This window comes from Pelophylax lessonae (assembly GCF_965119305.1).
Source record: "Pelophylax lessonae genome assembly, chromosome: 8".
Classification (NCBI taxonomy): Eukaryota; Metazoa; Chordata; class Amphibia; order Anura; family Ranidae; genus Pelophylax; species Pelophylax lessonae.
The window spans coordinates 38,986,725-39,130,903 of record NC_138775.1 but is presented as its reverse complement, the minus strand read 5'-3'; the positions used below and the strand labels follow the sequence as shown (position 1 = coordinate 39,130,903).

The following is a 144,179-nucleotide window of genomic DNA, read 5'->3' as shown; positions in this document are numbered from 1 at the left end:
TTGGCCATAAATTCCAAAAGATAGGTTTGGTGCAAAAACAAAACTGCACATCACCAAAAGGACACCATACCCACAGTGAAGCATGGTGGTGGCAGCATCATGCTTTGGGGCTGTTTTTCTTCAGCTGGAACAGGGGCCTTAGTCAAGGTAGAGGGAATTATGAACAGTTCCATATATCAGTCAATATTGGCACAAAACCTTCAGGCTTCTGCTAGAAAGCTGAACATGAAGAGGAACTCCATCTTTCAGCATGACATCGACCTAAAGCATACACCCAAATCAACAAAGGAATGGCTTTACCAGAAGAAGAAGAAAGTTTTGGAATGGCCCAGCCAAAGCCCAGACCTAAATCCAATTGAAAATATGTGGGGTGATCTGAAGAGGGCTGTGCACAGGAGATGTCCTCGCAATCTGACAGAAGAGTGGGCAAATACTGTCAGGTCAAGATGTGCCAGGCTGATACTCATACCCAAAAAAAAAAACTGTACTAAAATCAACAAGTGCTTCAACAAAGTATTAGTTTAAGGGTGTGCACACTTATGCAACCATATTATTTCATTTTTTTTATTTTAACTTCCCTCCACCTAAAATATTTCAGTTTGTTGTTCAACTGAGTTTTACAGTTTATAGGTCACATTAAAGGTGGAAAAAGTTCTGAAAAGATTTACCTTTGCCTCATTTTTTTACTTCACAGAAACCTGACATTTTAACAGGGGTGTGTAGACTTTTTATATCCAATGTACATTATATCATCAACGTGCTGTAAACTTGCTTTGTGTAAATCAGCATAAATCACTTAAGTGACATTCCATGTCACAAATAAAAAGTGTCCAGCGCTTTGTGCAAACATATGCAAAATATATGCAAACTATACTATCAAAAAGTCCAGTGTATCAATTATTCACACACTGTGTAGTAACAGTCGCACAATACTCTCCATATTCCTCCACTTGGTGCAGCAATCATCTCAACACTGTGAATCCTTCCAATTATCAAGAACTCACCAGATAATAAAACCGCCTCAAATAAAGTGGGTCATTCATATTCATGAACACTCCGAGAGCAGAACCACCATTCCAGGTATTCCATACGTGAAGTTAGAAGACAGAAAATTCCATAGCGAAAACAACCGTGCATAAAATAATCCAATGCACTTACATTGGTTGGTGCCAGTCCTGACACTAGGGTAAATAAAAGTTATTATGTATAATAACTTATAGAATTGTTTTTACCCAAGTTGTACTATTTTGTGATTTGCATTTAACATGAAGGGGTGGTTACACTTTTTTTTCTGCAGCCCATGCTGGGTGCACAAAACTAAACACCATAAGTGAACAAAAAAAAAAGCTGCACCTGGCTCCTGCATTAAAAGTGTCCCTGCCAGCTTGCACTACACTTTTAGTATAGTGCCAGTCTTATAGGGGGAATTAGGCCAGAGGGCAGGGTCCAGGAGGCAAATCAGTCAGGCACCCTCATAAAGCGGTCACACTGCTACCTGCTGGTATTATATTACCAGCGGGTGAGGACATTCGGACAGACCGCAGGCCGCCAACCACACCTAATACAACTGGCTCGACGGCCCCAATGCTAATAAGTGTGGCACTGCAACCTAATGCTCCGCCTACCCTCCTCCACCCCCCCAGGTATGGCAGGTATCATGTCAATAATATACCGTAATTTTATTTCTTTAAACATTCTTGTCTTTGAATGAGCATATCGATTTGCATCATATACAATTAAGACTTTTAATTGTATATGATGGCAATAATATTTTGGACCTGCTTACCCCATATGTGCTATCGCACATAGGTGTGCACAGCCTATTGCATTAGGGTGTGCACCTCAAAGCTCAAACACGTGTGTGCATGTGTGTATATATACATATAATACACAGTATTATATATACACACACACACACACATATACATACATACACACACACGGATTGTGTCAGTAGGGCAGTGGATGGTGTCAGTAGTTTTTATTTTTAAATATCTTAGGCTGCACTAATAGGCTGCACTGGTGGCCACTGACGGGGCTACACTAATATGCTGCACTGATGGGCAGTAATGTGACGACACTGATAAGGCTGCACTGATGGGCACTGATGAGGCTACGCTGATGGGCACTGATACACTGTGGTTGTGGTCTGTGGTTCACAGATGAAAGTGTGGGTCATAAACAGGAAGGGGGTGCACAAGTTTAGTCAGGCCTAGGGCAGCACAAAACCGAAATACACTGCTGCATAGTGATACTAACAGCACCCCCAGGGCGCCACTCGTAGGCGAAGCACTTGACACTCCAGGCTCTCTCTCTCTGCCTTCCCAACCAATGACCACACAAGGTAGCACTGTCAAATAAGGAGGCACTGGGTTCCACAGGTCCATCAACCGGGGAATGACTCCTATGTTCCACCTTAGCCAATGAGAGCCCTGGATTCTGTTCCTCCAGGACAAAGCCTTGGAGCCCCCATCATACCATCAAGGAGTGCTATGCAAACAGCCATCCTATCCACAAGGACTGGATAAACTGTGGAGCGCCCCTACTCAACACTGATAAGAACAGGTACTAGTAAGAGGGGTGGTTACATATGCACCTAGTCATTTTATATATTGAATTTTTCCCACATAGCGCTGTACAGATATATATTTTTACCAGATGAGACAGTAAAACCATACAGGTTATGACTGCACGGTCTCGTTGGGGCCCAACCCCCCTCAATAGAAGCCATGGTTTCCATACACTGCACTGATGATGGCCAAACAGCTGTATGCAGTTTGGGATGAATAACTCCATTGTATTCAGCTATATTTGCACTAATACCAGTGGATTTAGATGTGAATCTGGCCAAAGGGGTGTAAAGAAATTATTTGCATGGCTTTGCCCACACAAAATAGAAATAAACCTTTAGGCTGGGTTCATACCTAATTCGGATGCGGCTCACAGTAGGGGTCTGGTGCATCCCCGTTTCCCATTTCAGGGACGAATCAGGCCCAAATATTTCCTGAATTCTGACCTGAAATGGAGCCAAAGACGCACAGAACTCCTGTGAAATGCGCCGCCCCAGAGATGGGTAAACTAGCTCCATTGAGAGCCAGTCACAATCTCCTGTCATGCGAATTGGATGCGAAGAAACCCTCATCCAATTCACATAGATGTGAACCCAGCCTTAATCTTTTGGGGATATAGGATCGAATGACACACATTTAATACATTTTGTTCTAAGTATGCTTCCAGGTTCATAGTCTTATGGACCAGACAGCTGGGGATTTTACACACATTGGGATTGTGTGTAAATCGGACAAGCAGACTACTACCTGTCAGATGGAAATATTCAGACAGCTGCGCTGCTGCCCGATTGCTTCCATACAGCCCCGGCAACATTGCACCCCCCCCCCTGCATGCCCCTACCATCTGAAGGCCCAAGACCGAAATAGCAGGTGCCGCTAGGTACAGGTGAGGGAGCAGAGAGGACACACGTCCGCTCTCCTCCCTACCTTGTTTCTGACCCGGAAACCAACATATTTGACGTCACTTCCAGCTCCCCCTCTCAGTGTCTCCGGCTAGCATGGCCGGGAAGGAATGTATTGCAATGCCATCTACATTGCATTACATTTAGTAGAGCACAAGGTTTTTAAAATATTTTTACATTGTAAAAAATAAAGCTACACCCAAGCACATAAAATCCCCACCCCAAATTTCTGAGCCCCCCCCCAACCCCACATATATGCACGTACAAACAAACGCACGCATTGGGGGGTGCCTACGCATGAAAAAGTCAATTGTGATACACGTTACATATTGCCACGCATTCCGGAAGCGAGAGCAATAGTTCCAGCACCAGACCTCCTCCCTAACGCTAAACTGATGACCTTTGGGAGGCTTTTAAAATGTCGCCTATGGGGCGTGGCTAGGTCATGGCGGTGTGAAGACGTGCTTCTCTGGTGCTCCCGCTCCCTAGCCTCCCTAACCGGCTTAAATAGGCATTTCCAGGCTGACATGAGCACCTACAAGCGGCGGAAGACGAAGGCTGCTTCCCGGGCTACACCATCGGCTCCTATCCGCGGCTTTTTCCAGAGCTCCCCGACCCTGGGATCGCTATCTCCAGTGGTGGGCCTCAGCAGCGGCCTTGCCCGGACTGCCGCCTCGCCACCCCTGCTGCCCGCGTCTCCCCTACTTCCCGCCACCGCAACGATGTCTCAGGGCTCCCTTCCTTCATCACAGACCTCCCTGCTGGTTCCCCCGGAGGAGGAGAGAGACATCTGGGCACTGCTCCGCTCCCTTCCTACAAAGAGGGACATGGAAGACATTGTGGCCCAAGTTGCGGAGCAGCACCGCCGAGATTTCGCGGCCATTACGACTGAAGTGACTCAGGTCAAGGGGCGGGTGGCGGCGGGTGAATCCGCATTGGGAGACCTCCAGTCGAGGGTGGCTCACCTGGAACACATTCAAGCTTCCCACGCCGATGCTCTGGCGGACCACCAGCTCCAGATGGAGGACATGGAAAACCGGAGCCGCAGTAATAACTTGCGGCTCCGGGGCCTGCCTGAGGCGACTGGTCGGGAGGACCTGGTGGTGACGGTCCAGGCCATATTCTCCAGACTGCTGCCGCAAGACCCCCCCCGGTGGACTTTCTCTTTGACCGGGTTCATCGGGCCCTGGGCCCTCGCCCGCAAGATGCAGACAGGCCGCGGGATGTGATTTGCCGCCTGCATAGATACACGGTGAAGGAACAGATACTGCGGGCGGCGTGGTCCCACGGCCCCGTGGACTTTGATGGGGCGCAGATCGCTATTTTCCCAGACATATCGAGGGGTACCTTGACCCGCCGGGCTATGCTGAAACCTCTTCTGGAAAGACTCCAGGACGCCACCTACCGCTGGGGATTTCCTCTGCAACTGACGGTCAGACGGAATGGCTCTTCATTCACCCTCCGTAGACATGCTGATCTCCCGGCCTTGTATCGCTTTGTGGACCTGGCTCCCCAGGACTTGCCGGACTGGATGGCGAGGCTCCCGGACCGTGCGGCTCGTCCCGCGGGCGGTGGTCCATCGCGGACTCGATCAGGAGGATCGCAGCGTTCTCGCAGGTCCGTGAATCCGGGCTCTACTGGTCCGGGGGCGGCCTCCCCGGAAGCTTAACCTACTGCAAGTCTGTCTGTGGCCCTGCGGTGCCCCTTTGTTGTGTCTCCCTCCCTCCCCCCCCATGTGCTCCACGCCATGTCCCACGGAACTGTCCTTCCTGTGATCTGCACTAAGCATCCCCCCGCATGTCCCTTGCTGTTGCCCGCTCTTCGGAACCTGTCTGGTGCAAAGTGACATTCCCTATGCCGTGCGTGCCTTCCCCGCATCCATGGAGTCCGAATGGGGGTTCCTGTCCCTCGGTGCCTTGGAACTATGTGAGCTGCTCGCCTTGGGGGTCCCTCGGCGGCACTAGTTGTCTGCTGCTGCTGCCCCCCCCCCCCCTTTTCCTTTTCCCATCACCTTGACAGGAGTCCTGGACGTGGCTTCTTGGACCTATGAATGGCTGTGCTAGTTCTAGGATCTCATATGTATTGATGTACAAGTTCTATAACACTTCACTTTCATTTTAATGATATGCTCGGCTGAGGTAGATTCAATGTTTTTGCTGCCACTGATCACAGCTCCTCTCATCCTGGGGGCTGAGGCGGGTTTTTTGGTTTTTTGTTTTTCTGTCCTGGGTCTGTCTGACACTGGGGCCAGTCTCTCATCTCCCTCCCCCCATCCTCTACCCCCCTTCCTTTCCCCCTTCCCTTCTTTCCCCCCTTTTTCTAGCTCTTTCCTCCCCCCCTCTCTTTATCTCCCCCTCCTCCCCCCTCCCTTCTCCCCCCCCTTCCCTTCTCCCCCCCCCCTTTCTCCCCTCCTTCCCTTCTCCCCCCCCCCATTTCCCCTCCCTCCCCACCCCCTTTCTCCCCCCCTCCTCTCCCCACCCCCTTTCTCCCCTCTCCCCTCTCCCCCCCCCCTTTTTTTTTTCCCCCTTCCCCCCCTGCTCTTCACCCTTCCTTTGCTCCCTTCCCCTCTCTTCCTCTCCCCCTTTATCTCTCCCCTTGGTCCTCTCTCATCCTGCCCCGTTCCCTCCATCTTCTCTTGTGTCCCCTCAGTTCCTACTGGGGAACAGAATCACGGCAGGGTTTCTCGCTTGGCTCTCCCTCTGTACCCTAGACGCGGTGCTTCTGGAGGGGTACAGTGGTCTACTGAGGTTTCCGGGGACGATGGGGTGGGCATGCACCTGCTGTGCGCTGCACCGGGAGCTTAGGTATGCAATATGTGTGGGTTTGTGGGGGCCCCTGCTGAGTTGTGTTTTTCTCCTTCCCCCCTCTCTCCCTCCCCCCATCTCCCCCCCTCTCCCCCCTTCCCTCCCTGTGGGGCCAAGCCATTCTCATTGGGGTTGTTGTTTGCTAACTGTTTTTGCTCTTATATGACCATGGTTGCGAGGTCGCTTTGCCTTCACGGGCTCCTCGCTAGCTGCTCCTTGGTTTTGCACTTCGTTCTACACTGTTATGCCTATCTATTTGATACTGTTAATATTATGTTTTCTTGCCGGTATGGGGGGGTTCTGGGTAGTGGTCACCTCCCTCTCTCTGTCGTGACCCTCCTCGTTCCCCCAGTAGGGTGTCCCTTGAGGTCCCACCTGCTCTGCCTGTGATTCGCGCGGTGCAGGTCGAACCTCTTGGTACCTTGAGACTTGGTCTCTTTAGTGCGTTTGGCACTGTAGTTCCTCCCCCCTGTGCACCTGGTGTGCACCCCTTTTGGATTATTTCTCCCCCCCCCCTTTTTTTTTTGCTTCCTGTTTTTTCTTCTCTCTTCCCTTCCCTCCTTGTCTCTTTTTTTTTTACCCCCTTTTTTCTTCCTCCCTGCTCTGTCTTTGAGCTTGGGGGTGGGAGACGATGGCTCCCTCACAAGCGGACCCGCTAAGGTTGGTATCCCTTAATGTCAAGGGACTGAATACTCCTGAGAAGCGCTCTATTGTTCTCTCTGATCTTCACCGTCTCCGGGCGCAGGTTTTTTACAAGAAACTCATTTCAGATCGGACAAGCTCCCTAAATTGGGAGACCGACGGTTCCCCACGGTGTATCACAGCTGCTCTTCTGACTCCAAGACTAAGGGGGTGTGTATACTGATTAATAGTCGCGCCCCATGGACACTCTCAGACTCGTGGAGTGACGGCTCGGGTCGCACTCTCTTTGTTAAGGGTCGCCTGGGGGTCCTGTCGGTTACGCTGGTTAACCTGTATTTCCCAAATGCTGGTCAGGTGGCTTTCCTGGAGTCCCTGCTCTCGCGGCTCGAGGAGTTTGCAGAGGGCCAGATTATCCTGGGCGGAGATTTTAACCTGGCGTTGGACCCGGTAGTAGACACGTCCAGGGGTTCCTCTCACCTCTCTTACGCGGCCCTGAAACGTTTCAAAACACTGTTCCAGGCGTTCCGTCTGGTTGATCCCTGGCGTGTTCTCCATCCGGAGACGAGGGACTACACCTTCTACTCCCCCCCTCATGCCTCCTATTCCCGCATTGACTTTTTCTTATTGCCCCAAGCCATGCTGCCGCGTGTTGTCTCGGCTTCCATCGGATCTATTACGTTCTCCGACCATGCCCCGGTCCTTTTAGACCTGGACCTGAGCTCCTCGGATCGCCCGCAGTGGCAATGGTGACTAAACGATAGTCTCCTCCATGACACGGCTGTTGTAGAGGAACTAAGCTCGGAGCTTAGGGGTTTCTTTGCCGCTAACGCTACGACCGAGAGCCCCCCCTAATGGTGTGGGAGGCACATAAGAGTTACATGTGTGGAGTTCTTATCAAGATAGGGTCGCGACGCAAAAAGGAACGTGCTCAACAGCTGAGTGATCTCCTCTCTAAGATCAGCAAACTGGAGCTGGTCCATAAGCGCTCTCTGGCTCAGGCTGCTCTGCACGAGCTGACTGTTCTGAGGGAGCAGCTGCGATCCTTGGTCCTTTCGGGTGAAGGCGGCACTGGCTAAATGTAGACAGACCTTCTACGAGCACGGTGACAAATGTGGAAAGTTGTTGGCCCGCGCACTTCGTGCGCAGGGGGCCCGCACCTTCGTTCCGGAGCTCTCGACATCTGAGGACCGCAGGGTGCATTCTACAACTGACATCGCTGAAGCCTTTCGTCAGTATTATTCGACTCTTTACAACTTGTCACCGGATTCACCGGCCCCTCCCGGGACTGAGAGGATCGCGGCGATCTGATCCTATCTCTGCGCTTTGGGTTTCCCCTCCCTTCCTGAGGAGGAGGTGGGGAAGTTGGATGAACCTTTACGCCATGGTGAACTGTTGGCGGCTCTGGGGGCGACGCAACCCGGGAAGGCCCCTGGCCCGGATGGCTATTCCATTCGTTACTACAAGTGCTTCATTGACCTCCTTTCTCCTCATTTCCTCGCGGCATATAATGCTACGGGTGAAGGTGCGGTGTGCCCGACGGACTCACTTAGGGCGCACATCGCGGTTCTCGCGAAGGAAGGTAAAGATCCCCTGGTCTGCGCCAGCTACAGGCCTATCTCGCTCCTGAACGTCAACCTAAAGCTCTTTACTAAGATCCTGGCCTCTAGATTGGCCCCGCTACTACCGCAATTGATCCATGACGACCAGGTGGGCTTTGTCGCTTCTCGGGAAGCCCGCGACAATACCACTAAAGCGCTTGACCTGGTTCACCTTGCCAGTGCCCGCCGACTCCCGACTTTGCTTTTGTCCACGGATGCGGAAAAAGCATTTGATCGGGTGAACTGGGAATTCCTCTTGGCTTTAATGGAGCACATTGGAGCAGGGGAGCGGCTTGTGTCTTGGGTTCGAGCTATATACTCAACCCCTTCGGCGAGAGTGAGGGTCAACGGTCATTTGTCTGACCCCCTGGTGATCTCCAATGGGACCCGGCAGGGCTGCCCACTCTCCCCGCTGATCTTCGTTTTGACCCTCGAACCTTTCCTGCGCACTGTGCGGGCTAATGCCGATATTGCTGGGGTGTCGGTCTCCCCGACGCTTTCCCCTAAGGTGGCTGCGTACGCAGATGACCTCCTCTTTTTTCTTACGAAACCCCTAACCTCTTTGCCCAATTTAATGAGAGAGAGTTCCGCATTTATGAATTCCTTTCATTCTATAAAATTAATCAGACTAAGTCTGAGGCCCTAGCGGTGGCAATCCCGCCCGCTCTCTCCGCTCTCCTCCGGGCGGACTTCCCCTTTAAGTGGGGATCGTCCCATATTCGCTATCTGGGGATTTCTCTACCTCACTCACTCGACAGAGCTTTTGACTGCAACTTTCCACCTTTACTGACACGAATTAAGAAAGATCTCGATGACTGGCACGGGGGCTGATTCTCGTGGCTCGGGCGTTGTAATATCATAAAAATTAATGTGATGCCCCGCCTGTTATATGTGTTCCAGGCTGTCCCGGTGACCGTCCCGACCTCCTTCCTTCGAAAGGTGAATCGATTGTTCTGGGAGTTTCTATGGCGTAGGGGCTCCCCGAGGCTGGCGTTACGTATCCTGCGCATGCCTAAATTGAGCGGAGGCATGGCTCTACCGGATGCTGTGGCCTATTATGAGGCATGTCACTTATCCCGTATCCTAGACTGGTACCGCCACGACTGGAGCGGAGCACAGTGGTTACCCCACCCGAGGCCTCTCTGTGGACTCCCTCCGCCGTTCAGAGGGAACTGTCAGACCACCCGACCATTGCCACGGGGGCACACTGGCTGCTCTGCCGTCTCCCCTCCTCCCGGTGGTTGATAGCCCTGACTTCCCACCGGGGGTGGATCGACCGGGATTTCGGTCCTTGCAGGATGCTGGACACGGTCAGGCCCGCCACTTTGTGCGGGACGGGTCCTGGATCACTAGGTCTCGCCTCCACTCTGATACCACCTTCTCAGAGCTGAACTTCTGGCAGCAGGTACAACTTTCTCATTTTTTGCAATCTCTGCCTGCAGCGCCCCTGTTTACCAGACGTCTCACGTACTTTGAGGAACTTTGCTCTGTTTCGTCTCCTTTGCGACACACTACTTCCCTCCTATATAGGACTCTGGTCACCCCCGAGGCGCCATTTCGCCCACCCTACATTGCACGATGGGAACAGGATCTCGGCCTGACCTTCACCGATCAACAAGTTGAACGCCTGCTGTTTTTCGCATACAAAACTTCGATCTGCTCTCGCTACCACAAGGTAGGATACAAATGTCTGACTAGGTGGCACTATACCCCGGTGCAGTTGAGTCGGATGTTTCCGACCAGTGGTGACACCTGTTGGAGGTGCGGGAAAGAGTGGGGGACGTACCTTCATATTTTCTGGTCATGTGAACGGGTGCAGCCATTCTGGGCTTCGGTGCGCCTCATCGCCCAAAAATTCATATTAAACTGTCTACACTTAGAGCGCTTCTCCTTTTTGTTTTTTTGCTCTAACAGAATCTCCTCTTGGTCTGTGGAAGAGCGGCTCAGTGTTTATGGACTACTCCTTTCTGACTACACGTCGATCCCATACAATACAGTAAATTTATTCCATCAGCTTTATTTAGTGTTTTGCTTTTGTCCTTTTCCCTCCCCCTCCCCCCCCCTCCCCCTTCTCCTTGCTTTTTTAATTGACTCATCATACCCATCCCCTGTGTTGGAGGTTTTTAGCGCTCTGGTTTCACATATGCCCAAAAATTCACAGACCATTCTTTGACGCTAGACCCTGCGCTTTTCCTTCTCCACCATCACGAGTTCCCGAGGGCGTCTTATAAGAAATCCATCTTGCCGTTGCTGTTCACGGCAGCGAAAAGTTGCATCCCCCCCCTCTGGAAGCAGACTCAGCCCCCGACCGTGGCCATGTGGCTTAATAAAGTCAAATGCATTAATGAAATGGAAGATCTGATAGCGACGGAGAGGGGAACCAGAGAGAAATTTACAAAGCGCTGGTACTACTGGCACGAATTTACGTTCTCTGCGGAGTACCGTGACTTGCTGCTTTAATGCTCTAATATTATGGGTGCCGCCGGGCCATGTGGTCCCCCACCCCCCCCCTTTTTTTTTTTTTTTTCCTTCCTCCCTCTCCTTTTCTCTCCCTCCCCTTTTCTGGCTGTCCCTTCTTTTTTTTCTTGTTTGCTCCTCCAGGCATATTTCTCTAGTTTTTTATCAGATCCTCCTCTTGCTCCCGGTTCGGACTTACTGACGGTGATTCCCCCTGACCCTGGGGAGTGTCTGGGAGGCCGTTGGGGGGCATCCCCCCCGCGCACCTGATTCCGGCCATATGTTTGATGCCGGTGGTGACGAGGGATTGCCCCACCATGGCCCTTAGGCTCCTGGCTATGCGCTTGATCCCATATCTCTTTTTGTGCTGGGTTTCGGGGGGCTGATATGGTCTGCTCAAGTTTATGTGTTATCCTGCTATTATATGCTGTAAATTTGGATCGAGAGCTATGTTTTCTACTTTTGTATTGTTCAAATGCTCATTGTGTTTATCTGGTGACTTGTATTATGCCTTATTTCTATTTAAATAAACGAATTTATAAAAAAAATAAAATGTCGCCTATGGAAAATATAGGGAAGTTTGTTGCCATTCCACGGGGCACGCAAATCTAAGGTTTGACAGGTTGGGTATCTATTTACTTGGTGCAACCTCGTCTTTTACATTTTAATAAACAAAATTGGGTAATTTTTCGGGTTTGTGTGCCCTCAAATTATTTTTAGTGCATATTTCACTGAAATGTGTTTCCTAGACCTTTGCGATAATAATGTGTGACATAAAAAAACAGGAACTACCACTATTTTATTCTCTATGGTGTCTGCTTTCAGAAACTATAAAATATTGCCACGCATTCTGGAAGCGAGAGCAATAATTCGAGCACCAGACCTCCTCCGTAACGCTACACAGATGACCTATAGGGGGCTTTTAAAATGTCACCTATGAAAAATATAGGGAAGTTTTTTGTCATTATACGGCGCACAGAAATCTAAGGTTTGACATGTTGGGTATCTATTTACTTGGTGCAACCTCGCCTTTTTATATTTTACCAAACAAAATTGGGTAATGTATTGGGTTTGTGTGCCCTCAAATTCATTTTTGCATATTTTTTTACTGAAATGTTGCGTTTCCTAGACCTTTGCGATAATATTGTGTGACATAAAAAAATAGGAACTAAAACTATTTTATTCTCTAGGGCAGTGATGGCAAACTTTGGCGCCCCAGATGATTTGGAACTACATTTCCCATGATGCTCACCTACACTGCAGTGCCTGAGCATCATGGGAAATGTAGTTCCAAAACACCTGGGGTGCCAAGGTTCGCCAACACTGCTCTAGGGTATGTGCTTTCAAAAACGATATAATGTTTTGGGGGTTTTATGTAATCTTCAGACCTAAAATTATTTTTTTGGCAAGTATGCAAAAAATGCAAAATTGGCTCTGGCAGCGAATGAGTTCAAAGCACTAAGGTTACCTGAGAAAGTAAGGCTTGGCATAGAATTTGAAATCATCTCCATCAATGTAGATATCAAACTCCGACACCCTGGCATAGGGAACTTTAATGGTAATAGTGAGGAAGTCTGCATCCTGGGTGATATCAAAAGCCGGTGTGATCATATTGAGTCACCCTAGAAAACAATGGAATATATTAGTAAAGGGAAAGTGAATAAAAGTATAGAAGTGGCCGGTACCTGTAAAACAACCTAGACATCTCAAGGAAATCTCTTACTGTAATACCATGACACAGACAGGACAAGTGACTGAGTTAGAATATTATGTGAAATAGGATTGTTACCCATAGCAAGAAGTTAACATACCAAAAACAACGGGGTTTCGAGCATTAAGAATTAATGGCACCCCACCCCTTCTGCGTGTTTCTCTGTGGGTCGAGAATGCACGCGATTTTCCATGCTTTTTCTCCCAACTGCCAACTTATATTCCAGTGTTGCAGGGGTTACCAGCTGCTGCAAAGGGCAGAATTGCGCTACTTACTCACCCCTTCTGCCCGCCTCCCCTATTTATAGAAGCTTTTAGAATAGAAACTATTCTCTCCCAGAGTGCCAAAGCATTCTGTGAATGGAAGACAGGCACATGAATGACAAGATCCACATCCTCCAATCACAGAACGCTTTGCATACTGGAGAAAAACAAATACAAGTTCCATGAATGGAGGAGGCAGGTGGAAGGGGTGGGCGAGCTGCACAACTTCACATACACACCATTTGATTATAAAGTGAAACTTTACCCTCCACATCAACTTTATTTCAATCACCTCCTGCCCTGCCCCTCTCTAACAGAATTGGGTATATTTTGTAGTTATTAAAGGGGGGGTACCTTTTATGGGTACCCCTCTCTGCACATCTTTATTTCTGGCCGATGCCTAAACGACGTGTACAGTACCCACAGCATCCAGATTTTTTTCGGCCGAAAAGTCGGAGTTGGTTGTCGGAAGCATCATACTAACAAGCCGAAAATCGGCGAATCGGTCGGACGAAAATTCCCTGCCGATTTTCGACGCGTGTGTACGGGGCTTTAGACTCCATTCACACCTCAGCGTACTGCAGCGACACCTGCTGCACCGCGGTTTTTTAACTATTTTTTGTGGCACATTTTTGGAGCAGCACCATTCATCTGAATGTGCCTCCTTCTGCTCCAAAAAAAAGCACGACACAAATTTTGGCATAGAGCCAGTCATGATATTTGCTGCAAATTTTGACATTCGCTGCAAAATTGCATTGCATTGCATTTAGGATGCCATTGTGTTTTGCTGCAATTCTGCCGGTGATCCCAGTACGCTCAGGTGTAAATGAAGCCTTAGGGCTTTTTCACACGGTCCGCCTTCGTAGGCGGATCCGTGCTGCTCAGTGGGGATCGATCCGCCGATCCCCGCTGAGCCGGCGGATGACAGCTCCGTCTCCGCTTGCAGTGCGGAGAGGAGGTGTCACAGCCCCCGTTGCTCTCTATGGGGGATCGGATGAGAGCGGACCGCCTGTCCACTCTCATCCGATCCGATTACTGAACGGATGGAAAAATAGGGTTTCCATTCGTCCAGATTTCCGTCCAGACAGAAATCATCCAGACAGGATCGGATACGGATGGCAGCGGGTGTCAGTGGACATATCTCCGCTGACATCCGCTGCCCCATAGAGCTGCATGGAGGATCCGATCAGATCCGCCTAAAAAACTGACAGGCGGATCGGATCGCCAGTGTGAAAGAGCCCTTAGGCTTCATTTAGATGTGCAGTTGGGGGGGGGGGGGGGGGTCATAGTTATGCAGTTGAGCCGCCTACCATGCAAAACAGGTGCTGAGGAGTCATCACATTGCTTCCTCACCACCTGTCAGTAGCCTCTGAAGGGCGATCTGAACATGGATGGGGCTACAGAGTGATTGGGGGATTTATGCACTAATCCATTCTATCAGCTATACATATCCCTAATCCATATCTATCTATCCATTCATCCAATCAGGCAGGCCCTTGTACCATATAGTTGATAGAAGATCTGAAGGAGATTATATTATTATATTATATATTGTATTCTATGGTCAGCCATTGATAGTTCATTTAGAAAAAAAAAAAAAAAACTTTCTGCCAATACAGACTGAGACTCCTAGCAGCGCTCCTAACCCCAAAACCCAGGGTGCCCAGCTGCGCCCTATCTGCTGCACACACCGATCCTTCCGTACATTACACCGACTATCTCACCACTGAGAACTCACACCTCACCAGACACACCGGCTACTCACATGCAGCACACAACGAATTCTACTTCCGGGACTGCACGTGTTAAAAAAACGAGACCAAAACGAGCACTCTGATTGGACTAACTTCCTCTGTTGTCCCGCCCATCCACCAATCACGCGCTGCTACGGGAAAACTCCAAGGAGGATTGGTGGAGGCGGGGCGAGCTAAAGGCAGGACGTCCTTTGATTGCAATGAGTGGCTAAAATGAAGGAGGGCGCGGTTACAAGTTGGACGCTTGTCAGGTTTTATGGTTTCCATGGAGACCGGAAGGAAATGTTCTTTTTCAGTGATACATTGTAGCAGTTCTGTACTTCCCTGATCAGAGTTTTATCCCAGGAGGAGCCGGAATGGGGGGGGGGGGGGCCAAGAGAGCGCAGAAGGGGTTCAAAGTAGGCGCTAATAACCTCCTATTAGGGGTTGATTGGCTAAATTCAAATAGACTGTACCCTCTGCAAGTGCAGTTGCTCCAGAGCTTAGTAAATGAGACAAAGGGGTTGATTTACTAACGTTATAGACTGTAGACTTTGCAGAGTGCAGTTGCTCCAGAGCTTAGTAAATGAGGCTTTACTTTGCAAAGAATACCCAATGACATGCAAGGAAAATAAAAAAAACAGCATTTTTGCTTGCACATGATTGGATGATGGAGGTCATCAGAGCTTCCCCTCATTTACTAAGCTCTGGAGCAAATGCACTTGCAGAGTGCACAGCCTAATTGCCTTTAGTAAATCAACCCCAAAGCTTTTCTTTGTAAAGAATACCCAATCACATGCAAGGAAAATGAAAAAAAAAACATTTTTTGCTTGCACATGATTGGATGATGGAGGTCATCAGAGCTTGCCCTTATTTACTAAGCTCTGGAGCAAATGCACTTGCAGAGTGCACAGCCTAATTGCCTTTAGTAAATCAACCCCAAAGCTTTTCTTTGTAAAGAATACCCAATCACATGCAAGGAAAATGAAAAAAAAAAACATTTTTTGCTTGCACATGATTGGATGATGGAGGTCATCAGAGCTTCCCCTCATTTACTAACCTCTGGAGCAAATGCACTTGCAGAGTGCACAGTCTAATTGCCTTTAGTAAATCAACCCCAAAGCTTCACTTTGTAAAGAATACCCAATCACATGCAAGGAAAATGAAAAAAACTGCATTTTTTGCTTGCACATGATTGGATGATGGAAGTCAGCTGAGCTTCTCATTTACTAAGCTCTGGAGCAACTGCATTTGCCTTTAGTAAATCAACCACCTATTAGGGGTTGATTGACTAAATATAAATAAACTGTACCCTCTGCAAGTGCAGTTGCGCCAGAGCTTAGTAAATGACACAAAGGGATTGATTTACTAAAGTTAGACTGTAGACTTTGCAGAGTGCAGTTGCTCCAGAGCTTAGTAAATGAGGTAAGGCTTTACTTTGCAAAAAATACTCAATCACATGCAAGGAAAATGAAAAAAAAAAAAAAAAACAGCATTTTTGCTTGCACATGATTGGATGATGGAGTTCAGTAGAGCTTCTCCTCATTTACTAAGCTCTGGAGCAAATGCACTTGCCTTTAGTAAATCAACCCCAAAGCTTCCCTTTGCAAAGAATACTCAATCACATGCAAGGAAAAAAAACACATTTTTGCTTGAACATGATTGGATGATGGAGGTCATCAGAGCTTCCCCTTATTTACTAAGCTCTGGAGCAAATGCACTTGCAGAGTGCACAGTCTAATTGCCTTTAGTAAATCAATCCCAAAGCCTCAATTTGCAAAGAATACCCAATTACATGCAAGGAAAAGGAAAAAAAATAAAAAAACCTTTTTTTCTTGCACATGATTGGATGATGGAAGTCAGCAGAGTTTCCCTTTCATTTACTAAGCTCTGGAGCAACTGTTTGCCTTTAGTAAATCAACCCTTAGGCTCCTATTAGCACCTACTTTGCGCAGATTTAGTGCCTGTTCTGCCATCTCTTAGGCACAGGTAGGATTTTTGTAATTTTATGCAATAATACCTGTGCTTTGTCATTTCTAAACAATCAATGACTATTGCTATGAGTAAGAGAACTTTCAGCCCTTTGCTCACACATCTGTTTTACCACTTATACCTACAATTACCACTTCAACTCCAGAAGGTTTTACCCCCCCCCCCCCCCTTCCTGACCAGGCCATTTTTTTTGTGACGCGGCACTGAGTTAATTTACCTGACAATTGCGCGGTCGTGCGACACTGTACCCAAATAAAATTGATGTCGTTTTTTTCATACAAATAGAGCTTTCTTTTGGTGATATTTGATCATCTCTGCGATTTTTATTTTTTGCGCTATAACACAAAAAGAACCACAATTTTTTACTTTCTGCTATAAAACTACAGCAGCTTCAATAAGTCAAACGTTTGACTTAAAGCGGAGTTCCACCCTGGATTTTTTTTTTTTAATACCCCCGGGACAGTCAGGGCTAGTGCATTCCACAATGGCTAGCCTCTGATCTGTCCCGGGTTGCACTTACCTGTTAGGACAAATACTTACCTTGCAAACGTCTTGTCCAGCGCTGCCATCTCAGATGTGGGCAGCTTGAAGCCAGCGCGTCCTCTTCGGCGTCTTCTTCCGCCTTCTTTGGTCCCACGATGCTCTGCGCCGGCCCCGACGTCACTTCCGGGTCGCGCGCGTCATCCCTCCACAGCTTCTGGGCATGCCCAGAAGCTGTTTAGAAGGGGATGACGCGCGCGACCCGGAACTGACGTCGGGGCCGGTGCAGGCGCAATGATTCCTGGGAGCTATGACGTCCAGCTCCCAGGAATCATTGCAGAGCCAGGAAGTGACGACGGGCCGCGGCCGAGGAAGGAGGAAGAAGGAAGTAAGGTAAGTATATTTTCTTCGCTACGAGGTAAGTAAAAAAAAAAAAAAATATGCGATTATCCATTTCTTTTTCAGGTGACCCGGAGCGAGAAGATGGAGGTAAGTATAAAAATAGGGTGGAACTCCACTTTAACTCAATTCACTTGAATGGGTCACATTTGGTGATTCTAAGGCCTACTAAACATGAGATGCTTCATATTTTACTTATGCTTCCCCCTTCGGCTGCCATTGCATAGTTTAGGTGAGCAGTTGGGAGGTGGTAAAACAAGGATCAACTCCAGTATTACCACTCCCCGAGTCCCCAGCCACCCATGTGAAAAAGGCATTAAGTCAAACTATTGGCCAAATCAGAAATTACATATGAATCAGTCTATCAGCAGCATTAAAACAGAACATTACCCCCCCCCCCCCCATAGCCCCAATATAAAACATTCCTGGAGTTCTGCTCTAAGACCCCGTTCACACTGGGGCGCCTGACAGGTCGCCGTAGGTCGCCTGGCATAGAGAAGCTGTGGACCCGTTCTAATAGGAGCGACACAAGTCGCTCCGACTTAGAAAAAGGGTCCGGAGCTTCTTTGGGGCGACCCGGAGCGACCTGCATAGACTTCAATGTTATGAAGTCCGTGCCGGCCGCTCCGAGGTCGCGGTGCGAGCAGCGCGCCGCGACCTGTGAGGTCGCCCCGGGAAGTCGGATCGCCCCAGTGTGAACGGGACCTTATAGAGCTGTTTTTGTTTTTATGAGTCTTTTTGTAACAATTGTATTATTTATTGATCCTGCCAGTAGTTCCTTTCACTTCTTCTTTTCGGGCTCTTTCACACGGTCCACCTCCGCAGGCGGATCCGTGCTGCTCAGCGGGGATCGATCCGCGATCCCCGCTGAGCCGGCGGATGACAGCTCCGTCTCCGCTTGCAGAGCGGAGAGGGAGGTGTCTCAGCCCCCGCTGCCCTCTATGGGGGATCGCATGAGAGCGGACCGCCTGTCCGCTCTCATCCGATCCGATCCCCAGGACAGATGGAAAATAGGGTTTCCATCCGTCCGGATTTCACAGACAGGATCGGATGCGGATGGCAGCGGGTGTCAGCGGACATGTCACCGCTGACATCCGCTGCTCCATAGGGCTGAATGGGGCATCCGATCAGATCCGTCTAAAAAACTGACAGGCGGATCTGATCGGACCGCCCGCGTGAAAGAGCTCTTAGGCTGTTTGTTTTGCAATGAGATTACACAGAAGCTGGAGCAATGCTACAAGAATTAAAGCCTAAATCCAGGTACACACTATTCGTTTTTTTGGGTTTAACAAAAAAAAAAACTGTCAGCTCCAGTCGGAGACGCTGTACTAACCATGCGAGGTTAGTACAGCGATCTCCCCCGCAGTGCTCTTGTGTTCTGACAGGCCCCCCCCCCCCCCCCATCACAACACTACAATCAGCGATCTCCCCCATTAGCTAATAGCGCTTATTGGGAGTCAGTCAGATACTGGTTTTCCAGCATGCTCGTCTGACAGAAGCCGGCTGGACAGACCGATATACACATGGGCCGAATGTTGGCCATTTTTTTTTTTTTTAACTGGCCATTGTCTACCGACATTTGGCCCATATGTACCCGGTGTTCTGCTGAAAATTCCAATACACCAAAATCTCCAACCACGTCACTTCCGGTGACTCTACAGAAGGAATAATTGGAGATATAGACGAGTTGCAGTTTTTACAGACCACCAGCAGCCAGCGCACTCCGGTACGCGCTATAATGACTGCACATTGTTAGTAATGGCTGCTATTAACCAACAACATGGCCGCCTCCATGGCGGCGACAACGTTTTCCTCCTTACCCGGTGTTCTGTGAAAAGAGGCAACTGCTCATGTACGGGAGTGTATTGGCTGCCGGTGGTCTGTGAAAACAGCAACTCGTCCAAATCTCCAATTATTCCTGCTTTAGAGTCACCAAAAGTGACGTGGTTGGAGATTTTGGAGAGTTGGAGTTTTCGACAGAACACCGGCTTAAGTTTAGCTAAAAATGCAAGCATTAAAATCAACACAAGGGACATATCCTACAATTGGTGTGATGTGACCTTCTTGATTCTTCATGTTTTAGGAAAATCTTCATCTACTACAGCTTCTATGAATGACTAAGGATCTATGAATAGAGGTGCCAAAGCTATCAATCATCCACCCGTCTCCCCATTCAGAGATTCTGTGTCACTCTTAGAAAATGTAGTATAGATTCAATGAATGGCAGATCTGGCAGGAAAGGGCCGGCATAGTCAGGCTCTCTTGAGAGCTTCTAACAGCCTTTTAGCTATATTAACCCCTGCTGCACCAGAAGATTATGGATTAGGAAAGATGAAGATTTCTAAAATAATAAGAATCAACACAAGGGGCACATCATACTAGTGTAGGTGCTAGAGATAGAGTATAGTTTTGGATCTTTTCTGCTTACCAAAAGGATTGCCAGGTAAATCTATATTGTTCTCTGCCTACCAGAGAGCAGGATCTGCTAGTGAGCTCTGCTCATGGTAGGACCCTCTCCTATAGTCTCGCTGCAAGTGGAGACCTAAATTAAAGCCTTGCTTGATACGGGAGCCCAAGTGACACTATTATACTGGGACTTCTATGATAAACACTTGAAGCATATTCCTCTGTGCAAGCTGGAAGAATTGGGGATCTGGGGCAGTGGCACCCAAAAGTTTACATATGATCTTTGACCCTTCATTGGCGGGGAAGCAAGAGACCTTTGATGCGCTAGCAGTTGTTTGTCCTCGGCCTCGGGGAGCAGGACAAAATTCCTTGTTGATAGGAACCAACACTGACTTAGTGCGAAGACTACTCATCCCCTTAGCCACCAAGAGCTTGGTCACATAAGAGGTACATCAGTTCAGGCAAGCTTTTTAGCGTGTGGTTCAGGAACAAAGGGCACCAGTTGAAGGAGTGGGGAAGTTATGTCAAATGGACACTCGAGAGAAGGTGTTGCAGTCCGGAGAGAGTATGTGTGAAGGTCACTATCAAGTTGTCTTGGGATCAGCTAGGTCCATTCATGGTGTTGGAAACCGACCCATTGGGAGAAAAGACAGGAATAGAATTGATCCCAGAGATTGTGCCCACTAAGAAGTTGTCAAAATCTGGGGGGAGGGTCCTGGTCAGTATCCGCAACATTACAGGACAACCTGTCGGCCTAAAGCATCAGATGGTGCTAGGACAGGTGAGTGCCACTCCTGTGACACTGGATGATTTTGTTCAGAAGGCCGCCAGAGAGGACCAGGAAAGGCATTTTCAGGTCCAACATCCTGCTTTGCCTCTCAAGTGGCGGGAGAGGATCAAAGCCCAACTAGCAAGGTGAAAAGAGATGTTTTCCAAGAATCATTTTGATGAGGGTTGTGCCAAGAGTGCTCCACACAGAATTCGGCTGAGTGAAGACAAAGCCTTCTGGGAGAGAGCACGGCAGATCCCTCTGAGTGACCTTGAAGACCTTCGGGAGCAACTAGCCGAGCTGAAGAAGTCTGGGGTCATTAGGTAATGCAGGAGCCCTTACGCGTCCCCCATTGTAGTAGTGCGTAAGAAAATTTGAACCATTTGGATGTGTATCGACTACCAAACCCTAAACCGAAGGACCATTCGCGATCAGTACACTACCCCTCGGAAAGAAAATGTGTTGCAGTCTCCAGCTGGAGCAAAGTGGTTCAGTGTGTTAGATCTGAAGAGTGGGTATTACCAGATACCAATGCACCCGGATGACCGGAAAAAGAGGGCCCTTATCAGCCCATTAGGATTCTTCGAGTTTGATCACATGGCACAGGGATTTGCGGTAGCCCCAACCACCTTCCTGAGGCTGATGGAGAACACAGTGGGAGATATGAATCTGATAGAGGCACTGGATGATATCATTGTGTTTGGCAAGACACTAGAAGAACATGAAGCATGACTCAAAAAGGTTTTCCAGAGGCTTCATGCAGAGGGGCTGAAGTTGTTCTTAAAGAAATGTTAATTCTACCAGACATCAGTTATCTACTTGGCAAATGGAGTAGCCACTGACCCACGGAAGCTAGGATTCTGCTCCTACTATAGAAGTTTTGTGAAGAACTTTACGCAGATAGCGAGACCCCTGAACAAGTTGGTACAGAGGGAAGGAAATGAAGAGCCGCAGAAGTTGAGTTCGAGGGAGCAACGGCCGTTGGGGCCTAGAAGACCACGTGAGTCTGTTCAAGATCAATGGACCCCGAAGTGTGAACAGGCTTTTAGACATCTGAAGGAGAGCCTTACAAAAGCTCTGGTTTTGGCCTATGCTGACCCTTCTAACCCTTATGAACTGCATGTGGATGCTAGCTGAGATGGGCTCGGAGGAGTGTTGTATCAGGAGACGGCAGGAAAGCTTCATCCAGTAGCTTATGTGAGTCCAAGTGTTACTCCCCCTGAGAAGAACTTCCCAGTACACAAGTTGGAGTTTCTGGCCCTCAAGTGGGCAGTAGTAGACAAGCTACGAGAGTACTTGTATGAAGCTTCATTTGTGGTAAAAACAGATAACAATCCCTTGACCTATCTGTTGTCTTCTGCTAAGTTGGATGCCACTGGACATCGGTGGTTGGCTGCACTGTCTGAGTTTCAATTTTTCAATTCGGCCTTAAGTATCAGCCAGGAAGAGGAAATCGGAAGGATGAAGAAGGATGCAGAGGCTTTATCCCGAAAACCATATGTTTCAGATGATAGTGCCCGGAATTGGATACAGCTGACCCCTGAAGGAGTTCAGGCAGTGTGTCAGCATCGTTATAAGGGAGCTAAGGGAGCCAAAGCCGTGCGAGTCACCCCGGCTGGAGTACCTCACTACTACTGTGATCTGACTCAGGTACGTAGTCAAGAGTTGCCTCACCTGACAAAGGAAGACTTGAGAAGGGACCAATGGTAGGATCCCCTATGTGACCTTGTCAAGAAAGCATTGGTGGCTGGAGACTCTCAGATACTGTTGAAAAGTCTGGTTGATGGCGAAATAGTTTACAAGGAATGGGACACACTGCGATTGAAAGATGGGATTGTGTATCTGAAGTGTCCATTTGAAGAACCATAAGGTGTTCAACTATTTTTTCTTCCGGAAAAGGATTGATTAACAGTGTTGACGGCTCTCCTTGATGATCACAGACATCTAGGACCAGATAGAACCTTTAAGCTAGTTAGGGATCATTTCTATTGGCCATCCACGGGATTCCTTTTTAGTACAAGAGTTTCTTATAGCAATTTATAGCTTTTTGAGAGATTCATTCACTTACTGCAAGATACTGTGTATATTTGGTGTATTTACTTGTTATTATAATTAGTTATTCACTGTTCGTTAGTGTTATTTCAACTGAGCCTGGCTGTTTATCCAGGGCCTAGTTGAATTATACTCTTTTCAAGCCTTTTCCTTGAGTAAAACTGAATTAAGGAGTTAAAATATATTTGCGTTGTGTCAGTGTGTCATTTAAAGGTATTCACAACATGTCTGAACCTAGAGTGTCAGGAGGGCTGGATGGTTCGCAGGGTCAAAGCGGCACAGAAGAACATACAATTACCAGCAACCCTCAAGGTGGCAGTGCTACACTTACATCGGTGGTCAGTATGAAGAATGCTCCTTACATTGGTGGTCAGTGGAAAGAAGAATGCTCCTTACATTGGTTTTCAGTGGGAAGAATGCTCCTTACATTGGTGGTCAGTGGAAAGAAGAATGCTCCTTACATTGGTTTTCAGTGAGAAGAATGCAGCTTACATTGGTGTTCAGTATGAAGAATGTCTCTTACATGAGTGATCACTGATCAGTGGGAATAATGCTTCTTACATTGGTGGTCAGTGGGAAGAATGCTTCTTACATTGGTGGTCAGTGGGAAGAATGTTTCTTACATTGGTGGTCAGTGGGAAGAATGTTTCTTACATTGGCGGTCAGTGGGAAGAATGCTTCTTACATTGATGGTCGGTGGGAAGAATGTCCCTTATATTGGTGGTGAACGTGAAGAACGCTCCTTACATTCAAGGTCAGTCGGATGAATGAATGCCCCTTTACAGATACCAAAAAAGATCATAGGTGTCAGGGATTACTTATCCGGAAGGCAGAAATTGCTCAAGGAAGCCCTAGCAACCTTTGAAGGAACCCTGGTTGAGAAAGGCTTTTCTTGGGGATTATAATTTAGAGGAATACTTACCTTATTCCTTGCTCTCCTCCACTCCTGCTCTAGCCTTAGTATGTGTGTAGCACTGCCCCCTAGAGGACTGCTGAGAATTACACTTTCTGGATTCCCCTGGGTTACCCTTAGCAACTGATAGCAGACAAACAGCATTGAAGGTCCTTGGCTCAGTCAATAATCAATCCAGGGGATGTTGGTTTTTGTGTTTTTTTTTTTTAGAACTGAGATGGGATAAGGGATGAGTGGGATACTTCAACTATGAACTCTGCACAATCTTGAGGACAACTCACTGTAGAATGCGGCAAGGCCGCTGCTTCACCCTGCCACTGAAGTGAAGATAGTTTTAATGATTCCTGCTTGATTATCCTCTTCAGGGTTCTAAACTTGGCACCCCCTTTACTTTCACTGCCTGTGTGCTGACACCTGTCCACTGACTCTATCCACTGGAGTGGTCCCCTTCCTGGGCAGACCCCTGGCAAGCTTCTCTGTACTCGTGGACACTGTTTTTCCAGAGTCACTCTGCCTTCACCTCCATCCGTCAGCTTTCCTGGACCTCTGGATTCAGTGCCACACTCCTGGTCCACAAGGTCGACCACCTGTGTCCACCATCCTCAGCAAACAGAAGGAGAGACAGCCGTCACCTTCCTTCTGGGACCTGGCTTCCTGCCCAAAGACCCCCTGCCTCATGTGCTCCTGGCTTTTATACCCTATCCCATGATGCACCGCATTCTGTGGGGGCGCAGGGGCGCCGCCCCCTATCCATGCATCCGGCCCCCTAATCTACATGCAGGGGCGCCGGACGCATGGAGTTCAATGGGGCTTTTTTTTTTTGGCATCACCTGATTAGAGCCAGAGGCTCTAATAGGGCGATGCAAAGGGTGGACCCGGGGCACAAAGCAGTGTGTCCCGAGCCCACCCATTGTGTGACAATAGCGAATGAAAATTTTCTATTGTCACACGGATCCTCCTCTTGGCCAATCAGGGAGCGCGTCCGATACGCGCTTACTGATTGGCCGCAAGGCAAACCCCATGCCATTGGCCGAGGAGGAGGAGGCGGGAGCGGGAGGACTCGAGGAGACGCGCCGCCGGGGGATTGAAGAGAAGCCGGCCGCCGGGATACTGAGGAGAAGGCGCCGCTGCGACAGTGCTCCAGGGCTCCAGGTAAGTGCACTGGTCTGGGGGGGGGCACACTGCATTGAAGGGGGCATGCACGCACGCTGGTCTCTGCATGTATGCTGGTCACTGCATTGAAAGGGGGCATGTATGCTGGTCACTACATTGAAAGGGGGCATGTACGCTGGTCACTACATTGAAAGGGGGCATGTATGCTGCTCACTGCATTGAAAGGGGGCATGTACGCTGGTCACTACATTGAAAGGGGGCATGTACGCTGGTCACTGCATTGAAAGGGGCATGTACGCTGGTCACTGCATTGAAAGGGGGCATGTACGCTGGTCACTGTTTTGAAGGGGGCATGCTGGTCTGTGCATTGAAAGGGGGCACGCTGGTCACTGTGCATTGAAAGGGGGGTCACTGTGCATTGAAAGGGGGCACGCTGGTCTCTCTACATTGAAAGGGGTTACGTTGGTCCCTCTGCATTGAAAGGGGGCACGCTGGTCTCTCTGCATTGAAAGGGAGCACACTATACCTTAATTACTGAAGGCCCCTTTCACACTTTTGCGACCTCAAAGTCACGCAATTTTTTACAGCGTTTTTTGCCTCAAAGCAATGCCTATTACATTTTTCTGTTTGCGCCCCCCCCCCCCAAAAAAACTTTGAGCACCAGCCGCCACTGCATGGGACGGTATCTAAGCCTGTGTGTCATTGGCTGGGTTTCCTCCACTGTCCAATGTATCTCTCCATTGGATGCAGTGGGGACACTCCCTTAGCCTAAATTAATCACACATGGAACACACGAGCAGGCCTAACTAATGATCAGGCTCCCCTGTATGATAAGCAGAAGGAGCTACTAGGCTTTACCTACCTAGCACCTACCTAGGAGGGTGCTACATGATGATAGGTCTTCGGTGGCCTGGTGTACAATGCAGGGCCAATAGTCCTGCATTGTACATAACGGTGAGAGGGAAGCTGCATGACTGGTAAAGACGGGTGGCTTTTTTGGGAATGGTTGTCTGGTGGAAAGGAAGTCTGCAGGACCTAGAAATAAGGTAAGTATCTCAGCATGTTACATGCCCCTAGACTAAACAGTTATATGGGCGTGGGGTCTAACAAAACAAGATTTTTTTTAAGATGATAGGAGATCAGCTTTACTCTTATTTAGTTTACTGTATTCTTGTTTCAGGTCTTTGCAACAAAACATACTGAGGTTAGAGACATCTAAAAAACTAGCATTTTCAAAAGATGACTAGAAAATGGTCACGGTGCCCTTTGTCTATTGCAATAATCTTTTGAAGGAACACTGCAAGCCAGTGACCTACCTCTGCTTTTATCGACAAACTAGAAGCCCTGCAACTTTTCTTTTCTTTTAATAAAACATAATACTTCCCCTTTAATCCCACGACTGTGCCATTCCGCCATCAATAACACGTACCATATGTAATAAAGACAATCTATTGAAGAAAAGGATAACAGTTCACATCGAGCGTGGAATGTGATCCGGCATCACATTTTACATCCTGCGATTTGATATTTTCAAGATTAATTTCAAACAACCAAGAAAATTATAAAAAAAATAGCGGCGCTCTACGACAATAAATCTGCTTAAGAGCCAAAATGTCAAACCGCAGAGAAGGTTCACTCCAGGTTACAGGAGTGCAGAGGCGCTGCAAAGCCATATTTCCATCAGGCTTCTGGGAATCATTTACAGCCGGGTTCACAATACCATGCAGCCGCTCGGAGAGAGCGATTATAAGAATAGAGGCCTGCGTTTAAACATCAAGGGATATAGCTAGCGGACTATATTTATAAAAGAGTCAACGTGATTATTCGCTTTCTAGCATTATCATTATTATAATAATACAGGATTTATAATCAATGTAGCCCAGGGGTCTCCAATCTTTTTTAGGATGAGGGCCACGTCCTATATTTTACAAAGATTCATGGGGACAAAAAACATTTTTTTTAAATGAACGAATACAATTTTAATGAATGAATACATTTTACTTGGATCTTTTTTGTAATCAGCAGTTATATGATTCAGAATAAAAGAGAAATAATTTTTGGTAATAGTCCTTTTCATAGTGTCCTCTTACATCAGGGTCCCCATTTGAGTCCCCTTTATATCAAGGTCCTTATCAGATTCCCCCTTGCATCAAAGCCCCTTCATACATTAGGGTCCCCATCTCCCCACCAAAGTACCCTCCCCCACATCAGGGTCCACCAACAGAGTCTCTGCTTATATCAGGGTACCCATTTGGCCATCAGAGCCCCCCCTCCCTGCTTACATCAGGGTCCCCATCTGAGCCCCCCTTATATAAAGGTCCCTCTTACAAAAGGGAACCCAGCAGAGTCCCTCCTTACATCAGGGTATCCATCCCCCCATCAGAGCCCCTCCACCTTTACATGAGGATCCCCATAAGAGTCCTCCCTTATATCAGGGTCCCCATCTGAGTCCCGTCCCTCCTACATCAGGGTTCACATCAGAGCTCATCCCTTATATCAGGGGATCCATCAGAGCCCATCCCCCTTAGATCAGGGTCCCTAGTAGAGCCCCCCTTACATCAGGGTCCCCATCTCCCCATCAGAGCCCCCCCTCATCAGAGCCCCCTTACATCAGTGTTCACGTCAGAGTCCATCCCTTACATCAGTGCCCCTTATATCAAGGTCCCTAGTAGAGTCCCCTCTACATCATCTCCCCATCAGAGCCCCCCTTTCATCAGGGTTCCCATCAGAGCCCCTCCCCTACATCAGGGTTCAAATCAGAACCCCTCCCCCTTAAATCAGGGTCCCCATTGCCACTGTAAAGCTACAGCATGGCTGTAGCACAGTAAGGCGGGAGCAGGTTTGGACAGAGAAAGTTCTGACCTCCTGTGAATGCTGTGGCAAGCATGTCTTTAATAACTAGGACACTGGAGGTCCTAGCCACCAACAGCGTGGATGGTGACAGTGTAGCAGAGGAAACCTGCGCTGGAGACTCCAGTGGGGTTGGGGTGAGGTGGGGGAAGAAGAGGCCATGCTGACCTAAATCCTCAATCTGTGCACATTGAGGATGCACCACGAATTCTAGCTGCTGGCTGAAAAAAATCTCATAACAGGCCCGACATGGCCCAAGGGCCGATGTTGGAGACCCTTGATGTAGCTCATTTATAAATGCATCCAAGGGAAATTCTCCCACCAATATATACAGACCAGGGGCATAATGCAGTTCAAACTTTTTTGCATGCAGATAAAAGGATATTCAACACGTAAGGCTTCATTCAAATGGATGCTCTGCCCCATCCAACAAGAATAGACAATTGTTAAACTCTTTGGAGTTAAGCTGAGCTGCATGCAGGCAGCCTACATAAGTGGATGGGGATGCGGTGGAGATGGTGGAGATGGTGGAGATGGTGGCTGCACTGTGCAGAATGCAAACAATTTGCATTCGGTGTTGTTCACCCGTCCCTGTGTACCTGTTACATTTGGCTGTGCAGGTGAATCTGTACAGCCGCTGAGTCATTGACTTGCATAGACTGCCTGCATGCATTTCGGGGCTACTCCAAAGAGATAAAGAACCACTCTTGTATTGGGATGAGCGCCCAGGTGAAGGAACCCTAAAGACTTTTCTCTTGCTTGGTGCCTGTTGGGAATGAGCGAATCAGTGGACCATAAAGCTTTAAGATCCTGAGGATGGAGCTGGGTGCCATGACCATGGACCTCCAGTATGCATCTGTGGGAGTTAAATTATCAGTGGTCTCCCAAAATCCAAAGAGAGAGTACTCAGGCCATGAAGAAGTGAGGATGCCGATAGCTGCGCAGCTCAGCGTACATATCCAGCATAGTGGCATAGTGCCAGTGTGGCGGAATAAAGCACTCCCGGTCATGCACAGGAGTGACATCATCATGCACTTGCTAATTAAGAAAGCCAAGGGCCAGAGAAAAGCCAGAGAAAAGATGCCGACCCTGGTGAGGGACCTTGCAGGTGTTAGGGCGCCTTTAGTTCCCCTTTAAAGCGGTATTATCACCTTCCCATCTGGCCTATAGTCAAATGACGGCCAGATGGGACATTCACCATTCTGGATGGACGACATTTGACGTCCTCCCCAGAACGCACCTTGAGCTCACCCCACATTGGACACAGCAGATGACGAATCAGTGTACTGGCCCACTGCTGGTACCATGTGATCGCTGTGACCAATTACAGCAGATGACATGAAAATTATACACAATGAATGGCTTCCATTCATGCCATTCATTGACCACTATTGTGTTAATCTCTGTGATTGGTCACACAGAGATCAACATGTGATTAGCTGTGGCCAATCACAGCTAATCACAGTAGTAAATGCTGGATGAATAGATTAAATTCCTTAGATTGTAAGCTCCTTGAGGGCAGGGACTGATGTGAATGTGCAATGTATATGTAAAGCACTGCGTAAATTGACAGCGCTATATATGAACCTGAAATAAATAAATTCAGAAAAAAATGGTTACTTATAACAGTAAAATTCACTTTTATAAGCAATCATAGTGTAATTGTGAAAAAAAAACAAAAAAAAAACCCATGATCACCTCCCCAGAGTAGTTTCTCTGGTCACAGTATGTAAAAAAAAAAGAAAAACTGAAAAAATAGTAATAAAAAAGAAAAAAATAATAAAAAAATTGTAAATAAATGATTACTTTTTTTTTTATACATACTGTCACCAGTCAGTGTCCCTTATCCCAGCCACCCCAATTATATGATGACGCTGTATTGCATTGGTGACAGTATGTAAAAAAAATAAATAGGGAAACATTTTTATTTTAATTTTTTAATTTTCAAAAAAATTGTGACAAAAAAATTACAACTTCAAAAAACTTGCCATGCCTCTTACTAAATACCTTGGACTATTTACTTTCCAAAAAGGGGTCATTTCAAGGATATTTGTGTTGTCCCGACATTTTCGGCTCTCAAGAAATAATAGAGGCCGTCAGTACATCAGGATTATTCAATTTTAAAATATATATCATAGTTTGTGGACTCTATTTCCTAACTTTCCTACAAACTAAATAATAAGCACCGATTTGACTTGTTTTCACCAAAGAAATTAATCCATTTTGGTCTAAATTTATTAAGAAAGATTATTTATTTGCAAAATTTTATAAAACTGAAACAAAGAAAAATTTGTTTGTTTTTTTTTCAAAATTTTCATTTTTCTTTTTTTTTCTTTTTAATTTATTTAGCAAAAAAAAAAAAACCAGTGGTAATTAAATGCCATGAAAAGAGAGCTCTATTTGTGTGAAAAAAAAAAAGATAAAAACATAATATGGGTACAGCTTTCAGCACTGTGGTATTTTGAATGACTGTCATTCAAAATGCCACAGTGCTGAAAGCTGTAAATTAGCCCAGGCAGGAAGGGGTGAAAATGCCCGGCATTGAAGTGGGTAAATCCCAAATCAAAAATGTAACATTTTGCATCTTACCAATCCTTTTTTTTTAGGCTTTTTCCCCTTGTGTTTTCATCTGGTGATCTGGCCAGTATCACACCTCCTGCGATAGAGTGTCCCCACTCTGGATGAATAAGCACAGGAGGCGCAGCAGACAGCAGCATTGTCAGTTTGAGGAGGGGGGATTGTTAGATGTACTGGCAGATTTACACTAACAAATTGAAGCCAAACTCCAGCTAACACTATATAATCAGTTACAGCAAACTGCTTGTTGTGCTTTTAATAAATAACAGAGTTAGAGTCGGTTCACACTATGGCAACACGACTCTGCACTACTTCGGGAGGCGACTTGTCAGTCCCGTGCACCGCGACTTCGGCGCGACTTGCACGGACTTCATATAATGTGTCGCTCCTATTAGAACGGGTCCTGTAGCAGTCAATGGACCGTGAGGGACTGCGACTTGTCAGGCTGACAAGTCGCCTGAAAAGTCACGGCAGTGTGAATGTGAGGGACTGCGACTTGTCAGGCTGACAAGTCGCCTGAAAAGTCACGGCAGTGTGAATGGGATCTTCCTGGCCAGATAACCAGGTGAAAATAAAGGAAAAGAATAAAAATAAAATGAATGCAGCCATTACATCTATGAATTGGTAAGCTGCAATATAATAAATGTTTGCTTTTGGGATTAACTATTTCCAGCCCAAGGGCGTGATATGATGTCCTGGACTTTGAGTGAAGATGTCTGAATGATGCCTCATCTTTTTCTGCCGGCAATTTCCTGCACCCTAAGAACAATCATAGCGGCAGTTCAGCCGCTTGATCGTTCTTACAGGCGGCGGGAGGGGACATTACCCCCCTCCCACCTCCCTCCGGTGCTTCTACTGGCTTGCCCATCCAATCAGTGAGCCGGAGAAGAAATCTGCCAGTGGCGGAAGTTCACCATAGAGAATACTGAAGACCAGATGGTCCCTTGCAGTCTCTATGGCCTTCGGAGGCCCAGGGCGCAGCGTTATGATAACACAAATGGCCCGGGTGTTGTAAACACTGCCATGTGTGTGGCTGGAAAGGCCGATATTGTTTTTTTTTTTTTTTATCTCAGTCATTCCTGTCTAGAGGAGAGATGTGGGGTCTTATAGACCTCTCATCTCTCCTTAAAGTGGACCTGTCATACTATATTTCTATTACAAGGGATTTTTACATTCCTTGTAATAGGAATAAAAGTGATAAAAAAAATCATTAAAGGGAAAGTGTAAAAATATAAAAATAAAATAAACAATAATAATAAAAAAAAAATGTAAAGCGCACCCCGTCCCTGCGTGCTTGCATGCAGAAGCGAATGCATACGTATGTCGCGCCCACATATGTAAACGACGTTCATACCACACATGTGAGGTATCGCCACGAACGTTAGAGCGAGAGCAATAATTCTAGTGCTAGAACTCCTCTCTAACTCTAACTGGTAACCTGTAAAAAAATTTAAAGCGTAGCCTATGGAAATTTTTGAGTACCAAAGTTTGGCGCCATTCCACAAGCGTGCACAATTTTAAAGAGTGACATGTTAGGTATCTATTTACTCAGCGTAACATCATGATTCACATTATACAAAAAATTTGGCTAACTTTTGTGTTTTGTTTTTTTTTTTTATTTTTTAAGTCATAAAACAGTTTTTTTTCAAAAAAACACGTTAGAAAACTTGCTGCGCAAATACCGTGTGACCTAAAAAGTTGCAACGACTGCCATTTTTTTCCCTAGGGTCTCTGCTAAAAAAAACATATATAATGTTTGGGGGTTCTGAGTAATTTTCTAGCAAAAAAAATGATGATTTTTACATGTAGGAGAGGGGTGCCAGAATAGGCCTGGTATGGAAGTGGTTAATACTGCTTTAGAGTATACTTCCAATTTAACAGTAGAATTGGGCTAAAAATATGACGGGTGATGCATGGGGCACAAGCCTTTTCTTGAATATCTTGGCATTGTAGCTTGAAGATAAGGTCTACAAACATTCTGCATTCCCTTTTCCTCTGATAGGCTCACAGATGGGCGGTTGTCAGGGACAGACAGGTGCTGCTCCGTAGCTGAGCTAAAAATGTTCCCAAAGTCCTCAAAATAATCCAGATGTTTGTGGGGTTCAGATTTCTGTTCCCAAGCCAAGGAGGAGGCCTTCCTGCCTGCTTGTAGGGTTTTATTGTCCTCCCTTTATGAGCTTGTTTCGGGTTTCATGGGTCATGCAAGGGCCAAGTGTGTCCTAATTCTATATGAATGTATACCATGGCAGATATTGTTTTATCTCTTCCCAGTATGTATGCGCGTCACCTCTGTATGTCCCTGCGCTCTGCTTATCTGGATCTTCTAAATGCTCCTGATAGTTGGCAATTTATTTATTTTCCTGTGGACTGCAGCAATCGTTGCGCAATGAATATTGCAGAACATTTCCCAGCAACTGAGAGCAGATTTCCCCAATTAAAGCGGAACTAAAGTCAAAGCTTTTTTCCCATGTTGGATAGAGTGAGGGAGGGTTATAACTAGTTTTTGTTTTTTTCTTTGCCAACTGTGTCCCTTTAGGGAGTTTTCCCTTCACTTCCTGTTGCATAGCCAAAACAGGAAGTTAGAGGAAATCCCTCCAAAGTGTTGTCACCAGAGCCAGTGTCCTCATTGGAAGATTTCCCCTCTATTTCTGTCCTATTAGGGCCCTTTCACACCAAACGCAGTTGGATGCATTTTCAACTGCACTCTAAATGCCTAGACAGCCCAAAATCAAGGTAATCCTATGGGCATATGCCGTAAATCAAGGTAATACTATGGGCAGGGCTTTTTTTCATCTGGAACTTGGTGGACCACAGTTCCACCACCTCTGGCTCAGGCCCTGTGCTCCTTGCTCACTATTATAATGGTAAACACAGAAGTCTGGCTTCTGTGTTTACAAGTGACAGCTTGTCTCCCAATGGCTCTCACAGATCTGATCTCCTGAGCCGACAACGGAGATGCAGGTGCAGTGCAGATCGTGACTCCCCCCCCCCCCCTCCCCTGCAATTGAGAGAGGCAAAGCCACCTACAATGTGCGGGGAGGTACTAGAACTGGCTGGATACTTCAGTTTAATACAGCAATACAAGTAAGATATGTGGAAGATATTTGGAATAAAAAAAAAAAGATATGTGGAAGATGATGGAACTTTTAAGGAGGGAGGGAGGGAAAAGATGGGGGCAGTGGAGGGGGGGTTGCATGCAGAGGCCAGAGCTGAAGAGGGGTGAGATGTGGATAGAGGATACAGAGGTAAGCAGCTGAGGAAGAAGGCTAAACTCTGCGCTCTATGTGTAGAACACCCCTAAATTCTGCACTGTGCATGCAGCGCACCCCTGAGCTCTGCACTGTGTTTGCAGCGCACCCCTGAACTCTGCACTGTGCATGCAGCACACCCCTGAACTCTGCACTGTGCATGCAGCGCACCCCTGAACTCTGCACTGTGTATGCAGTGCACCCCTGAACTCTGTACGTAATGCACTCCTGGTATTTATTGCCCCTTCAAGACCCTTGTACAGTTAATGAAATTTGACCACATCCACAATTTGATGCGGTTTAGAGGGTGTGTGTCTTGGGGGAGGTTGGTTTTGGGGTCGTGGATGAGTACCTGCACCTATTTTCTGAGAAAAAGAGCCTATGGGCATAGTTCACATAATTTCAGTGCAGTTCAGCACAGTTAAAAACAAGTAGAGCTCTATTGGAAGGTTGGTAAATGCAAGGTGTTCTCTGACTGGATAAGGTGCAGGGGCATTACAATCTCTGCATCCTCCAATAAAATAATATGAGTTATATAGATACCTTAGTTCAAGATTTAGGTTATCATTGTGTTAATTAAATGCTGGTTCTTTCTCCCCATGCTTATGGCTAAATCACAGTAATCTAACTACGCCACAATACTACCCCTATCATGTTTGGTTCCCCACGCATTGGTGTGCGCAGGGGGTGTGCCGAATGTGCCTGGGCACACCCTAATCACCCTGTGTGCCAGGGCTGATAAGACAATACAGCCCGCCCTCCTGTACCAGGCCTGTGTCCTATTAGTTTAAAAGGGGGGGGGGGGCCAGGAGGACGACCAGCTGTACTGCCTTTTTTGCAGATACCGATCCTCTTGTTACTCCCCCGGCATCGCTGCCGGCTTCTCCTCCTCTCCCTCCCTCCAGCTGCACTGCAGGGGGATCAGTTCTAGCATCTGTGCCTTCATTCTGTCCTCAGTCTCCTTCTCAGTCCTCAATGTAAGACATCAGAGGTCTGTGTAAATCCCTGATATTTCACCAAAGCAACCCCAAAAGGGCAGGTAAAAAAAGGAAACAAAATAAAAATATAAAAAAATAAAATTTAAAAAATTATTTAAAAAAATGTAAGGACTCGTTCACATGTAATTTCTGCCATGGCTGCAAAGAATAGCATTGCGGCCAGGACATGTGTACGCCCCTCTGCCTCTGTCGCTCTGTGTTTAAGCTTTGGTACACATGCTAATGCAATAGGCTGCACACACCTTTATTCCCTTGGGTCAGAACATGGTAATCTCAGGCTTCTTCACAACTGTGGCCTTTGGTTCAGTTGGGCAGCATTGCCCAAAGCAAGTACTGTACATGGCAAACTGCCTTATGTCCTGTGGCTCCAGGTAACACCAACACACTGCATTGGGGTGTGCTAAAATAAAATATGACATGTCGCATTTTTGCGCAGTGTTTTCTGATGCATTGTAAAGCACTGCAGGACGCTGCAGCACACACAAGACAAGCATTACCATGGGACCCGCTGGGTCCATTGGACACAGGCGGCACAATGTCTTGAGCCAGCACTCAGCACACAGGATATACTGTACATACACAGTGAAAAAGAAAGAAACAAAAATGTACACACGTGTGAATTTTTGCATCTTCCCCTTGGATGCCACAAGATCTTGTCCCAGAGGGATTCTAATGAGCCAATAACATCTGTGCATTTTGGTGCTATGGGCATTTTCCTGCTCAATATACTAGGTGGTGTGTCTGCATTATCCAGTTTTTATGCATTTGTAAAGAGTTTTTCAGACATTTCTGATTTGTTTCACATGTATTTTTCATTTTTCAGGCACTCCCATTGAAATCTGTGCCAAAAAGGAGCATTGTCACACCCAAAAAAAGCACCGGCACTTGTTTCCAAGATGCAGGGAAGAGAAACACCCAGGTGTGACTGGTCTCCATAGAAATTACTCATAATCCTCTTATCATGCCATGTGGCCATTATAGGACAACGATGTCACAAGCAAACCCCGCCCCTTTGTGTACGTGCAGCTGTGGTTGGGGAATTCCCTGGTTGCAGTTGATTGGGAGGCTGTGGGCAGGTATGACACCTTCTTTCAGGGTTCAGTCTGAAAACAAGTTTGGACCAAACCCCAGCTCATCCATGGCGCCATTTTCCTGGCGCCAACATGGCAGCATAAAGTCACATGGTGAGAGGCGAACTTCTGAGCTTGGGTGTCCTTTGCCTCATTTCTATTCAGATATCAAAACTGTTCCTTTGTAACTCTAATCAGCTGCAGGTCATTCCCTGCCCACATGTAAACAAAGGGGGTGGGTCACTGGTGTTGTCAGTGCCCTTATATGGACACATATCTATATTTAGTCAAATGGGCTAAATAAGGGTATGTGCCCATATAAGAGCACTAAAATCACCAGCATCCCCCTTTGTTTACGTGTCCATATAAAGGCACTGAGGTCATCAGCATCCCACCCCTTGCTTTATAAATAGACACGTGTCTATTTAAAGGCACTGACGTCATCGGCACCCCGACCCTTGCTTTACATATAGACATGTGCCCATATAAGGCACTAATGTCATCAGTATTCCGCCCCTTTGTTTACATGTGGACATGTGTCAATATAAAGGCACTGATGTCACCAGCACCCCACCCATTTGTTTACATATGGATATGTGTCAATATCAGGACACTGACGTCATCAACATCCCTCCCCTTTGTTTACATGTGGACATGTGTCCAAATAAGGGCACTGATATCATCAGCATCACATCCCTTTGTTTACATGTGGACATGTGTCCATACAAGCGCACTGATATAATCAGCATCCCGCCCCTTTGTTTACATGTGGACATGTGTTTGTATAAGGTCACTGATGTTATCAGCATCCATTCCCTTTTTTTACATGTGGACATATAAGAGTACTGATATCATCCCATCTCATCCCTTTGTTTACATATAGACACGTGTCCATATAAGGGAACTGATATCATCATCATCCTGCCTTTTTGTTTACATGTGTGCATATTAGGGCACTGATAGCATCAGGCCCCTTTGTTTACACGTGGACATGTGTCCATATACAGGCACTGATATAATTTGCATCACATCCCTTTGTTTACATGTGGACATGTGTCCATATAAGGGCACTGATATAATTTGCATCACATCCCTTTGTTTACATGTGGACATGTGTCCATATAAGGGCACTGACATCAGTATCCCGCCCCTTTGTTTACATGTGGACATGTGTCCATATAAGGGCACTGACATCAGTATCCCGCCCCTTTGTTTACATGTGGACATGTGTCCATATAAGGGCACTGATATCATCAGTATATCGCCCCTTTGTTTACATGTGGACATGTGTCCATATAAGGGCACTGATATCATCAGTATCCTGCCCCTTTGTTTACATGTGGACATGTGTCCATATAAGGGCACTGATATCATCAGTTTCCCGCCCTTTGTTTACATGTGGACATGTGTACATATAAGGGCACTGATATCATCAGTATATCGCCCCTTTGTTTACATGTGGACATGTGTCCATATAAGGGCACTGATATCATCAGTATCCTGCCCCTTTGTTTACATGTGGACATGTGTCCATATAAGGGCACTGATATCATCAGTTTCCCGCCCTTTGTTTACATGTGGACATGTGTACATATAAGGGCACTGATATCATCAGTATATCGCCCCTTTGTTTACATGTGGACATGTGTCCATATAAGGGCACTGACGTCATCAGTATCCCACCTCTTTTTTTATATGTGGACATGTGTCCATATAAGGGCACTGATATCATCAGTATCCCGCCCCTTTGTTTTCATAATACATGTGTCCATATAAGGTCACTGACTGATATCATTAGCATCACAGCCCTTTGTTTATGTGTGCTGTAGAGGGGAGAAAGACCCCGCAGTTGACTGAAACAAAAAAAAAAAATAGAAATGAGTTTTGGAGGAGACCCAAACTTATCTCTTCTTTCATATTTTCTAAGTATTGATCTCTTTTACTGCAAAGGCAGCAGAGGAGCGTGTTCACATGACGCAGTAGCAATGCCATGCTTCGCACATGCGACAAAAATTGTTCCTGCAGCTTCCGGCTGAACATAATCCAAGCGACTAGGGAAACGCTGCAAACATGTGCAATGCGTTGGTGCAGCAATTACGGGGTTAAAATTGTCAGTAAGTGAGCGTTACATGCCCCCCCCCTTGTCAAACTCCTCTAAAAAGCTGAATTCAGATTGCTTTTCAGAGGCACAATGGTTTAATTGCAAGTCTGTAGTTAACCCAATTAAAAATTATTTGAGTTAAGTATAGAAATCCCAATAAAAAAATAAAGGTTTTGCCTTTAGTTCCACTTTACACATAATGACACAATGGTACAATAATATAATGATACTATGTTACAATGTAAGCTCTAACGAGCAGGGCCCTCTAATTCCTCCTGTATTGAATTGTAGTGCAACTGTATTGTCTTCCCTCACATTGTAAAGCGCTGCGCAAACTGTTGGTGCTATATAAATCCTGTATAATAATAATAATAATAATAATATAATGATACAATGTTACAATATAATGATACAATAATATAGTGATACAATGATGCAATAATATAATGATACAATAATATAATGATAGAATGTTGCACTTATATAATAATACAAAAATACAATGTTACAATGATACAATTACATAATGATACAATAATATAATGATAAAATAATACAATGTTAACAATATTATAATGATAGAATGTTATAATTATATAATGATAGAATAATATATTATAGTGATACAATAATACAATGTTACACTTATATAATGATACAATAATATAATGATACAATGTTACACTTACATAATGATACAATCATACAATTATATAATGATACAATGTAACAATACTAGAATGATAAAAAGTTACCAATTATATAATGATACAATGTTACACTTATATGATACAATAATACAATGTTGCAACAATATAATGATATGATATAATGTAACAAAACTAGAATGATACAAAGTTACCAATTATATAATGATACAATGTTACACATATAATGATACAATGTTACAACAATATGATACAATGTAACAATACTATAATGGTACAATTATATAATGATACAATGTAACAATACTATAATGATACAATTATATAATGATACAACAATGTAACAATACTAGGATGATACAAAGTTACCAATTATATAATGATACAATGAAACACTTATACTTTATAATGATACAATAATACAATGTTACAACACTATAATGATACAATGTAACAATACTATAATGTTACAATGCTACAATATTATAATGATACAATGTTACAATTATATAATGACACACTGTTACAATATTATAACGATACAATATTATAATGATACAATGTTACAATATTATAATGATACAATGTAACCATACTATAATGTTACAATGATACAATATTATAATGATACAATGTTACAATTATATAATAACACACTGTTACAATTATATAATGTTACAATGATACAATATTATAATGATACAATGTTGCTTTTGGATGAATGGAAAGTTCTTCCTCCTGGCCAGCATTGTGACAATGGATGATTCTTCCAGCTGGGAGTTGGAATCCCCTCGCCTGCATGGAGTCCCTCCCGGTCCCGGTAATAATAAGTCCGGTGTGATGATGTGCGGTGTGTACAATGGTTGGGGGGGGGGGGTGTCTGTGTGTGGATCCGGTGACCCCCCCTATGACAGTCTCTCCTCCTATGTGTCGGAATGGACAGAGGGAGCTCCTCCAGTCCTGCCCTCCTCCCTTCCCCCTCCCCCCTCTCTCGGATACGTGGTGCCTGGCCGCCGCTCCGGGGCTCCGGCTGACAATGGTGAACGGAGCGGCTCCCCCCGGGGCTCAGCGCTCCCCCGGACCCCCTCCGACACCATGAGGATCCACGGCAAGCTGCTGGCCGCTGTGCTGAGCCTGGGGGGGCTGATCATCGTCTACCTCCTCCAGGGCTACCCCACCGGATCCACCGCCCCCCTCCACACCGACACCCCCGCACCCCCCAAACCCCGGGACCGACACCAGGGAGACCCCCCAAGATCGGAGCAGAGGGACCCCAGAGAACAGAGGGCGCCCCGGCCAAAGAGGAAGAAGAGTGATGCCAAGGGGAGCCCAGCCAAAGTCAGGTAAGGGGGGGTGATGGGCATGACAGGTCAGCTCTGCAAAAGGGACAACTGCTGCAGAACCTCTTGGATTGGGGAGGGGACCTGCATCCTGAAGAACCTCTTGGGGGACAGCTGGTTCAGATCCCCCAGAGAACTGATGGTACAGAACTTCTTGGGGGGGGGGGGGGGGGGTAGCTGGTTCAGATCCTCCAGAACCTCATGGGTGGACAGCTCTTTCAGAGCCTCTTGGATTGGATAGGGAGCCTGCTGCTAAATTACCTCTTGGGGGGGGGGGGGGGAGAGACCTCTTGATGCAGAGCTGTTTGGGGGAGGTCAGTAAGCTGCTGCAGAATCCCTTGGAGGGGGAAAGGGGGGGGGCGCTGCAAAAACCCCTGGTGGGTGGGAAGTGGGGTTGCTGCTGCAGAACCCCTTGGGGGGGGGGGGCAGCTGATTTAGATCTTCCAAAGCCCCCCAGGGTGGACAGCTGCTGCAGAGTCTCTTGGATTGGGGAGGGGACCTTGCTGCTGCTGCAGAACCTCTTGGGAAGGGGGGTTGGAGCTGCTGTAGAACCTCTTTGGAAGGGAAGAGGGCAGCTGATGCAGAACCTCTTGGGTTAATGGCAGCTGCTGAAGAACTTCTTAGGGGTGATCAACTGCTCCAGAACCTGTTGGGGGTGTGCCAGCTTCTGCAGAACATTTTTCATTTGGGAGTAGCTGCTGCAGAACCTCTTGGGGGGGGGGGGCAGCTGATTTAGATCTTCCAAAACCTCCTGGGTGGACAGCTGCTGCAGAGCCTCTTGGATTGGGGAGGGGGCCTTGCTGCTGCAGAACCTCTTGGGAAGGGGGGTTAGGCTTGGCAACTGCTGCAGAACCTCTTTTGTGGGGGGTGGGGTCATTAGCTGGTTCAGATAATCAAGCACCTCATGGTGGACAGCTACTTCAGAACCTTTTTTTTTTTAGGGGGAGCTGCTGCAGAACCTCTTTGGAAGGGAAAAGGGCAGCTGAGGCAGAACCTCTTGGGTTATTGGCAGCTGCTGAAGAACTTCTTAGGGGGGATCAACTGCTCCAGAACCTGTTGGGGGTTTGGCAGATTCTGAAGAAGATTTTGGAGTTGGGGGTAGCTGCTGCAGAACCTCTTGGGGAGGGGGGGCGTTGTATCTTCTTCAGGTTCACCATAACCTCTTGTGTGGACAACTGCTGCAGAACCTCCTCAGGGGTCAGCTACTGCAGAACATCTGGGCAGCCGGGTGAGGGTCATTAAATGATTGACAAGCCGGTTAGTTTGGAGAACGTGGCACAACTGTTAGTGCAGCTCAGAATCACCGGGGGAGGGGGGGGGGAAGGGTTGATGGGAGGTTTGCAGTGAGTAGCTCAATTTTGATGACTGGTTAAGCCAATCAGAGTGTCTCCAGATGTGAAGATATGCAAGGGTAACTCTCCAGATGTGAAGACATGGAAGGGTTAACTCTCCAGATGTGAAGACATGGAAGGGTTAACTCTCCAGATGTGAAGACATGGAAGGGTTAGGCTGCAGTTGTGTTTCAGATGTGGTTGTTGGGGTGATGATGGGGATATCTGTCAACCCCCCTTCATTCTCAGTGCAACTTCTATTCAGCCAAGGGTTCCTGTTTATCAGTATTGGGGAGGGAGTAACGAGGATCCTCACCTATCTCAGAGGGGTACCATAGGATTGTAATGGTCCAACTGACCAGTCCACACAAAGCGTAAGTTTCAGCACAGAAAAATCCCTGTAAATGTGCCAGAATTCTAATATGCTCCACTTCTACTCTCTGACAACACAGCTCTGAATTCCTAAGCATGGGGTGTCAGCCCTGCCTACTTCATTCCTGATGGATTACAACAGCACAGGTCTCTCCTCATCTCCATAACCCCTCCTCCCCATCACCATAACTCCTCCTCCCCATCTCCATAACACCTCTCCTCATCTCCATAACACCTCCTCCTCATCGCCATAACCCCTCCTCCTCATCGCCATAACCCCCCTCCTCATCTCCAGAACCCCCCTCCTCATCTCCATAACCCCCCTCCTCATCTCCATAACCTCTCCTCATCTCCATAACCCCCTCCTCATCACCATAACCTCTCCTCATCTCCATAACCTCTCCTCATCTCCATAACCTCCCTCCTCATCTCCAAAACACCTCCTCCTCATCGCCATACCCCCCCCTCCTCATCTCCAAACCACCTCCTCCTCATCGCCATAACCCTTCCACCTCATCTCCATAACCTCTCCTCATCTCCATAACCTCTCCTCATCTCCATAACCTCTCCTCATCTCCATAACCTCCCTCCTCATCTCCAAAACACCTCCTCCTCATCGCCATACCCCCCCCTCCTCATCTCCAAACCACCTCCTCCTCATCGCCATAACCCTTCCACCTCATCTCCATAACCTCTCCTCATCTCCATAACCTCTCCTCATCTCCATAACCTCCCTGCTCATCTCCAAAACACCTCCTCCTCATCGCCATAACCCTTCCACCTCATCTCCATAACCTCTCCTCATCTCCATAACCCCCTCCTCATCACCATAACCTCTCCTCCTCATCGCCATAACCTCTCCTCCTCATCGCCATAAGTCCCCCTCCTCATCATCATAACCCTTCCACCTCATCTCCATAACCTCTCCTCATCTCCATAACCTCTCCTCATCGCCATAACCTCTCCTCCTCATCGCCATAACCTCTCCTCATCGCCATAACCTCTCCTCCTCATCGCCATAAGTCCCCCTCCTCATCGCCATAACCCTTCCACCTCATCTCCATAACCTCTCCTCATCTCCATAACCTCTCCTCATCGCCATAACCTCTCCTCCTCATCTCCATAACACCTCCTCCTCATCGCCATAACCCCTCCTCCTCATTGCCATAACCCCCCTCCTCATCTCCATAACCCCCTCCTCATCTCCATAACCTCCCTCCTCATCTCCAAAACACCTCCTCCTCATCGCCATAACCCTTCCACCTCATCTCCATAACCTCTCCTCATCTCCATAACCCCCTCCTCATCACCATAACCTCTCCTCATCGCCATAACCTCTCCTCCTCATCGCCATAACCTCTCCTCCTCATCGCCATAAGTCCCCCTCCTCATCATCATAACACCTCCTCCTCATCTCCATAACACCTCCTCCTCATCTCCATAACTCCTCATCATCATCATAACCCCCTCCTCCTCATCTCCATAACCCCCCTCCTCATCATCATAACCCCCTCCTCCTCATCTCCATAACCCCCTCCTCATCACCATAACCTCTCCTCATCACCATAACCTCTCCTCATCGCCATAAACCCCCTCCTCATCACCATAACCTCTCCTCATCACCATAACCTCTCCTCATCACCATAACTCCCCCTCCTCATCATCATAACACCTCCTCCTCATCGCCATAACCTCTTCTCCTCATCTCCATATCCTCTCCTCATCTCCATAACTCCCCCTCCTCATCATCATAACCCCTCCTCCTCATCGCCATAACCCCTCCTTCTGCACAGGCAGAGCCCATCGGAAGTTACGGACTCACAGGATTTATGGCAAAACCAAGGGCTGTTTTTTTTAAACTTATTTAACAGATACTACAATTTGCTTCCAATAATATATTTAAGGGATCAAACTGGAGCAAATAGGGAAACGATCATGGTTGGGGTTTACGTGCCCTTTAAAGAAGTTTATACCCTGCTTTGCTGGAGACATCAGGGCTTGCTGGGATTTGTAGTTCCAACCTATCCAGTTCCCCACATGGTGCTGAAGGCGGACTAATCCCTCATTATATTCTGGCAGCACTCAGAAGTATGGTAAATGGCTGCACTGAGAGCGATTACAGCGGCATTAAGTGAATTATTTGCTTGGTCTAGGAGGAAATGTATTGCCGTATACGCCTCAGTAGTGCCATTATATTAATAGAAGGAAGGTTTAATGTGAGCGTTGCCAAGGAAAGTCATATGCAGGCATAAAGTTTGTGGCACTGCGAGTGAACGGCGGATTTTACATCTCTGAGCGCAATAGTACAGCCATCTTTACCGGGACACCCGGGGGGTCAGTAGTTATAGAAACCGCAACGGTCATTAGTCTTATATTTATCAAACTGTAAAGGTAGTTATTAAATGTACAGCTACCTTTTCCCCACATTTTGTTGCCGATCTTTGCATTTGTTGGCCTCCTAATTCCTTGTAAGGCCTTGTGCTCGTATAGCGTAAAAACCGGGAGTATTCCAGCATCTGGACAGCCCAGGGACAGCCTGCTGACACTGTAGATACAAAACAAAGAAAGGGCGCACCAGAGGCTCTGACGAAGAGGCACAGCCTCGAAACGCGTCAGCCCTCTGCTTCTATGAGATATCAGACTCCTGCAATGAGGCGGCTTTATGGAATTGATGTGCTTGATTTTCACGAATGTTTGTGAGTAGCTGATTTTTATCTTGATATCTTTAATAAACTCGCTGAGGATAATGCGCTTGGCTGGTGCGCCCTTTCTTTGTTTTGTATCTACAGTGTCTGGTCGACCGCCCCGGTCGTAAGGGGCAGCAAAGCCTAGCCATAATGGATGCCAAGTGTGAGTACGAGTTCCGGGATTGGGGCAGCCTGAGGACCGGTTTCTGAGCGCAGGAGTGGGGTGCTGAATAGCACTTATCTCTTTTTTACAGCCTGCTGATGGCAGCCCTGTCAAAATGAAGGACAGGCTGCAATATGTAGCAGACAACAATTCAGCCAAGCGCTCACTTCAATTGGGATGACATGCGTGCCGCTCTCCAATGTAAGCACATGAAAGAAAAGAAGGAGGCGCAAACACCTAGTGCATTACCCGTGATCACCTTAAAAAAATTTTAATAAAATGCCAAAAACATACTCACAGACATGAAGAGTAAAATCGCATTACAAGAGTCCACCACACATGGAATGGAACATGTCTCTGTAGATAGGACCGCTAACGCGTTTCGGGAGTCAAGCTCCCTTCATCAGAGCTCTCAACTCAACCCATTGGAAGATACAATATTTTACTGCACTACTCACTATAAATCCAGAGATTTCCCCAGCAGTACTTGTTTCTTCCTCTAGATGTCCTCAGTCTGATGGCCAGCATCATTCAACCCACTTCCTCTCCCCAGCTTGTGATTGGACAGTGAAAGAAAAAACAACACAGCGATAGGTTCATCTCTCTGCTGCTCTGCTCTTTCCTCCTATCAGCATGCTTCATGTCAGCACATAAACTAACTGTTTGTACTGCTCTTTCCTCTCACCTTCCAGCATTGCTGTACAGGAAATTGCAGGAGGCTGATATCAGGCCACTTTCAGGTACTTGCACTGCTTACATTAACACTTGTCAACCGCTCTATAGCCGAATGATGGCTACAGCACGGTTGTCCAGTTCTGGGAGGGCGTCTATTAATGTCCTCCCAGAACCGTGCCCACTGCAGCGTGCATATGGTGTGCTCTGGGATCGCTGTGTCCTTTGGAAGCAGCTAATCACAGATCAAGATAAAGAGCCAATCACAGTGGCTCTTTATCACGTGATCAGCTGTGTCCAATCACTGCTGATCACAATGTAAGCGCACTTGCCGGTTATCGGCATTCCTTTCCTCATGCTGTCACAGTGTGTGGAGAGGGAAGAGCCACTAATCGGCAAATGTGACAAGGGACATCATGTTACACTGGTTATCAATGCTACCTATTAGTGCCCATCAGTGCTGCCTATTACTGCCCATCAGTGCTGCCTCATCAGCGCACATTAGGAAAGGAGTTTGCAGACTTTAATCGAGGATGTGTCTGTACATTGCTGCATTCATCTTTCCCTCGATCCTGACTAGTCTCCCAGTTCCTGCCACTGTAAAACATCCCCACAGCATAAAGCTGCCAACCCCATGCTTCACTGTAGGGATGATATTGGCCAGGTAATGAGCGGTGCCTGGTTTCCTCCAGACATGACGCTTGCCGTTCAGGCCTAAGAGTTCAATCTTTGTTTCATCAGACCGGAGAATTTTGTTTCTCATGGTCTGAGAGTCCTTCAGGTGCCTTTTGGCAAATTCCAGACAGGCTGTCCTATGCCTTTTACTAATGAGTGGCTTCTATCTGGCCGCTCTACCATACAGGCCTGATTGGCGGAGTGCTGCAGAGATGGTTGTTCTTCTGGAAGGTTCTTCTCTCTACACAGAGGTCCTTGGTAATCTGCCTGACTAAGGCCCTCCTCCCCCGATCACACAGTTTGGCCAGGTGGCCCTCTCTAAGATGAGTCCTCGTGGTACCAAACTTCTTCCATTTATGGATGATGGAGGCCACTATGCTATGACCTTCAAAGCTGCAGACATTTATCTGTACCCTTCCCCAGATCTCTGCCTCGATACAATCCTGTCTCTGAGGTCTACAGACAATTCCTTGGACTTCATGGCTTGGTTTGTCTTTTGACATGCACTGTTAACTGTGGGACCTTATATAGACAGGTATGTGCCTTTCCAAATCCCGTTCAATCAACTAAATTTACCACGGGTACGTTGTAGAAACATCTCATGAGATGATCCATGGAAATAGGATGCACCTGAGCTCCATTTAGTGTCATGGCAAATGCTGTGAATACTCATGTACATATTCAAACCCTAATGCCTCGTAAACACGATCAGATAATCGTACGAAAAAAATCGCTTTTGAATTGATCGCACAATAATCTGATCGTTAGTACACAGCTTTCGACAGCCAATCACCACATTTCGTCCAACAAAATCCAAAGGGACAAACACGAAAACGTTTGTAGTATGATAGACCAGAGAAAGACAATCGTTTAATCGGTAAAATATACGTCCGCTAAAAATCGATAGTCAAAGACCACGCATGATCAGAAACACGAAAATAACCCGGAAAAAGCCAGGCTGCCATTGTTTTTGTTTTTCACTATCCGATACGTTGCTACTAGTGATCGACCAATATTGTTTTTTTAATGCTGATATCGATATTTGGGTCAGGGGCAGACTGGTAACTTTCGGCCCAGGGGGCAAGTACGAACCAGAGGCCCATGGTGCAGCGACTCAGCCCCCCTCCCACTCTCCCTCTTTCTGTCCTCCTTCTGATCCCCATTCCAAACTGAAGCCCTGATCCAGATACTCTCTACTTACCGGCTGAATTAGGGGGCAGTTGGGGGAGCTGGGACAGCTCGGTCGGGGCTTTTTACTTCTCTTCACCAGGAATCCTTTAGGCATGTCTTTGGCATAAGCAGTGCAGCCTTTTTATGGGGCATCAGAGCGGCCCAGGGGGCAATTGTCCCCCTGCCCCCTGGCCCAGTCCTCCCCCGATTTGGGTCATCGGATATCGGTATTGGCCGATATTTTCAGGCATGTAAAAAAAATATATATATATTTTTTTGTTACAGGTACTCTTGAGGAGGGATCTGGGGGTCTAAAAGACCCCAAACCCCTCCTCAGCACTCAAAAGCATTCAAAATGCCAAATTTGGCTGTTTTGAATGCTGTCAGTTTTTGTAATCTGGCGCCGAGTACTTGGTAGTGATGTAATGACATCACTTCCGGGTTTTTACATGGAGACCCGATCAGAGCCGAATGCAGCTTTGAGCGGGTCTTCTGTTTGGCTGCCGTGCAGGTAGGATGCCCGGGTCTCCCGGTGGGACAGGAGACCCGGGCGAGCCACGGAAGGCAGCGGGAGGGGGTGGGGGGGGGTACGTACCCTCTGGCTCCTTGTAATGACAGCCGAGCGGCTTCTCAGCCACATCGGTTGTCATTACAAGTCAGCCGACCGCTGGTACCGGGGTGATGCCTCTAGCTGCAGGCATCACTCCGGTACAAGCACTTTCCCGAAATATCGGCAATATCGGTAACCTCAGGGGCCGATTCCGATATATCGGTGAAAGTGCATATCGGCCCCCGATATATCGGTGGTGCCGATAATCGTTCGATCCCTTGTAGCTACGCAACCAGGAAGCTTTTCCAGAATCGTACAAAAAAAAAATCATACGTTTAGTACGTATTGTTGTATTCGATACTAGTATCATGCAACAAAATGCAAACAATAAGTCGTCCGATTATCTGATCGTGTGTTCAAGGCATAATACCTAGCCACTAGCGTGTTTGCATTTTGGAGATTTGTTTATTTCCCCCGATGGTGTCCAATCTGCCATGTTTGTTGGATGTTGGCAGAATGGCCGGTTACAGATGTGCTTTGTCTCCAGGCTGTGGACACGAAGTTTCGGTGGATGGTCAGTCTGTACTTCCAGCTTGGCTCCATAAAACATCGAAACTTTATGTCCTGTTTCGATGTTTGAAAATCCTAATCTTCAGCGAGCTAGCCAGGCGTCCTTGTGTTGCGTAATAAAAAGTTTGGACGGCGCTCCGTGTATGTTACATTTTCCGCCTTAATTGAAAATCTATTTCACACTGTAAAAAAAAAAAATAAAGCATTCTGAGCACACTTTGTCATTTTTTTAAAAGGTCGGTAAACCAAAAAATTGGACGGGGGGTGGATTAATGCGAGTGAGTCAACTGCTCTTGGCTGGATTTTCTAGGCAGGTTTCCCACAACAACCTCTTATGTGCTCGTTACTAAACTGAGCCAGGGAGTCTCACTCTTTCTGCTGCATTCTGTGAAATTAAAGGTGATATAAAAGGCACAAGTTGATGCTGCTTTATGTTCAATAATACATTAAAGTGAAACTACACTTCATCTGAGCACCACAAACCAATGATGTTATTTTAAAGCGGAGTTCCGGCCTCGGAAAAGTTTTTTAGAAAAAAATACCCCCGGGACAGTCAGGGCTAGTGTATTCCACAATGGATAGCCTCTGTACTGTCCCGGGTCACACTTACCTTTTAGAAGAAATACTTACCTTGAAAATTTCTTGTCCAGCGCTGCCATCTCAGGTGTGGGCAGCTGAAGCCAGCGCGCTCCTCTTCTGCGTCTTCTTCCGTGTCCTCTTCATCCCAGAATGCCCTGCACCGGCCCAGCTCGTCGCTTCTGGTGCAGGCGTGTCATCCCTGCACAGCTTCTGGGCATGCCCAGAAACTGTTTAGCAGGGAATGCCACGCCTGCACCGGAAGTGACGAGCAGGGCTGGTGCAGGCGCATTGATTCCTGGGAGCGATGACGTTCACCTCCCAGGAGTCAACGCAAGCAGGAAGAGACGGCGCGGGCCGCGGCCGCAGAGGGAGGAAGTAGAAGGAAGGTAAGTATATTTTCTTCAAAAACAAGGTAAGTAATGAAAAAAAAAATCGAGACTATCTATCTGTTTTTTAGGGCATTTAAAGCAAGCGGATGACCCAAAGTCATTTTTGAGGCCGGAACTCCGCTTTAACCTGTTGCCGACCGCCGCACGACGATATACGTCGGCAGTCAGCCCGGGAAGGCAAAGTGACGTATATATACGTCACTAGCCTGTCACTTGCTTGGGAGCCAATAGCGGGCGAGCGCGCGCCCGCGAAGGCGCGCTCCCGCCCCGACTCGTTCCCCAGCAAGTCCGTGCGTGTGACCGGCGGACCCGATGTCCGCCGGTCACTCGCCGATCGTCGGTGCAGAGGGAGAAAGTCAGGCGGCTGATGTAAACAAGCCGCCTGTCATTCTCCCCTGTGTAGAAACAGTGATCATACGGTTCTACTATGTAGGACCGTTGATCACTGTTCCTACACTTCAAGCCACAGCCAATCACAGTAAGAATCACGCCCCTAGGGACACACACCACCCCTCCCTCTCAAATAAAGTTAACCCCTTCACTACCAGTGCCATTTTGCAGTAACAGTGCATATGTATAGCACTGATTACTGCAGTAATGTCACTGGTAACCCCAAAAATGTCAAAAATGTCAGTCAAGGGTCCGATCTGTCCGCCGCAATGTCGCAGTACCGCAAAAAAAAATCGCAGATCGCCGCCATTACGCGTTAAAAAAAGAACACCAAAAATGACAGAAATCTTTCCCTTTGTTAGTAAACGCAATAACTTTTGCGCAAACCAATCAAAATACGCTTTTTGCGATTTTTTTTTTTTTTACCAAACATGTAGCATAAAACAAATTGGCCTAAAATGTTAAAAAACGTTTGATTTTTACATTTTTTTTGGGGGGAATTTCATTTAAAATGTGAAAAATATTGTTGTTTTTGCAAAATTTACGCTCTTTTTTTTGTTTATAGGGCAAAAAGTAAAAATCGCACAGGTGATCAAATACCACCAAAAGAAAGCTCTGTTTGTGGGGAAAAAAGGACGTCAAATTCGTTTAGGTATAGCGTCGCACGACCGCGCAATTGTCCGTTAAAGTCACGCAGTAAAAAATCGCAAAAAAAACCCTGGTCAGGAAGGGGGTAAAATCTTCCGGGGCTTAAGTGGTTAAAGGGGAAGTACAGCCAAAGCTCGTTTGGATGTACTTCTCAAGTGAATCACAGGAGTGTAGTTCGTTCTGCATGCCTGTGACCCTTTTTTAGCAGACAGCGGGCTGATGTCACAGACCCGGTCTGGCACCCAGCTCAGAGCCTCCGCGAGCTGCTTAGCTGTGCGCTCCTGCCCCCTCCACAGTCCAGCACTCCAGTGAGCTCGGGGGGGGGGGGGGTGCAGAGCAGAGAGCCAGTGACCGACAGTCACCAGCTCTCTGCTCAGGGAGCTCTGAGAACCAAGCGATCAGCAGTGTTTGATCGCTCGGTTCTCAGTCTTAGATCCGGCGGGTGACAGATGCAGCATCGGACTGATGCTGCACCCACCTAGGTATGTATGATTCCAAAAAAAAAAAAAAATTCCCATACTTTTCTTTTAATTCATTTTTAATATTCAAAGCAAACTCCCCCATCCATCCATGTCTCCATGCTTTAATTTATTGAGAAATAACATTGAAAACAACCCACTGGCCGTGGCCATCTTGAGTAAGGGCAGATGACTCATGTAGCATTTAGCTTCTGGAATTTACCTGCCCTTAGCTCAGGCATGCAAGCTGAGAAAGCCCCTGCTCCCCTACTGAAGACTCCTAGGATGTATTTGCCTAGGGATGGAAACTGGGAAGTAACTAAAGAAATGCAAAAAAAATGCCAGTAGCATGAGGATTAAAAATAGTCAATGTTTGCGAAAGTGAAGTTCCGCTTTAAGAGTAGATTTACATCTTTTCTAAATCTCCCTTTCCTCTGAACCCTCATCCACGCTCAGATTGAGCTCCGGAGGCTACTGACAGGCGGTGAGGAAGCGATGTGACGCATCCTTACCACATGTTTTAACCCCATTTTTGCCGACAAACACGCTGTAAGAGCGAGCACTGCATGCAGTTGCAGGGAGTTTGCAGCGCTTCTCCATTTATTTGAATATGTAGCTACATGTCGGGTACATTTTCCCATGAGCAAAAAGCATTGCGCCCACTGCATGTAAACACTCCCATCCACTGTCTATTGCAACCTGGGGGGGGGGGGGCAGTTGGCAGGCTCAACTGCACACGTTTGCCACCCCCTCCCTAGCCACAGGTCTAAATGAAGCCTAACAGCCCATTCAGACTGGGGCGACACGACTTTGTGGGGCGACCTGTGAAGTCGCGGTGCACAGCGTGGTGAAAATAAAGATGTAGTGAAGATGTAGCAGTTAGAGGGTTGGGACAAACCATTAACCACTGATGGGGGTGCTTACAATGATCGCCTTTTATTTATTTATTTATGTACAATGAGAAAAAAAAGTATTTAATCCCATGCTGATTTTGTACTTTTGCCCACTGACAAAGGAATGATCATTCTATAATTTTATTGGTAGGTTTATTTTACCAGTGAGAGGCAGAATAACAACAAACAAATATCTAGAAAACACATTTCAAAAAAGTTATAAAATTGATTTGCATTTTATTGAATAAAATAAGTATTTGATCCCCTATCAATCAGCAATATTTCTGGCTCCCAGGTGTTTTTTTTACAGGTAAAGAGCTGAGATTAGAATCACTCTCTTAAAGGGACTGTATAAAAGACACGTGTCCACAGAAGCATTCATTCAATCAGATTCCAATCTCTCCACCATGGCCAAGACCAAAGAGCTGTCCAAGATTGTAGACCTACACAAGGCTGGAATGGGCTACAAGACCATCGCCAAGCAGCTTGGTGAGAGGGTGACAACAGTTGGTGCGATTCAGGGGAGGACTGGGGCAGGGGGGCAATTGCCCCCTGGGCCACTCTGATGTCCTGTAAAAAGGCTGCACCGCTTCTGCCACAGACATTACTACAGGATTCCTGGTGAAGAGAAGTAAAAATTCCCCACCGCTGACCTACTGAGTGCGGGTTGAAGACAAGGACAGAGCACAATCCTCCCCCCCAGCATGGATGGTGTAAACTGTGTCTGCACAGAGGCCAGTTCCATGCCCCACTGGAGACTCTCCTCCCCTGGCCAGCCCCAACCGAGCTGTACCAGCTCCCCCCAACTGCCCCCTGCTGGCCAGGTTGGGAACCCAGATTCAGCAAGTGAGTAGAGAGTATCTGGAGCAGGGCTTCAGCTTGGGGGTCAGGAGGAGGACGGGAAGAGGGAGAGTGGGAGGGAGCCCGAGTTGCTGCACAATGGGCCTCTGGTTTGTACCTGCCCCCTGGGCCGAAAGTTGCCAGTCTGCCCCTGGTGCGATAATTCACAAATAGAAGAAACCTGAAGTAACTGTTAATCTCCCTCGGTCTGGGGCTCCATGCAAGATCTCACCTCGTGGAGTTTCAGTGATTATGAAAATGGTGAGGAATCATCCCAGAACTACAAAGGAGAATCTTGTCAATGATCTCAAGGCAGCTGAGACCATAGTCACCTAGAAAACAATTGGTAACACACTACGCCAAGAAGGAATGAAATTCTGCAGTGCCCCCAAGGTTCCCCTGCTCAAGAAAGCACATGTACAGCCCATCTGAAGTATGCCAATTAACATCTAAATGATTCAGAGGAGAACTGGGTCATAGTGTTGTGGTTAGACGAGACCAAAATCAAGATCTTTGGCATTAACTTAACTCGTCATGTTTGGAGGAGGAATGCTACCTATGACGCCAAGAACACCATCCCCACCGTCAAACATGGAGGTGGAAACATTATGCTTTTGGGCGGTGCTTTTCTGTTAAGGGGACAGGACAACCTCACAGCATTAAAGGGACGATAGACATTGCCATGTACTATCAAATCTTGGATAAGAACCTTCCTCCCTTGGCCAGGGCAGTGAAAATGGGTCGTGGATGGGTATTCCAGCATGAAATGACCCAAAACACACCGCCAAGGCAACAAAGGAGTGGCTCAAGAAGAAGCACAATAAAGTCCTTGAGTGGCCTAGCCAGTCTCCAGCCCCTAATCCCATAGAAAATATGTGGAGGGAGCTGAAGGGTCGAGTCACCAAACGTCAATCTCAAAACCCTAATGACTTGGAGAGGATCTGCAAAGAGGAGTTGGGACAAAATCCCTCCTGAGATGTGTGCAAACCTGGTGGCCAACTACAAGAAACGTCTGACCTCTGTGATTGCCAACAAGGGTTTCTCCACCAACTACTAAGTCATGTTTTACGAAGGGGTCAAATACTTATTTCACTCATTAAAATGTAAATCAATTTATAACTTTTTTTGAAATGTGTTTTTCTGGATTTTTTTTTTTTTTTTTTTTGTTATTCTGTCTCTCACTGTTAAAATAAACCTACCAATAAAATTTTACTCTGATAAATTCTTTGTCAGTGGGCAAACGTACAAAATCAGCAGGGGATCAAATACTTTTTTTCTCACTGTAGAACCTTTATCCCAAAAGGAAAAAAAATGTAACTGTAACTGATCATAAAGTGTGAGCTGGAGTTTATCTTCATTTTGTTAGTGTATTTAAATCTGCTAGTACATCTAACACTCTCCTCCACCCAGACAATACTGTCGTTTAAAGGTGCCCCCCCCCCCGTGTTCCTTCATCCAGAGTGGAGGCACTCTGAAGCCTGGTACACACCCAGTGATCTGTCATTAGTACCGCAATCTCCATTCGCTGAGGTGTTGTGTTCTGACAGGGGGGCGCCCCCTTCCCTCCGCCAGAACACTCCAATCAGCGCTTGTCTTCCTGTATGCTCGCCCGACAGAAGCTGGCCAAACTGTTGGACTGGCTGCCATACACACGGGCCGAATGTCCACCATGTTTTATTGCTCGGCATTCAGCACGTGTGTATGAGGCTTTAGGCTTTATGTACACTAGCCTACACTGGCAGCTCCAAAAGCTGAACTCCATAAAAGCCTATGAGTCAATGTACACATAGGCTTTTAGCATGGTTTAGGAGCTGCCGCGTTTAGGTGAGCTTCAACCTCCCTCTCCTGAACGTGGAAGAATCGCGTTCAGAATAGGAACGTTTTGACTGCCGGCCACAGGAAAACGCAAAATGCGGCATAAACGTGATGCGGTTTTGCTGCAGTAAATGTAAGCCAGTGTACATGAAGCGTAATACAGGAGGTGTGTTACTGGCCAGATCACTGGGTGGAAACAGAGGGAAAAAGACTAAAAAAAAAAAACAAAAAAAAAAAACAAATGCAGCCACCACATCTAATAATTGGTAAGCTGCAATGTATTACATTTTGGGTTTAATTCCGCTTTAGGCTGGGTTCATACTTGAAACGGATGTAACTGACAGCAGGGGTCCGGTGTGTCCTTGTTCTCCGTTCCAGAGACTAATCCAGAGACTAATCAGGCCCAAATTTTTGGCTGAATTCGGACCTGAAACAGAGCCAAAGACGCAGAGGGCCCTTGTGCAATCTGCTCCTCAGCAGACGCGGAGATGTGAGAACCGGCTCCATTGAGAGCCTGTGACAATACCCTGCAGGGGAGGACTGGGCCAGGGGGCAAGGGGGAAATTGCCCCTTGGGCCGCTCTGATGCCCCATAAAAAGGCAGCACTGCTTCTGCCACAGACATGCCTAAAGGATTCCTGGTGAAGAGAAGTAAAAAGTTCCTGCCGCTGACCTACAGAGTGCTGGTTTAAGACAAGGACAGCATGGATGGTGTAAACCAGTGGTCCCCAACCCTGGCCCTCAGGGCCCACTAACAGGCCAGGTTTGCAAGATAACTGAAATACATCCCAGGTGATATCATTTGGTGCTCAGTGATTGCAGTACTCTAGTCTGCATCTCTCCAAGGTAATACTTAAAATCTGGCCTGTTAGTGGGCCCTGAGGACTGGAGTTGAGGACCACTGGTGTAAACTGTGTCTTAGCAGAGGCCGGTTCCATGCCCCACTGGAGCCCCAACCGAGTTGTCCCAGCTCCCCCAAACTGCTATCTGCTGGCCAGGTCAGAGAACCTGCATTCGGCCTGTAAATAAAGAGTACCTGGAGAGGAGCTTCAATCTGGAATGGGGGTCAGGAGGAGGACGGGAAGAGGGAGAGTGGGAGGAGGGCCAAGTCGCTGCTCCATTGTCCTCTGATTGGTACTTGCCCTCTGGGTCGAAAGTCGCCAGTCAGCCTCTGATCCCCTGTCCTGCGAATTGGATGCGGGGAAATCCTCATCCAATTCGCATAAGTGTGAACCCAGCCAAGCTAGGGGAGCAGAGGTCACTAAAGGCTCCTGCAGAGTAAGCAAATCAATTAGAGACAATGAAGTAATAGGTATGCAGTAGAGGATTTCATGGCTCATTATTGAAGGTTCCAGTTTGCACATTGTTCTCTCCTATATGAACCGAGCCAGCTTGCTTCACAAAAGCCCTCATTGTTTTCTGCGGTGCGAGGCGTTTACTTTGACATTTAAATTCCCATCTCCTGCCTTGTCAGAAAACATTGCAGACATTTATACTCGCTATCTTTTGACTTTCTGGGGGTTCCGGGTTGCGCTATAGGCCAATTCAGCATCTTATTTGCATGCGGCTGCCTGGGGCACGAGTGCTCCGATGACTTTGGCAGATAATCAAAAATGTTTTAATGTCTGCATAATAATAATGTTGGAAAACCATCGCGCATCTCTGTGCTGTATATACGCTTATATCTGCAAATTTAAAAAGCCGCGTATCTGTCTCTGAGGAGCTATAAAAGAGAATGCAATGCAATTAAACAATAGTAGATTTAAAGGGAAGCGACCGCCTCCAAGTCTACATAAATACTAAAAAATAACGTCTCTTATGTGTTCCCTCTTGGTCTGGTAAATAAATCACACTAAGGCGACACGACTCCTTACTACTTCGGGGGCGACTTGTGCATTACCATGCACCACGACTTCGGAGCGACTTGCAGGGACTTCACATAATGGAAGTCTATGCAAGTCGCTCCGAGGTCGCCCCAAAGTAGTACAGGACCCTTTTTCTAAGTCAAGGGCGACTTGTGTCGCTCCTATTAGAACGGGTCCTGTAGTGGTCAATGGACCGCGAGGGAGTGCGACTTGTCAGGCTTACAAGTCGCCTGACAAGTCGCGCTAGTGTGGACCGGCTCTAAAAGTTTTCTTTGTTATATGTGTTACATTAGGGCAAAAACTTCATATTTGATCCTGCCAGTGAGCTGATAACTTCCTTGTGCTCACTGTCTGATGACTGATATAGGTTACATTGTTCTCAGTTCTCTCTGTGGACTACAGATTGGCCTCCCCTCTGTTATGGAGATGGAGAGGTAATCTGTCCAATCAGGGCTTTTTCTCTCAGGTACTCCCCCCCCCTTCCAAGTCACCCCTTTTCTCTGTCCCCTACCCACCTCCAAGCACAATCCTCTGCAGTTAGCAACAATGGATCCCCCTCCAGCAACAATGGATTCCGTCCAGCAACAATGGATTCCCTCCAGCAACAATGGATCCCCCTCCAGCAACAATGGATTCCGTCCAGCAACAATGGATTCCGTCCAGCAACAATGGATTCCCTCCAGCAACAATGGATCCCCCTCCAGCAACAATGGATTCCCTCCAGCAACAATGGACCCCCTCCCCAGCAACAATAAACCCCGTCCCCAGCAACAATGGACCCCCTCCCCAGAAACAATGGATTCCCCCCCAGCAACAATGGACCCCCTTCCCAGCAACAATGGACCCCCTTCCCAGCAACAATGGACCCCCTTCCCAGCAACAATGGACCCCCTCCCCAGCAACAATGGACCCCCATATAATGTAAATTATATTTATCAGCTCCTCATACTGCGCAGGCGCGTGCAGCCCAATTCATTTTTGTACATTGGAAAGCTGTACTGGAGCAGGATCACTGGAGCCACCCCCTAGTGATGAATAGGCCATGGCACATATGTGCAGTGTGAAGAGTAGGCCAGAGGTTTTGTTTGCAGACATCACTGAATCAGGGACAAGGTTACTGAGTGGGATGTGGGGCCAATCATTAGGCAACAAGAATCATGACGATTAACCTGACTGGTCAAGGCAGCTTATATAACAACGAGCTGGGAAGCCTCTAGCCCCATGGTAGGGAGCTAATTTTGTGAGTGCTTCTTAGGATGGATCTTTGGGTTCACCTTGCTTTGGAAAATGGCCATGGTTTCATAAAAGTAGGCAGCTCCAATTTTCTGGCTGCTGGCTTAGGTACTCTTCATGTTTCATTCACCTGTGCTCCCTTAGGCCTCCTCTAAGCTTCTTATTGGCTGCCATATGTGATGGGTAGCCTCACTAGCCAATAAAAAATGGTAGGATGAGGAGGGTTTTTGACTATGAAACTGTGTGGTCTGCAGGGCTGTCTTAATAGCATCATGGCCCCCTGGGCAAAATAATGCACTGGGGCCCCTACCAGCTTGCTCCAATTTACCCACCTACTCTCAATAATTCAAGTATAAATGGTTGATAGTATTAAACATGTATTTATTAGTACTTTCAATAAAATTGATTTTAAACAATAGGAAAACATGCCATAAATCAAAGACTAATCATCACAAAGGGCACAGTACTGGGGGGTGGGGTGGGGGCAGAAGGGCACAGTACAGGGGGAGTCAGGAGGGCACAATACTGGGATCAGGAAGGCACAGTACAGTTTATGGGACACAGCCATCCAGGTGTTCTAAAATTTAGTCGGACCCGTGAAAATTCCAGACCCTCGTCACTTACGGTGACGCTACGTCATAACCCAGCTGATGCGAGCCCCGGTGCGCATGCGCACAAGGCATTTTCAAGGTCTGATCTAATTCTAAGACTTACGAACAGCTGACTGAGAGGAGGAGGGGGTGGGACGCACACACCGCTGCGGGATGTTACAACACCGCCGCGTCATCGAGCAAGGAACATGTTGCAGAGCTGACTTAGAGGAGGCGGGAAGGTAGTAAATACTCATACTAAATAGTAATGATAAAAAATGTTTAGTATTTCTTATTATTTTTTTTTTTTTTATCATTACTATTTAGTATGAGTATTCACTACCTTCCCGCCTCCTCTAAGTCAGCTCTGCAACGTGTTCCTTGCTCGATGACGGGGCGGTGTTGCAACATTATCCCGCAGCGGTGTGTGCGTCCCACCCCCTCCTCCTCTCAGTCAGCTGTTCGTAAGTCTTAGAATTTTATCGGACCTTGAAAATGCCTTGTGCGCATGCGCACCGGGGCTCGCATCATCTGGGTTATGGCGTAGCGTCACCGGAAGTGACGAGGGTCCGGAATTTTCACGGGCCCGACTAAATCTTAGAACACCGGCACAGCTTAGTAGAAAACGTGACTTTCCCGGCAAATCTGGGACAGTTGGCAAGTATGATGCAATGCAAGATTATCATGGTGTCCCCATGAACCTGGTGCCCCTGTGCAGTGGGCAAGCGGTGCTCATGCATTAAGACAGCCCTGGTGGTCTGTTAGGTAATTGCCAGGGTTTTGTCACTCCCCTGAACACCGACCATCTGGAGATGTCTATTTTATGGACCCAGGAACACCTTTCATGGCAAGTGGAGAGTAAGATAAGAGTTAACAGAGGAACCTCTCCACTATTGTGCAACTTTAGTTTTGTTTAGTGGAAGGCCAGTGTGTTTATAGCTAGTGTTCCGCAGTTCTATAAACTTCAATTGAAGCCATTATTCGTCATGTCAGAAGTATTTCATCTGGCCTCCTGGCAGACCCCTATGTGCTAACCCCAAGTCAGTCATCTGGCCCCAATTTGTGTAAAATTGTAGCTGCAGCCTGCAGAGATATGTGTAATGAAATGTTCTGTGCCATGGACTGAACAAATAAGAGGAGTTGTACAGAACAGTTTTTGGCACCTCCTGGAGCTCAAATAAAATCTGAAAGTGATACATACAGGGATGATAACCTGCCAGATTTGAGCTTCAGTTCTTCTATCAGATGTTATTGTAGTGTACCAGTCTGAGAACCCCTTTTCTTATCTGTTTGTAAATCACAAGCAGTGTTCCCAGACACATCCCCACATACAGAAAACCTGCTGTATTAGGATCATTTACACTTGCGGTTGAGGGGTGATAAAACCCAGTGGTTGACCTACATTTTTACTGGCCCTGAACATCTCCCCTTTGTTCTCTTTGCAGATGACCCCAAGTTTGCAGTGGAATAATTTCCTTACAGGAGGTCTCCAACTTACAAGCCCACCTCAATGCACTGTTTCATTGGGCAACTTTGTGGCAAATGAGGTTTAATGTTGATAAATGTAAAGTTATGCACTTGGGGGCTAAGAATATGCATGCATCATACATACAAGGTGGAGTAGAACTGGGGGAATCCATAGCGAAGAAGGATCTGGGTGTTCTTAAAGATCCTAAGCTTAATACTGTAATAGCATGCAATGCCAAGTTGCAGTTTCAAAAGCAAGTAAAGTCCTTTCTTGTGATACCAGAGGCATGGACTCCAGAGAGAGAGAGATAATTTTGCCCCTGTACAAATCATTAGTAAGACCTCATCTGGAATATGCAGTTCAGTTTTGGGCACCAGTTCTTAAAAAGGATATCAGGGAACTGGAGAAAGTGCAGAGAAGGGCAACCAAGCTGATAAGAGGCATGGAGGAGCTCAGCTATGAGAAAAGATTAGAGGAACTGAATTTATTCTCTCTTGAGAAGAGGAGATTAAGGGGGATATGATCAACATGTATAAATATATAAGGGGTCCATATAGTGAACTTGGTGTTGAGCTATTCACTTTAAGGTCAACACAGAGGACAAGGCGGCACTCTTTACATCTAGAGGAAAACAGATTTCGTCTCCAAACTACGGAAAGGTTTCTTCATCGTAAGAGCTGTGAAAATGTGGAATAGACTCCCTCCAGAGGTGGTTCTGGCTAGCTCACTAGATTGCTTTTAAAAGGCCTGGATTCTTTCCTAGGTGTACATAATATAAGTGGGTACTAATATTTATAGGTAAAGTTGATCCAGGGGATATCCGATTGCCTCTCGGGGGATCAGGAAGGAATTTATGAAAGTTGAAAGGATTAAAAGAGGTGCATGGAAGCCAGCCAGCCCCCAGTCTGATGTACTCACCCTCCAGTCTGCCACCAACCTAGTAGACCTGTCTCATGATATAAATAAAGAACAGGGGTTTAGTGACACGCATTTGCAAATGCATGTGTAAGCTGCAGGGCCACTACACGGCACCCTGTTTTACCTGCAGTCCTAACACTTTCTATTTTAAGTGTCTCCACAATGGAAGCACATGGCTGCTAATGGATAGATGGGAGACAGGTGTAAGGCAGGCAGCCCAAACCTCCCCCAACCTGCTCCCATCTATGACTGGTCTAATATATCAAAAATCGAATAGCGATGTTGTAGCGATGGTACAAACTGAAAAGGACCAGCTGAGAAGCATGCACCTCCATTCCCCGGTTGGGTTGTTCCTTCATCTTTGAACATCCTCCAGTATCTTATGAACCTCCTGGCTGGGAAACAACTTAAAGACCGTTTGGGTTTCTCCTCCATGTTTAGACACCCTCCAGTTTCTTATGGATCTCCTGGCTGGGAAACCACATAAAGGCCGGTTGGGTTGTTCCTTCATGTTTGAACGCCCTCCAGTATCTTATGAACCTCCTGGCTGGGAAACAACTTAAAGACCGTTTGGGTTTCTCCTGCATGTTTAGACACCCTCCAGTTTCTTATGGATCTCCTGGCTGGGAAACCACATAAAGGCCGGTTGGGTTGTTCCTTCATGTTTGAACGTCCGCCAGTATCTTGTGAACCTCCTGGCTGGGAAACAACTTAAAGACCGTTTGGGTTTCTCCTCCATGTTTAGACACCCTTCAGTTTCTTATGGATCTCCTGGCTGGGAAACCACATAAAGGCCGGTTGGGTTGTTCCTTCATGATTGAACATCCTCCAGTATCTTATGAACCTCCTGGCTGGGAAACAACTTAAAGACCGTTTGGGTTTCTCCTGCATGTTTAGACACCCTTCAGTTTCTTATGGATCTCCTGGCTGGGAAACCACATAAAGGCCGGTTGGGTTGTTCCTCCATGTTTGAACATCCTCCAGTATCTTATGAACCTCCTGGCTGGGAAACAACTTAAAGACCGTTTGGGTTTCTCCTCCATGTTTAGACACCCTCGAGTTTCTTATGGATCTCCTGGCTGGGAAACCACATAAAGGCCGGTTGGGTTGTTCCTTCATGTTTGAACATCCTCCAGTATCTTAATCCAACTTTGTAGAGGAAGGCAGGCAGCCTCCTCTACAGCTGTCCATCCAAGAAGCATTTTGTAGATGAAGGAAGGTTGTCATCTCTACAGCTGTCCAAACAGGAAGAATTAAAAACCCTGTTTCCTAAATAGATTATATTTACGTATTCTTCGGCCGATGATAATGAGACTTTATCATGTCCTTATCGGAGGATTCTGACACTGATCCTCTATTACTTTGGTACGTAAGGCTCTTTTCTCTGTCAAATCCTCAAAATAGAAATCGAAAGGATTTCCGTTTACCCATGCGGGAATCAATGTTTTCACCAAGCTGCCTCTCGCTGCAGAGGATGACACTTGATAAACAGCTTGTCTAAGCAGATGTGAGGGATGGAACGTTTTATATGGCGGTAATTGATCGATCTGCCACAAAGAAAATGGATACAAATGTGCTTTTTGATTTTTTTTTTTCCTCTCCTCCTGGTAATGGTGAGCGGGAGAGGCGCTGTACAAAATCCTCCTAGATTATAGATCTTGTTTTATCGTGCACTTTTTTTTTTTTTTTTAAATCTCTGCAGTTTTTACAGCTGAGCCACGAAGAACTCCGGGCTGATTACAAACCTGCTTAGATTGTTCTTAAAGCAGAACTCCAGCCAAAAAGAATAAGACAAAAAAATGAATAGCCCGTTGATCACTTGAGTACTGGTACTGTAGATCATACCCTTTCATTACCTGGCCATTTTTCAGTGCTGTGATACTTTGACTGACAATAACTTGGTGATGCAGCACGGTACCTAAATAAATTAATATTTATGTGGTGGTAAAAACCTGATCATCTGACTACCTGTCCTTTTTCTTGATGCCCTAAAATGCCAGGACGATACAAAACCCCCCAAAATTACTCATTTTTTTCATAGATACCCAAAGTAGATCTCATTTTTTTCCCCAAAATGTTATGGAAATAAACAACATGCTGATATGGAGGTGGTTAAGTCACCCACTGAAGCCAAGTAGTAGCATACAAATTGCCCCTCAACCCAATCATTGGTGGTCAGTGGCATTTTAAACCCTGCTCTCACCCCTTCCCCCCAATTATTGGTAATCAGGGGTACTTTAATCCCCCCCCCCACTTCCCAGTCTTTAAAAAAGGATCCTACAATCATTAGTGGTCAGTAACACTTTACAACCCCCCCCCCCCCTCCCTAATCATGGGTCACAAGCCTTCCTCTGCTGCCTTTCTCTTTCACTTCTTCCTTTCATACACTTAAGGACCGGAATGTTTTACCCCCTAATGACCAGGCCATTTTTTGCGATTCGACACTGCTTTAAATTTAACGGACAATTGCACGGTCCTGCGTCGCTGTACCCAAATAAAATTGATGTTCTATTTTCCCCACAAATAGAGCTTTCTTTTGGTGGTATTTGATCACCTGTGCAATTTTTATTTTTTGCGCTATAAATAAAAAAAGAGCGACAATTCTGAAAAGAAAAACAATATTTTTTACAATCTGCTATAAAACATTCCCAACAAAAAAAATAAAAAAAAATAAAATGTTTTCATCATTTTAGGCCAATATGTATTCTGCTACATATTTTTGGTTATCGCGTCTACAAAATAGGAGAAAGATTTATGTCATTTTCATTTATTTTATTTTTTTTTTTTTTACTAGTAATGTCGGCGATCAGTGATTTTTAGTGGGACTGTGACATTTCGGCAGAGAGATCGGACACCTAACTGACACTTTTGGGGGGGGACCAGTGACATTACTAAAATTGATATACGGTAATTTACTATTGCCTACAAAATCCCACCTTTCTTTCTTCTTTGGCCTGAGGAACCAAACCCGCTTTTTCCAATTACTACAGTAATCGGTGCTAAAAATATGCAGTGTTACTGTAATAATGACACTGTCAGGGAAGGGGTTAACACCAGGGGCGATCAAAGGGTAAATGTGTGCCTAGGGGATGCTTTCTAACTGTGTGGGGGATGAGCCCACTGGATGAACACAGAGACCTGTGTTCCTAAAAAGGAGGAACACAGGATCCCTGTGTTCATCTCTGACAGAACAGTGGTCTGCCGTGTGTACATCGGCAGACCGCCATTCTGTCTCCACGGGGAGGGACCGTGGGTGTCCGGCAGACATTGCGGCTGCTGGACCCGCTGATTGGCTCCCCCTCTATACAATTGGCATGTGCCTCTGGCGGCACGCGCACCACACTAACTGCTACACGAAGCGATGTACATGTAGGTCCTTCCGCGCAACAGAGCCAACCTGCCGCCGTATAACTATGGCGGCTGGTTGGCAAGTGGTTAATCACGCTGCAATCCTCCATTGTGACAGAAAGGGGAGGGCTCTCCACTGTAAACACAAGTCAGTGTTTATATTTGTGATCATGGTGATTGGTTATCACAGTGATCACAAGACACAGAGCCACTCTGGCTAGCTCTGTGCATTTTGCTAATGCCAGCTTGATCATAGGCATTCAAAGGGCACACTGGACACCCAGTGTAGTTTATAAATGGTGATCCAGAAAATTGAGTCCATCTATCCGCCGTTTCTTTTTTTTTTTTTTTACAATATGGTGGTAATATGGTAGGTAAAAGATAAAAGAACAGAAAAAAACAGCTTTTGCTGAAATATTCATTTTCAATCCAGAAATCTTTCCCTGCAGTATTTTATTTCTCCAAGTAGGTGTCTTCAGTCTGATGCCTAGCCTAATTTATCCCACTTCTTCTGAGCCCAGGTCATCCTGGATCTTCCCCAGTCTGTGACTGGACAGTGAAAGGAGAAGCAGCACAGAGATGAGCTCATCTCTCTGTCACTCTGCTCTCTCCTCCTATCAGATGCTTCTTCTTTAGCACATAAACTGATTGCCTCCTTGTGCTGCTTCTTTTTCTCACACTCCTGGCCTTGCTGTACAGGAACTACAAAAGGCTGATATCTAAAGAAACATAAAAAGCTGCAAAGTCTGCATTTAAAGGGAAGTTGCTTTGGCCTGTATGTACAAAGCACAGGTTCTCTTTAGGCCCATCTATTATTTATAAATAGATGCCTTTTGCTTAATGGCACAATCCTTCAGAAAATATCTGCAGGTTGTTAATCCAGTAGCATGGCGTATGGCTTTTATCACCCAACAGCTCCTTCTAATAATTCACGGTGTAACACTAAAAAGCTGGAAGGTAAATACTAATTCACATAAACGAGCTCATCCAATATTTATACCCCTCTGAAACAGGAATTTAATTAAGACCTAAGCTCTTCTCTACACGTATTGATACTTGGCGTTGCGTGCTAATTGGGAAGCCGTCGGAAGGTAATTCTACATGACACAGAGTATTAAACGTATATCATAAAACCAGGGAATGCCACTTGAATTCATTCTGTAAAATGATACCTTGTATCCAGAGGGACTGGTACTCCAATCCAGGCTTTCCAAAATTTGTACTCGAGCCCCACTAAGGCTAGGCTAAGACCTTTGCGTTTCAGGAACGCACGCAAAACTGCAAGCTTTCATGACACGCAGAGGAACGTGCTGCACTTTAGCAGGCGCCCAGCATCATAAATTGGTAATGGAACCCTCGCGCTTCTGCAAACACGTGCACCAAGCTGCATTTTGCCGCAGCGCCATGCGATTGGGTGCAGTGCTCTTTCAGAAAAGAGTTGGGGGGACTTCTTTTGCCAGGGTTCTCGCAGGTAGGGCAGCCCATTGATGAATGAGCTGCCCTACATGCAATGCTCGGGAACAAACAAAGACCGGGCCCACGCTTGGTTGCACCTGTATGGGTTAGCACCAAGCCTAAGGGCCCATTCACACCATTTGCCATCCCAGCACCAGAACAAGGCAGAATGTCTTGTTTCCTTAGGGTGTTAGTTTACACCAGTGATCTCCAAACTGCGGCCCACAGGCCAAATGTGGCCCATTGCTTACCTTTATCTGGCCATTGAAGCACTCTTCCTCCCACTGATATGAAGCACTATTCCTCTACTGACACCATTGATGTGGCACCAATCCTTGCACTGACCCCAACAGTGGGGCACTATTCCTCCCCACTGACACCAATGATGGGGCACTATTCCTCCCCACTGATACCAATGATGGAGCACCATTCCTCCCACTGATATAAATAATAGGGTACTTTTCCTTTTACTTATACCAATGATGATATCAATGATGGGGCACTATTCCTTCCACTGATACCAATGATGGGGCACTGTTCCCCCCACTGATACCAATGATGGGGTACTATTCCTTCCACTCACCCCAAAAGTGGGGCACCGTTCCTCCCACTGATATAAATAATAGGGTACTATTCCTTTTACTTATACCAATGATGATACCAATGATGGGACACTATTGCCCCCACTGATACCAATGATGGGACACTATTCCTTCCAATGATACCAATGATGGGGCACTATTTCTCCCAATGATGGGGCACTATTTCTCCCACTGATATAAATGATGGGGCACTATTCCTTCCACTGACACCTGTGATGGGGCACCATTCCTCCCCACTGACACTAATGATGGGCACTTTTTCTTCCACTGATACCAATAATGGGGCACTATTCTTTCTACTGACACCAATGAAGGGACACTATTACTTCTACTGACATCAATGATGGGCACTATTCCTTCCACTGATACCAATGATGGGGCACTATTCCTCCCACTGACATCAATGATGGGACACTATTGCCCCCACTGATACCAATGATGGGGCTTTATTCCTTCCACTGATACCAATGATGGGGCACTATTCCTTCCACTGATACCAATGATGGGGCATTATTCCTCCCACTGACACCAATGATGGGGCACTATTCCTCCCACTGATACCAATCATGGGGCACGTTTCCTTCCACTGATACCAATGATGGAGCACTATTCTTCCCACTGACACCAATGATGGAGCACTTTTCCCCCCACTGACACCAATGATGGGGCACTATTCCTCCCACTGATACCAATCATGGGGCACTTTTCCTTCCACTGACACCAATGATGGGACACCATTCTTTTCACTGATACCAGTGAAGGGGCACTATTTCTCCACCTACTGGGCACAGGCATTATGCAATTTGTTATTCCCACTGCTGACCACCAAGCCTAAGGCCATAGACAGAGTCTATTCCCACTAAATCTATGGCAGTTTCTACTGCCACTATCCACAGCCTGGCCCCCATAAAATCTGAAGGACAGTAAACTGGCCCTTTGTTTAGAAAGTTTGGAGACTCCTGGTTTACACCATTGATTTGCGGTGGTGTTTGCTAAGAAAAAGTGCTATGATTATACTCCTATACTGGAATCGCTTACTCTGATGTCATTGCACACTGTGCGCTGCTCACAGTGTGCATTGGAAGCTGCAGCACAGATAAAGCCCACCTCATTTCCTGGATGGAGGATGTTTCGTATCCTCTAGCTGTTTCCCAGCCTGACTGCATGCTGTACTTTTTTTCAGCGCAGCAAGTTGCAGCCGAAACCATCACATCCCAATGCCGTTCTATAGACAGAAGATAATGAAATGTCACTTGTGACATTTCAAAAATCTTCTTACAAAGTAAGTAAAAAAAATAAAAAGTAAACACTGCAATACACTGGAGGCTATGAGCAGGGGCTGACTGGCAACTTTCAGCCCAGGGGGCAAGTACAATCCATAGGCCCATGGTGCAGCGACTCGGCCCCCTCCCACTCTCTCTCTCTTTCCGGCCTCCTCCTAACCCCCATTCCAGACTGAAGCTCCGCTCCAGGTACTCTCTGCTCACTGGCCGAATCTGGTTTCCCCATCTGGCCAGCAGGGGTAGTTGGGGGGAGCTGGGACAGCTCGGTTGGGGCTGGCCGGAGGAGGAGAGTCTCCATTGGGGCATGACACCGGCCTCTGCTCAGACACAGCTTACACCATCCATGCTGGGGGGGAGGGTCTGCGCTCTGTCCTTTTATTTATCCAGCACTCAGTAGGTCAGCGGTGGGGGCTTTATATTTCTCTTCACCAGGAATCCTTAAGGCATGTCTGTGGCAGAAGCAGTGCAGCCTTTTTATGGGGCATCAGAGTGGCCAGGGGGGCAATTGCCTCCCTGCCCCCTGGCCCAGTCCTCCCCTGGCTATGAGGAAGGCTGCACTATGTGAAACGCGTTAGCATTGATCCTGTTTTACAGAATGTAGCCAATAAAGAACATTAAAAGGAGTTATCGAGTGGCTGGCTTCAGTCTTTGCCTTGAATGTCTACTAGGGGGGGTTGGACCTCCCAGCCAGAGCACTGAATCTCAGCAAGCACTTACTATTCTAACGGTTGAGCTTGGCTATTTTTTTCCTTGTACTGGGATGCACTGGGATCAGAGCTTCAGCACGGGGTCCTCGCAACACACACCAGCAGCCGTGCGATCAGCGTGACTGCTACTGTGAATCAGCTCTAACGGTGCATATCTTTATTTAGTTTGCTGCCTATTTTCAGCCACTTCCTGTTTGCACTCCAGCAGCTCCTGCATGTCATTTCTCAGAGTGGGTTTCCTGATGGTGACAGCAACAAAACATGCTTGTGCAATGTGCATTGGCACAGCTGCTTGCAGTGTCCATTGGAAGAATGCTTGACTGGGTGACAACGCAAGAGAACAATTGGTAGACTAGATGAGAGCATTTGTACAAACCATAAACCACAGCGCAACCACCATAAGACTATATATAAATTACAACCTCAAATGTGCAAACACCATAACACTATACTGTATATAAATTACAACCTCAAATGTGCAAACACCATACCCGTGACTATTGTTAGTCCATATATTCGATAAAGTGCTTCTGTGCAACAACTGATTAATTTTACATCCACAAAATAATAGTAAATAATAATTAAAGTGCAAAAACATATATACTTCTATATGCAAAAAATAGTCCAATAGTGTAAACAAGCAAGTGACCAGTGAAAGTCCTTACAAATAATGTAAACTTTTACATGCAAAATGAAATCCAATATTGTAAATGAGCAAGTGGCCAGTGAAAAATCCATAGATCAAATAAAGTGCTACCGTGCCAAACTGATAAGGTGCTGTAATTTGCTCCGTGCCTTTTTGCCCCATAGACTCCCCTTTAGAGCAGGCCAGGCCAGGGCCCCCCATAGATCCCCTTTAGAGCAGGGTCCCCATAGATCCCCCCTTTAGAGCAGGCCTGGGTCCCCATAGATCCCTCTTTAGTCTTACCTTTTCACCTATATTTCCCGTGCTACCAGGTTTTCCTGCACCACCAGGTACTCCAAGCACTCCCTGCAAGGAATATATATATAATATATAGCCAATATGACCCCCTTTACAGCAGGCCAGGATCCCCATAGATCCCCTTTAGGGCAGGCCAGGGTCCCCATAGATCCCTCTCTAGAGCAGGCCAGGGCAGGGTCCCCCGTAGATCTCCCTTTAGAGCAGGGTCCCCATAGATCCCCTTTAGGGAAGGCCAGGGTCCCCATAGACTCCCTTTTAGAGCAGGCCAGGCCAGGGTCCCCCATAGATCCCCTTTAGAGCATGGTCCCCATAGATCCCCCTTTAGAGCAGGCCTGGGTCCCCATGGATCCCTCTTTAGTCTTCGGTACGGTTCGGTACGGTTTGGTACATCGGCGCTTTTCCGCTACATGCTACGGCTCGGTTTGGCTCAGTTTGGCGCTTTTCCACTGCATGGTACCTCATGGTACGGGTTAGAACGGCTCGGTATGGTTTGGTACATCGGTGCTTTTCCACTGCATGGTACGGATTGGTTTGGCGCTTTTCCACTGCATGGTACCTCATGATACGTGTTAGAACGGTTCGGTACGTTTTGGTACATCTGCGATTTTCCACTACATGGTACGGCTCGGTACGGCTCGCTTAAACAGTACCACCTCGGTTGGGGCTCCAAGCGGGCCATACCTATACCATATCCCACAATCCTTTGCATGCAGCCTTGATTGTTTGTCACTACTAGCCACTGATTGGTCAGAGAATCGTTGTAATCCCACCCACTTACTACTTTAGTGGAAAAGCAAACCGAGCCGAGTAGAGCCTATACAGTGCAGAAACGTGCCGACTCCTACCACAGAGTAGGAAGTGGAAGAAAGGTTAGTATATTTTTCTGCAATTACAAGGTAAGTAAAAAAAAAAAATCGTAACTACCCATTTCTTTTTCAGGTGACAAATAGAAAGCGGATGGCCCAAAATCGACAATGTCGATTTTGTGGCCGGAACTCCGCTTTAACACTCCTATCGATACTTATTACAATGTGTATATTTTGTGTATTTGCCCCACTTATATGTGTAGGTTTTTTACAAATTGCTGATCAGTTGGTCAGTTAAGGCGCTTTTCCACTGCATGGTACGGCTTGGTTTGGCGCTTTTCCACTGCACAGTACCACATGGTACGTGTTAGAACGGTTCGGTACGGTTTGGTACAGCGCCGCTTTTCCACTACATGGTACGGCTCGGTTTGGCGCTTTTCCACTGCATGGTTTTTGCATGGTACGTGTTAGAACGGTTTGATACGGTTTGGTACAGCGGCGCTTTTCCACTACATGGTACCGCATGGTACGTGTTAGAACGGTTCGGTACAGTTTGGTACATCGGCGCTTTTCCGCTACATGCTACGGCTCGGTTTGGCTCAGTTTGGCGCTTTTCCACTGCATGGTACCTCATGGTACGGGTTAGAACGGCTCGATACGTTTTGGTACATCTGCAATTTTCCACTACATGGTACGGCTCGGTACGGCTCGCTTAAACAGTACCACCTCGGTTGGGGCTCCAAGCGGGCCGTACCTATACCATATCCCACAATCCTTTGCATGCAGCCTTGATTGTTTGTCACTACTAGCCACTGATTGGTCAGAGAATCGTTGTAATCCCACCCACTTACTACTTTAGTGGAAAAGCAAACCGAGCCGAGTAGAGCCTATACAGTGCAGAAACGTGCCGACTCCTACCACACAGTGGAAAAGCAAACCGAGCCGAGTAGAGCCTATACAGTGCTGAAAGGTGCCGACTCGTACCGCGTAGTGGAAAAGCAAACTGAGCCGAGCAGGGCCAAGCAGTGCCGAGTGGAGCCGAGCCGTTACTTGCAGTGGAAAAGTGCCATAGAAGATGAAACGTTGCTTTGTGTCCTGTTTGATGCAACTTTGTTTTTCAGGCTCCTTCCTGTTTGTATCCCAATCCCTCAGTCAACTGATAAAACAATACAGAGGGAAAAAAAAGTGACTTTTTGCCAACTTGGAGAGGAAGTTGGGTCTCTATTGTTGTTTGAGGATGAAAACAATGAGATGAATTGTGTGGAATGGAGGAAGAGTAGCTGCACCTTTATGAAGTTAGGTTGAGTATTTGAAGACTAAAAACATTGTGTAACTTTGATCCACGTATTGGCAGGCTGGTTGTATCACTTTATCGATCGACTTCAAGGAGGTTGTAAACCTCCTAAAAAATAAAAAGCCGTAAGGCCCCTTTCACACTTATGTGACCTAAAAGTCACGCAATTTTACTGCAATTTTTTTGCCGTGATTTTGACTGGACTTGCACCAATACCTATGTCTATGGACTTCAAAACGCATTAAAATCAGCCCAAATGAGTGCAGGGACTACTTTAAAGTCCCAAGTCGCAGGACAAGTTGCACAAGAGTAAAAGGGGCCTAAGACAAAGGCATAATGAGCTAGTATGCACGAAGAGTCCTCTGGCTGTCTGATTGGCTGGAGCAGTGAGGACTTCACTCCTGCACATGCGCGTGGGAGCCGCTGTTCACGGCATGGGCGGCCGTTCCTTCAGAACGCATGCGCCAGTGATGTCACTGGCTGCATTTAAAGTAAATATCACCTAAGCGGTGCACGTTTAGGGGATATTTACAGTACCTATAGGTACGCCTTATCATGGGCTTACCTATAGGTAAAAATTACATAGGGAAGTTTACTTCCTCTTTCAGTACAACCAGCCTGACTGGTTCTTTTCCTGCGATTATTGCCAACCAAAGAATCGTGTTCAGGTTAGACCCGTGGCTGCTGGGAAAAATCCTGCTGTCAGAATTCAATAGCGCAGTGGGATGGATTATTGATGGACGAATCAAACTATTTTCTTTTCTTTAACCCCTTTAAGACCGGAAGGATTTGCCCCCTTCCCGGACCAGGCCCAATTTTGTGATTCGGCACTGCTTTATTTTTAACGGTTGCGCGATGCTGTACCCAAATAAAATTGATGTCCTTTATCCCCACAAATAGAGCTTTCTTTTGGTGGTATTTGATCACCTCTGCGATTTTTATTTTTGGCGCTATAAACAAAAAAAGAGCGACAATTCTGAAAAAAAAAAAAAAAGACATTCTGCTATATAACATCGCTCGCGATCTGCTATTTTTTGAGGGACTGCGACATTGCGGCGGACAGATCGGACCCCTAACTGACATTTTTGACACTTTTGGGGGTACCAGTGACATTACTACATTAATCAGTGCTAACAACATGCACTGTTACTGTAATAATGCCATTGGCAGGGAAGGGGTTAACCCTGTGGGTGATCAAGGGGTTAAATGTGAGCCTAGGGGAGTGATTCTAACTGTGGGGGGGGTGTGGCTTCTGAAATGACCATAGAGTGATGTAATCCTATATAGAAGGATCACATGGGCTCTATGATCATTCCAGGGAGAAGAACGGTCAGCTGTGTTTACAACAGCTGACTGTTCTTCTCTCTCTCAGCGGGGAGCGATCGCGGTTGTCAGGCGGCAATCGGAGCCGCCTGACCCATGCATCGGCTTCCCCGCTGCCGAATGGGGGCAGGAGCACGCTGACAGCTTCCCGCGTGTGACCGACGTAGGTCTACGTCGGTTTGCGCAGGAGAGCCACCCTGCCGCAGTAAAAAGGCGGGGGGTGGTCGGGAAGCGGTTAATGCCAAAGAAAGATAATTGCTTAAAGTGATTCTAAAGCCTCAAGGTTTTTTACTCTAATGCATTCTATGCGTTAAGGTTAAAAAAAAACTTCTGTACCGCAGGAGCCCCCAAGCACCCCCTTATTCTTACCTGAGCCCAGTCTGATCCAGCGATGTGCATGAGAGCTGTTTCTCTCCCCTTTGGGCAGATTGATAGCTGAGGTAGCTATTGGCTTACGCTGCTGTCAATCAAATGCCATGATGAGGAAGCAGGAAGTAGATCCAAATCCCGGAAGTGGGAGCGAGTACCTAGTTTTGACAGGTATCCGCTCCCCCCTTCCCCCCCAAAAAGTGCCAAATGTGGCAGTGGAGGGTGCGAACAAGCGGAGCTTCCCCTTTTGGGTGGAGCTCTGCTTTAATCCAGCTTGGACCACTGTAACTATGTATATATACCATACCTGGCTGATGCCTAGGCAACTTGAAATCACCAAAATGGACACTGCTATTTCAGTGATCTCCACTTACTTTCGGGTCCTGTTCTGAGTGGCTGACTTGATACATTGTGAACACAGTAGGCCGCTCAGCAGGGGTGCCATTCACAGAATGCTTTGCATTTTCTGAATTAAAGCAAATTGTTCTCTGACTGAACATGGTGGAGAACACGATGTCAGGGAGAGATGAGCCCATCACTGTGCTGCTTCTCCTTTCACTGTCCAGTCACAGACTGGGATGGGTCTTGGACAGTTTGGGTTTGGGGGAAGTAGGTTGAATGATGCTGGTCATTAGACTGAAAACATATTGTGGAAGAAAATTGGTACTGCTAGGGAAAGCTCCAGATTGAAAATAAACAGTGCGCCACAAAAGCTGCTTTTTTATTATTATCGAGCTATTCATTTTCATCTTGGTATTTTTGCTGGAGTTTTGCATTAAGAATAAAGTATATGTGCAGACAAAATGTTTTTAGTTTTGTCCCCATTGGAAGATTTCCGCTCACCTGATTTCTCGGTGACTGTTGTAAAAGTTTGAATTTTCTACCATTTTTTAACTCAATAACAGGGGTCACCAGAACACACAGAGATGATTCTCTCCAGTAAGAACCTGACAAGGGTTCTAACTCTTCCTTACTGTAGCCACAGTTAAAAAAAACATGGGCTTAACTATACTGTAGATACACGGTAAGGTAAGCCTGAAGTGTCACCAGTGTACCAAATTCAGTGCCTTTAGCACCTTCAGGTGCCAACATGTTGAATTCCTTTTGCATTTTGGCTCCTGGGGGGCTTGAAATCCAGTGCTTCTCTGGTATGCATATGCATAGCTCCCTAGGTCAGCAGGTTCAAAGCCTGGTGAAGTTGAGAAAATTCAAAAGTGGGAGGAAGCAGGGTTGGGCTTTTAACCCATGAAACTTGGAAGCTTTGCAGATGATTTTTGGTTAGTAGCATGTTAGGTTCACTAGGAATTGAAATACACATCAGATCGGTCTTTCTCAATATTTTTACCCCCAAGGAACACCTTGAAATACTTTCAGGTCTCAGGGAACTCCAAAAATGTATTCTTCACTCTTCAGGAGTCAGTAGAGGAATGCCCCTTACATTGGTGGTTGGTGGAAAATTCTCCCCTTACAGTGATGGTCCAAATGCCATCCTAACAGACAGGTTAAAAAAATAATGGTGACATGCCACTGGCTTTGCCAAGTGGCATTGGCCCCAGAACTATGTAGGCATCATCAGGTGGGAGGTCAATCAGCCATAGCTAAAGGGACCCCTAGCTACCTCTGGAGTGGGCGTCGGCAAGCCTCAATTGCAGTTGACTGGTCAGCTGCGGGGAGCCGACAGGTAGATTGTGACCATGGCTCCGCCTCCCTCTAGCCTCCACCGCTCTCATGTTCTCTGCAGAGCAGAGAGCAGGAGGCATCATAGCACTGGATGGAGGGTGGGGGCAGGAGTTGCCTCAGTGATTGGTTATGAGGTGGTCCTAGCAACCAATCACTAGCTTGTTATTTTGAAATGTTAACTCTGGCAGCTCCCACTTCTGCCTTCCACAAAGCACTATGCTGTATCCTGATCTCTGCTATTCTGTACACCTGTTGGCAGGTGGGAAGTGCTACCTACACAGGGCTGTGTGTATGTAGGGGGGGGCTGATGATGTGAAGGGGACAGAGGAGACACTGTTGGAGGGGGGGGGGGGGGGGCAGAGGACAATACAGTGTGTGAAGGCGGGGGGGGTAATTGTGATGTGAAATGGACAGAGGACACTGCTTTGGGGGGTAGAGAACACTACAGTGGGGGGGGGGGTGATGTAAAGGGGGGAGGGAGTACAGAACACTACTGTGGGGGGGGGGGCAGAGGACACTGCTATGGGGGCAGATGACACTGCAGTGAGAGGGTGATGTGAAGGGGACAGTGGACACTACAGTGGGGGGGGGGGGTGATGTGAAGGGGGGTACAGAACACTACTGTGGGGGGAGGGGGGCAGAGGACAGTGCTATGGGGGCAGATGACACTGCAGTGAGACGGTGATGTGAAGAGGACAGTAGACACAACAGTGGGGGGGGGGGGCTGATATGAAGGGGGTACAGAACACTACTGTGGGGGGAGGAGGGGCAGAGGACACTTTAGTGAGAGGGTGATGTGAAGGGGACAGAGGACACTATTGTGGGGGTAATGTGAAGGAGGGCAGAGGACACTACTGTGGGGGGTAATGTGAAGGAGGGTAGAGGACACTACTGTGGGGGGTAATGTGAAGGAGGGTAGAGGACACTACTGTGGGGGGTAATGTGAAGGAGGGTAGAGGACACTACTGTGGGGGGTAATGTGAAGGAGGGCAGAGGACACTACTGTGGGGGGTAATGTGAAGGAGGGTAGAGGACACTACTGTTGGGAGTGATGTGAAAGGGGCAGAGGACACTACTGTGGGGGGTAATGTGAAGGAGGGCAGAGGACACTACTGTGGGGGGTAATGTGAAGGAGGGCAGAGGACACTACTGTGGGGGGTAATGTGAAGGAGGGCAGAGGACACTACTGTGGGGGGTAATGTGAAGGAGGGTAGAGGACACTACTATTGGGAGTGATGTGAAAGGGGCAGAGGACACTACTGTGGGGGGTAATGTGAAGGAGGGCAGAGGACACTACTGTGGGGGGTAATGTGAAGGAGGGCAGAGGACACTACTGTGGGGGGTAATGTGAAGGAGGGCAGAGGACACTACTGTGGGGGGTAATGTGACGGAGGGCAGAGGACACTACTGTGGGGGGTAATGTGAAGGAGGGCAGAGGACACTACTGTGGGGGGTAATGTGAAGGAGGGCAGAGGACAATACTGTTGGGAGTGATGTGAAAGGGCCAGAGGACACTACTGTGGGGGGTAATGTGAAGGAGGGCAGAGGACACTACTGTGGGGGGTAATGTGAAGGAGGGCAGAGGACACTACTGTGGGGGTAGATGTGAAGGGGGACTGAGGACACCACTTTGGGGTATGATGTAAAGGGGAGCAGAGAACACTGCTGTGTATCTTCAGCTTTCCTCCATGTTGCCCAGGTAGATCTCAACCTCTGAAAGGTTGCCTTCTTCTACTTTGGAGAAACCCTGGTTGAGAATGGCTGCTTTATTGGATTCAGTATAAGAGTTCTATCTTCAACTGGGGTCTTCAAGATAGAGAGGGATGTGTACAGTCAAATTAAATAGAACTCCAAATTAACTGGTCCACTTTCTTTCATTCTGCAGAGTTCCCGAGCAAAAACAGAAAGTTTCTGTCCCCGTGGAATGGATGCATCTTGCTGTGGTGGCATGTGGGGATCGTGTAGAGGAGACGGTGACCATGCTGAAATCTGCTGTGCTCTTTAGTGTGAAGAAGCTTCGATTTCACATCTTTGCAGAAGACGAATTGAAACCAGAGTTTGAACGCAAGGTTGGTGAAAAAGAACCTGATCGGGATTGTTGGGTACATTTTTGCCCAATGCGCAGCCCTTCTAGGCAGGGACCTGAAGGGCTTCTGTTCTTGCAGTCTGTGTATTAGGGAAATTCCAATGGATTTTGTGTAATTGTTGTCTGCTTTCAAGAAAAATTTGAAAAATTGAAATGCAGGATGGGTTTAGAATTTGCATCATGGTGCCTGCTATCTTCATGTGGCACCCACAGACTTCCAATCAGTGCAGTGGCGCTCCTCCTTCTTTAGCTGCCAGTGCAACATACCCAGTGTTTGGGTTTACAGGGAACAGTGATGTCAGTCTTTCCTTCATGTGATTGACTGTTGGGCCTGAGCCCCACATCATAGGAGAAAGTCACATACTATGGTGATTTTGAGTATATTGATCCAGCAGCTATGTTAAAAAGATGAGCAAGGGAGTATCCAATGCATACTAGCACATAACTTTATTATTACATTATAAGGACTATAAGGCTCCATGTACACGGGACGCTGGAAATGGCCGTTTAGGAGCAGTTGGGCGTTTTTTTCAGAAGCCCCTGAATGCAGCTCCATGTTATCTTATCTGTCCATGTACACCAGGTCGTTTACAGTCATTTGCAGGCAGTTGCGTTCAGGGACTTTTTTTAGAACGCAATTATTTGCGTTCGAACGTGTGTTTCCCAGCATTTCAAACGCAAAAACGCGACCGAACGCGTCCAAACGCGACCGAACGCGATGACCCGCGTTCAGCTTCGCATTTTTCCATTTTAAAGGGGAATAATTTTTTTGACCTCTAGGAACGGTTCTAAACGCAAACGCCCGCTAAACGCGGGTACAAACGCGACCGAACGGACGTTTCAAACGTCCTAAAAATTCCAGCATTCAAAGGGAACAACGTCCCGTGTACATGGAGCCTAAATTAGTTAACTTAATAACAGGTTTACTACTGCTTTAAAAAATCCTCATCCTTTTGTCCCCAATAGTCAAGGTGACAGTCTCTTTAAGGCCTCATGCACACTGAACATTATCAAAACGCCAGTAGAAAGCTGTAGATGTAGAAGGAGTTTTCAGTGTTTTTGCAGTAGCGTTTTTAAGCGTTTTTCAGCTGTAGCACTTTTGGGCTTCTTTTTAGAAAAAAATATACTCCCACAGAAGCTTATGGCTCAAAAACGCTGATAAATGCCAAATAGCCCTGTTTTTTTAGCGTTTTTCAGCTTTTATCAGAGTTAGGGCTCTTTAACACGGATCGGACCGCATTGCGATCCGCTCCGACACTTTTTTTTTTTTATTATCACGGACACGGATGACACTTGTGTCATCCGCTCCGTATGTCCGCATATCATCCCATCCGTTTGCGGATGATATACGGACATAATGTAAGTCTATGGGCATTGCGGATGTCAGCGGATGACACCACTGACTTCCGATTTTGCATCCGTTCCGTTTTTTAAATGGAACAAAAATAGGGTTCTCTTCCGTTCCAAAAAACGGAACAGAACTGAAAGGACGAAAATCGGATGTCAGCGGATGGTCATTCGCAATGCCATTGACATACATTATGTCCGTATATCATCCGCAAAAAATAGGATGATATACGGACATGCGAAACGCCCATGTGAAAGGGCCCTTAGAGTGTTTTTACAGCTGAAAAACTCCTCTCAAAACCCAAATGTGCATGGACACCTAGGATAACATGCTGGGGAGTTTACTGGCTGTGGAAAAAAAACGCATGACGCTAAAAACAGCAGCCGGAAAAACGTCCCGTGTGCACGAGGCCTAAGGATAATCTGGTAAGCATGTGAAAAGAAGCCAAGAGCTAAACCAGCAGTCTAGAAATAGTAAACCTAAAATATTTCTGTGTAATATTTCATATTTGCCTAAAAATGATTAAAAAAAAATTATCTTAGGCCTGAAAATCTAAATAAATCAAAAACCCCCATAAATTTCCTAACTTGACTTGCTGGCAGAGTTTGTGTCAATCTTATCCCTCTTTTCATGTTTTTCTCCTGCAGCTCAGGGAATGGCCCCGTCAGTTATCCAGGAGGTTTGAATATAAGATCTATCCAATCACGTTTTCGGTTGGAAATGCTCAGGAATGGAAGAAATTATTCAAGCCCTGCGCGGCTCAGAGACTTTTTCTTCCGGTAAGAATAATAATATTGCATTCAGACGTTAATATCCTTTCTGCATCTGGTCAGCTTGTCTTTGCTTCTTATGCATTTTTCAGTTTCCTTCCAGCCAGGAATTCATTTTATGTGTTATTTAAGCTCTCCTGGCTGGCATATGTTTTTCTGTTTAAAAATTGTATTTTGCTTTGCGACATTCACTGTTTGCAGATCTGCCTTAAAGAGGTTGTAAACCCTCAAAACTTTTTTTTTGCTGCAACCTGAAAGAGAAAACCCATAATGAGCTAGTATGCATCGCATACTAGCTCATTATGAAATACTTACCTAAGAACGAGCCCCCGCTGTGCCGCTCACTCACCTGTATGATGGGCGACATGTCCAGTCGCCTGTCTTCCGGGATCGCGTCATCCGGCCATCTGATTGGCCGGAGACGCGGTGACGTCACTCCCATGCACGCGCGCGGGAGCCGAAGGTCACGGCACGGGGCTCTGAAGAAACGGCACCAGCGGCCGTTCCTTCAGAGCGCATGCGCCAGTGACGTCACTGGCTGTATGTAAGGTAAATATCTCCTAAACGGTACATGTTTAGGAGATATTTACAGTACCTATAGGTAAGCCTTAATATAGACTTACCTATAGGTAAAAGTGTCAGAGGAGGGTTTACTTCCTCTTTAACGTTTGATAAACTTGTCTGAAACCAAGAAAGTCCTGAGAAGGACAAACACAGTAATGTAGATTATAACTTACCATCTGCTGTAAATTTTAAAGAGTAATTCCACTTTTGTTGAGAAAAAACATTCCCCTCTGGGTGATCTCTGTACATTACAAGGATTTTAACAAACTTTGTTGCAGATTCCTACCTTTTGTTATTCTGAAGAAATCATTGTTCCTCTGTGCTGAGTGGATTTCATTTTATTTTATTTATTTATTTCAGGTACTTATATAGCGCTGTCAATTTACACAGCACTTTACATATACATTGCACATTCACATCAGTCCCTGCCCTCAAGGAGCTTACAATTTAAGGTCCCTAACTCACATATATACACAGTAGGGCCAATTTTATACAGGATCCAATTAACCTACCAGCATGTCTTTGGAGTGTGGGAGGAAACTGGAGTACCCGGAGGAAACCCACGCAGGCACAGGGAGCACATGCAAACTCCAGGCAGGTAGTGTCGTGGTTGGGATTCGAACCAGCGACCCTCTTGCTGCTAGGTGAAAGTGCTAACCACTACACCACTGTGCTGCCCTGGAAACGGTTTCATAATTATCTATCAGGTGTGGAAGCTGCTGAGCTCTGATGAGGAAATCTGCTGGGCCTGCATCCCTTTAGACATGTTCCTATAGGGAGTATCTCACCAAAAAATGACATTTTTGTTGCAGGGATGCCAGAAATCTGACTTGTATCTTAGACAGACTTCTGGGAAAATTGGTGAGCCAATCACACAAGCAAGAAATGTTTCTGGGGTGTGGTCAGTATGCATTCTGTGTACAGAGCACCTCCAGGTAGCCATATTGCATTGCATTTTCAGAAAATTCAAGCAGCTGCAGATTGGAAAGGAAAGATAATTTTTAATAACATTCAATTACAATATGATTTTTGTCACAATTGTATACGCTATATTGTTTTTCCCCATGAAAGTGGAGTTACCCTTTAAGGATATTAGTAATGATTTTGAATGGACATGCATAGAGGTAAAGTGCACTTAGTATAGTATTTTTAAAGGGTAACTCCACTTTCGTGGGGAAAAAAATCAGCAAATAAAGAAAAAACAATACAGCGTATACAATTGCGACACAAATCATATTGTAATTGAATGTTATTAAAAATGACCTTTCCTTTTCAATCTACAGCTGCTTTAATTTTCTGAAAATGCAATGCAATATGGCTACCTGAAGATGTTCTGTACACAGAATGTATACTGACCACACCCCAGAAACATTTCCTGCTTGTGTGATTGGCTCACCAATCTTCCCAGAAGTCTGCCTTATGCCTCGTACACGCGATCAGATATTCGGACGACTTATCGTTCGCATTTTGTTGCATGATACCAGTATCGAATTCAACAATGCGTACTAACCGTATGATTTTTTTTTTTTTTGTACAATTCTTGAAAAGCTTCCTAGTTGCTTAACTACACTGCAAAACAAAAACAATGGCAGCCAGGCTTTTTATGGGTTATTTTCATGTTTCTGATCATGCGTGGTCTTTGTCTATCCATTTTTAGCGGATGCATACTTTACTGTAAAAATACTAGGTTGCATAAAATTGCGCCACTTTTCTAACGTTAATTTCTCTGGTTAATCCATTGCGACAAATTTATGAAGCATTTGCGACACTTTTGGTCCTGACAGCAACTTGTGCAAAAAATTCAGGTAGTGGTCCAATGCATCACATTGCATTCAAGCTAGAATACTGACAGGTCGTAGCTTACGAAAATGGAGCTAATTATAACCAGCTCTTTTTTGGTGTTCGTAGAGAAACTGGCCCAGACAGATTTTTCAAAAGTGTCTCACGTGCTTTCTAAAAGTGACAGGGCATGTGCCAAATTCAAGTGAAAGTTCCTGGATGGGTGCATGAATTTGGCACATGCTGCACCACTTTTAGAATGCATGAAAAATGCTTTCGCAAAATCTGTCTGCACCAATCTTTATGAATTCCAGGTAATGTATCGCAAGTCATCTGACAAGTTGTGAAGGTGCTCTTTATGCTACAGTGCCTTGAAAAAGTATTCATACTCCTTGAAGTTTTCCACATTTTGTCATGTTACAACTAAAACCTTAAGGCTCCTTTCACACACTATGTCCGTCAAACGGACTCCGCTTTTCTCAGCGGGGGGTTGAGCCGCCGATCCCCCGCTGAGCAGAAGGATGACAGCTGTGTCTCCGCGCTGTGTGCAGAGACACAGCTGTCAGTTCCCCATGCATCTCTATGGGGGAAATCGGATGGGAACGGACCGTCGGTCCATTCTCATCCGATCCCGTCCGATCCGATCCGCTGGACGGATGGAAAATAGGGTTTCCGTCCGTCCAGATTTGACGGATCGGATCGGGTCGGATGTCAGCGGACATGTCTCCGCTGCCATCCGATGCCCCATAGGAATGCATGGGGGGACCGTTCAGATCCGCCAAAAAAACGGACAGGCGGATCTGAACGGTCCGCCTGTGTGAAAGGGGCCTAAATTTATTTTATTGGGATTTTATGTGATAGACCAACACAAAGTGGCACATAATTGTGAAGTGGAAGGAAAATGATAAATGGTTTTCAACATTTTTTACAAATAAATATGTGAAAAGTGTGGTGTGCATTAGAGCTGCACGATTCTGGCCAAAATGAGAATCACGATTTTTTAGCTTGGAAAAAAGATCACGATTCTCTCACGATTCTCTGTGTAACAAAAAAAAATTGGGATAACTTTACTGTTACGTTTTTTTTTTTATTCATCAAAGTCTAATAATTGTGTTTGAAAGACTGCTGCGCAAATACAGTGTGACATAAAATATTACAACAATCGCCATTTTATTCTGTAGGGTCTCTGCTAAAAAAATATATAAAATGTTTGGGAGTTCTAAGTACTTTTCTAGCAAAAAAAAAACTGATTTTAACTTGCAAGCAACAAGTGTCAGAAAAAGGTCTAGTCTTTAAGAGCTTAAAGCGGAGTTCCACCCTGGATTTTTTTTTTTTTTTTTTTTTTTAATACCCCCGGGACAGTCAGGGCTAGTACATTCCACAATGGCTAGCCTCTGATCTGTCCCGGGTTGCACTTACCTGTTAGGACAAATACTTACCTTGCAAACGTCTTGTCCAGCGCTGCCATCTCAGATGTGGGCAGCTTGAAGCCAGCGAGATCCCCTTCGGCGTCTTCTTCCGCCTTCTTTGGTCCCACGATGCTCTGCGCCGGCCCCGACGTCACTTCCGGGTCGCACGCGTCATCCCTCTACAGCTTCTGGGCATGCCCAGAAGCTGTTTAGAAGGGGATGACGCGCGCGACCCGGAACTGACGTCAGGGTCGGTGCAGGCGCAATGATTCCTGGGAGCGATGACGTTCAGCTCCCAGGAATCATTGCAGAGCCAGGAAGTGACGACGGGCCGCGGCCGAGGAAGGAGGAAGAAGGAAGTAAGGTAAGTATTTTTTCTTCGCTACGAGGTAAGTAAAAAAAAAATATGCGATTATCCATTTCTTTTTCAGGTGACCCGGAGCGAGAAGATGGAGGTAAGTATAAAAATAGGGTGGAACTCCACTTTAAACTTCCTTTCTCCCTGACAGAGGGAAGGAAAAGATACAATGTAATCATTTTGTTTATAGTTACTGGGAGACTTAAAGCGGAGTTCCGGGCACAAAAACGATATTTTTTTTTTGTGCCCGTCCGCTAGTTCAGCCTAACCTGAAAAGGAATTGGATAGTTAGATTTTTTTTTTTTTAAAAACTCACCTTGTAATTGACGATCGTAAATACTCACCTATGACAGCTTCCTCCCTCGGAGCCGCGGCTCACCCCGTCACTTCCTGTCTCGCTATGATTCCTGGGAGCTGAACGTCATAGCTCCCAGGAATCAATGCGCCGCACCGGCCCCGCTCGTCATTTCCGGGCGACGCCGCATTCCCCTGCTAAACAGCTTCTGGGCATGCCCAGAAGCTGTTTAGGAATGCGGCGCCGCACCGGAAGTGACGAGAGGGGCCGGTGCAGCGCATTCTGGGACACGAAGACGCGGAAGAAGACGGAGAAGAGGACCGCGCCGGCTTCAGCTGCCCACAACCGAGATGGAAACGCTGTGGAAGAAAACTTCTAAGTAAGTATTTCTTCTAAAAGGTAAGTGCGAACCGGGACAGATCAGAGGCTAGCCATTGTGGAATGTGCTAGCCCTGACTGTCCCGGGGGTATGTTAAAAAAAAAAACGATTCTCTGCCCGGAACTCCGCTTTAATGCTGATAGTTTGCAGGAGTTTTTTTTTTTTTTTTTTTCCACAGCTGTTCTCTCTGCTTCCTCACAGCAATGCAGCTATGCAAAGAATCGAGCATATGTCAGGTTTAGATCGTCAGGGGGGGTGAATCAAGATCGCGATTTTCATACGATTAATCGTGCAGCTCTAGTGTGCATTTGTATTCAGCCCCCCTGAGTCAATACTTTGTAGAACCGCCTTTCACTGCAATTACAGCTGCAAGTCTTTTTGGGGATGTCTCTACTAGCTTTGCACATCTAGAGAATTACATTTTTCCCCATTTTTTCTTTGCAAAATATCTCAAGCTCTGTCAGATTGGATGGAGAGCGTCTGTGAACAGTAATTTTCGAGTCTTCCCACAGATTCTCAATTGGATTTAGGTCTGGACTTTGACTGGGCCATTCTAACACATGAATATGCTTTGATCTAAACCATTACATTGTATCTCTGGCTGTATGTTTAGGGTCGTTGTCCTGCTGGAAGGTGAACCTCCGTCCCAGTCTCAAGTCTTTTACAGATTCTAACAGGTTTTCTTCTAAGATTGCCCTGTATTTGGCTCCATCCTTCTTCCCATCAACTCTGACTAGCTTCCCAGTCCCTGCTGAAAAAAAGCATCCCCACAACATGATACGGCCACCACCATGTTTCACAGTGGGGATGGTGTGTTCAGGGTGATGTGCAGTGTTAGTTTTCCTGCCAAAAAGTTAAATTTTGGTCTCATCTGACCAGAGCACCTCCTTCCATGTATTTGCTGTGCCCCCCCCCCCCCTTCCCACATGGCTTCATGCAAACTGCAAATGGGACTTCTTATGGCTTTCTTCTTCCCACTCTTCCATAAAGGCCAGATTTGTGGAGTGCACAACTAATAGTTGTCCTGTGGACAGATTCTCCCTCCTGAGCTCCTCCAGAGTTACCATGGACCTCTTGGCTGCTTCTCTGATGAATGCTCTCCTTGCCCGGCCTGTCAGTTTAGGTGGACGGCCATGTCTTGGTAGGTTTGCAGTTGTACCATACTCTTTCTATTTTACCGATGATGGATTGCACAGTGCTCCGTGAGATGTTCAAGGCTTAGGATATTTTTTTATAACCTAACCCTGCTTTAACCACTTCTGGACCGGAAGATTTTCCCACTTAATGACCAGGCCATATTTTGCGATTTGGGACTGCGTTACTTTATTGGACAATTTCGCGGTCGTACAGCGCTGTAACCAAATAAATAAAATTGATGTCCTTTTTTTCCCCACTAATAGAGCTTTCTTTTGGTGGTATTTGATCACCTCTGCGATTTTTATTTTTTGTGCTATAAACAAAAAAAGCGACAATTCTGTCAAAAAAAAAAAAAAAAAAACAATATTTTTCACATTCTGCTATATAACATTACCCCACAAAAATGTAAAAATCAATTTTTTTAACATTTCAGGCCAGTTTGTTTTCTGCTACATATTTTTGGTAAAAAAAAATTGGTTTGCGCAAAAAGTATCGTGTCTACTAACTACGGGAAAGATTTATGTCATTTTTTATTGTTTTTTTTTTTTTACTAGTAATGGTGACGATCTGTGATTTTTAGTGGGACTGCAACATTGCGGCAGAGAGATCGGACCCCTAACTGACAATTTTTACACTTTTGGGGGGACCAGTGACATTACTGCAATGATCAGTGCTAAAAATGTGCACTGTTTCTGTAATAATGACACTGGCAGGGAAGGGATTAACACTGTGGGTGATCAAGGGGTTAAATGTGTGCTTAGGGGAGTGATTCTAACTGTGGGGGGAGGGGCTTGTGAAATGACCATAGAGACCTGTGATACTATATAGAAGGGTCACATGAGCTCTGTGATCATTCCAGGGAGAAGAACGGTCAGCTGTGTTTACAACAGCTGACCGTTGTTCTCTCTCAGCTGGGAGCGATCGCATGTGTCGCCTGCCCCATGCATCGGAGTCCCCGTTGACGAGTGAGGGCGCACGCTCGCCCCCTAGCTGCAGGTGCGCGACCGACGTAGCCCTAAGTCGGTTCGCGCAAGGAGGGCCAGCCTGCCGCAGTATATATGCGGTGGGCGGCCGGAACAGGTTAAACTTCCCTACAACTTTATCCCTGACCTGTCTGGCGTGTTCCTTGGCCTTCATGTTGCTGTTTGTTTACTAAGGTTCTCTAACACACCTCTGGGGGCTTCACAGAACAGCTGTATTTTTCTGAGATTAAATTACACACAGGTGGACTCTACGAATTAGGTGACTTCTGAAGGCAATTGGTTCTACTAGATTTTAGTTAGGGGTATCAGAGTAAAGGGGGGTGAATACAAATGCACGCCAAACTTTTCACATATTTATTTGTAAAAAATTCTAAAAACCGTTTATCATTTTCCTTCCACTTCACAGTTATGTGCCACTTTGTGTTGGTTTATCACATAAAATCCGCAAAAAATAAATTTACGTTTTTGGTTGTAACATGACAAAATGTGGAAAAATTTCAAGGGGTATGAATACTTTTTTCAAGGCACTGTACATTTGATTTTTTACACTTGTCCACACAAAGTTGAGGCAGGAAGAACAGTAACCCTGAACCGTGTGAAAGCACGCAGAGTGACCGTGTTATATGCTGTGTGTATTAATCTGCTTGGTAATTCCCAATTTGGGGGAGGAGCAGTGCCCCTCCCCCAAACACCGGAGGCCAGCCTGGAGGGTAGAGAGTTGTCACACCTGTTCTTAGAGCGGCCCCGGATTACAAATCTTACCGGTCTCTCATAACTTTCCACCGCATTAGACTCCACTGTAGATTAAAGAGTCAGTCTAGCCAAAAGATATTGCGGTAACAGGTGGCCACTGGCTTATTATATTTCTTGGGGACCTCATTGGGGGTTCTTTTTGCCAAAATTATTTTCTTTAGGCTGCATTTACACCTGCGCATTTCCTAAACGTGTAACAAAACCCACAAAAAATGTGCGCGTTGCGCTGTTTCGGAAAAGCAATGCAACCGTGGTTCATGCTTGTGGTGCCATTAACCACTCGCAGACCGCCCGCCGCAGATATACTGCAGCAGGCTGGCTTGGTACGGCGGTTCGCGGGAGCGCTCCTGGGGGCGCACGTGCACCACCGGAGGCACGCGCCCGCCTCCATAAGGAAGCAGGGAAGCCTATGCAGTGGGAGCAGGTACATGGTTTTCACAGGTATCTGCCCCCCGGGCCGCAGTCAGGTACCGGTCCATGGCCTGTTAGCCGGGGGACACAGCAGAAAGTGAGCAGCGACCGCCGTCCATGACATTCCTGTCTGGGGAGTGGCCGTGCCATGTAGCATCCTGTGTGTCCTCTCCTGGGTCTACAACCCCGCTGATGATGTCATCCTATCAGCAGGGCGGGGGGGGGGGGACATGGAGACAGTACAGACTGTCCTGGACAGAGAGCGGGAGGTGGGTAATCACCCTCTTGGTAAATAAGTTGGACAGCTCCCACCCTCCATCCAGATCTGCAGCTCCTCCCACCCCTGCGATGCTGATAGGATGACATAGTTGACAGGGTGGAGAAAGGAGGTTGCTCCTAAGAGCTTACAATCTAAATGCTAATAATTTTACATTCTGCTATGTGCATCATGGGTAGAGGTAAGGATTGCAAGGAATGAACTTTTATTAATCCACTTTCATGTCAATCTAGAACTGTAGATCAGATGGCACGCTATGCTGCCCATTAACCCTTTGTACTCTCTATGTAGCGCTACCCCCCTAGGAGCCGCTGAGTTTTTGGGTCCCTCCTATAGACTGCACAGCCAGGCAAAAGACATTTTCCAACGTACATCCAAAGTCAGTAACCAGTTCGTGGGCTTGTTTTTGTTGTTTTATTTTAGGGTACACATCTTGGATAGGGTCTAGGGGTATATGGGATGCCCAACTTGACTTGAAACAAAACTTCCTATTTCGGTACAAAAAGGATAGATACTGGACTTTCTAATCCCTCCAGAGTGGTTTCTGTCTCTTAACAGATCAGTAACAGTCTCTTTAAGGAGCACATGTTCCCCTTTAAATGAACCTCTTCAGACCCCAGCTAGAAAGTGGCCATCTACTTACCTGTCTTGAAGAGTATCCCAGAGCAAGGAATTCCAGAACAGGCTGTTTTTTTAGCATTGTCCCGGGGAGAACTGGTTGGCTATGGCACCTTTCAGCTCTCTCCTTTGTAGGCCCATAGAGGTACTAATACTGTACTTGCCCTGCAGCTATTGGCGAAACTGCTTTCAGGTCTTTCGCTGGGCTAGTTTCTTCCCTGGCTTTACAGGCTGTCCTACCCCTTTGGATTGCAGGGCAGTGGAGATCCCTCTTTAAGCATCCTTCCTTCTCTCCTCCTCCAGCCTGGAGGCAGAACCCCCCTTCCCCGGTGCCCCTTTCCAGGCTACACACACCTCAGCACTCCCATCTTCCACCTGACTCCCCTGCTGCCCAGGCTATTTAAGGACTGATCCAACCACCATGCCAGGATCTTCTGCCTAGGGATTGGCCAGATTCTGTCAAGTATACAGATCAGGACCTCTCAGCCTCCACCCACTAGCTTCTAGAAACTTCTCCAAGCTTCTAGCACCAGGGGGAGGTACCAGAGGCATGGTCTGCAGAGCCTTCCAGCCTGACCTGAATCTGAACTCTGACCCAATTAACCGACTCATGCAACTAACATGAGTCAAATAAATTGTCCTACAGCTATTCTAGCACTAGAGGGTGCTACATTTTTAATCCTATCACTACAATATGGATCTTCCCCCCACACTGATACACAGTGGAAGGATCTGGCTCAGCCTGCCCTGCACTGGCTGTCTGAAGGCCTCCATTGTAAAGAGAACCTTCCTCTCCTGCACTGATTCATGTCCCATCCAGGCTGGGCAATTGGAGCGTGCACACTTTTCATCCAAGCCTGCCAATTAGAGCGTGTGCACTTTTGCATCCAGGCCAGCCAATCAATTGCAGTGCAGTCCCCTTTATATCCTAGTGCCCCTTTTACAGTGCAGTCACCTTTACATTATGTAAAGGGGCACTGTGATATAAAGGGGACTGCACTGTAAAGAGGCACTGTGATATAAATGGGACTGCACTGTAAAGAGGCACTGTGATATAAAGGGGACTGCACTGTAAAGGGGCACTGTGATATAAAGGGGGACTTCACTGTAAAGAGGAACTGTGATATAAAGGGGACTGCACTGTAAAGAGGCATTGTGATATAAAGGGGACTGCACTGTAAAGAGGCACTGTGATATAAAGGGGGACTGTGATGTAAAGGGGAACTGAAGACACTGTGGGAATGCTTTTTAAGGGGGTTGTGATGTGGGGGTGAGGACTGACTCTGTGAAACTGGCCCCGCCAAAACCGGTCCCTGGTGCTAAAAAGGTTGGGGACTGCTGCTTTAGGCAGATCAAGTAATTATCTTAAAAAATAAAATCAAGCTATGCTAAAAATAAGACAACATTTTCCTTTTAAGTACACAGTTTACTTTGATAACTACATGGATGCATGAAATCTCATAAGATTCTGGCTGCAGTTGAGAACAAAATTAACAGACGTCTTGAAACATCTCCTGTAGAAAATAATGGGAGCGCTTCCATCCTTTGGGGTGTATTAAATGTTAAGTGGCCGTCTCACGAGCAGCGGCTCGCACGGAGAGAGATGGCATCTCATGGCAGGCTAGATAATTACGTGCCGCATTGAAGTGCTCGGCGCGGTGGAGCAGCTGTTAGGTTGAGTGCACAGAGGTTAATTACAGTGCTTATCGCAGCCATATTACACCCTTTTATCCACCTCCATAGGAAAACCCAACACAACTTCTCACTCCTCTGACTGCTGCCAGCCAAAAAGTAACACTTTTTTTGGAAACGATTCAATTTAAGATTTGAATTATTTAATTAACTTTGTCACCTTTTCTAATGATAATTGTTGTTTTATGAATATGGAAAGTGTTTTTTTATGGCTGGGTTCTAATTAAATGTTATCTGAAGCAGTTCTGTATTCTTCCATTCATTAGAGTGGGTGTGCGACATTCTGCATGTATTAATGACTCCAAGGCTAATTCTAAATAGTGCGTGTGTGTGTGTATCTATATACAGTATATATATAGTGTGTGTGTATATATATATATATCTATATATATATATAGATATATATACACACAGTATCTCACAAAAGTGAGTACACCCCTCACATTTTTGTAAATATTTAATTTTGCCTTTTCATGTGACAACACTGAAGAAATGACACTTTGCTACAATGTAAAGTAGTGAGTGTACAGCTTGTATAACAGTGTAAATTTGCTGTCCCCTCAACATAACTCCACACACACAAACCGCTTGCAACAAAAGTAAGTACACCTCTAAGTGAAAATGTCCAAATTGGGCCCAAAGTATCAATATTTTGTGTGGCCACCATTATTTTCCAGCACTGCCTTAACCCTCTTGGGTATGGCGTTCACCAGAGCTTCACAGGTTGCCACTGGAGTCCTCTTCCACTCCTCCATGATGACATCACGGAGCTGGTGGATGTTAGAGTCCTTGCTCTCTTCCACCTTCCATTTGAGGATGCCCCACAGATGCTCAATAGGGTTTAGGTCTTGAGACATGCTTGGCCAGTCCATCACCTTTACCCTCAGCTTCTTTAGCAAGGCAGCGGGCGTCTTGGAGGTGTGTTTGGGGTCGTTATGTTGGAATACTGCCCTGCGGCAAAGTCTCTGAAGGAAGGGAATCATGCTCTGCTTCAGTATGTCACAGCACATGTTGGCATTCATGGTTCCCTCAATGAACTGCCACACACACTTAACTCCATCTGAACCAAATAGGTTTATCTTGGTCTCATCAGACACAGGACATGGTTCCAGTAATTTATGTCCTTAGTCTGCTTGTCTTCAGCAAACTGTTTGCGGGCTTTCTTGTACATCATCTTTAGAGGAGGCTTCCCTCTGGAACGACAGCCATGCAGACCAATTTGATGCAGTGTGTGGCGTATGGTCTGAGCACTGACAGGCTGACCCCCCCCACCCCCTTAACCTCTGCAGTAACGCTGGCAACACTCATACATCTATTTTCCAAAGATAACCTCTGGATATGACGCTGAGCACGTGCACTCAACTTCTTTGGTCGACCATGGCGAGGCCTGTTCTGAGTGGAACCTGTCCTGTTAAATCGCTGTATGGTCTTGGCCACCGTGCTGCAGCTCAGTTTCAGCGTCTTGGCAATCTTCTTATAGCCTAGGCCATCTTTATGTAGAGCAACAATTCTTCTTTTCAGAACCTCAGAGTTTTTTTGCCATGAGGTGCCATGTTGAACTTCCAGTGACCAGTATGAGAGAGTGAGAGCGATAACACCAAATGTAACACACCTGCTCCCCATTCACACCTGAAACCTTGTAACACTAACGAGTCACATGACATTGGAAAGGGGAAATGGCTAATTGTGCCCAATTTAGACATTTTCACTTAGGGGTGTACTCACTTTTGTTGCCAGTGTTTTAGACATTATTGGCTGTGTGTTGAAGTATTTTGAGGGGACAGCAAATATTCACTGTTATACAAGCTGTACACTCACTACTTTACATTGTAGCAAAGTGTAATTTCTTCAGTGTTGTCACATGATAAAATATTTACAAAAATGTGAGGGGTGTACTTACTTTTGTGAGATACTGTGTGTGTATATATATATATACACACTATATTAGAAAAAGTATTGAGACACCTGCCTTTACACTCACATAAACTTGAATGGCTTCCCAGTCTTAGTCCGTAGGGTTCAATATTGAGTTGGCCCACCCTTTGCAGCTAAAACAGCTTCAACTCTTCTGGGAAGGTTGTCCACAAGGTTTAGGAGTGTGTCTATGGCAATGTTTGACCATTCTTCCAGAAGCGCATTTGTGAGGTAAGGCACTGATGTTGGACGAGAAGGCCTGACTTGCAGTCTCCTCTCTAATTCATCCCAAAGGTGTTCTGTCGGGTTGAGGTCAGGACTCTGTGCAGGCCAGTCAAGTTCCTCCACCCCCAAATTCGCTCATCCATGTCTTTAAGTTTTTACGTAAAGGTGGCATTCTGTCCACCACTGTAAGGAGGGTTGCATTTTTTCTACTGACCACCACTGTAAGAGGCATCTTTGCTAATGACACCTGGTAAACTGATTTTAGAGATTCCCCTGTGGTAAAAAGGGTGAGAAAGGCAGCTGCATAGGCTTGAATAGCACAATCTCCGTTCAATCGCACCACTCCCGCTATTCTATGAAAATGGTGCGCTCTAGAGCGTAGTCAACAAGGGCAGAGCTAATGCTGGGCTTTATATTTAGGCAGCCCAACATGCACTGTATAACTTGAAACATGGAAGCACCTGTAATAAATCTTAACCACTTGCCGACTGCCTAACGCAGATCTACGTTGGCAGTCAGCCCCTCACAGGCAAAGCGACGTATGTCTACGTCGCTAGCCTGTGAGGGTCTAGGGAGCGAGCGCGCGCCGCCGGAGGTGCGCTCCCACGCAGTCACTGACCCCCCCGCGTGTGTGACCGGCGGACCCGATGTCCGCCGGTCACTCTGCGATCGTCGGGGGAGAGGGAGAAGGTCAGGCGGCTTGTGTAAACAAGCTGCCTGTCATTCTCCCCTGTGTATGAAGGATGATCATACGGTTCTACTATGTAGAACCGTTGATCACTGTTCATACATCTGAAGCCACAGCCAATCACAGTAGAAAGCACGCCCCTAGGGACACACATAGCCCCTCCCTTTCAAAAAAAAGTTAACCCCTTCACTGCCAGTGTATTTTTACAGTAACAGTGCATATGAATAGCACTGATTACTGTAGAAATGTCAATGGTAACCCCAAAAGTGTCAAAAATGTCAGTCAAAGGTCCAATCTGTCCGCCGCAATGTCGCAGTACCGCAAAAAAATCGCAGATCGCCGCCATTACGCGTTAGAAAAAAAAACAACAAAAATGACAAAAATCTTTCCCTTTGTTAGTAAACGTGATAACTTTTGCGCAAACCAATCAAAATACGCTTTTTGCAATTTTTTTTTACCAAACATAGGTAGCATAAAACAAATTGGCTGAAAATGTTAAAAAAATTGGATTTTTACATTTTTTTGGGGGAATTTCATATAAAAAAATTTGAAAAATATTGCTATTTTTGCAAAATTTACGCTTATTTTTTTGTTTATAGCGCATGATCAAAAAATCGCACAGGTGATCAAATACCACCAAAAGAAAGCTCTGTTTGTGGGAAAAAAAGGACGCCAAATTCGTTTAGATACAGCGTCGCACGACCGCGCAATTGTCCGTTAAAGTCACGCAGTGCCTAATCGTAAAATACCCCCTGGTCAGGAAGGGGGTAAAATCTTCCGGGGCTTAAGTGGTTAATATTAGTAATGAAAATACAGTTTATACACAAAAGGTGACCAAAAAGACTTTCTTCTTTGAAGATACAATATGTAAGACACATGAGACAATTGTCACCTTATCTGCACTATTTTGCACAGAATAATCTGCGCTTTCCATGTTTCTTGGGTAAAAGGTAGGTAATGATAGTTGATGATGTATTTTTCTAGACACTGAATATTGTTTTCTCCGAAGATGAGGACAGTGCCACTTACGTTTGGCTGCTCTGCCTTCTCATAGACCATGTAGACATTAGTGTGCATGTTCAGAAGATCTGAGATTTTTGTATTACTGTTACAATCCTTTAAGGGGGAAACCTTTGGGTGGTTGGCATTGGATTGACCACCTGCTAATGCCCATAGCCAGCCATGAGCTGTTCTGCCAGGCAGATGCACTAGACAGAAACATTTTCAAGCAATGGTGTCACACTCATTAGGATAAAGCTGAAGATAAATAGCTAACAACCCCAAGGTGGAATAACTCTTTGCAAGAATATGTGCTCTTTTAAATCACAATAGCTAATTAACTGTATCTTGGTAAACTTGGTTCTCGCCTGGGATGCGGGAACATTTTTTCCTTTTCTTTACCTATTGAGCACGGACGTGACGCTAGGAGCCTTTCCTGTTGCGGATACTGGGTATTTCTTAATGACAATCCTTTTTTCACCAATTGTTTTTTTTCCCTCACCTTTCATGATTTTACTTGTGGACATTCATACACCTTGTCACGGGTACACTTGTTATCACTCCTTTTGGTGATATGGTCTGATACTATACATTCACTGATTTTTCTTCACCTCTCTGGTCTTTCATTTCTTCATTCTTTGCTCAGTTCTACTTTGATTAATTTATGTTGGTATAGATCTATTTCTATATCTATTTTACACTTTTTTGTCACTGTAGCACCAGTGTACACTTCTATACTAACTTAATATCCTTACACATTTATCCTTATAGAAATCATTGGAGATCAATATCTGTGATACTACCCACTATCTACCACTTTGGTCACCCATATGTACCCTGGAATGCCTATTGGGTATGCCCTGGGCCGCAGTTTTGGGTTCCTACAGCTTCCAGCACAGACTTCTTGGCCTTGGACTACTGTCCACAACATCCGTATTTACATTGACCCTACCTTTGAATACTGACTTGGGATACATCTGCTCCTGATGAAGTGGAAATTGTCCACGATACGCGTTGAGCCCACCTTTGATGCATCCCCCAAAATTATTTTATATCTGGATTTTATACAGGCCTATCATCAATGACTCTCTTTCCAATGCATATCCCATGAGTTCTGTATGATTTAGCATTAAGATGTTCTGAGAGCCGGTTCACATACAGGCGACCCGACTTGCCGGGGCGACCTGTGAAGTCGCGGTGCACAGCGACATGCACGGACTTCATATCATTGAAGTCAATGCAGGTCGCTCCAGGTCGCCCCAAAGTAGTACAGGACCCTTTTTCTAAGTCGGAGCGACTTGTGTCGCTCCTATTAGAATGGGTCCTGTGCTAATCTATGGCAGGCGACCCAGTGTGAACCGGCTCTTATTGTCTTTATGACTGTACTGTCACTGTATTTATCGTGTATTTTTTATGTTATATTATGACAATATTCATTAAATCTTTTACCTCTTACCAGGTTACTGAATCATTCTATATGCCAACCGACTCCACACACCTCACACAAAGTCCCGTTCCCCCCCCCTTCCCATCTTATCTCATTAGTAACCTTGGGCTATCGGCTTTTTTAAGAGTTATATCAATATTATGTTATGGACTATATTTATTATACATTACCTTACCCAATATGCCGAATCCATTACACCCTTTTAGTTACCTATTTTATTCCCTTCCCCTCCATATATATATGTATCTTGATAAAGTTTGTAAGTTTTTTTAAAAACTTTTTTCTTGTCCCTGCTATCCCCTTAGAGAAGGGGTCTCCTAACGTCCTAGAAAAAGGGCCAGTTTACTGTCCTTCTTTAGGCCGGCCAGACTGTGGCCACTGGGAGTAGAAAAGTTGCTGACGTCAGTGGAAAAAAAAACAATGCCCCATTTTTGGTGCCATTAGGAGGAGTTGGGCCCCATTGTTGGTGTCTTTGGAAGAAATTGGGCCCCATCATTGGTGTCAGTGAAAGGAATTTTGCCCCATCGTTGGCATCATTGTGCCCCATTCTTGGTGCCAGTGGGGGGAATTATGTCTTATTGTTGGTGTCAGTAGATAAACTAGTGTCCCAAGGGTCGCATAAAAGCAAGCAAAGGGCCGAAGGTTGGAGACCACTGCCTTAGCGGTTTACAGGAAACCTCTATGATTCTGCTGGTCAGTTTTCCTTAGTAAAGGCTGATAAAGCCATGTTTAATCATTTAAGGCCCCCAATCTCCCACAGAGTTCAGCAAGAGATTTGGAGTTGTGAACATCAAGTGAGATCCTGAAGATGCTGCCACTTGTGGATCTATAGGTTTTTTCCACTTACCAATTTGAGGGTTCCTTGTGCCTCTTTCATTACCTGCCAATCACTGTTACCTAGGAAGGTTGGGGTTATAGAAATAGTTTTGAATTTTATAATTTATAAGTTTTTAGTCTATTACATAGCCACACTTTTATTTATTACTGCAATAAACATGAACCCTTATAACTAACACAGCAATATTTAATGTGCAGATGATCCTGCAAGACGTGGACTCCTTACTATACGTGGACACGGATGTTCTGTTTTTGAGGCCTCTGGATGACATCTGGGCCTTCTTGAAAAAATTCAACGAAACGCAGTTGGCTGCAATGGCCCCCGAGCACGAAGTCCCTAAGATTGGCTGGTACAGTCGCTTTGCTCGTCACCCTTTCTATGGTACAACTGGGGTCAACTCGGGGGTCATGCTAATGAATCTGACTCGCATCAGGAAGCAGCAGTTCAAGGTAAAAAAAATAAAATGTCAGTTGAAATGTGGGAAATAAATCAGAGCCTTAAATAGTGTTTCCCAATCTGTTGTTATAATGTACCTAAAATGGATGAGTGAGCTTAATATGGCCATCAAAGGGGAGTAGGATGGGAGATCTGTATAATGGTAATAATTTAGGAATAAAGATGATCGTTTCGGAAGGCGTGTGAGAAACTAGGAGGTCTTGCAGAAGAAGCTGATAATCTATTAATCGGTTTAGTGCAGGAATGAATGGACAAACTACAATATGAGGCTTTTCTGGGGGGGGGGGGGGACTTTTTGGGCTGCCTTAGCTCATCTATTTACACTACATATCTGAGGGCTGTAACCATGTCAAAATCAGCTTTCTAAGGCATGACCCGGGTAGGTCAGAGCTCCCGTGTTGCCCTAAACATGTCCTACCCAACTGTTCCCACTCCAACTAACGACCCATCCCACCCTATTAAATAATCACACTACTCATACTTGGAGTTAAAAATGGCCGACATGGCCTTTTATTAAACAACAAATCTTTTTATTAACAAATATAACAATAATCCAGATTAAACTTGGTTGCAGGTCCTTGACAGTACCATATTAACCAACTTTTGTGTCTGTGTCACCATTTGGCTTAGTCGTGCCCTAAGCCTCTAAGCACCACCTCGGAGACTAATGCCTCGTACACACACAACGATTGTTGGCCGTGAGTTTTCAGCCAACGTCCGATCGGCCGATTGTCGGCTTGTTAGTATGATGCTTCCGACAACCGACTCAGACTTTTCGGTCGAACAAAATCTGGTGTGCATGCTAAAAAAAATTTGTTAGCTGTCAACAGAACGGCCGATTTTTCATCAGTTGGTACAGATTTCGTCAGACAAAATTCAGATGAGCAAGACTGGGCATGCTCAGAGAAGAAAAAACACACGGAAAGTAAACCAGCACATGACATCATTTCTGAAGTTGGTTTTTGTTGGCCGAGAAAATTCATGTGCAGTCTAGAGCACATTTCAACCAACACAACAACACTGGACAAAAGTCGGCCGAACGGTCGGCCGATAATCGTTGCGTGTGTACGAGGCATTACACAGCCGACCTCAGACACCCACCTGTACCAATTAGAGAATGCCATACCTCGGATGGGTCCCCACCATTTTTCCCAAAAGACCAGCTTGTAGACCCCTGTCAAGGACCCCAAACCGCCAAAACTCTGAACGTAGAGAAAAAACTATAAATACCCCAACAATCGGAGTTCCCCCGTAGAAAAAAAGAGGGCGGGAGGGACGTTCTTCCACGATTTCTCCTCAAAGAGTGACCGGAACCCCTCCTACCCTGCAGCTATACTTCTACAGCTCCACCCCCTCACCCCGTATGCCCTCTAATTAGTTTGTTCCTCCTAGCGCCGGGCATGTCTGGTCATGCATTATGTCCTTTTCTTTCCCTCAACCAAGGGGTGAAGGAAAGAAAATTGCTTGATTCCCCCCATCAACACCTTCAGTGTTGATGGGGGGAATCCCTCCCCGATATTGTATTCCGACAGCGGGAGGTTTTCCAGCCGTCAGAATACAGTGATTACTGCTAGGGACTATAGCCAACGGGACTGATCAAAGGAAAAAAAAAACCAACAGGCTGGTTGTACTGAAGTCGATCAATAGATCAACTTCAGTACAACCAGCTTGCCCAAAGATGGATCAAAATTTGTCAGGTTCCTGCTAAGCCACCCAAATTTTGATCTGTCTACCGCTGGCTTTAGAGGAGAGTAAGGGAGATGCTGCCCAAGATATCACTTGGGACACAAGGTTGCCCTATTTTTATTGCCATCGAATTGGATGATGGTATTGGTACAAATTGTCTGGTTATTGGGAAGGCAGCTTCTACTCCTCAAAGGATTCCCATAGTTTCCTTGTTTTGTACTGCAAAACAGCAGATCTATTCCTTGTATAGGATCAAATAGAAGATCAAGGAGAGGAAGGCGATGCGTTTCAGCAGTCCAGAAATCCCCCCCATCATCAAGGTTTGAAATGGGGAATAGGGTATGTGGACTGAAACTGAGATTGAGCTGTTAATGGTATTTTCACCAGTATAATAACAAGCACAGGTCTTGTCAGCAGCTGGTTTTGGCAGCCGAACCAGTTTGATTTTCTCTCTGACTCTATACTGGAATCAAATTGTATCTGGAATATTAACCACTTAAGGACCAAGCCTATTTCTGACACATGTTGTTTACAAGTTAAAATCTGTATTTTTTGCTAGAAAATTACTTAGAACCCCCAAACATTGTGTATGTGTATATATATATATATATATATATATATATATGTGTATGTGTGTGTGTGTGTGTATATTTTTTTAGCAAAGACTCTGGAGAATAAAATGGCGGTCGTTGCAATATTTCCCCCTATTTATGATCACTGTGATCATATGGAGGATTGGGGGAGGGGAGATCGCGCTTTAATCACGCAGTTTTTGCTGACACATAATGCTTATACATCTTAGTGGGGGGGGGGGGGGGGGCGTGCAATTTGGCATGCTCGCCCTGGAACATGCCAAGATTTTTATTTACATTCACCAAATACTTGCTTCTTTTAGCTTGTCTTATGGATACCTTTACAGTCGTGCGTTTTAGGAACGGGGGGGGGGGGGGGTTATTTTTCCTTACAAATAATGCTTATGCATCTTAATGGGGAGGGGGGGGGCGTGCAATTAGGCGTGCTCACTCCGGAGCATGCCAAGATTTTTAATTTGCATTCACCAAATACTTGCTTCTTTTAGCTTATCTTATGGATAACTTTACAGTCCTGCCTTTTAGGAATGGGGGGGGGGGGATTTTTCCTGACACATAATGCTTATACATCTTAATGGAGAGGGGTGTGCAATTTGGCGTGCTCGCCCCAGAGCATGCCAAGATTTTTAATTTGCACTCACCAAATACGTGCTTCTATTAGCTTGTCTTATGGATACCTTTACAGTCGTGCGTTTTCGGAGTGGGGGGGGGGTGCAGAGAGTTCTTTGAGGTCTTCAGAGTGATCAGTATAATCGAGCTGTAATTCCTAATGACATCCGCTGATGGAGCATGTCCCGCACACTGTAAATCACACTCTGCTTACTGCTAGTCCTCAATGCTGCGTAGTGACAGCCACGTTCCGGATCACTGCTGTCCTTTCTCAAGGAGATGGGCAGAAACATGGATGTCTCCAGACAACAATAGGCAGGCGTACAACGTTTAGCGCCACTCTTTGTTATTTATTGCGACACACAGGATAATCGCTTCCTGATTGTGCCTGATAGGAGATAATGATGTAAATCCATCACAAAACTGGGTGCCACCACAGTCTCCACATTTAGAAGGATATCAAACTTTAAAGAGACCCTGTCACAAACTTGGAAAATTAGAAGTAAAATAAAAATAGAAGTGCTTACTTGTAACGTTTCTCATTTTCAAAAAGGATTTTTCTTTTATTTACTCCACTTCCACTCTGGAAGGTTTCACCGCCTTAATGACCAGGCCATTTTTTGCGATTCAGGGCTGCGTTGCTTTAACTGACAATTGCGCGGTCTTGCGACGCTGTACCCAAATACAATTGATGTCCTTTTTTTCCCACAAATAGAGATTTCTTTTGGTTGTATTTGATCACCTCTGCGGTTTTTCGTTTTTGCGCTATAAACAAAAAAAGAGCAACAATTTTGAAAAAAAAAAAAAAACAACAATATTTTCTACTTTCTGCTATAAAACATTCCCAATAAAAAAAATTTAAAAATCGAATTGTTTTTTATTAGTTTAGGCCAATTTGTATTCTGCTACATATTTTTGGTAAAAACAATCCCAAAAAGCATATAATAATTGGTTTGCGCAAAAGTTATAGCGTTTACAAACTACGGGATAGATTTATTGACTTTTTATTTTTTTATTAGTAAAGGTGGCGATCAGCGATTTTTATCAGGTCTGCGACATTGCGGCAGACAAATCTCTAACACTAAGTGACACTTTTTGGGGACCAGTGACATTAATACATTGTTCAGTGCTAAATAATATGCACTGTTACTGTATAAATGACACTGGCAGGGAAGGGGTTAACACTGGGGGTGATCAAGGGGTTAAATGTGTTTCCTAGATGTGCTTACTAACTGTGTGGGGAGTGGGTTGGACAGAGGCAGAGAGAGATCTGTGATTCAGCTTATGCCATCTACCATGCACGGCTGCGGATTACAGCCAGAGGTCAGGTTCACTTTTTCAACTCAGCCGGGGAAGCTGCAGACTGGCTGGATGTCAATGAGCCCTCTCTTCGGGTCAGGCACCGAGACAACGCTGAAACCTGAGACCGTTTCTTTGTGCTTCCGCTACAAACGGGAATATACCTTTGATTCGGTGGTTCTGAAAGGTGCTGCACTTTTTTAGTCACAAAATTTTTGCTATGTTTACCGATAAGCTCAAATGGAGGCAGCCCTTCGTAAGGGATCGTGAAAAACTTTCTGCGAGATGCCTCACCACCAAATGCACCTGATAGGTGTTATCTGTTGGAAAGCTTTGCCTGAAGGGCACCACTGCAAGTTATGGTTTTGTTTAATTGATACCCATAGCCGGGAAGAACGGTCTCTCAGCCCTCTCTATCGGGTTATTCTTGAGTTAATCTTTGGTATTTTTCAAGAGACTTTTTTTTTTCTGCACTTCCGGAGATATCTTGTTCATTTATGGCGCTTTTCCACTGCATGGAACAGAACGGTTCGGCTCGCTTTTGTGCTTTTCCACTGCTGGTACCGCATGGTACGGTGTAGGAACGGTTCGGTACAGTACGGCGGTGCTTTTCCACTGCATGAAACTGAACGGTACGGCTCTCAAGTACTTACTAGGCTTAAGCAGGTACTTTAGGAGTATGAGATACAATGCATCTCACTTGCCACATTGCATAAGATCTTATCAGTAGTCACATTACGGACATACCTCTGATTACCTGGAATGTTAGGGGACTACATGATCCTTTAAAGAGGGTGATGGCGAGTACAGTCCTCTGTAAGAACCATCCTGCAATAATAAGCCTTCAAGAGAACCATCTCACACCAGAGACTCTGTGTAAAGTACTCCAGGGGCCCAAAAGATATATCATGCATACTTCATACTCCAGAGGGGTGTGTGTCCTTGTACACAAATCTCTGGATTTTCAAAAACTAGCTGCAATATCTGATCTGGAGGGGCGATAGTTATTTTTATATTGTAAATTGTGCTCTTTAATATGTATAATAGCTGTGGTATACATACCGCCACCCTTTTCCATTTCAATGCTGCGGGACCTGCTGGTCTTCTCTTTAGATAAGCCTGATATTCCAATCTTTGTGCTAGGTAATTTATTAATGTCCTAAATCCTGCCCTAGCCAGACAGCCCCCCCCCCCAAAAAAATTTAGGATCCTCACAACGAAGCAGCCCGCTGCTACAATTTATGGAATAGGTAAAATGGGTGGATGAATGGAGAGAAAAGTACCCTGTAACTGTCCAATTCTCCTGTTATTCTTAGGCCTCTTTCACACGGAGCGGACCGTATTTCGATCCGCTCTGGCACTTTTTTTTTTTTACGGACATGGATAACACTTGTGTCATCAGGTCCGTATGTCCGCATATCATCCCACCCGTTTGCGGATGACATACAGACATAATGTCTATGGGATTGCGGATTGTCAGCGGATGACACCACTGACATCCGATTTTGCGTCCTTTCCGTTTTTTAAAACGGAAGAAAAATAGGGTTCTTTTCCGTTCCAAAAAACGGAACAGAACTGAAAGGACGCAAATCGGATGTCAGCGGATAGTCATCCGCTGACATCCGCAATCCCATTGACATGCATGGAATGGGGTGATATACGAACGCCCGTGTGAAAGAGGCCTAAGACATATGGGTTACTGACCCATATAGAGCTTTGTCTCGGGTCAGCTTGATCGATTGGGCTGGTTTTCAAAATTCTGTACGGTCCTAGAGGGGTGTCTGACCACTCGCCTTTAGTATGCTGGATTACAGCTAGACCTATCCTGACCCTTACTAGAACTCCGTGGCGTCTAAACACTTTTTAGCTGAAATGAATACCTAAGAGCACTGGGATTGGACAAAACATGGTTAGTTTCTTTGAGGATAACGCACTCTATACTGATAACCTGCTGAAATGGAACGCTTATAAATGCTATATACGTGGAGTCTTCATAACCGCAGTTAAAAGTATAAAGACAGAATCTAAAAAAGCATGAAAGACTTAGCATGTCCAGGAAAGGGAGAGGGTGTATATTTCACAACCCACAGACGAGGCCCAGTCAGCTTGGTTCGCTGCACAGGATGAAAAAACAAAAAATTAACTCCAAAGCCGAAAAAAAAAAGAGTTTTTTTTTCAAGGTAACCTTTTATGAAGAGGAGGAACAGACTGGTCCTCTGCTTTCAAAAATAGTTAATGTATGCCCAGTGGCTCCGGTGATTGGTGCACTAAAACTTCCTACAGGGGGCTATGCCAATTCCCTAGAAACAGTTATGGCAGAACTAGTAAAATTCTACTCCGATCTCTATGCCTCTAAGGTCTCCTATACCCAAGAGACCCTATCAAGTTATTTACAGTCTATCAATATGCCCACCCTGTCAGATGCTCACAGACCAAGTCTGGATTCTCCTATTATATTAGAGGAGATCCGGGAGACGACCAGCTCTTTTTACAACTCCAAAGCATCTGGGGACGATGGGCTGCCAATGGAGGTATTCCAACAACACACTGATTTCCTTTGACCTAAGCTCTTGAAAGTATTCAAAGAGGCCCATGAGCATGTACAGTTACCGCCTTCCATGAACAGGGCTAGTATTATTTTGCTTTTGAAGCCTGATAAGCAAGTTACGGAGCCTAATTCATATAGACCTATTTCCTTGTTACAAGCGGACATAAAAATTTTGGCTCGGAGGCTTAACAAAGTAATTTCTGATATCGTTCATGCAGACCAAGCTGGCTTCATGCCTAACAAATCCACTGCTTTCAACCTCAAACGACTTTATATAAATATGCAAACACCAGCTGATAACGGAGGGGCGAAAGCGCTTTTGTAGCTGGACGCAAACAAAGCCTTTGATAGCCTGGAGTGGTGTTATTTGTGGGCAGTGCTGAAAAGATTTGGTTTCAGGGAACAATTTATTGCATGGGTCTGTTTATTGTATCATAATCCCTAGGCTGCTATCAGGGAGGCTGACAGGACCTCACAGGTATTTTCACTGGGTAGGGGTACTAGGCAAGGGTGCCCTCTTTGCCCTTGCAATAGAACCCCTGGCGGCTAAAATTAGGACCAGCTCTCTGGTTGAGGGCTTTAAATATGGTGCACTCCATGAAAAGATCATGTTGTATGCAGACGACATGCTGCTTTTGATGGAAAACACAGGCCCCTCTTTGCAAGCTGTAATGGACATAGTCACTGAATTTGGTATTTATTCAGGCTTGACTATTAACTGGACCAAGTCAGCCCTGTTGCCGCTGGATGGAGCTCTTGACCCCCAGTTATCTTCGTTCTGCCCAGTGCCTATAGTGGGACAGTTCAGATATTTGGGATTCATAGTCTCGGCTGAGATTGTGAACTATTGCTGTTTGAACATATTTCCCCTACTGTCACGGTTTAGGGATAAGGTGAAATTGTGTTCCAAACTATTGGTGTCAGTGGTGGGTAGAGCTAATTTAGCAAAACCAATTTTAATGTCCCAGTGTAAGATTCTGGTACCTCTGGTACCCTTATTTTCCACTTTTCTTTCAAATATGCGTCCCACCTTTCTAATTAGGTGGTACGCATACACCTTTAAGACGGATGACGTCATCGCCGAGCACCGCAGAGCGGCTATTTCAACCACTGGCGTTCTCTCTCACATCGTTCGTTCAACCTGCCGTGTGTCCACATGCTTACAAGCTTACCTTGCTACCGGAACCTCCAGCTATTCCCTTTTACTTGGAAACAGACCGGAACCTCGCTACCGATCCCTGTGTCTCTCGCTACTGGATCACTCCCTTACTACTGGACCCTGCTACTACTAACTTTACTAGTGATAAGTACCCCACAGGGGAATCCTCCATAACCTTACTTACACTATCTACCTCTGCACATAAGGACTGTTACTATCTATGCATACTAATTCTATCATCTGCACTGTTACATAGATTGCTAGCTCTTGAGTCTACTACCATCTATCCTTGCACTGGGTTAGTCTATCCTGTATTTGTCATCTGCTGTCCTTACCACCTGTTACCATACTCGATTACTAACCTATCTGCATTCTACCTAATACCATCTGAACAATTCTATCAAGTGCTTGCCATCTCTGTCACTGTTCACACCTGTCCCTTCAGCACATCATCTTCATACTGTTATATACATCCTATCACTCCAGGAACATCTTATTGAGTGTGTATATCTGTATGCTGAAGCTGACAAGCCCACAGTGATGAGTCTGGAGAGTTGGATCTGGTTATTCAACACATCTCTACATGACTACTGAGTGGAGATTCTGCAGCTGCAAATCCAGCCTACTACAAAAACGCAGGAGCGTTACACCCAGCTGCTCTATTTCCTCCATAATACACCTGTGGTTGTACCCCTTAAAATATTTTGAGTGGTAAATTCCATATTGCGCTCCCTACTATGGAAATCGGGTCAGGCTGGAGCAACTCCAGGGGTCTAAGGATACTGGGGGGCCTAGCTTTCCCAAACCCCTGGCTGTACTATCTGGCAGCCCAGCTGCAGCAGCTGCTAAACGGCATGAATGATGTATCGGCCGAGGGGGAAACACACACTGATTCCACATTAGCTGTGGCGTTACACTGTGTAGAAGCTCAGACTCTCCCGAAAGCCCTTGAGGTCCAGCTCTTCTTAAAGTCCAATAAAAGGTACCTCACGTATATGCTACTACATAAGATTTGGTTCAAAGCAAAACAACTACAAAGAGTGTCAGGATTTACTAGTTACAGCCCCATCTGGAATAACAATACGTACCCGGAACTGGCAAAGCTGCAGTGTGCAGCCCGGTGGCTAACATATGATGTTACTCAACTCCGTCATATTTTAAGCAATGGCAGGTTGCTCCCATTTGCCCAGATGCAAGCCAGAGTTGGATTGTCAAACAAAATGTACTTCCCCTACCTTCAATCGCAGCACGCCATTAAAGCGCAGGCATCCTTAGAGCAGGCCGTATTATCTCTCACTCCTCTTTTCAATATTAGGGAAACAATCCACATCCACTAAAGGATTTATCTCCAGGTGCTATGCAATGCTGCTGCCAGAGTACCTGGAGAATTTTCCCAACATAGCTATGGAAAAATGGGTGGAGGATGTGGGTGGTAAAGATGGGGATCAGTGGTCAGAGCCCCTGGAATCTGTCCACAGCTGTAACCCAAAGAATGTCTCAACTATATACTGTATATTATTGCGGGTTCATCAAACCCCACTTAAATTGTTTACTCTTGGACTCCGCTCAGACCCATTGTGTACGAGATGCAAGGGCGCTAAGGGGGACCTGATACATCTCCCATGGCGGCGCCCAAAGTTGCACCGCGTTTGGACTGGCATAGTAAACACCATTTAACAATACTTTTTAAGTAACTGTCTCTCTTGACCCCAAACCTTTCTTATTGGGTATACCGGATGATGTTATAACGGACATATATGTCAGAGAGGCGGTGTCCAGATCACTGTTCCAACTTTGAAAGCTGATCTTGCAACATTGGACTTCAGAGATGTGGTTAGACAACATTGGATTAACTTGATATATCAGCATAGAGGCAGCCCGATCCGGTTCAATAAGATCTGGGGATGCTGGCTAACTACCCCTGGCTTGGCTCCTTTGGACCCAATTCTTGATAGGCTATTAACCTAAAATGGGAACTCAACTGCTCATTGTGTCCTCACCCTTGGAGTGAGTTTATTTTAAAGTACTGGAGAAGAGATATGATGAGAATGTCTTCTTAAACCATACCTAGGGATGCATACACTGTGAGATATAATGACTAATGACATGACATCTCAGGTTCAATTGGTTTTATAAACCTGCTTTGCCTTTGTACAAGAAGTATTGTATAATGTAATACTTCGGAATGTGCATTGTTATTGTACTGTCAAAAGTTGTTAATAAACTTTATTCTGATTTAAAAAAAAAAATCTGTCCATTATGATTTGCCCACAGCTCTGCTATAACATGAAATGTATTTCTTTTCAGAACAATATGATCCCAGCTGGTTTGACCTGGGAAGAGATGCTGCACCCATTGTACCAAAAATATAAAAACTACATCACGTGGGGAGACCAGGATTTGTTGAACATTATTTTCTCCTTCAATCCAGGTAGGACTTGTCTAATAAGAAAAAAAGTTAGACTTTGATCTCAGATGTTAACTTAAAGCTTTGACCTAGGCCAGCCTTTCTCAACCCTTTTACCCTACAGTAAACCTTGAAATAATTATTGTTTGTAGGCAGGCGCAGTGTGTATTCTTCACTGCATGTGGCGCTCGATCACAGCAACTTGGTTTCTGTATGATTTCCTTGGTTACAAGGAGGCAGTTATCTGATTTGACGTTGATACCCCTTGTGATTCTGGCAGCCATCTTGGATCAGGCAAAGTCTATTTAAGACTCTGGCTCCCAAGTTTGGCACTTTTTTTGCGAGTGGCTAGTGTAAAGAAACCCAATCTGTTAGGGTCAGTACCAGAGATAGGGACAGGTTCCAGAGGAAGTTCCAGTCCACACCCAGAAGGCAATGCTTCCTGGAAGGTAGGCGTAGTCCCTGCACTGTTAACTGGATAGGAGGAGTGGCGGGGGCAGCATACAGAGGAACCAATCTCCTCCATTTTCCCTTCTGCAGCTACAGGAGGAAAAAGGAGGACAGTGATTTCTCTACATGCTGCCCCCACCGCCCCTCCTATCCAGGTGTACAAGGGGGCCGCACAGGCCCCCTGGAGCATGGGGCCCAGTGCAAACCGTGTAGTTACGCCCCTGCCTTAAAGCGGAAGACAAGTCAAAACCTAAAGCCTCGTACACACGCAACGAATTTCCGCCGACCGGTCGTCCGTCTTTTGTCCAGAGTGGTGTCTGTTGGTTGGAATGTGCTCTAGACCAGTGGTCCTCAACCCTGGCCTACAGGGCCCACTAACAGGCCAGATTTTCAAGATAACTGAAATACATCCCAGGTGATATCATTTGCTGCTCAGTGATTGCAGTACTCTAGTCTACATCTCCCCAAGGTAATACCTAAAATCTGGCCTGTTAGTGGGCCCTGTAGGCCAGGGTTGAGGACCACTGCTCTAGACTACACACAAATTTTCCTGCACGACAGAATTCTACTTCAGAAGTGATGTCATGTGTTGGATTGCTTTCTTTGTGTTCTTTCATCTCTGACCATGCCTAGTCTTGCTCATAAGATTTTTCCCCATCGAAATCTGTACTAATGAGACGAAAATCGGACATGTTTTGACGGTCGACAAAAATTATATAGCCCGCACTCCAGGATTTTTTCGGCCGAAAAGTCAGAGTCGGTTGTCGGAAGCATCATACTAACAATCCGAAAATCGGCAGATCGGTCGTCAGACGAAATTTCCCGGCCGAATTTCTACTCATGTGTACGGGGCTTAAGTTTAAAACTACTCTGACTGCCATTCTAAGCCTATTTTATCTACTCTGTAAAAAAAAAGATGCCATTACTTAAATATTTTGAATTTGCTCGCGTCCAGTCACATAACCGGCTTCAGTGTAGAGGAGGGGCAGGCAACAATGGATGCCCCATAGTAAGCCTATGGGTGACATAATTGCCCAGGCTCTGCAGCCGTTGTCCGTGATCTCTGCTCTTCACTTAAGCCGGAGCTCCAAAGATCATGTGACTGGACTGGAGCGACTTTTGAATAGGTATGTATAGGCATCTTTCCTTTTACAAGGTAAATAGAATAGAATGGGGGTGGGAGTAGATTTAAGCTTAGTTAGGTTTTGACGTGCCTTCCACTTTAATGCATTCTATGAATAGTGTAAAAAAAAAAAACCTTCTGTGTTTGGCTCCCTTTCCAGCTCCCCTTAAACTTAGCTGAGCCCAATCTCAACCCAGTGCTGTGCCCGAGAGCAGCAGCTCTCTCCTCTCTCTCTCCTTAGTGGACATGGAGGCATCAGGGGGAGCCACTGGCTCCTGCGGTTGTCAATCACAGCCTGTGAGGGATCAGGGGGTGGGGCTGAGCTGTGCTTTGTGTGTCAATAGACACAGAGCCCGTCTCAGGATTTAGCCCGCACGAGTGCCCTTATAGCAAGCAGCTTGATGTGGGGGCACTCGGTGGGGAGGGCGGGGAGAAAGCAAGGAGTGCCAGTGGGGGACCCCAGAAGAGAAGAATCAGGGCTGCCCCGTGCAAAACCACTGCACAGAGCAGATATGTATGACATATTTATTATTTGAAAAATAAAACCTTTTCCTCTACAGTCACTTTATCTTATCCCAGCAAGTCTGATAACATACCTTTCTGTTAATGATTGAGTGCGAGTTCACTTTAATGAATATGTACTCTATGATAAAAAAATAAAGATTAACTATGAAGAGCGGCTGCAATCGCTCGATTTATTCTCCCTGGAGAAGAGACGTCTGAGGGGGGACATGATAGCAATTTATAAATATCTTAATGGGGATCTCAGCTTAGAAAAAAAGCTGTTCATTCGAAGGGATTGCATGAGGACTCGAGGACATACAATGCGATTAGAGGAGAAGCGTTTTAACCTCAGGCAACGAGGAGGGTTCTTTACTGTTAGGGCTTCAAGATTGTGGAATTCTCTACCACAAGAGGTGGTTTCTGCGGGTAGTATGGTGGCTTTCAAAAGACTCTTAGACTTACATCTCAAGGATCAGGACATTAAGGGCTATGTGAGATGATTACAGCCACACACACCTACACAGGTTGAACTGGGTGGACTATTGTCTTTATTCAACCTCACCTACTATGTAACTATGTAACAGTTGTTCCTCTTCCGGGTTCGGCGGCTCCGGCGCTGTGATTGGCCGGAGCCGCGATGACGTCACTCCCGCGCATGCGCGCGGGAGTCTTTTTCCGGCAAGCTCCCGGCATGGAAAGCTGAAGGTCCGCTGGACCTTCAGAGCGCCTGCGCCGCTCGCGTGAGCGGCTGCATGCAAAGCAAATATCTCCTAAACCGTGCCGGTTTAGGAGATATTAATTGTACCTACAGGTAAGCCTTATTATAGGCTTACCTGTAGTTAAAAGTGTCAAAAAGCGGTATACTACCGCTTTAAGGAATCCATATGTAGAAAAAAAATTTCAGGAAATGTGATCTGATAGGAAATGTATTGATCGTGACACAGATCTGAGAGCGCAGCAAGAGAAAGGAAAGATGAAAGGTTATTTTTGCAGACTTTCTTGACTTATGAGGATAAAAGCTAAACTGTTTTAACTCCAGGATACTTGCAAAATGTCACCATTGCAGCTGTTCAGTATGCATATGAGAAAGCTTCTTGTTGCCAAAGGAAAAAGAGCCCAGTTAACCACTTGACCTCCGGAAGATTTACCCCCTTCATGACCAGGTTACTTCTTGCAGGACGGCACTGCGTTACTTTAACTGACAATTGCGCGGTCATGCAAAAATGTACCCAAATAATTTTTTTTTTTTCCCACAAATAGAGCTTTCTTTTGGTGGTGTTTGATCACCACTGCGTTTTTTTTTTTTTTTTTTTTTTTTCATATTATGCGCTATAAACAAACAAAAAAACCCGACCATTTTGAAACCAAAAACAATATTTTTTACTTTCTGCTATAAAACATACCCAGTAAAAAATTTAATTTCTTCATAAATATGGGCCAATATGTATTCTGCTACATATTTTTGATAAAAAAATCCCAATTATTGTATATTAATTGATTTACGCCCGTTGTTTTCCAAACTGTGGCCCATGAGCCAAATGTGGCCCTTTATTTGTCTTTATCTGGCCCTTGAGACAATATTCCTTCCACTGGCACCAATGATGGGACACCTTTCATCCCACTAAAACAAAGGATGGGGCATCGTTTACTCCCACTGGCCACAGTCCAGCCCCCCTTAAGCCAAAAGGACATAAAACTTGCCCTTTATTTAAAAGGGTTGGAGACTCCTGGTTTACACAAACATTATAGCCTCTACAAACTATATTATAATATTCATGGAATTTTTATTTATTTTTATTACTAGTAATGGCGGCGGGCAGAGACTTGTAGTGGGACTGCGATATTGCGGCTGACAATCCGACACTAACTGCCAATTTTGACACTTTGCAGGAACCAGTGACACTAATATAGTGATCAGTGCTAAAAAATATGCACTGTCACTATACTAATGACACTGGTGGGAAGGGGTAAAAATTTTGAGCGATCAAAGGGTTAACTGTGTGCCTAGCCGGTGTTTATGTGTACTGTGTTTACTAGGGGAAGTGATGGATTTTAGTCCCTGCTTTGCAGAAATACAAAATCCATCCCTCACCCCCCGTCACAATGGAACTCTGCCTTGTCTAGAGCTTAGAACTTTATTCAGAGTCCCTGCGCGATGATTAGCGGGTGACAGCAGACATTGAGTGCCCAGCACCCGCAGTTAGGCTTCTGCTGTAAATAATCACAGCAGAAACAGTGTGTACGCGCCCCCTGCAGGCAGAAGTGCAGGATCGCGTATATATACTTGATCAAGCACAGAGCTGCCCCGCTGTACTAGTAAAACTCAGCAAGTGGTTAAGCAGAAATGTGCCATTGAAAAAGCTGTGACGCCATTGCTCCTGCACTGGCTGGGACCTGTAGGAGAAATCAGAGAGGCAGCTACATCACATCCACTCTCTGAACAAAAGAGGAAATGCCAACTACAGTTCCCATGAATGCATGGGAATAGCTTCTGTGAATGGGCAGGAATACAGTGTGAGGTCATGGTGGGTGGGGCAGACCTTAAGTCTCCTGGCCTGTCCCTCAACACATCAAAGGGAACCCAGGGTCCTGCCCACTAGATGGAGCAGCAGTGTGATGATATCCTGCTTGCTCTAAGGGCTAGTTCACACCACAAAAATGTCCTCCAGATCCGCTCCAGATGCGTTTCTGCGTGCACCTTTTTGACACGTTTTTGATGCATGCCGGTGTGTTTTTAATGCATTTCTGGATGCATTCCAGATGCTTTTTTTTTCTTGTTTTTTCTTGTTTTTTTCTTCCACTGTACTGGGCTCCAGTGCATTTTTGGTGTGTTTTATGATGCATTCCAGTGCTTTTTTTATGCGTTTGACTGTACAGTACATTCCACTGCAGGCAAAATGCAGCATGATGTTTTTTTTTTTTTTCTGGAACTGGAATGCACTGGAACTGAGCACGTGGTGTGAATTACGGCATTGAAAACCAGATATCCTACTTTCCTCCCATTTTTTGATGAAGGAAAAAAACGCACTGGACTGCATTTGGTATAAACTGGCCCTAACACAGGACTACGGAGGGGAAGCTACAAGACCGGTGGTCAGTGGAATAGTAGGGATCTCTGCCACCGGTCTTATAAATGGGAAATCAGGATCAATGGAAAAAGGAAGGAACACAATGAGGGTCATGAGTGGCTGCCTTTAAAGTCCCATACATTTTTTTTCTTGTTTTTTTCCCATTATACTTGGAGATGTGGAGCCACAACCTATTGAGTCCTGTCTCATAAACTCTTTTCTTTGGACAAAGGAAGGAACACCGCTCACTAACCCAGTGCATGAATATGTGCATGTGTGGCCTCAGCCAGTGCCTCTCCAGCCTGTGCTTGGATGGCCTTAGCGATACACGGAGCCTTGGCTCCAGCCGTGATGTCATCCCACCCCCTGCCGTGTACAACACATTTTGTTTTTAAAAGCTTTTATTTATTTTTTATATCTATAAAGATATTATATTATATTATGTTTTTGCAATACATTTGACAGTACCTTTTCTGTTGATTGCCTTAAAAGTCCCACAATTGAGGGTTTAATGATTGTGTATATCCATACCTCCAAACTTTTTGAGATGGGAACAAGGGACACCTACTAGCAAAAGTATATAGGCCTAGGACACACCTTCTGCCACGCCCCCAGTAAACGATCACCTTGCAAAACAACCCACTCCGTTTAAAATAGAAATTAAAGTCAAAACATTTTTGTATAGGTAAAAAAAAACGTAATAAATACCCTTTTCCCTTGTTTATAAGTGATCTCATTCCCTCTTTTCTCAGCTGCATAAGAGCTGGGGGGAGGAGAAGCAACAGCATATTGAGCTTCCCAGTAAATGGCTCTGCAGCGTGGGCATGTCAGGACAAGTCTGAGGATAGAATACTGTGTTCCCAGCATAGCTAGAGAACTGACCACACTGTGCTCTCCTATTTATTGTGGTCAGTTTTAAATAGGAAAGCAGAGGGACTAGCAGGAACATCAGTGATTTCCCACAAAGAAAGCAATACAAAGAGAACAGGATACCTTTTCATACAAGTACATGGTACAGCAGGCACATACCAGGAGTTTGAAGTATTGGGGTAACAAACGCTTTAAATGAGAATTATTAAAAAAAAAAAAAAAATGATTAGGTAAACCAACAAGTGCTTTTTTTACTACTACTACTATTTCTTTATATTGGCTTTTGAAATGTACAAATGCAGCAATTTAGACCTTGGGTGAAAGGTTTAGCACTGGGAAACTCTTTTTGAAGGATAAAAAGTGCTTTTTATATACAACTATACAGATCAGACTAAAATGAGGGACAAATGAGGAGGAAAGAGGGACTTTGTTTCAAATCAGGGACAGTCCCTCGAATTCAGGGACAGTCTCTCGAAATCAGGGACAGTTGGGAGCTATGGTATATCCAGGGGATGATAGCAACTGCTAAGCTGTCTACTTGATCTAGTATTGTAAAAAGATTGGAACGTGCATGGTGACCCTAAGGCTCCATGTACACGGGACGCTGGAAATGGCCGTTTAGGAGCAGTTGGGCGTTTTTTTCAGAAGCCCCTGAACCCATCTACATTTTATCTTATCTGTCCATGTACACCAGGTCGTTTACAGTCATTTGCAGGCAGTTGCGTTCAGGGACTGTTTTTAGAACGCAATTATTTGCGTTCGAACGTGTGTTTCCCGGCGTTTCAAACGCACAAACTCGTCCGAACGCGTCTAAACGCGTCCGACCGCGTCTGAACGCGATGACCCGCGTTTAGCGTTCGCGTTTTTCCATTTCAAAGGGGAATAATTTTTTTGACCTCTAGGAACGCTTCTAAACGCAAACGCCCGCAAACGCTGCTAAACGCCTGCTAAACGCGGGTACAAACGCGACTTAACGGACGTTTCAAACGTCCTAAAAATTCCAGCATTCAAAGGGACTTTTAACAACGTCCCGTGTACATGGAGCCTAAGACTGCCTTTCTATGTCTGTGTAGATAGCACTTGCCTTATGTTTTCATCCCATTAATATTTATTTCTGTTCCAGAAAACCTGTATGTATTCCCTTGTCAGTGGAATTATAGGCCAGATCACTGCATGTATGGCAGCAATTGTAAGTCTGCCGAAGAAGACGGTGTATCCATTCTTCATGGCAACCGAGGGGTATACCATGATGACAAACAGCCAGCATTCAGAGCCTTCTATGAAGTGTTACGAGATGTAAGTATTGCTTTAAATGTTTCCAATCGGTGAATGGGTTGCCAAAAATCCACTAGCCTACAGCTCCAAATTTCTTCCCATCCTGTTTTTATCAATTAATAGGGGCGGCTGCCCAGAGTCAGTGAGGACGTGGCTCATTTTGGCGGGGGGGGGGGGGGTAGTGAGTGTAGCACCCTGATAGGTAGGTGCTAGTGAGAAAGTATAGTTTTGGGCTCTGTCTGCTTACCAGAGGGGCTGCAGGTAAATCTATATTGAGAGCAGTATCTGTTAGTAAGGTCTGCTCATTGTTGTGCACTAAAAATTATGTGATGAAACACAATAAACATAGAATAAATACTGGGAGATAAATAAACAAATTGCCTTTCATAAAAAAATTTGTAAATAAATCGATAATAAAATTATTTACAGTGATAAGTGCTAAGACTATGTGATGAGAATAATGAAAATGATGGTGGGCAATAAATCGGTGCTGAAAGTTCAGTGAATATATTCCTTTCATGAAAGATCCATCATAGTGAATGACGTGCTAAAGTTCAAAACAAATATCAATAAGACACGGGGCCACTCCCTAACACTAGAGGAAAGGCGGTTTAACCTTAAAATACTTAGGGGGTTCTTCACTGTCAGAGCAGTAAGGATGTGGAATTCTCTTCCACAAGCAGTGGTATCAGCAGGGAGCATTGATAATTTCAAAAAAATATTAGATGGGCACCTTAAAGACCACAACATACAGGGGTATACAATGTACGGTTAACAGCAAACACACACACACATCATAGGTTGAACTGGATGGACTGATGTCTTTTTTCAACCTCACAAACTATGTAAAATAGTGGTGAACACTCAGTGGTGTAAACCGTGAGAATAATTTCCAACACCGGATGATTAAGCAAGAATCACTCTTCTGGGGGCACTGCACCCTTACCTTACTGCTGTAAGGAAACACCATGAAGTAAATCCACTGATGGTACTAGGGTAGATCCTGAATCTGATGGGGGGAATCCTGTTGTCCCCAATTCAGACAGACAAACATAGAAGGACAAGAGGCTCCATATAGTGTAGTATATTTTAAAATTTTTTTTATTGAATACAGTATAGAGAACTCACATTCAAGTAGAGTAAGAACAGCAAACACAGCGATTGGTTTATCCTCCAAACACAAACAACTAGCTGCACTTGCGGGTTCGCCTATCGTCTACGTCCCGACGCGTATCGTCGCGGTCACGTGACTTCCACAGGGCATCAATTTTGCACTGAATATATATTCACAATTTTTTTAGGGTACGTATTGTCTTTAAGTATTGGATTTATAGTTCATTTTTTGACTATTTGATTTATATACACCTTTAAATTATTTTCAGTATCTCTGAAGGTCTGAATACGGTTTTTGATCAGCGCAGCTCCACATTTATATCCTTATTCCATTGTACAGTTTTGGGAAAACTGACAAGACAGCTGTAGCTATCATTTGGTTTATATTGCTCTATCAGATGGGCAGGGGTCTCACTTTTCTTATCTAAGAATACAGCCACACATCACTGTTCACCAGCGAGGTCAAACACCCTAGTTCTGGGTCAGTGCAATGTGGTGTTGGGGGGGGGGGGGGGGGGGCTTAGTATACCATCAGGGGCTGGAGGCTTTTTTTGCAATATAGAATTCTTTGGGGTTCCCCATGAAGCCACATTTGAGGTGCCTGCATTTATCTCATCTCATGTCGGTTAAAGCAGTTTTAAAGCCAAAACCAAAATGTTACTATATTGTAGCTTACCAATCCCTAAAGTGTTACTAAACCCACAACAGTAAAATCAGTCTGTATATACAGTAAAGCATGCTTGTTATGATCACTGTGTAACCTAAGGAGTTAATCCTCTACTCAGTGATGGCAAACCTTGGCACTCCAGATGTTTTGGAACTACATTTTCCATGATGCTCCTCCACTCTGCAGTGTAGGTGAGCATCATGGGAAATGTAGTTCCAAAACATCTGGGGTGCCAAGGTTTGCCATCCCTGCGTCTACATTGTGTAAAAGCAATGTTTGATCCCGTCGTCCTCCCCTTTTTCTACAGTCCCCAATACAGCCTCTGCACATGCTCAGTGTGTATTACTGGGAAGTTTTTTTTTTTTGGGGGGGGTGCATGTGATTGGCATAGGGCCAATTAGCACTGTCCAGACAGAGAGGGTCAGGGGTCCTGAAGCCTTATAGGACAATCAAAGGAGAATGAAAACTCCTCCTACAAGGTTTAACCAGACACTGATAGAAGAAGTCACAAGACTGCTATATACTGCTGATGAGAAAATGTATTTAGCAGTTTATATTTACTAAAATAATTGCATTTCCATGTTCAGTGTACTGTGGGAGACCAGATATAGTGAATGCAGGCTCCTGGGTTTAATAACATGGTAGTATACTCTGCTTATTAACTTTTACCTACAGGTAACCCTCAAATAAGGCTTACCTGTAGGTAAAATTAATATCTCCTAAACCTGCATGGTTTAGGACAGTCATGTCCAAAGTCCGGCCCGCGGGCCAGTTGCGGCCCGTCCTTTAGTTTTATACGGCCCCCTGAGACACTGCTGACTTTTGTCAAAGAATTTCTCACTGAGACTCCTCACATCCCTCCCCGATGCCGATGAGATGGCTCGGGGGCGGGGCCTCTGGCCTCCCTCGGCAGCTCGGCTGCTCCCGAGTTCCGCCGAGTCTCGCTCCCCCCCCCCCCCCCCCCCACTTGGCCTTATCTGCCCGGCGCCGCCCACGACTGCGCAGGAGTGCAGAATTAATTTGAAAAATAGGAGCTGACCGAGGAGATGTCACTTCTACAATCCTACTGCCTGTGTGTGTATATGTATGTATGTATGGAGCTGACCAAGGAGCTGTCGCATCTACAATCCTACTGCCTGTTTCTGTAAGTGTGATTTTATTCATAAAGTACCAATGCTTATTATTTCCTATATATATATATATATATATATATATATATATATATATAATGTGTGTGTATATATATTATATATAATATGTGTGTGTGTTTGTGTATATATGTATGTATGTATGTATAATATGTGTGTGTGTGTATATATATATATATATATTGTAACAGGAAGTCAGCTAAATCTGGGAATGTAGTCACAGGAAGGAGATACATTTCCAGCTGACTTAGAAAGTCCATTAATTAATTTAGGGTGTTGGCTACAGAGCTAGCCAGCAGGAAGTTGAAAGGCCTTCAGCTGTTCAGAATGAGGAGATCAAGGCCTCTATAATTTGTCCAGAGAAAATCTATTGAGTGCTGCCTCCTGTCGCCGTGTAGGCTGGGAGAGGAGGACAGACATACGTGTACCTCCCGAAGCTGGTGGGCATGGGAGAAGGACTGCTGCCGCCTGTCGCCGTGTAGGCTGGGAGAGGGGGACAGTCGGATGTGTGCCTCCCGACAAGCTGGTGAGCATGGGAGAAGACCCCCTAAAGCGATGTGAAGCTAAGGAGGGTAACCAAGAGTGAAGACGTCTCAAAGGTGAGAAGACGAAGTGTTTCTGTGTGAAAGAAAACAAAGGGACATGTTCAATGGACAATGTTTGTGCTGTGTGAAAAGCAAACAAATGGACATTTGAGTGTCTGCTGTAGGATCAGCAGTGTCGGCCCAACAGTAGGTTGGAAAGACTTCTTAGGTAGGTTCCAGTTGTGAGAAGGTAGCCGCCCACAGAGGCAAGGATTTATTTTGTTTTATTTTATTTTGGATGTTTTGCTGCATGCACTTGTATGAAAAATAAACCTGTTGTTTGCAAGCACTTTTGGGCTATCTCTCTGTGAAAACGCACCCCCAAAGGGGTCATCCACGCCTACCACCGAGCTAATCCCTTACATATGGTGGAGGTATGCAGTGGGCATAAGCAGAGATCCCTGCAAGGAAGTGCAAATGTTTGATGAACTTTATCTGGTGCATGAGATTGCACAATCTATGTGTGCAGGAGAGAAGATCCTGACAGAAAAAAAAAAAAAAAAAGTGTTTTAAAGAGACAGCGGTCTCAAAATTATTTGATGAACTTTGTTGTGTCTGGTGCAAGTGACTGCACAAACTGTGTGTGCAGGAAAAGAGATCTTGCAAGAGAGAGAAAAACTACATGTGTTAAAGAGACAGTGGTCTGAAAATTTTTTGCTGGACTGTGAAAAATTTGTGGAGTTATTGAAGATGGGGCGATCCAAACGCCTGAAAAATGCAAAGATAGATGAAATGAGAGACCGGATTCTATGGATGGAGGGGATGTTGCCGTCTGAACCAGCCCCATCCATGCCTGAACGGAATCGGCTAAAGAGAAAAGTTGTTGTTCCTAGCAACACTGGGGCAAATGAAACTGCTTTGGAGACGCAGGGTTCTCAGATGAAAAGTAAACCCAAAATGGGGGAGATGCTGAAACAACGGAGCTTTGCAGCTCAACAAAAGGATCACCAAGAGAGCATGGCAGGCTGGAAACAGAGACGCCAGCAGCCAATGGAGGCCATCGGTTTGGAGGAAACCGAGTATGTGTGCAGGGCTGAGTTGGATGCCTTGCAACGGAAAATGGAAGAAAAGGAACAAGCCTTGGAATTGCTTAAAATGGAGCATAGAAACTTGCAGGAAATGAATGAACTACTCAAGTCTCATGTGTTACAGTGGGAAGAATCCACTGCTCTTCTTTTGGTCGAGTTGCAAAAACGCAGAGAGACTATAATGGAGAAAGATACCATCCTCATGGAAAAGGAAAGTGAAATTCAGACTTTGCAGAAGCAAAGTATGGCTGATATGTTGGAGTTGCGTAATCAGCTGGAAAAAAGTCTTCAGTCTTTGGGAGCTACAAAAATAGACCTGCAGGAGTCGCAGGAACAGAATGTCGCTCTGAAAACGACATTGTCTCTCAGCGACAACGAGAAAAGTGAAAGAGAGGCTAAATTACTGAGTACTGTGTATGAGCTCACTACTTTGAGCAATGTGGTAAATGAATGGCGTGCGGACTGTGAAAGTTGGAAAGGGGAAGCCCAACGTGTCCAGCAGCAGTTAAAGGAGAAAGAAGCCTGTGTGGCAGAATTACATTCTTATTCCCAGATGCTAGCCAATGAGGTGAAGGCTCTTATGCAGGGAAAAGGAGATTGTGAACATAAGAGGGAAAAAGTAGAGGCACAGCTTCTGGAATCGCAAGTCAAGGTGTCAGAAGGTGACCGATTGTGTGCTAAGCTGTCAGAGAAGGCAAACCGACTGCAGGTTGAGTTGGACAATGTTACAAATCAGCTTTCTCAAGCAGACAGCAAATCTAGAGAAATTGCGGAAGATTTTTCTATCTTGGAATCGCAGCTGCAAGACACGCAGGAACTCTTACAGGAAGAGAGGTGTCAAAGGCTGAGTTTTAGCACAAAGCTCAAACAAATGGAAGATGAGAAAAATGGCTTCCTGGAACAATTAAAAGAGGAGGCGGAAGCAAAGAAAAACCTATCAGAGCAAGTCGCAACATTGCAAGCTCAGATAGCGGATATGAAAAAACGCATGGAAGAAAGCGTTGGTTCATTACAGTGTGTTGAAGATGTGAAAAAGAAGTTTGATCAGATGCTTGGTGAAGAGAAGACTGTGTCTGCAAAATATGCAGAAGAACGCGACCGTGCAAAAACGGAGGCGCGTGATAACGAGAGCAAAGCCCTGTTCTTGGCTCGCTCTTTGGAGGAAGTTCTAGAGTGTAAGGCTGAACTAGAAAGTGTTAACAAACAGCTGCGTACAGAAATGGAAGAATTGGTCAGCTCCAAGGATGATGTTGTGAAAAGCGTTCAGGAGCTAGAAAAGTCTAAACGAGCCTTAGAACAGCAAGTAGAAGAGATGAAGATTCCGTTGCAGGAACTGGAAGAGGAATTCCAGGCAACAGAGGATCTGTCCCAAAGAGGGGATAGTGTGCCTGATGCAGTTTTTAAAAGGATCAGTGTTTTGGGGTCTGTCCTGAGTGAGCCTCAGAAATGTGATGACACGTGGCTTGAATCACCCCTTTGGAATAAACCGTTCCTTCAAAAACTTCAAGCATTGGAAAATGTATCATTAGAACTTCAGCAAATAAAGGAGTTGTGTAAGAAATGTGATGATTTCTCAGTTCAGGCTGAAAACCTAGTGGAGAAAACTAAAGCGGAGAAAACTAAAGCAAGTGATATAAATCTGGGAGGAAAAAGCAAACGCCACCTAGTGGAGAAAACTAAGGCTGTTGGTGAAAACGTGAAGCAAATGAATTTCAAGTGCCTTTCAGAGAATATTTCTAAAATGAAACTGGTAAAAGACGGGTGGCAGAAGTTTGATCGTGATCTTGAGATGCATTCCATGTGGAATTCAGATAGAGAAAAAGAACTAGGTGACCTTGAGCGGTCAAATAGTTCAGCAGAAAGTGCATTGAAGAAACCTGTAAAAGAATGTGTTGCAGTTCCATGCTTCTTCACTGATGCAGAGAGGAGGTCTATAATGGATACCACCCAGATCGCTGGGTTCAACTGTGTTGTTGCCTTTGACCCCTATGTTGGTGGAAGGAAAGTTGATGATGTTCTGGTTGGCTTCTTCTGTGAAGAGTTTGGCAAGAAATATAAACTGAATATCAAATCAAATAGTAGGCCTTTACTGCGACTCGCTCAGGAGGGCGAAAAGTTTAAGAAGTTGATGAGTGCAAATGCTTCAGATCTGCCTATGAATATGAAATGTTTGGTGAATGATATTGATATCTCTGGGAAAAGGAACAGGGGTCACTTTGAAGAAATGTGTGACAGCCTGTTGTCTCAATTGGAAAATCCTCTGCACAGCATCTTAGAGCAAGCAAAGCTCAAGAAGGAAGATCATTCCCTTTTACAACAAAAAGTCAATGATTGTGTACAGATGTATGGAGAGGCAACTCAAGTCACAGAGGGATGTCAAGAGTCCCTACTTGGAACAAAGCTTAGTGAAGCAAAGGTTCTCAAAGTTTTGTGGAAAACATTTATGGATTGCAGAGAGAGGCGTCTTAAGAATGTTGAAGACATTAAGACTAGCCCAATTGAGTTGCCTATGGATCACGGTCCTCCATGGTGGATTGGACAGACGGTTATGAGGGACAAGCTGTCTGACATTTATGAGAAAGCTGTCAATGAAGATGACAGAAACGAGAAGGAGCAAAATGATGCCAAAAATGCAGTTGAAGAATGTGTATATGAGATGAGAGACAAACTGTGTGGCATTTATGAGAAATCCGTCAATGAAGATGACAAAACAGTTTCATCCGGAAGCTTGAGGATAATAGGAGGCTTATCAGTGAGTCAGCAGTGCTTGACACATGCGTGCCTGGAAATCTGTGTCCCAACCCTAGGGTTGAAACAAGAGGGGGGGGTATGTAACAGGAAGTCAGCTAAATCTGGGAATGTAGTCACAGGAAGGAGATACATTTCCAGCTGACTTAGAAAGTCCATTAATTAATTTAGGGTGTTGGCTACAGAGCTAGCCAGCAGGAAGTTGAAAGGCCTTCAGCTGTTCAGAATGAGGAGATCAAGGCCTCTATAATTTGTCCAGAGAAAATCTATTGAGTGCTGCCTCCTGTCGCCGTGTAGGCTGGGAGAGGAGGACAGACATACGTGTACCTCCCGAAGCTGGTGGGCATGGGAGAAGGACTGCTGCCGCCTGTCGCCGTGTAGGCTGGGAGAGGGGGACAGTCGGATGTGTGCCTCCCGACAAGCTGGTGAGCATGGGAGAAGACCCCCTAAAGCGATGTGAAGCTAAGGAGGGTAACCAAGAGTGAAGACGTCTCAAAGGTGAGAAGACGAAGTGTTTCTGTGTGAAAGAAAACAAAGGGACATGTTCAATGGACAATGTTTGTGCTGTGTGAAAAGCAAACAAATGGACATTTGAGTGTCTGCTGTAGGATCAGCAGTGTCGGCCCAACAGTAGGTTGGAAAGACTTCTTAGGTAGGTTCCAGTTGTGAGAAGGTAGCCGCCCACAGAGGCAAGGATTTATTTTGTTTTATTTTATTTTGGATGTTTTGCTGCATGCACTTGTATGAAAAATAAACCTGTTGTTTGCAAGCACTTTTGGGCTATCTCTCTGTGAAAACGCACCCCCAAAGGGGTCATCCACGCCTACCACCGAGCTAATCCCTTACAATATATATATATATAATATATGTATGTATGTGTGTGTGTATATATATGTATATGTGTGTGTATGTGTATATATATATATATATATATATATATATATATATATATATATATATAGATACAGTATATGTATGTGTGTGTATATGTATATGTGTGTGTATATATAATGTGTGTGTGTATATATAACATGTGTGTGTATATTTAATTTTAATGTTTCAAATGTCAGGCAAAATGGTCGGCCCTCACGCATGTTCACTTCATCAAATCTGGCCCTCTTTGAAAAAAGTTTGGACACCACTGGTTTAGGAGATATTCACCCTGCATGCAACCGCTGACACCAGCAGCGCATGTGCCGGACCTTCAGAGCTCCTTTCCGGAAAGTGAAATTCCGCGTGCATGTGCGGGGGTGACATAATCGCGGCTCCGGCCACTCACAGCGCCAGACCTGCCGAACCCGGAAGAGATGCCGAGGGAACATGTCAGCTGCCTCAGCGGTGTCCGGGTGACCATGTCGGGGCTTCGTTATAAGGAAGGGCTCAAAATTTTAAGGCCTGAGCTACTAGCCAGACCTTAAGAGTTACTCGCCACTTGTTGCCCCACCCAAACCCTACCCTGCACCACCCCTAAACACGCCCTCGTAAAATATCTCATAAAATTACACTGTTAAATGTTTTATTCAGAATTAAGTTACAAAAATAAATATCAACAACAACAACCGAGAGAGAGAGGGTTCAACAGAGAGAGAGGGGGTTTGACAGAGAGAGACAAGGGGGGGGGGTTGACAGAGAGAGGGGGTGACAGGGAGAGAGAGGGGGCTGACACGGGGAGACAGGCAAAGGGGGGTGACAGGAAGAGAGAGGGAGAGAGGGGGGTGACACAGAGAGAGGGAGAGAGGGGGGTGACACAGAGAGAGAGAGGGGGGTGACAGAGAGAGAGAGAGAGAGAGAGAGAGAGAGAGGGGGGAGTGACACAGAGAGAGAGAGAGAGAGAGGGGGGTGACAGAGAGAAAGGGAGGGGGTTACACAGAGAGAGAGAGGGGGGGTGACAGAGAGAGAGAGGGGGGGGGGTGACAGAGAGGGAGAGGGGTGACAGAGAAAGAGAGAGAGGGGGGGGTGACACAGAGAGAGAGAGAGAGAGAGAGGGGGTGACAGAGAGAGAGGGGGGGTGAGAGAGAGAGAGAGAGAGAGAGAGAGAGAGAGAGAGAGGGGGGTGACACAGAGAGAGGGAGAGAGGGGGGTGACAGAGAGAGAGAGAGAGAGGGGGTGACACAGAGAGACAGAGAGAGAGAGAGAGAGGGGGGGTGACAGAGAGAGAGGGGGGGTGAGAGAGAGAGAGAGAGAGGGGGGGTGACACAGAGAGAGGGAGAGAGGGGGGTGACACAGAGAGAGGGAGAGAGGGGGGTGGGTGACACGGAGAGAGGGGGGTGACACGGAGAGAGGGGGTGACACGGAGAGAGGGGGGGTGACACGGAGAGAGAGAGGGTGGGTGACACGGAGAGAGGGTGGGTGACACGGAGGGAGAAAGGGGGGGTGACACGGAGGGAGAAACGGGGGGGGACACAGAGGGAGAGAGAGAGAGGGGGTGACAGAGAGAGATAGAAATGGTGTAGAAATACCACTATAAATAGACTATAAATTATAGACTGTTGTGTGATCCTCTGCGCTTAAAGGTCAAAGAAAAAATATATAGATAAATCAATATCACAAATGCTGCTACTTAATAGTTAATATGTAGAATTGAAATTCATCAAAAAACTCTAGGTCTTTCTGACTAAAACTTCAGTAGCGCAGGGATGGTGGTAACCTCCTACCATTCATACAATAGGTTCAATTGAATCACTACGGGTGCTGATGTACCACAATGAAAATATAATAAACCAAACAATTATAAATATAAACTTCACAGACGAGTTAATGCATAAGATGAATGCATAAATAATGCCCTGAATGCCCTGATTATCAGTTAAGCTCCAGCAGTGCCCATCAGTGATGCCAGTCAGTGCTGCCTTTTTAGTGCTCATCAGAAGTACCCATCAGTACCACCTATCAGTGCCCATCAGTGCGGCATATTAGTGCCTCCTCAGTGCCGCCTCATTAGTGCTGCCTCATGAGTGCCGCCAATCAGTGCCCATTAGTACAGCCTCATCAGCGCACTTCAGTGAATGAGGAAAAATACTTATTTATAAAATTTTGTGACAGAAACTAAGAAAAACTATTTTTTTTTTCAAAATTTTCTGTCTTTTTTTTTTTTTTTTTGCAAAAATAAAAAAAAGCAGCGGTGATTACGTAAATACCACCAAAATAAAGCTCTATTTGTGTGAAAAAAAATTATACAAATTTTGTTTGGATACAGTGTTGCATGACCGTGCAATTGTCATTCAAAGTGCTCTGAAAGCTGAAAATTGGCCTGGGCAGGAAGAGGGTGAAAGTGCCCGGTATTGAAGCGGTTAAAGTCCTTGATTTTCCTGTAGAATAGTGTTCCTGAGATTTTAATTCTCAGTATTTTAATGGTTATGTGAAGCAAAACATTTTATACTCACTGTTTTTACAACTGTCCCTGAAGCTGAGTTAATGATTACCTTCTCCCTATCTGTAATCATAACCAGCCCTGTACAGAAGGTAATACTGGCCTTTCAGTTTTTCTCTGTGATCCCTCTTGTCTTTAGATGGGAAACTATATGTGAACCCTCACCTTGTAAAACAACCCATTCAGTCTAAAATAGAAATGAAAGGAAAAACATTTGTGTGTAGATACAAAAAAATACAGTAAGTACTTTTTTCCCCATTTTTATAAGGCTCCATTCAAACCTAGGCGATTTGAATTGCAGACGGAATCGCCACAATTCTGACCACGATTCCAGAATCATGGCAAAAATGTGGAACGCGTTTGTAATGTCATGTTATTTCTCGATGGCACCCTAAACACAGTGCCATTTAAGCCCCGGTTCACACTAGGGCGACCTGTGAGGCGACCTGGTCGACTCACAGGTCGCCGCAGGTCGCCTCCCATAGGGAAGCTACGGACCCGTTCTAATAGGAGCGACACAAGTCGCTCCGACCTAGAAAAAGGGTCCGGAGCTTCTTTGGGGCGACCAGGAGGCGACCGCCATAGACTTCAATGTTATGAAGTCTGTGGCGGCCGCTCTGAGGTCGCGGCGCGCTGCTCGCACCGCGATCTCGGAGGTCGCCCCTGAAAGTAGCGTCGCGCCAGTGTGAACCGGCGCTTACCGTGATTGTTGCGTGACAAAACCGCAGGACGTGTTTCATTTAAAATAAGTTTCAGAAATTGCCTAGGTGTGAATGGAGCCTAAGTGATCTGTTTTCTGCTGTATAAGGAGCTCAGTGAGCTGGGGGAGGAGAAACCACAGCACACTGATCGTACTAGTGAATGTCTGTGCAGAGTGGGTGGGGGCGGGGGGGATTGTCAGGATTAGTCCGTTCATTGGAGGCGAGCAAGCTGAGTTCCCAGCACAATATGAAACAGTGCAGCGCAACAGAACATAATCTAATAAATTGAATATAGAGAAAGAATGTCCATAAAGCCCAAAGGATGCATGCGATCGAGATTAGTGATTAAATAAAAGGGAGGAAGCTTCTCATCCAGGTGACAGACCCTTCACCAGTGGATGCACACCGCGCTCACCTGAAATATATGACCTCTGTATTACTAGCAGGTCCAATGAGCTTTCCGATAAAGGGTATTGTCAAAACAGCAGCGGGCTCCAACTTCAACCAATCTACAGTATTTAGCAAGCTGAAGGCAGGGGCTTCTCCTCCGGGGATATCTCGTCTCAGGTCCCCGAGAGTGACAGGTCCTCCGTTCCTCACAGATAAGTAAAAACAGATCTAAGTGCTCTCTGTATTATAAAACTATTTATTAATAAATAGATGCACTGACATGAATAGCATGAATGAGCGCTGTTAGTAAAATCCTGAATGGTAGGTAAATACAGCGATACTAGCAGCCAAGCAAGCCGAGGATAGCAGCGTGTGACGTCAAATAGCAGCTCCACCTCCTCTGAGTTCCCAGCACAGATAGAGAACTGACCATAGAAATTAGTAGGCAGCCGCTCCTGCACGAACCGCCGTAACCATACGTCGGTCGCCCACAGGAGGCTAGGGGGCGAGCATGCGCCGGTGTAATCCCGCCCCCGCTCGTCAGCAGGGAAGCCGATGCATGGGGCAGGGCGGCTCCGATTGCCATCTGACACCCGCAATCATTCCCCGCTGAGACAGAACAACGGTCGGCTGTTGTAAACACAGCTGATCGTTCGTCTCTCTGGAATGATCACAGAATGTCTGCGATCCTTTGATATAGGAACAGAGGGCTCTGTGATCATTTCACAAGCCAAGCCCCCCACAGTTAGAATCACTCCCTTAGGCTCACAATTAACCCCTTGATCCCTCACAATGAAACAAAAAACAATAAAAATGACATAAATCTTTCCCGTAGTTAGTAGGCGCAGTAAATTTTGCGCAAACCAATCAAAATACGCTTATTGTGATTTTTTTTTTTTTACCAGAAATATGTATCAGAAAACAAATTGGCCTAAAATGTTAAAAAAGAAAAATTTTGAGAATGTCATGTAGCAGAATGTGAAAAATATTGTTGTTTTTTTTCAGAATTGTCTCTCTTTTTTTGTTTATAGCGCAAAAAATAAATATCGCACAGGTGATCAAATACCACCAAAAGAACGCTCTATTTGTGGGAAAACAAGGACGTAAATTTTGTTTGGGTACAGCATTGCAGGATCGCGCAATTTTCAGATAAAATCACGCAGTACCAAGTTGAAAAAGTGGCCTGGTCATTAAGGGGGCAAATCAATTCCGGTCTTAAAGTGGTTAATGGGTTTTTTCTTTCCCCAAAAAATTGCGTTTGAAAAATTGCTTTGCAAATACCGTGTGACATAAATTGCAACGACCGCCATTTTGTTCTCTAGGGTCTCTGCTAAAAAATATATAAAATATATATAACGTTTGTGGGTCCTGAGTCATTTTCTAGCAAAAAAACGATTTTTACATGTATGAGAGAAATGCCAGAATTGGCCTGGGCAAAACGCACAAAACTTGTGGCAAAATACGCAATGCTAAATTTGCGCCTGGCTCAGTGCTAAAATTTGGTACATAGAGCTTCTTTGACGCAGTTTTGGAGCAAAAAGACGGCCATTCAAAATGAATGATACCGCTCCAAAAACACACAAAAAAGGCAGCATTGCTTGGTGTTACTCAAGTGTAAATGGGGCCTTGGGAGCACTTAATAGGAATCCCTGTACTGTATTCTAGTCTGTGTTCAGCAACAAGTAGTAGCTTTTTTTTTTATTTATTTTCTTTTTTTGAGTGATTACTTCCACAATCTTGTGTGATTATCTTTGTACACTATTCCTTTACCTTAAGAGCCATTCACACTAGCACAACTTGTGAGGCGACTTGTGTAGCCCCAGGTCGCTTGACATAACAAAAGCAATGTTAATCAATCAGTGCCGTCTTAATTGGCACAACTGAAGTTGCTCCGACTTCAGAAAAGGGTCCTGTACTACTTTGAGGCGACCTGTGATCCGACTTGTCCCATAGACTTCAATGGGAGTCACCACCTTATCTTAATTGAAGCGACTTGTTATCAGACTTTCCAGGAAGAAGAAAGAGATTAGCCAGGCATTCCCCACATTGCAGCCATGCCTATATGGTATATATATATATATATATATATATATATATATATATATATATATATATATGTAATGGTATATATATTCCATTATCTCTGCTTGGTCTGTGTGAGTGGCACTGGTGGACACAGATAAGTGGCACTGGTGGACACTGATTCATGGCACTGATACGTGGCACTGATATGTGGCACTGGTGGACACTGATTCGTGGCACTGATACGTGGCACTGGTGGACACTGATTTGTGGCACTGATACGTGGCACTGGTGGACACTGATACGTGGCACTGATACGTGGCACTGATACGTGGCACTGATACATGGCACTGGTGGACACTAATTAGTGGCACTGATACGTGGCACTGATACGTGGCACTGGTGGATACTGATTCGTGGCACTGATATGTGGCACTGGTGGACACTGATTCGTGGCACTGATACGTGGCACTGGTGGACACTGATACGTGGCACTGATGGACACTGATACGTTGCACTGGTGGACACTGATACGTGGCACTGGTGGACACTGATTCGTGGCACTGATATGTGGCACCGGTTAACACTGATTCTTGGCACTGATACATGGCACTGATACGTGGCACTGGTGGACACTGATACATGGCACTGATATGTGGCACTGGTGGACACTGATTTGTGGCACTGATACGTGCCACTGGTGGACACTGATTCATGGCACTGATATGTGGCACTGGTGGACACTGATTCGTGGCAGTGGTGGGCAGTGGCACTGGTGGACACATACGTGGCACTGGTGGGCAGTGGCGCTGGTGGACAGTGATACATGGCACTGGTGGGCAGTGGCACTGGTGGACACATACGTGGCACTGGTGGGCAGTGGCACTGGTGGACACTTATACGTGGCACTGGTGGGTAATGAGGAAATTAGTAAAAAAAAAACAGAAAAGGGGAATTAGGTCACAACACATCATATTCTGATTGGCCGCGCAAAATAATTAACAAGTAGCGCTGAAGTCGCGGTAAAATCGCGGTAAAATGGTCGCGGCAGTGTGAACCGGCTCTAAATGATAAAAAGAGCAATTAAAAATAAGGAATGCATAAAAAAGATTAAAATAAATTGATTGTCTGCACACAAATTGGGCCATGATTTTGCATAGTTCCAATTTTGTGTTTTGGTTTTTTTCCGTTGATGTCCTTCTTGCTCCTTTTTTTCCCTTGCAGTACCCATTTGATGGAAACCTCTACCAGGAAATGTACTATCCTCTGCAGTCCAAATTCCTAGCGAGTGTCCACACTCTGTGCGGTCGAATCCCCCAGGTCTTCCTTAAGCAGATTGAGATGACCATGAAGAGAGTCTACGAAAGGCGAGTGATTGTCTACGCTGGGGGGCGCAGAAGGGGATAAGGATTCTGTTGGGATGAATACCTCAAATATTTTCTGGATGGAATCTGTAAACAACCAAAACAAAACCTTGGACTCTATTCAAATGAAGTTTGACATGGACAAGGTTTTTATTGTTGGATGCGAAGGGGAAAAACTATGCAAACATAACCAGCGCCATTTTGGATTACAGTATTCAGAAGCTTAAATGGACCAATGTGAAGATGTAAGGTGGAGTGACCTCAAGCCACGGCAAGTCCTGGGCAGGAGACGGTGCATTTAGTATACCAAAAAAAAATGAGTTTTTGTGATAATTTTACATTTTTTTATAACACAGAATGGATATATTTTATTTCTTTGTAAGAAACATGATGCTTCTTTTTTAATAACTTGGTTTTTGCTGTGTCCTTCAGAACTGTGGTATGGTTTACCAACACTGCTTCTGATCTCAATGGATGGTTGTTAACCCTGTGTCTTCCATACCATTGGTTACAAGTTGCGTCTTATTAGTCAAGTACAGTGGCAGCATCAAATGCTGCAAATTACCAATGGTGTGCCTCCTCTTTTGTACAGGGGATATTAAAGGAATGGATCAAAAGTCTGCTAGAGACCATCGTTCTTGTCTTAAAGGTTGTTTATCTGAAGGACTGTGTTTTTGCCTCCTTAGGTTGGGAATGTTGTTTTTTTCGGTAATGCAGGGCTAGCTAAAGCTAGCTAAACCCCTAGAAAAAAAAAATATATATATTGTAAGGGATTAGCTCGGTGGTAGGCGTATGGGTGACCCCTTTGGGGGTGCGTTTTCACAGAGATAGCCGATTAGAGGTTGAAAAACAAGACTGATTTATTCATGCAATTTACTTAACACAATTGCAAGCATCAAAACAGCCAAAATAAAATAAAAGACAAAATAAATCCTTGCCTCTGTGGGCGGCTACCTTCTCACAGCTGGAACCTACCTAAGAAGTCTTTCCAACCTACTGTTGGGCCGACACTGCTGATCCTACAGCAGACACTCAAATGTCCATTTGTTTGCTTTTCACACAGCACAAACATTGTCCATTGAACATGTCCCTTTGTTTTCTTTCACACAGCACATGTTCATTTATAACAGGATCCTTTACTCTTCAGATTCTTCACATGGAACACAGTTCATTTAACAGGTCCCTTTACTCTTCACACTCTTCACATGGAACACTTCTCTTCACACTCTTCACATGGAACACTTTGTCTTCTCACCTTTGAGACGTCTTCACTCGTGGTTACCCTCCTTAGCTTCACATTGCTTTAGGGGGTCTTCTCCCATGCTCACCAGCTTGTCGGGAGGCACACATCCGACTGTCCCCCTCTCCCAGCCCACACGGCGACAGGCGGCAGCAGTCCTTCTCCCATGCCCACACGGCGTCGGGAGGTACACGTATGTCTGTCCTCCTCTTCCCAGCTCACACAGCGACAGGAGGCAGCACTCAATAGATTTTCTCTGGACAAATTATAGAGGCCTTGATCTCCTCATTCTGAACAGCTGAATGGTTTTCAACTTCCTGCTGGCTCTTTTTGCAGCCAACACCCTATAGTATCAGTGAATTTTTCAAAGCAGGTGGGAATGTACTGGGACTTCCTGTGACTACATTCCCAGATTTACCTGACTTCCTGTCACATACCCCCCCCTCTTGTTTCAACCCTAGGGTTGGGACACATATTTCCAGGCACGCATGTGTCAGGCACTGCTGACTCACTGATAAGCCTCCTATTATCCTCAAGCTTCCGGATGAAACTGTTTTGTCATCTTCATTGACAGATTTCTCATAAATGCCACACAGTTTGTCTCTCATCTCATATACACATTCTTCAACTGCATTTTTGGCATCATTTTGCTCCTTCTCGTTTCTGTCATCTTCATTGACAGCTTTCTCATAAATGTCAGACAGCTTGTCTCTCATAACCGTCTGTCCAATCCACCATGGAGGACCGTGATCCATAGGCAACTCAATTGGGCTAGTCTTAATGTCTTCAACATTCTTAAGACGCCTCTCTCTGCAATCCATAAATGTTTTCCACAAAACTTTGAGAACCTTTGCTTCACTAAGCTTTGTTCCAAGTAGGGACTCTTGACATCCCTCTGTGACTTGAGTTGCCTCTCCATACATCTGTACACAATCATTGACTTTTTGTTGTAAAAGGGAATGATCTTCCTTCTTGAGCTTTGCTTGCTCTAAGATGCTGTGCAGAGGATTTTCCAATTGAGACAACAGGCTGTCACACATTTCTTCAAAGTGACCCCTGTTCCTTTTCCCAGAGATATCAATATCATTCACCAAACATTTCATATTCATAGGCAGATCGGAAGCATTTGCACTCATCAACTTCTTAAACTTTTCGCCCTCCTGAGCGAGTCGCAGTAAAGGCCTACTATTTGATTTGATATTCAGTTTATATTTCTTGCCAAACTCTTCACAGAAGTAGTCAACCAGAACATCATCAACTTTCCTTACACCAACATAGGGGTTAAAGGCAACAACACAGTTGAACCCAGCGATCTGGGTGGTATCCATTATAGACCTCCTCTCTGCATCAGTGAAGAAGCATGGAACTGCAACACATTCTTTTACAGGTTTCTTCAATGCACTTTCTGCTGAACTATTTGACCGCTCAAGGTCACCTAGTTCTTTTTCTCTATCTGAATTCCACATGGAATGCATCTCAAGATCACGATCAAACTTCTGCCACCCGTCTTTCACCAGTTCCATTTTGGAAACACTCCCTGAAAGGCACTTATTCATTTGCTTCACGTTTTCACCAACAGCCTTAGTTTTCTCCACTAGGTGGCGTTTGCTTTTTTCTCCCAGATTTATATCACTTGCTTTAGTTTTCTCCGCTTTAGTTTTCTCCACTAGGTTTTCAGCCTGAACTGAGAAATCATCACATTTCTTACACAACTCTTTTGTTTGCTGAAGCTCTAATGATACATTTTCCAATGCTTGAAGTTTTTGAAGGAACGGTTTATTCCAAAGGGGTGATTCAAGCCACGTGTCATCACATTTCTGAGGCTCACTCAGGACAGACCCCAAAACACTGATCCTTTTAAAAACTGCATCAGGCACACTATCCCCTCTTTGGGACAGATCCTCTGTTGCCTGGAATTCCTCTTCCAGTTCCTGCAACGGAATATTCATCTCTTCTACTTGCTGTTCTAAGGCTCGCTTAGACTTTTCTAGCTCCTGAACGCTTTTCACAACATCATCCTTGGAGCTGACCAATTCTTCCATTTCTGTACGCAGCTGTTTAACACTTTCTAGTTCAGCCTTACACTCTAGAGCTTCCTCCAAAGAGCGAGCCAAGAACAGGGCTTTGCTCTCGTTATCACGCACCTCCGTTTCTGCACGTGCGCGTTCTTCTGCATATTTTGCAGACACAGTCTTCTCTTCACCAAGCATCTGATCAAACTTCTTTTTCACATCTTCAACACACTGTAATGAACCAACGCTTTCTTCCATGCGTTTTTTCATATCCGCTATCTGAGCTTGCAATGTTGCGACTTGCTCTGATAGGTTTTTCTTTGCTTCCGCCTCCTCTTTTAATTGTTCCAGGAAGCCATTTTTCTCATCTTCCATTTGTTTGAGCTTTGTGCTAAAACTCAGCCTTTGACACCTCTCTTCCTGTAAGAGTTCCTGCGTGTCTTGCAGCTGCGATTCCAAGATAGAAAAATCTTCCGCAATTTCTCTAGATTTGCGGTCTGCTTGAGAAAGCTGATTTGTAACATTGTCCAACTCAACCTGCAGTCGGTTTGCCTTCTCTGACAGCTTAGCACACAATCGGTCACCTTCTGACACCTTGACTTGCGATTCCAGAAGCTGTGCCTCTACTTTTTCCCTCTTATGTTCACAATCTCCTTTTCCCTGCATAAGAGCCTTCACCTCATTGGCTAGCATCTGGGAATAAGAATGTAATTCTGCCACACAGGCTTCTTTCTCCTTTAACTGCTGCTGGAAACGTTGGGCTTCACCTTTCCAACTTTCACAGTCTGCACGTAATTCATCTACCACATTGCTCAAAGTGGTGAGCTCATACACAGTACTCAGTAATTTAGCCTCTCTTTCACTTTTCTCTTTGTCGCTGAGAGACAATGTCGCTTTCAGAGCAACATTCTGTTCCTGCGACTCCTGCAGGTCTATTTTTGTAGCTCCCAAAGACTGAAGACTTTTTTCCAGCTGATTACGCAACTCCAACATATCAGCCATACTTTGCTTCTGCAAAGTCTGAATTTCACTTTCCTTTTCCATGAGGATGGTATCTTTCTCCATTATAGTCTCTCTGCGTTTTTGCAACTCGACCAAAAGAAGAGCAGTGGATTCTTCCCACTGTAACACATGAGACTTGAGTAGTTCATTCATTTCCTGCAAGTTTCTATGCTCCATTTTAAGCAATTCCAAGGCTTGTTCCTTTTCTTCCATTTTCTGTTGCAAGGCATCCAACTCAGCCCTGCACACATACTCGGTTTCTTCCAAACCGATGGCCTCCATTGGCTGCTGGCGTCTCTGTTTCCAGCCTGCCATGCTCTCTTGGTGAGCCTTTTGCTGAGCTGCAAAGCTCCGCTGAAAATCCGCATTTGCCTGCTGTTGAGCTGCATTTGCTTGCTGTTGAGCTGCATTTGATATAATCAGAGGTTTCAACATCTCCTCCATTTTGAGTTTACTTTTCATCTGAGCACACTGCGTCTCCATAGCAGTTTCATCAGTGTTGCTAGGGACAACAACCTTCCTCTTTAGTAGACTCTCTTTAGGCATGGATGGGGCTGGTTCAGACGGCAACATCCCCTCCATCCAAAGAATCCGGTCTCTCATTTCATCTATCTTTGCATTTTTCAGGCGTTTGGACCGCCCCATCTTCAATAACTCCACAAACAAATTTTTCACAGTCCAGCAAACAATTTTCAGACCACTGTCTCTTCAACACATGTAGTTTTTCTCTCTCTTGCAGGATCTCTTTTCCTGCGCACACAGTTTGTGCAGTCACTTGCACCAGACACAACAAAGTTCATCAAAAAATTTTGAGACCGCTGTCTCTTTAAAACACTTTTTTTTTTTTTTTTTCTGTCAGGATCTTCTCTCCTGCACACATAGATTGTGCAATCTCATGCACCAGATAAAGTTCATCAAACATTTGCACTTCCTTGCAGGGATCTCTGCTTATGCCCACTGCATACCTCCACCATATGTAAGGGATTAGCTCGGTGGTAGGCGTATGGGTGACCCCTTTGGGGGTGCGTTTTCACAGAGATAGCCGATTAGAGGTTGAAAAACAAGACTGATTTATTCATGCAATTTACTTAACACAATTGCAAGCATCAAAACAGCCAAAATAAAATAAAAGACAAAATAAATCCTTGCCTCTGTGGGCGGCTACCTTCTCACAGCTGGAACCTACCTAAGAAGTCTTTCCAACCTACTGTTGGGCCGACACTGCTGATCCTACAGCAGACACTCAAATGTCCATTTGTTTGCTTTTCACACAGCACAAACATTGTCCATTGAACATGTCCCTTTGTTTTCTTTCACACAGCACATGTTCATTTATAACAGGATCCTTTACTCTTCAGATTCTTCACATGGAACACAGTTCATTTAACAGGTCCCTTTACTCTTCACACTCTTCACATGGAACACTTCTCTTCACACTCTTCACATGGAACACTTTGTCTTCTCACCTTTGAGACGTCTTCACTCGTGGTTACCCTCCTTAGCTTCACATCGCTTTAGGGGGTCTTCTCCCATGCTCACCAGCTTGTCGGGAGGCACACATCCGACTGTCCCCCTCTCCCAGCCCACACGGCGACAGGCGGCAGCAGTCCTTCTCCCATGCCCACACAGCGTCGGGAGGTACACGTATGTCTGTCCTCCTCTTCCCAGCTCACACAGCGACAGGAGGCAGCACTCAATAGATTTTCTCTGGACAAATTATAGAGGCCTTGATCTCCTCATTCTGAACAGCTGAATGGTTTTCAACTTCCTGCTGGCTCTTTTTGCAGCCAACACCCTATAGTATCAGTGAATTTTTCAAAGCAGGTGGGAATGTACTGGGACTTCCTGTGACTACATTCCCAGATTTACCTGACTTCCTGTCACAATATATATATTATTTAGATAAAAAATTACCGCGCTAGGTCACACCCAGGACATATGAATGTAGCAAAGGCAGCCAGTACAAAAACAACTAATCAAGAATACAAAGTACAGCGCCAATATGAACTCAAATGCTGGGAAATTTCATTATGAGGAAAAAGTCCAACAGATGCAAATGATGAAAATCCACAGTTGAAGATAAAAGTCCAGCCACCAAGGAGTGGAATCAATATAGCTGAAAAAACATCAACACCGCGTGCACCAGAATGACAATAATGTCTGCTTACCGGAACCTCATGACCCCCTGTTAGAGTGGGTCAAATGAGCGTGTAGTAGAAATATCCAAAGAGGGGGTCCTCTAGGCTAAGGGAACCAATCCAATGAGATCACTCCAAACATGCAGGTTTCCGGTGCCCAGACAGATCAGTGCAGCAGATGACAGCATAGATATACCATGAACCTCAAAAATGAAGAGGGAGACTCCAATGGCATAGTAAACTAAAATCTTTAATGAATAGGAAAATAATAAATGACAACTCACAATCCGAACAAGTTAATGCGCATGTCGACACGCTGCTTCAGGCTTTAATTTCCATGCGCACCGGAAACCTGCATGTTTGGAGTGATCTCATTGGATTGGTTCCCTTAGCCTAGAGGACCCCCTCTTTGGATATCTCTACTACACGCTCATTTGACCCACCCTAACAGGGGGTCATGTGGTTCCGGTAAGCAGACATTATTGTCATTCTGGTGCACGCGGTGTTGATGATTTTTCAGCTATATTGATTCCACTCCTTGGTGGCTGGACTTTTATCTTCAACTGTGGATTTTCATCATTTGCATCTGTTGGACTTTTTCCTCATAATGAAATTTCCCAGCATTTGAGTTCATATTGGCGCTGTATTTTGTATTTTGTATATATATATTATTAGACCTTTTTTACTGTGACCATCTGAAGAGCTTGTACTATAAAGTGGGAATTTGGATAGACAAGTTTTAATTGGTGATACCAAGAAAGAAAAAGAGAAGGGTCGACAGGAATTCAAAATCGTTCTAGACTATAATGTTCACTATAGGAAAGTTGACAGGGTTATTTCCAAACATTGGGGAATCCGCTTGAGAGATCGGGTATCAGGTTCAGTACTGCCCCCACGTCCCCAGTTTATTTATAGACCTGCTCCCACATTAAAGCGGAGTTCCAGCCTATTTTGCAACTTTAGTGATTCCTGGAGTGCTCGCTATGCTGATCAACAATTGGGCATTTTCAATTTTTTTTCGGGGGTCCCTTACCTTATTTTCAGGGCATTTTTGATTGTACTTCCTCCTTCTCCCCCCTCTGTGGCCACGGCCACCGACATCACTTTCGCCTTTGCACTGCATCCTGGGAGCTGTTTGTCATCACTCCCAGGAGGCTGGAATCAGGAAGAACTCTCAGAACACTCCCTAGATTCAGGAAGAAGGACACAGCAGATTACAATGCGGCTTCAGATGCCCACGTCTAAGATGGCCGTGCCCAGACAGCGTTTTTAAAAGTAAGATTTTGACTAAAATCCAATACTGTACACCTTGTAAGTATGAGAACAGCGGTTCTGTAAAGGGCAATGGATTAGTATTATAGGGGTATTTTTAGTTAAAAAAGGTATTTGAGGCTGGAACTCCACTTTAAGGGATAGGATTGCTCCAGGGGTCATTGACCCCCCTATACAGAAGGAGACCAAAGGATTTTCTTTCCTATCAGGCTTTTATGAATTATAGAATTAATGATCTTATTACCTGCAACACATAGTCTACATGTTGGAGTGTAATTGTGGCCTCCAATATGTGGGCAGAACCTCCAGAGCCTTGCATGTACGAGTAGCGGAACATATTGGGAAAATTAGGAAAGGTAAGATTACAGATAGTGTCTCCAAACATTTTCGTAATCATCATAATAGAGAATAGATCTGTAACGTGTAACATTTTCAAGAGTAGGGAGTAAACTCCCATCCATAGTTTTTACCTATAGGTAACCCCTTTAATAAGCCTTACCTAGAAGTACTTTAATTATCTCCTAAATGTGCACTGTTTAGAAGATATTAACTGTAGATACAGCCAGTGTCGTCAATGGTGCATGCACTCTGAAGGAACAGTCATTCTTCAAAATCCTGTGCCATAAATGGTGGCTCCCACGAGCATGCGCAGGAGGGATGTCATTGTGGATCCGGCCACTCACCCAGCCGGAGTCCGTGAAGCCAGAAGGAAGACCGGGTAAAGATGTAGGCGTCTTCAATGGTGACAGCGTGCCACTGGAAGGCTTCGTTTTAAGGCAAGTTTGATGCATACTAACACATTATGACATTGCCTTGCAGGTTGCAAAAAAAAAAACACAGCGCTTTACTACTGATTTAGGCCCGGTTCACACTGGTGTGACATACACTCCGACTTTGAGAGCACATGTCGCATGACATTTATAAATCAATCGTTCCCTATGAGGGCCGTCTTAACTGGTTCGACACAAGTCAGTCCGACTTTTAAAAAGGCTCCCGCATTACTTTGGTCCAACTCTGGTCCGTTTTCAACCCATTCAATTTCTTTGAAGTGGGATCAAAGTCGGATCATCATCTTAACTGATCTGGCTTGTGGCATGCGACTTGTGCTCTGAGGATCTCGAAGGGGAATCCCACGCCAAAATGAAAAAAAAAAAAAAAAAAAAAGGGTGTGGGGTTCCTCCCCAATTCCATACTATGCTCTTTGAGTCTGATACGGATCTTAAGTGGGAACCCCGCGCCAATTTTTTTTTTTGTCAAAAATGGTGTGTCCCCCCAAAGACCATACCAGGCCAAGGGTCTGGTATGGATTTTAGGGGATCCCCATGCCAAAAATACAAAAAAAAAAAAAAACGGCATGGGGCCCCTCTGAAATCCACATTAGATCCTTATCCGAGCATGCAGCCTGGCAGGTCAGGAAAGGCGGGGACAAGCGAACACCCCCCCCCCCCTTCTCCTGGACTATACCAGGCCACATGCCCTGGACTTGGGGGGGGGGGGTGCTTTGGGGCAGGGGGGCATGCCCCAGGCTGTGACGTCACAAGTGGGTGGGGTCTCCAAATGATGTCACCAGATGGTCACGCCCCATGGCTATATAAGAACTGGCAGAGAACAGAGCTGGCACAACTGCGGGAGCTAGTGTCGGGAGAAGACATCAGCAGCAGAGGGAGAAGAACCAGAAAAAGAAGAAATTAGCGGAGGGAGAAGAGACAGAGAAAGAAGACACAGAAAATGCCTGAACCTTAAAGTGTTTGTTAAGGCAAAACTTTTTATTTTTTAGTAAGGAAGGGTGGACCTTCCTTTTTTTTCCAGTTAGTCCTTTGGTCAAGTTTTTATTGTTGTATGTTAGGGCTCATGCTTACTTGAGCTCAAAAACGCAGCTTATACAGGTATTTGAGCTTTTATTTTCTCTATCTTAAAAGTATTACTAAACCCAGGAGCCTACACTCACTATATCTGGTCTCCCACAGTACACAGAACATGGAAATGCAATGGTTTTTGTAAATATAAACTGCTAAATACCTTCTCTACTCAGCAGTATATATCAGTCTTGTGACTTCCATTAGTGTCTGGTTAAAGCTTGTAGGAGGATTTTTTATTCTCGTCTGATTATTCTTTGAGGGTGCAGTACCCCTGTCCTTCTGTCTGGACAGCGCTGATTGGCCCCATGCTGATCACATGCACTCTTCCCAAGAAAAAAAAAAAACTAGCAATACACACCAAACTGAGCATGTGCAGAGTGCCCCCAAGGCACTGTACTATAAGGAGATGGTTTGGGGACTGTGTAAGAAGGGGAGGATCAGAGGAGACTGGATCTAACAGCTTTTTTACACAATGCAGCGGATGACCCCCTTAGGTTCCACAGTGAGCATAACAAGCATGCTTTACTGCATATACAGACTGATATTACTGTTGTGGGTTTAGTAACACTTTAATTCCCCTTCATTTTAGCCTATGTGTCCTGGCACACTATGTGTCCTTACATCCTCTCAAGAGTTCCAGCACTCCCACAACACACATTTAAGTTTTTATTGCTGTATGAGCGAGCTTTATCTCTCTATTAGTGCTGGTGGGCATTGTCACTGAAATAGAAAGTGAAGGAAAGTACAACATTTTAGAGATGTCACCAGAATAAGAGGTGAGGGTAAATCTCCCAAAGGGGATACTTGTTCCAGCGCATGTACTCCTCTACCATTCTGTTACCTCTTTGGGACCAGATGTTAAGGTAGAACTATAGTTCAAACTTTTTTTCTCATTTTGGATAGCGCAAGGGAGGGTTAGATTTTTTTTTTTCGCTGTTTGTGTCCCATTGCGGAGATTTCCCTTTACTTTCTGTCCCATAGCCAAACAGGAAGTAAGAGGAAATCCCTGAAAATTAACCGCTTGCCGACTGCCGCACGACTATTTACGTCGGCAGTCAGCCCCTCACAGGCAAAGCGACGTAGGGCTACGTCGCTAGCCTGTAAGGGTTTTGGGAGCGAGCGTGCGCCGCCGGATGCGCGCTCCGGCTCCCGCTCGGTCACAGACCCCCCCCGCGCGTGTGCCCGATGGACCCGATGTCCGCCGGGCACTCGCGATCGTCCGTGACAGCGGGAGAAAGGCAGGCGGCTAATGTAAACAAAGCCGCCTCTCAGTCTCCCCTGTGTAAGAATGGTGATCAAACGGTTCTACTATGTAGGACCGTTGATCACTGTTCTTACACATCAAGCCACAGCCAATCACAGTTAGAAACACGCCCCTAGGACTCACTTAACCCCTCTGTAGTGTATTAACACAGACCAGGCTGTACAGGTTGCTTCTTTATTCACTGCACATCAGCATGCAACTAACTTCAGCCACACCCAGCTCCCAGACATATACATAATTGTAACATTTTGCAGACAGCAACTTAACCCGTTGCTTACCATACTACATTCCCTCCTCTCTTTGAATAAAACATAACATGCACAACGTATTAATAAGATTAACAAAATGCATGGATGAACAACTAAAAATTTAAACTATAAACTCCTGACTATACACATAGTCCTTAAGGTAGGCCGGTGGATTTGTTGCTCGTTTTTCTCTTGGCCATTCCGATGTGGATGGTTGTGGATTGAAGTCTAGATCACTGGCAGCATCATCACTACTCTTTGCCTGTTCGCCATCTTCCGATACTTGACCGTCTGACTCAATAAATTTCTTCACAAATGAGGAATTACGCACTTTTGTGTGTCCATCTAAATCCTCTAAAACCACTTGAGTACCTCTTTTCTCCTTTACAACATAAGGCTCAGGTTCAAAGGACGGAGCCAGTTTGTTAAACCGATCATTTTGAAGCAACACCTTATCACCCTGTTGAAGGCCACTAGGTTGACAATGGCGGCGGTGGTTTGCATACTGTTCAGCCCGGATCTTCCTTTCCTCATCAATATGCCGAAAAGGTTTCTGACTTGTAGGAGGACCCCCAATGTCTGGCAATTTTGTCCTGAATTTGCGACCACAAAGAAGTTCTGCAGGACTAACGCCAGTGACAGTATGCGGAGTTGTGCGATAAGCCAAAAGAAAACGCCACAGTTCCTTTTTCCAGTCTCTTCTCTCTAAATGAGCAATCCGCAAAGCTTTCAGCAAGGTTCGATTCTGGCGTTCCACTTCCCCGTTAGCCTGTGGCCAGTATGGAGTTGTACGACGATGTTCAATAGCATTTGATTTCAGATAATCCTGAAATTCCTGAGAAGTAAATTGGGCACCATTATCACTCACAATCCGTTTAGGCAACCCATGAGATGCAAAAATGCTCTCCAACCCCTCAATTACAGTTGATGATGTAGCTTTAGTGAGAACTACCACCTCTTGCCACCTTAAATAATAGTCCACAACAACTAAAAGATGGTGTCCAGATGGAATGTCGCACAGATCAATGGCTAAATCTTCCCATGGTCCCTCAGGTAGAACAGTGTGAGTTACTGGTTCTGGTTTAGGTTTGCTGCCCACCAACTGACATGCTCGACATGAAGAAACCAAACGTTCCACATCCTTGTCAATTCCTGGCCACCAGACTTTCTCACGTAATCTTTGTTTGGTGCGTACAATGCCTTGATGGCCCTCATGGGCTAAATGTAATGTACGTTTCCGTAAGTCTTTAGGCATCACAATACGATTGCCACGTAGAACTAGTTGTCCTGCAATACTCAGCTCTTGTTTGATTCTGTGATAGCTTGGGTCACAATCCACCCAAACCCCTTGTCTTACACATTTTCTCAACCGAGCAATTTCCGGATCCACAGATGACAATTCTTCAACCTCCCGCGGTGTCAATGCCTGAGGCATGGCGTTAGTAGCCACAAAACAAATGTACTCTTCTGCCAGGTTATGAACAGGTGCAGAAGACTGAGGCAATCTGGAAAGTGCATCTGCCGCATTAGTCGGTCCAGGTCTGTACCGCACTGTAAAGCGATATGTTAACAATCTGAGAACCCATCTCTCAATTCTGGCGGATGGTTTTGAGCATGGCGAATATATCACTTCCAGAGGCTTGTGGTCTGTGATGATTTCAAAATCAAGGCCGTAGGTAGAGATAGGTGTGAAACCTTTCACATCCCCAAACAACAGCCAAAGCTTCTTTCTCGGTCTGAGAATAACGTCTCTCTACATCAGTGAGGGATCTGCTTGCATACTGAATAGGCCTGTAATCGCCTGTGCATTGTCTCTGAACCAAGATGGCGCCTAACCCCGCAGGGCTAGCATCGACAATAACTTGGGTGTGTGCAGTAGGATTGAAATAAGCCAAAGTTGTGGCGCAAGTCAGCCGTCTCTTAAGTTCATCAAATGCACCTTGTTCCAAAAAACCCCACTTCCAAGGGACTGCTTTGCGAGTCAACACTCTCAAAGGTTCACTGACAGTCGCCATATCTGGAATAAACTTGACACAGTAATTCACTAGCCCAAGAAAACTGCGTACTTCTGCAGGGTTTTCAGGATTTCTGGCACCAGACACAGCTTTAATTATACAGTCCTCCGGACCAATGCCCCTGTCAGACAGCACATGGCCCATAAAAGTCATTTTATTCATTTGAAATGTGCACTTCTTCTCATTTAATGTTAACCCTTTCTCCTTCAAGCGATTTAGCACTGCACGGAGACGTTCATCGTGCTCCAGTGTGTTTGTTCCCCACACAATTATATCATCAGAAATGTTATGCGTGCCTTCACAACCATGTAGCACTTGCTGAATCACATGTTGATAGGCCTCCGGTGCGGACGATACGCCAAACATCAACCTCTTGTATCTAAAAAGACCTTTATGTCTTGCAAATGTAGTGATGACTCTAGATGCTGGGGTCAATTCAATCTGATGATAACCCCATTTCAAATCCAGTTTACTGAAGACACTTGCCCCGTTCATTGCATGTAGAACATCTTCAATAGTGGGAATTGGATGTCTCTCTCTCTGCACAGCTTGGTTAGCACATCTCATGTCCACACAAATCCGAATATCTGTGCCCTTTGGTACAACAACTAACGGCGATACCCACGGAGTGGGCCCTTCCACAGGTTCAATAATGTCAAGGTCTAGCAGCTCTGCCAGTTTGTGCTCAACAGGTGATCTCAGGCTATAAGGAAGTCTGCGTACTGGCTGTGCAATAGGCTTTACATGTGGATCAATGTGAAGCTCCAACTGAAAATCCTTTAATTTTCCAAACCCAGAGAAGCAATCTTTAAATTCCTCTTTCAATGCAGAAATAGCAGGAGACACCATATTCACTCTTGCGCTGCCTACATCACGGCCAATCTGTAACACCCCTAGTGCCATTGCGGTTTGACGACCAAGCAGAGGCGAACCTGTGCCATCTACAACATAGAATTCGGTCTGCAATGGAGGACCAGTCTCATGTGTTTGAACAGAGGTATAAAATTTGCCTTTAAGTTGTAGTGGTGTACTGGAGCCATAAGTATAAATCTGTTTAGTGGTGTTACACAATTTAAGGTGATTTTCTCTGCCATTAAGACTGTGCCAAGAAGCCAAGTCCATAACATTGCATGTAGCTCCAGAGTCAATCAACACTGACACATCTGTATTTCCAATCTTAATGGTTAATGTCCCGGCTTGCAGAGAACACAAGGAGAATATAAATTCACAGTCAGGAGCACTCTCTTTATCCTCAGCTATAACATTTACTTGTGCAGATTGTCCTTTGGTTTTGTTATCTCTGGTTGTACTTCTACACACAGCTGCAAAATGACCTGTCTTTCCACAAGCATAGCACATTTTATTCTGTACCACAGTGCAGTCCTGACTTGTGTGTCCCTCCCTGCCACATTTACTGCAGGTGATATGTAAAGTCCTCTTTGGAAAACTCTCTTTCCTACTCCAGATATTCCTATTATTATAGGTAGGTTTGGAGACTGTATTGACAGATGCAGTGTTCTTGGTTTCAATATGCAGAGCCTGGAGCTCAGACAGTTCAATGGCTCTTGCAATCTCCTGCAGACTAGTAAGTGTGAGACTAGGTTCTCTCAATAATCTCCTCCTGAGGTGCACAGATGTGCATTTCTCTATGACCTGATCTCTGATTATCTCCTCAGTTACAGTCCCAAAATCACAAGACTTTGCCAGATATTTCAGCCTAGTCACATAGCTGTCTGTGGTTTCTCCCAGTTCTTGCACAGCCTGTCTAAACTTATATCTTTCATAGGGAATATTTTTCTTTGGCTCAAAGTACTCACTCAGTCTATTCATGGCTGTCTCATAGTCTGAATCTTCCCCTGTTGCTCCCAGGGTTTCAAAAATGTCCTGAACTTGAGGTCCAGCTAGATGCAGCAGCATGGCTCTCTTCTGAGCAGGTGCAGTCACTCCTGTGGCTATAACATAGAGCTGAAATCCCTTCTTCCACTTGTCCCAGCGCTGTGAGAGACTAGTGTGGTCTCCAGACACATCAAACGGTCCGATAGCCGGTAAATCCAGAAAGCTAGCCATCCTCGTCGCCAAAATGTAGTGTATTAACACAGACCAGGCTGTACAGGTTGCTTCTTTATTCACTGCACATCAGCATGCAACTAACTTCAGCCACACCCAGCTCCCAGACATATACATAATTGTAACATTTTGCAGACAGCAACTTAACCCGTTGCTTACCATACTACACCCTCCCTCTCCAATACAGTTAACTCCTTCACTGCCAGTGTCATTTTTACAGTAACAGTGCATATGTATAGCACTGACTACTGTAGTAATGTCACTGGTAACCCCAAAAGTGTCAAAAATGTCAGTCAAGGGTCCGATCTGTCCGCCCCAATGTCGCAGTCACGCAAAAAAAAATCGCAGATCGCCGCCATTACACGTTAAAAAAAAAAAAACAACAAAATGACAAAAATCTTTCCCTTTGTTAGTAAACGCAATAACTTTTGCGCAAACCAATCAAAATACGCTTTTTGCGTTTTTTTTTTTTTACCAAACATATGGTAAAAAAAAATTGGCCTAAAATGTTAAAAAAATTTGATTTTTACATTTTTTTTGGGGAATTTCATATAAAAAAATGTGAACAATATTGTTATTTTTGCAAAATTGACGCTCTTTTGTCTATAGCGCATGATCAAAAAATCGCACAGGTGATCAAATACCACTAAAAGAAAGCTCTGTTTGTGGGGAAAAAAATGACGTCAAATTAGTTTAGGTACAGCGTCGCACGACCGCGCAATTGTCCGTTAAAGTCACGCAGTGCCGAATCGCAAAATAGGCCCTGGTCAGGAAGGGGGTACAATCTTCCGGGGCTTAAGTGGTTAAGGGAATTCCTTGGGGACCCCCAGGTCACCAGAACTAGTGTCCCCATTGGAAGATGTTTCCTCTATTCCTTTCTAGGAACATCCCAAAATTTGGGATTTTCTTTTACTTTCAATGATAATGGTAAACAGGAAAAAGATAGAGGGTGAATCTCTCTAATGGGGGCACAGACGGCAATAAAAACTGACAGGTGTTATAACCTAATTCTATTCAAGAATAAAAAATAAAAAGTTTTGCTTTTAATTATACTGTAAAGTGGTTGTAAACCTCAGACATGAAATATGAACAAACATTTCCCTCTATAGTGTGTACTTGACTTAATTGTGAGCACTAAATGTAATTTCTGTCTGCTGCTTCAATCCTCTGCT

The 144,179-nt window shown here is 45.5% G+C and overlaps 2 protein-coding genes across 2 annotated transcripts in view; one reads left to right on the top strand and one right to left on the bottom strand.

The window, feature by feature from the left end:
• SHQ1 (SHQ1, H/ACA ribonucleoprotein assembly factor) overlaps positions 1-12,591 on the bottom strand; it is a 197,045-nt gene extending 184,454 nt beyond the window's left edge. Inside the window, exon 1 of the mRNA XM_082266435.1 lies at positions 12,442-12,591. Within this exon, the coding sequence (XP_082122561.1) occupies positions 12,442-12,584 (143 nt within the window). The 5' untranslated portion in view covers positions 12,585-12,591. The remainder of the gene's footprint in view (positions 1-12,441) is intronic.
• Positions 12,592-39,275: 26,684 nt separating this feature from the next.
• Positions 39,276-128,510, top strand: GXYLT2 (glucoside xylosyltransferase 2). Its single transcript, XM_082266436.1, has 7 exons — positions 39,276-39,659; positions 75,627-75,810; positions 77,823-77,954; positions 94,909-95,160; positions 105,366-105,489; positions 112,604-112,776; positions 127,751-128,510. The coding sequence occupies exons 1-7, from the start codon at positions 39,412-39,414 to the stop codon at positions 127,931-127,933; spliced, it is 1,296 nt and encodes a 431-aa protein (XP_082122562.1). The 5' UTR covers positions 39,276-39,411; the 3' UTR covers positions 127,934-128,510.
• Positions 128,511-144,179: the final 15,669 nt, after the last annotated feature.

What these genes read in the sequence shown, in the direction of transcription:
- GXYLT2 (XM_082266436.1), top strand. Translation starts at nt 39,412, where the DNA reads ATGAGGATCCACGGCAAGCTGCTGGCCGCTGTGCTGAGCCTGGGGGGG. An exon ending in TCAGGAAGCAGCAGTTCAAG is followed by an intron (nt 95,161 to 105,365) that starts GTAAAAAAAATA and finishes ATTTCTTTTCAG; the next exon opens with AACAATATGATCCCAGCTGG. An exon ending in TCTATGAAGTGTTACGAGAT is followed by an intron (nt 112,777 to 127,750) that starts GTAAGTATTGCT and finishes TTTCCCTTGCAG; the next exon opens with TACCCATTTGATGGAAACCT.